The sequence below is a fragment of the Macaca fascicularis genome, chromosome 4 (assembly GCF_037993035.2).
Source record: "Macaca fascicularis isolate 582-1 chromosome 4, T2T-MFA8v1.1".
Taxonomy (NCBI): Eukaryota; Metazoa; Chordata; class Mammalia; order Primates; family Cercopithecidae; genus Macaca; species Macaca fascicularis.
In genome coordinates this window covers 41,809,375-41,953,553 of record NC_088378.1, presented here as the reverse complement: position 1 = coordinate 41,953,553, position 144,179 = coordinate 41,809,375, and the positions used below count along the sequence as shown (strand labels likewise).

Sequence of the window (144,179 nt, the reverse complement as noted above, 5' to 3'; positions counted from 1 at the left end):
AATGGTGAAGATGCCAAAAAGGAATGAAGCTTTAGCCGTCAATCTTCACTATCATTCATTTCCTAAATCTGCTTGTTTTTCTGCTTGGCTTGAAGGGAGGAGGGTTTTTTTTTTTTTTTTTTTTTTTCTGCAGAACAGCCTGGTGAGAGACTGTGGCTGTCTGAAGCGTAGAGGGGGACTCGCACTGCAGATGGCACCTGGTCTGAGTGTTTCAGCTGCAGCCAGCTGAAAGTCATATGGCCAGACAGGGCATTTCACATCCTTTAACTTCATTTTGGTTCAATCAGCATTGTCCAGTGCCTACACAGAGGTTGCCCTCTAATGTGGAGGCTGTGCTGGGCATTGGGGATTAAGAGGTGAGTGCAGCATGCTTGCCCTGTGGGGTTCACAGTGGAGTCTCTAATATAAGTGTCTGAACAATGGAGGTAGGAAACCAGGAGAACACAGTGAGGGGCTCACAGCCCCCCATGAGGGTCATGGGAGACTTGTGAGTGGGCAATAAGCATTGAGTGCCTGTAAACAGCACTTTTTAAGAATGAAAACAACTAAGCCTTTGTTTACTTATAGGAAAATAAAATGGGAATAGAAAATATCCTGTTACTAAAAAGACGATTGGCCGGGTGTGGTAGCTCACATGTGTAATCCTAGCACTTTCCAAGGCTGAGATGGGAGGATTGCTTAAGGCCGGCAGTTCAAGAGCAGCCTGGGCAACACAGATCCTGTCTACAAAATAAGTAGGTAAAAATTAGCTGGGTGTGGTGATGCATGCCTATAGTCCCAGCTACTCAAGAGTGTGAGACAGGAGGATCCCCTGAGCCCAGAAGTTTGAGGCTGTAGTGAGCGATGATAGCTCTACTGCACTCCAGCCTAGGTGACAGAGCAAGACTTTGTCTCCAACAAAACAAAAGAATAAGATGACTGGGTTGGGGAGGAGACTTTGAAAAAGTTATGAATTTGAAGCTACATAGTTCAACTGGTGAAAGCAATGAATAATCCCCAAACAATTCATTTATAGGTGCCACAACAGCAGATATGGCTACATTATACTTGAAACTAGAAGTTTTAAAGTGATAGATGGTAAGGCAGAGACAAGGAACCTAGAAACCCTATTAGCTAAGTAATACCTCTGGAAAAACATAGTATGGTATTGTAAGAAAGAATAATATAAATATGTATGGATGTGTTGGCTTTATTTTAGATGATAGAAATTCCCTGGGTTTGTGTTTCTATAAATGGATTATACTTTGGAAATTGTGCTTGAAGTCATAAAGTGGAGAGGAGCACAGACGAGCACAGAAAGGGACCTCAGCCAAAACTGGGATGAGGGTTTGCAAGTCACTGTGGTTTGACTTCCCCCAAGCCATCCTCAGGCCCTTCCTCCTCTCCCTCCTCCCAGGAGGCAAGCAGAACAGTCATGCAGTCTCTTTCCCACCCTCCCTTGGAGCTGAGGATGGCCATTTCACCCATTTCTGCTAATTGAGGCATTAAGTAGATTTGCAGGAGGACTTTTGGGAAAGTTATTTTGCTTTCTGATTAAAAGGACAGAACCTTTCCCTTGCCTTTGATTCCAGCTTGAGATGCTGAATTGAGGACAAAATCTTACAACCATGAAGCAAAATCACAAGGACAAAAAACAACACTTAGAGGTTATGCAGCCCTCTAAAGGACCCGGGAAGGGACTACCTCAAGACTTCTTGTGAACATTACCACTGAAAACATGAATTTTTTGGTATATGCCAATAAAAACATTCTTAATTTCTATAGAAGGATTAAGAAAGATGCCAACTGGTAGAAGCAAGATTTTCTGATCTCAACCCCGCCCCTAATCATACGCCTTCCCCTTCACCATTTCAGTTAAGGTAGATGGATGTTCTACGACAGATACATAAAATATACGTGAATGTTGTCTGAAAGGAGATAAATAACTGATGTTTATTTTCTATTTAGGTATGCACAGCTTTTATTGACAAAGAAAAGAACCGAGGAAGGAACCGAATAGTAGATAAATAGATCACTGAGGAGAGTTATAGCATGTCCGCCTATGATGTCTTCAGTAGTTGCCGTCTTGTTGAGAGTTGGGATTGAATTACCCCATCTTTCAAGACCCACTTGCGCTGTCAGAGTAGGAGCATCTGAGCAAATGGGAAGGTTGTATTCTTGATTTCCTACACTTTGCTTCATTTTTCTGTTGGAGGTGAGCCCTGGATATTGGTGTTCTGTGTACCTCTTCTTCCTCTTCTGTCTGCCTTCCTCTGCTTTGACCTCTTTCTATCTCATCAATTCCTCACTCAACAAGTGTCCAACTGGCATCCCTACCTGCCCCTCACAGGGCACCTCTCTGCAATGGCACTGCTCTTCCTCCTTGTGTGCTTGCCTGTTCCCTCGCCTGGCTTCTCTTGCACTTTCTCTCCTTTCCCTCCTTTTTGTCCTTCTCATTTTGTTGTGTTGTCCCGCCCTCTCCTCTCCCCCTCTACTCCTTCCCTCTTTCTTTAAAGGAAAAGGACAGGTAATAAACCATGAAATTACACCTTCTATTGAAAATACTCATGATTGGTTAAGCAGATTACTGAGCAGAATTGGAAGTACCAAAGATGGTGATGAAATGATGAAATTCTCACACCCTCTACTTTTCATAAACTGACACGATTTAACCTTCTTCTACTTTAAAACCACAAAAGGAGAGAGACTTTCACTCCTGCTTCATGAGTCTCCTCTCTTCCACTCAGTTCCTGTCTTTATCCAGCCTCCTTCTTTGGAGGGTCATTTTGATCATCTGGAGTGGTAGACCGTGGAATCCACATTAAGACACCCATCAACGATCAGAGGTGATGACTTAGGCAAATTAAATCAGAGGTGATGACTTAGGCAAATTAAATCTCAGGGGCAAGGGCTCAGACATGGATTTTTTTTTTTTTTTTAAATTCCCTAAGTAAATAAATTTGTAGCCAGATGTGAGAACCAATATTCTACCACATGCATTCTCAATATAACGCTGCCCATTACAATTGTGTAAGTTCAAGTTGGGCCAAGGATATAAGGAAACCCCACGTTGGTTTGAGAATGAAGCAGAAAAAAAACCTCCTCATGAGGGTATCAGGACTTCCCAAAAGGGTAAGAGGGGGCTGAGATGACAATGTGTAGGCGCTGCCCACGTTCAGGGGTATGCCCGAAGCTAAAATTATTTCCAAAAACCCCTACGTGACCACGGACAGCTCTGAACCTGTCATGCTTATATTTAGAAACAAAGCAGTACATACATGAAGGGATTCGATCAGACATAGTACAATTAAAAGAAATAGCTTATCTCTACCCTATAAAGAAAGGAAAATAAAGTATTATACACTAGTCATCTTGTTGAGAAGTACCCAGAAAATAAATAAACTTAAAAAAAAAAAAAAAAACCTCAGTGGGAGCTAGCACAGCCATTTCTAGGGTGGGTAATTTTGCAAAGTTTTCCTAGGTAATTTTAGTGAAACTTTTAGGAAGTTTTTGGTTCCATTTAATGATTCAAGTTTAGAGTCCTGGGGTGTGTGTGTGTGTGTGTTTGTGTGAGAGAGAGACAGAGAGAAAAAGAGAAAATGACTACAGAATGGATCTGATACACAGTTGGTGAGAGTCTATATGGGAACAACATCTCTGGAAGAGAATTTGGCAATGCTATTTAAAAAATGTAAAATTTTGCATTTGACTTCCAGAAACTTATTCTGAGGGAATCATCATAGGATGATAGAAAGTCATTAACTATTTATAATAACAAAATATTGAATACTGTACATATGCAATAAAACTGATTAATTATAATACATACAATGAAATATACAATGCATTCATCAAAAATAATGTGGCAGAAGAATTTTCAGTAATGTCAAAAAATGGTTATATACATAGTTTGTGAAAAATATTAGGTTGCATAACTGCATGTACAATATGACCTGTTTGTGTTAAAAATATGTATTCACTTCTAGAAAAAAGCCCAAATGAGTATAATATCAAAACATTTATGGTAGTTATTCACCAGAAAGCAAAATCTTTGAAAATAGGAAATAAGTAGTGCATTTAGAGCACATGGTAAGTCATTTAAAACTATATTGTTGAATTCTAATTAATTGTGTGATAGGATTATGGGCATTGTGATTTTCTTCTTATGTCTATTCTCTAAGTTTTCTGAATGAATAAATATTACTTAACTGAGAAAACAGACTGAAATTTATATATATTGACAGAGAAATGAAATAAATATATAAAATAAAATTGATTTTTTTAAAGTGGCAAAACAGCAGAATAATGAATACCTTTTGAGTCTTTAATGTATTTTTAAACACACACACACACACACACACACACACACACACACACACACACATCTTCAAAGTCACCCTTCAGATGACACAATTGTGTTTATGAAGAACCCAAAAGAATCCGTAGATATTAAAATGCAAATATTTATGTAAAAGTCAATTGCATTTTTATATAACAGCAAACAAGTTGAAAAAAGAAACCAGCCTATAATCTCAGCTACTTGGGAGACTGAGGCAAAAGGATGGCTGGAGGTCAGAGATTTGACCTGATCAACATGGCGAGACTACCTCTTTAAAAAAAAAAGGAAAGGAAAAGAACCCCCTCCCCCATTTTTTTTTAAAGGCAGCAGTCACAAAAGCAAAAAAGTTAGAAAAGGAAACCAAATTGAAAAAAAAAAGACAATAGTCACAAAAGCAATTAGAAACATAAGATACATATATAAACCTTTTTCAAGAGAGGAGCAAGAATGTTATGGAGAAGATTGTAATATTTTAATTATAGAGCTCACATGGTGTGGTTTCAGACTGTGGCTCCCCTGAATTCATGGAAAAAATAAAATCAAATTCCTGCCTATTCTTACCATATCCCCAAATCAATTTCAGAGATATTAAACATTTAAATATGCAAACCACAAAAAACCATTTTAGATGAATAACACCTTTGGAAATGAAAAGATTTCGTAAATAAGGTTTTTACTCATAAAGGAAAAAAATTAAAATTTGACAATGTTAAGACTTTCTCTGAAAAGTCAGCTGATAATTTGGAGAAGATATTTGCAACTGTATGTCTAACAAAAAAAGTAATAAAAGTATATAAAGGCAGCCTACAAATTAACAAGAAAATGAGTGGCAAACAGAACAGTAGAAAAACGATGGGAATTTTTTTTTTTCAAAATATAAAAAAGTAATTGACATGGTTATGTAAGACTGAACTTCACACACCCTTCAATCTGCCAATTTTACTCCTGGATATATATCCAAAATAAATTTTAGCATGTGTTTACCGGGAGACTTGGACAAGAATATCTATTTGATTTGTAACAGCAAAAACCTGAAGCAACACAGATTCAGGCAAATGGGATAATGGGTAAATGGAATTGAACAATGAGAACACTCGGACATAGGTAAATGACAAGTTAATGGGTACAGCACACCAACATGGCACATGTATACATATGTAACAAACCTGCACATTGTGCACATGTACCCTAGAACTTAAAGTATAATAAAAAAAAGTGTGGTATATTCATACAGTTGAATACTGTATAGCAGTGAAGATTAAGAACTATACACTATACTCATCAACATAGGTGGTACTGAATGAAAAGAGCAAGTTACAAAAGAATAATCATATAAAGTTCAAAACCAAGCAAAATCAAATAGTACAGTGTTCAGGGATAAATGCCTATGTGGTAAAGCTAAAAAGAAAAATGAAGGCATGATAAACCCAGTTTTTTCCTCAAGAAGCCTACTTTCTAATTGGGGAGGTGGCTCACTCACACGCACTAAATCATGTCTCTGGATTGGGGAAGATGAATAGATTGGGGGAAAGGTACATGAGGCTTCAAAGGTGTTGCTAATGTCTGATTTCTTAAGCTCAAGGGTGGGTATGCAAGTATCCATTTTATTATTATTCTTAGACCTTATACTTAGGTTATAAATATGCTTTTTGTATTATTTATTTACAGTTTTTTGTTACAGAATAGAAACATTGAAAATGAGGGAAAACTTTATTAGAACCAGTTTGAGCAGTCTACACATTTCTCTTAGAGACAGCATACGATGGGTTTTTGAGATAGAGAATTAGGATTTTTAAACATGATTGTGCACATTTCTGAGACCCAGTTTCCTTGTTTGTCAAATGGGGGTAATACTTAACTCATAATGTATTGTTAGGATGAAATTTGATCATATATATTTTTTATAAACCCTAGCTTATGTACTGTCATATATTAAGTATGTAATGTATGTGGGTCATTATTATTATTAAAATATTATTACAATAGTGAAGAGTTCTTTAAAAATAAACAGAAATAGAAATTACAATTGGTCTTTTGAAATGAAATATACTGACATTATATTAAATGAATGCTGCATTATTTATAATATTGCTCTCAAATGTGAGGAGTATGCATGTGAGGAGTATGTTTTATTCTAAGGACTAAAAATAACTGCTGTACATCATCTAAACTTTCTTACATTTTGCATGGGACATTTACACATAGTGTGTATTTTGTCCATCACATCAGGTTTGATTACTAAGAATTACTGTGGGTCTTCAGAGAATCGGCATTGAAGATCATTCCTATTAATGTTCACCTCCCTCCCAAAGGAGATAAAGGAGAAAAGTAAGATAAAGTTTAAAGAGGAGATTTAAGGTGACAGGTCTGAGCAGACATGGCCAAGAAGTGACACTTCAAATTACCCAAGGACCTAGAGACAGGCAGAGACCTTTGAAGGTCAGGGTTTTGTATGGGCGCACCATCTGGATGACTTCATTTAATGAAATTATATAAAAGCGAGTGGGTTTTACAACCCCACAGAGGTGGGCTTGGGGTAGCTTCCACTGAAAAGTCAAATTGCTTCACAGAAAAACAAAACAAAACAAAAAAAGGTTATGTTGCTGAAACTTTTGAACCAAAAGGAGAAGACAGAATTTCCTCCAATCACAAGGAACCAAGAAAAATATCACATTTCCTGGCTGCCCACTCAATTTACCACCCCCCACCCAGTCCCCTTTAGTAACAGAGAAAGAAATCACAGTAGTGAATTAATAAAGCAGTGAGCCAGACTTTCCTTCCTCGTGTGATTCAGCCCCGCAGTTGGGGTGGCGGGGTGGTGGGGGGGCGGGTAGGGAGCGAGTTCTTTAACACTGAGCGCTCTGGACTGGCTTTCAATATTAGACATCCGGAGTTTTTGAAAATTAACACTGGAACAAAAGTGACTGTCATACTCCATGTCCCCTTCACCCGCCCTCAGTCAAAACTTTATTTTAAGGTTTCTTTGAGGCTGATTTAAAAAAAAAAAAAGAAAAAAAACTTAATGGGAAACACTATCTAGAAATGGAGAAATCAAACCAGTACTAAAGCATGCTGTAGCAATTACCACCACCCATGATTGATTTTACTATAGGAAAAATGTGTTTTACCATAAATGACACTCCTTAAACTCCGTAACCAGCCTCCTTCCTCTCTCTTTCCAGCATATCTAGTTAATCATACATGACTGCAGCAAGGTGATGCAATAGTTTCAATGTCACTGCCTTATCTAGGCATGGGATGAGAAGACCTGTGTGACTGAGGAGCTGGAGACACTCACAGCGTGGCCCCTTGGGCATAAGAATAGTGGTGAGAGTTTTTCCACTGAGTCTTGCAGGGGTATCTGTGGTACCTGCACCTTCTGGGAGGTGCCACCCAGAAACCCGGAGACCAGACAGGACTCCAGAGCACTGTGCTGATTTTCTTGCTCTGGGCTTACATTTCTGAGATAAAGATCTAAGAATTAATTCAATTTCCAGTCCCCTCACTTGCTTTGTGCATTTTCAAAACCTGAAAAGACCTACCTAAAACAGCATGCACATCCAGAGGTACTCCTGTTAACCGCTAGTGGCACTGATGACTATGAGATCCCCACTGACAAGGAGATGCCCCTTCATTTTTGAGTCCCCCGCTGACATTCTCAGGATGATGTCTGCTGGAGACACACTTCTAGTAGGTGAAATTCACACTACCAGGCAGGATGAACTCTTCTAGACCACCAGAGAAAAAGCAACACTTCATGCTAAAACTTGGACAATACAAGTGTAAAAAGTACTACCTGGGGCCAGGTGTGGTGGCTCATGCCAACACTTTGGGAGACTGAGGCGGGCCAATTTCTTGAACTCATGAGTTCAAGACCAGCCTGGGCTACATGGTGAAAATATCTATAGATAGATAGATAGATAGATAGATAGATAGATAGATAGATAGATAGATGATAGATAGATAGATAGATAGATAGATAGATAGATAGATAGACAGACAGATAAAAATAAATTTTAAAGCCAACTACTGGGGGGTGGTTGTCTCTCCCGGCAGAGAATGAGGGAATCCTCCAAGCACAAATCTCTGAGAAATTCACCATTATCATTCTCTAGCACATGATAAAGCATTATAGAAAGTGCCCAAAAGCTGCTCTGTCACCCAGGAATAAGAAGCCTCAGATGTGAGCTGGGACTAAAGGTACCTGGACAGCTGCCCTCTGAGGAGGAGAGGTTGGGCCTTGGTGCCCAGAGCAGTGGTGAGAAGTCATCTTATCTCTTTCTACTTCCTCTGTGAAACCTCTGCACTGGATTTTGACATTATAAATCAATATGATTCTATCCACTATATGCAATTCACAGAAGCACTATGTAAAATACTTGAATAGAGATTCTGTCTTCTAGTTACAAGTTGTTCTTACTGTTAAAAAAGAAAATTGGCCTCAGTTGTTTCTTAAAAATGCTAACATTTACTTCAAGAAGAAAATTGCGGGCTTTAACTTTTGTGCATTTGATTCTTCCACATGGTCATTCAAGGAACTAGGGTAAATAGAAAAATAGTTCTTATAATTTAATGCTGCTTTTTAAAAATAGATACTGTACTGAATTTTTTGCTAATTAACAACTTCAAAGCCTTTTATGGAGGATGTTTGCTGGAAACAGAAAGTATTTTTATTTCACTGAAAAACGTGATGAGATTTGGGTTTAGGATTTTGGAGGGAGGACCTGGAGTATAGTGTAGTTGTTTAACAAATTTGTCAATATGTTCTTTTAGGATACCATATTTGGTCTTGTTAAGGGAATTCTTTTCTATCCTCAAGTCAGAAAAATATTCACCCATATATATTCCTCTCATAAAGTTTTGTTTTTGACATATAAATTCCTTACTCTGTCTATAATTGATTTTTAAGCATACTAGGAGCTAGAAATCCAAAATTCAATTTTGTCTATATTTATAATCAGTTTTCCAACTGTACTTTTTAAAGATTCCTTCCTTTCTCTACTGTTCAGCTATGTCACCCCCATCATGTGACAAATTTCCATGTATTAGTGTGTCATATGAAGTGATAGTCTCACTGGTGAGCAAGGAAATCCAAGTCAAGACTGTTGAGATGTCATCTACACCCTGTTAACTGGCCTCTCCATTCTATTCCACTGAAAATTTGTCAGTTCTCTTGCCAGTACGAAACTATTATTTGTGATAAATTGTTCTTGTAGGATGAAGACAGCTAGCTCTTAGTGTATTATCTTTCTAAATACAGTTAGATTTGGTTTTCCAAGAGTCTGTTTCTTTTATGTTGGAAAAAAAAAAAAAAAAACTGATGGCTGATTTGGGCCTGTATATATACATTGATGGCTGAGTTTGGCTTGTAATTTTCCTTTCTCATTCCATTCTTGTCTAATTTTGGTAGCGAGGTCATATTGAATTCATAGACTGAGCTGTGGAGTATTCATTCTTTCTCTATGAATTGTAGAGATACTGTAAGAGATAGATTTTCAAAAAATCTTTTTAAAAAGGTTACGAAAGTAATGTAAACTCATTGTCAGGAATTATAAAAACACCCAATATTACAAAGAACAAAACAGAAGTAATTTATAGGCATTACCATCCAGAAAGTATTGTTAAATATATTTTGATATATTTCCTTCTAGAACTTTTTGTTAGTCTCTGCAAGATATGTCCAATTTCCTCTTTATCTATATCTGTATACACGTAATATGCACACACAGAATTCTGACCATAATAGCATATACTATTTACCAACTCTTTGATTACTTCATTAGAACTTTCCATGCCTTAAATATTCTTTAAATACAGAAATTTTAGTACCTATTAAGCTGATTAATAAAACAAATTCAAATTAAGCTCCCTTTGCATCCCAAATAAAAAATTTAATTTTTTAGGTGAGTAGTTAATGTTTAAAAACTCAGTAAATAATATGTCAATACATATTTTCACTTCCTGTTAAGCTTTGGGCACCTGCCACCTTCACTCTTAGCTCCATCCTGGTCCTGACGCAACTAGCCTGACCAAGCCTTGAAGTACATCAGGTGCTGTAACCCTACTCATAGGTACAATCTTGAATTTGTGCTGGATCCAAGGCCATTGCGTCTGGGGTGAGCTCCAACATCTTTGAGCCCCTTGAGCTATATCCTTTCTCTTCCTCCTGGCCTTCACTGAGCTTGCTCTGTCCATGTCACTAGGCAGCTTGCCCTGATTAACACTGAAATCCCTATCTGGGCCTGGAGTCAGGTCACGAACTGCACTCAGCTTCTCTGGGTCTTGACAACATGATATCTTATTGCCAGATATGTGTTCATTTATTCTGTTTATCAGTAGGTCAAGTCAATAAAAATATATTGATTGCCTATGCCATGCCAAGCTACTATGTGGGGGATATTACTGTCTGGACTTTGATCTACTGTTGAGATGTCAATCCAAACAGCTAGATCTCAGTAAACCCTGCCAAATGCCTGATTCCGAAATTCACCATTGGCGGGACAGTCTGTTTTGCTCCAGATTGGACCTCTTAGATACTGATACCATGTCAAGCTTACTATATCCCTTTTGACACCATAACTTGAAAATCTAGCTATCCATCTCAGGTCCCAGTTCTACAGACAGGTTAGTCCCCAGTAATTCTGGCTTCTTTTCCTATCCTCATATCTCCCTCACCAATATCCTGCAAACTTTCCAGGTAAGCCTTCTTGGGTTCTGACCTTTACTACATTTATGATTTATGAAAATATCTTTATATATATTTTCCCATTCTAGTTTTGAATCTTAAAATAACTCTTTGAGATAGGGGGGAGGCTTGTTAAATTTCTGTTTCACTAAAGAGGAAACTGTCTTTAAGAAGCCTAATGATGTATTTATGTTTAATAAATGGCCTCTTTAGGATGTGAACTCAGACCTTATCTCTCATTTTAGTGTTCTTCACCCTGGGGGGTGGGGTGGCTAACCTTCACTTTGAACAGACCTTATAATTCATTTCAGGAAGCAGCCAAGTCTTTGGTATGAAGGATTAATGTGTTAGGCCTCCTAGGATGACACTTTAACCCCCAAATAATTACTCCAAACACATAAATATTACATACTATGTAGTTAGAAGGATAAAAATCAGTAGATGTAGGGCCAAGCATGGTGGCTCATGCCTATAATCCCAGCACTTCGGGAGGCCAAGGCAGACAGATCACTTGAGGTCAGGAGTTCGAGACCACACTGGCCAACATGGTGAAACCCTGTCTGTACCCAAAATACAAAAAAATAAAATGAGCCAGCCAAGTGGCACATGCCTGTAATCTCAGCTACTTGGGAGGCTGAGGCAGAATTGCTTGAACCCAGGAGGCAGAGGTTGCAGTGAGCTGAGATCACGCCACCACACTCCAGCCTGGGCAACAGAGTGGGACTCTGTCTCAAAAAAAAAAAAAAAAAAAAAAAAAAAAAATCAGTAGATGTAAAGGACCTTTGAGCAATGTGAGAATGTTTCTTAGCTAGGCATAGACCTATCAAAGGGAAAGCTCTGTGTGGGATCTCTTTTTTAAAAGAATTTAATTTTTATATTGAAACATAATTGTACATATATCTGTGCTACATGTGATATTTTGATACATGCATACAATGTGTAGTGATCCAGTCAGAATAATTAAGATATCTGTGACCTCATGTAGTTATCATTTATTTGTGCTAGGAGCATTTCAAATCTCTTCTAGCTATTTTGGAATACACATCCCATAGCCTTTCTGCAGACTGAAAGTCGGCTTGGCTACTTCAGAGTAGAGAAGTCACCCACCCCAATATACATAGTACATAGCAGTGTTAGGTGCCACCACCTTCAAGAGCACTTCTCAGCTTCCCTTTCTCTGTTGGGGCTGAAAACTTGGAAACAGCATTGCCTGACCTGTGTTTCTAGCAGAGTTCTTGTTTAGAGCTCACCCCCAAGAAAACATCACCTCCAAGAAAAAATCACCAGAGATTTGGAAAGCAAAGGAGAAGGAGAAACCATTATCTTCTAGTGACAGCTGTAGGTAGTGGATGTAGGCAGGAAGAAAATGTCGTCAAATGTAATTCCTGAATTTTCATACTTTTGAAAATCATCAGCAATTTATCCTGAGCTTCTCTTGCCCAGCAAGAGTCTATCAGTTATCTTAGCATCTCATTTCCTATGAAAAATCCTTTCCCACTTAGAATTTCTAACATGGTATAGTTTTCCCCCAGTCTAGTTTCAACTGATTATCATATTTTCCCCATGATTTTGTCATTTTTACATTTATTTTATTATTTTTTTTTTGAGACAGAGTCTGGCTGTGTTGCCCAGGCTGGAGTGCAGTGTCAACAATCTCAGCTCACCACAGCCTCCGCCTCTTGAGTTCAAGAGATTCTGGTGCCTCAGCTTCCTGAGTAGCTGGGATTACAGGCCTGCACCACCACACCTGGGTAATTTTTGTATTTTTAGTAGAGACTGGGTTTTATCATGTTGGTCAGGCTGGTCTCAAACTCCTAATTTCACGTGATCCTCCTGCCTTGGCCTCCCAAACTGTTAATATTACAGGCATGAGCCACTGCGCCCAGCTACATTTACTTTTGTTTCTCTGGATGGGAGCTCTTCAAGGCATGGATGTGTCCTATTTACTTTTGCATATTCAATGCTTGCAATATAAGAGGCACTCAGTAAATGTTGTTAAAAGGGAACATAAAAAATAAATTTGGGTGGGAGGAGGATGAGATATTTTGGAGCAAATGAAGAACCGAATATCCTGAGCAAGGGAAAAAAGGAAATCTTCAAAATGTCACTCTTTAATTCTAGAGTTGTTTTGTATGGATCAACTAGCTATTAGCAATTAAGGCACTACCTTGATGAAAAAATCCTATGCGAACACCTCCTCTTTATAACAAAGTTGGACTTCTAAAAAAATCACAAAAATATTTGTACATCATGCAAATTCAGACTGACATGCTTCATTAATGTTTTATTCAATGGTGACATGCCTTCTAATGAGGTATATTAGTGGTGATGACCACAAGAGAAACTACTCATATTTAAACTTTTTTTGATCCCATGGTTGGAGGTACAGAGGGCAGACACTGGGCAAAAGATGAAATTCTGATCCCTAAAAAACATCTTACATCTCAAACATTGTCTCAACATTCACTTTTAGAGAAAGTCCATACTGTGTCAGACATATGGTTAAGCATTTGAGACACAGAAAAATCAAGTTCCTCTACTTTAAGAAATTCACATGTATGATAAACATTAACCAATAATTATAAAATCATGACAGAAAGTACACAGGTTTCAAGGAAGTACCTAGGAAAAGCAGTTAAATCAGATTGGAGAGTGTGAGACCACCTGCTTCTTGGATTAAAGGACTCTAGAGTTGAGTCATGAAGGATGCATAGGGCTTGGCTAAGGAATAAAGGTGGTGCAGTGGTGGGAATGGCAGAATCAGGCTCTGGATGGAGGACTCAGGGCATTCCTGGATTCTCTGTGGGTATGAATAGAGGCAGAGAGCCATTGGCTCACATATCACCAGAAGGCCTTGTGAGCCACATTAAGGAACTTGGACTTTGGAAATCTACTGAGGGCCATTAAAAATAAGTCTTACGGTCAGTGGAATTCTGCTCAGCGTTTAGAGACCTGGACTTCATTCAAGTCTTTGTCCCTGAAATCCTTCAGATCTAGGGTGTTCCATGGCCCCAGGAGGAGAACATGATTAGACGGATATTTAGAAAGATCCCACTGGCTGCATTTTGGCGGGTGGTTTGGAGGGCCTATGACTGAAAGTAAGAGGACTAGTTATGGAGCTTTTGGGGTGCACCAGGTGAGGAGTAATCTGGTGCATGGGCAATGGTGTACTAGACAGATTCAAAAGGTTCCAAATGAATACTCTCTACCCTTCTCTTTTTTTGGTTAATTAAAATTTTTTCATTAAAATTTTCTCTGCACATTTCATTCCTTTTTCATTTATATTAAATAATTAATAATCTAACTTTTACTGATGGCTTGGAATATATGCATGCTATATTATTATAACATCTGTTAACAAATTCTCTGACAATCAGGTATTTTCTTTCGTATACTTTTAGATTGGAAGAGACATTCGTGTGTTTTGTTCAGACGTGAAATATCAAGCTGTTCTTTTCTTAAAAATACAAAATCCTACATAGATAACAAAAGAAGCTTAAAGTTGGTTTAAGCAATATGTTTCTAAACTCGGTGGTTAAATAATTATAGTACAGTTTTCACAGACCCACAAATGATTTTGCTGCCTCTGAGGACATGTATAGCTTGTGCTGGGTCAATGGGGTTGAGCCTCTTGTGGAGTCAGAGGCCTCTGTGTCAACAATTTCCTCTCTATTCTTTGAAACTACTCCTGTTTTGTTTTTTTTGTTATTTTTTTTCACTGCCAAAAAAAAAAAAAAAGACTGTTCCTTTTTAATACCTGTGTTAACTGTTCTTAAAGTATCTACTTTAAGAGTCACAAACTTGTTGATGTCTTTAAACCCCCAAGAATGGATAAAACTACCAGCAGACTTTTCAGTTTTCTAAACTTAAATTTAAGTCACTTAAAAGTTTATGTTTTCTAAAGATGATCATGAAAAGTGTTGAGTACTAGCTACTTCCTATTTTCTGACTCATTATTCTACTGGAAAATCTATAAAACTGGAATTCCCAGAGAAGCATATTCAGTAAGCTAGTTCAGTATTCAACCAATATGTTAATTAATCTCACCTTCATGAAACTGTTGGTGTGAAGAGGCATGGAACAGCCAGGGTCTGAAGGATTTCACCGGCAAGTCTTTGAATGAAGTCCAGGTCCCTAAAATCAGAGCAGAAGTTCACTGAATCATAGGACTGGGAAGATAATAGAACATTCATAAGATAAGTGTGTTTTTGTTGGGGTCCGCGTGTTTCCTAAACAAAGGAATGAACACACAAGACAACACAAGACAAGACAAACATGGCGGCCGCCTCGAATGGCGCACTCTGCTTTATTTTATACAGTCGTTTGGGGAATGTTGCCAAGTCACAAGACATTGTTGTTTTTCTGACCTTTCCCTGACTTTCTGGATTTTCAAGATGTTTACACATAAACAAGCCCCCAATGCCCTGCTTCGTTTGCAAGAGCAGGACTTATTGGGAACGCCCTGCTTCGTTTGCAAGAGCAGGACTTATCGGGAACGCCTCGTTTGCGAGCACGTAGTCCTCTACATCCTAATATTAAGAAACATGATGGCTGGGCACAGTGGCTCATTCCTGTAATCCCAGCACCAAGGCCAAGGTGGGCCGATCATTTGAGGTCAGGAGTTCGAGACCAACCTGGCCAACGTGGTGAAACCTCACCTCTACTAAAAATACAAAAATTAGCTTGGCATGGTGGCAGGTGCCTGTAATCTCAGCTACTAGGGAGGCTAAGGCAGGCAAAAAGCTTGAACCCAGGAGGTGGAGGTTGCAGTGAGTCATGATCAAGCGCCTGTACTCCAACCTGGGCAACAAGAACAAGACTCTATCTCAAAAAATAAAAAAGCTTGTATTCCTAATATGAAATGACTAAAGAAAGAAGTAGAATAAATCTCTCTTGCACTGTCCCATCCACTCACCCTCTGCCTTTAAAACATGTTGGGGTCCACGTGTTTCCTAAACAAAGGAAGAGGGCGGCCGCCATGTTTGTCTTGTCTTGTGTTGTCTTGTGTGTTCATTCCTTTGTTTAGGAAACACGCGGACCCCAACATAGGAAATTCCTGCTTGTTTGCTGTGCTTCTTCAGGCTGTAAATCGTATCTCCTCTTGTTTTGATTCTTGTGTAGTCTGACAACAGCTGGATGTCCTTCTTACTATAATAAAGTATTCCAATAATAATTGAAACTCTACATGCCAAATCTTACTCCAACAAACTCTAAGGATTTCCCAGATTGCTGACTTCTAACTCAAGGTTTTGGATAGTAACTGCAAGTAATACCTTGGAAATAGATTTTTCTCTGGGAGTTAAATAATAAACCAGTTCAGATAGGTATGGAGTCGCCAGAAGAGACAGACTATGGCTTAAAATTGAAAGTGTTGACCAGGATTAGAAGAAAGTGGGCCAATCAGAAGGTGGGGGTGGTGACACAGAGAACAGGCAGAGTTTCAAAGGCAGAGACATTGGCGGGACTCATCAAGCCATGTATGTGGAGACAGTATCCTGAAGGACTGTTGCTGAGTAAGGAGAGAAGACTCACTCTACGGGGACATGGAGATGGATATAGCCCAATATGCAGAAGGATGCTTCAATCGCACAGACAGTCCCTAGCTCCCCTCAGTCTGACTCCAGGCTTATCAGGCACCCTGATAATAAGCATTGCTATGGAGTGTGCCTCTAAGGAGGGGTGTCACTGACTGGAGAATACAGTGTTTGTACCTTTTTGATAATCAGTGGATCTTATGAAAATAATCAGTATCGGGAGCAGCATATCTCTGATCTTGGCTAATATGATATTTTCTCTGGGACACTAAGTTTTTATGGCACTTCTATACTAAAATGGATTCACAATGGTAATAAATGCCGCCTAGTGCATGTGCACATGACAAGCTGGTCACCTGCAGAAGAAGGTGCCTGCCCTCTTGTAATGCCCCAGGTACACACTGTAATTTTATTCGCTTTCCCTCAATTGCTCTTTGAAAACAGTACTCTTTTGGCTACTAGCAATTCCAAACCCTGGCTGCATGTTAGATTCACTGGAATTTAAAAAAAGGAAATATCCAAGACAGCCATCACAGGCCAATTAAAGCTGGGAATCTCTGTGCATTGGCATCACTTAAAAGCCTTCCTGGGTGATCCCCAGGATTGAGAACCCTTAGCTGGGTTATCGATAAAAAGAGCATTATCTGGTGGGGTAAGGGGGAAAATTCTCTGATATATGTTTGAAAGCATTTAATGAGCATTTTACAGATGAGGAAACTGCGACTCAGAGACATGAGGCAACTTGCTCAAGGCTGAATAACTCATGGGTAACGGAGCTGGCATTTGAACCGAAATATTTCTTATACAAAATGTCATGTTCTTTCCATGATATCTGGGAGAATGCAGGGCAGAAGGCACAAACTCTACCAGGTTCTGATGAAGGGAGAGAAGAGAGGATGGCAAAAAGGGGATAGGGAGTATACAGTGGAGTTTTCCAGAGGCTCCATGTCATGTCGTGATGTCAACATTCTGGAAGCTAAGAGTGCTTGCTTGTGAATTCTGGCTGTGACATTTTTCTCAGTTTTAATTTCTAAAATGGTAAATATAAACAAATAAAAACACATATAAACAAAAGCTCTCTAGAGTCTTGAATAATTTTTAAGACTGTAAAGGAGTCCTAAGACCAGAAAGGTGTCCCATTCTAGAGAGACTAGGAAGCCATAATATGTATATGTGTGTGTGTGAAGGCGAGAATGAATACTTAACTCGGGTTATTCTAAAAAGCATTGCATATCGTATTGGGAATTGGACTCCAAATCCTTTTTTTGTTTGTTGTTTTGAGGTGGAGTCTTTGTCACCCAGAGTGCAGCAGTGACATTTTGGCTCACTGCAGCCTCTGCCTTCTCCTGCCTCAGCCTCCTGAGTAGCTGGAATTACAGGTGCCCATCACCAAACCTGGCTAATTTTTGTATTTTTAGTAGAGACAGGGTTTCTTCATGATGGCCAGGCTGGTTTTTAACTCTTGGCCTCAAGTGATCTGCCCACCTCCGCCTCCCAAAGTGCTGGGATTATAGGCATGAACCACCACACCCAGTCCCAAATCCTTTTGATCTCATACCATCTTTAAAAACATTTTTGAGCATAATTTTACAAAATATGAGTTATTTCAAATCAATTATAATGTACTATTATTTAAAACTTTAAAAATCACCAAATAGAGGAATTTTAAAACAATGAGATACAGATGAAGTAGGTAATATTTTAAAATAATTATTTTTATTAATGGTAAAAGTATATTTTAACCTCAATAAGAAATAGTAAAAGATTAGTTAATATGCTTTATCAAAAAAAAAAATGTCTATCACTTTGTGAGAAAGCTATTCCAAAATTATTCTAAGTTCTTTTTATTGTAATCCTTGATGATAATGACTGTCAGGGCTGAAAAAGACACCTCAAGAAAATATAAAAAATAGAAAAAAAATAGAAGATATGTAGAAAAAAAATCACTGGGTGTATCTGCTATTTCATGGTGAATCACATTTCATTGTCAGTTATCAAGTATGAAGAAGTTTTTGTTGAAACTCAGCTAGTAAATTCCTATCTTCTTTGATGTCGGTTAGTTGGGAAGTTATAAAGATAAGTTGAAATTCTCAACAAATGGGTTCAAAATCTCTTGAAACCCTTCATTTGGGTAATTTTTAAGCTGACTAGAAAATTTGGTTTGCAAGTTTAAGTGTGCAGATAATAGAGTTTGTAGGTGGCACATCTGCATCATTTCTGAATGAATGAATGAATGAATGAGTGAAGGTGCCTCTGGGACCCTTCTCTGAGCTAAGTAAAGCATACAGTGACAGTGACCCATAGACGCTGTGAACTTATATACCAAATATTAGCAACATGTGGTTTATATCATAATTTTTAAGATGAAAAAATAAACTCAGAGGTGTTCTATTTTGTTCCTGCACCTCCTGGCGGCATGCACCCTGCTTTGGGCTTTGGGAGCAATACAAAGCCAAGAAGTCTTAATTAGAGGAAAAGCATGTCCAGGCCCATGATTTACAGGCGTAGGTCACTAATAAAGATACAGCAAAAAGTGGGTTGGAAAAAGGGATGAAGGAGTTTCCAGCCCAAGATAGAGCAGCAGAATGGGAGGGAGAGGGATGGATTTGAGAGAGACATTTTGATGATACACTTAAAAGTTTGGATGTGAGGCCGCGTACGGTGGCTAACGCCTGTAATCCCAGAACTTTGGGAGGCTGAGGAGGGTGGATCACTTGAGGTCAGGAGTTCAGACTAGCCTGACCAACATGGTGAAACCATTTCTCTATTAAAAATACAAAATTAGCTGGATGTGGTGGCACACGCCTGTAATCCCAGCTACAGGGGAGGCAGAGGCAGGAGAATCACTTGAACCTGGGAGGCAGAGGTTGTAGTCAGCCAATATCGCACCATTGCACCCCAACCTGGGAAAATGATAATGCCCCTTCCTCCCTGAGCATGGGAAGAAGAGGGTGGGGCATGAAATGTAATGAGTTCAGTTTCGGATGATATGAGGTCCCCTTCCCTCCCCCCATGTGGTATATGGGAGGCTTCCTGCAGCATTGGGAGTGAATATCTGGGCAAGCTGAAGCAAAGCCAGTTCCTTCCAAGATTTATTTTTCAGGCTTCTAATCCCTAGGCTCTTTGTCTTTTCGGAAAGTTATTTATTTCTTTGAGACTCTGAAGAAAGCCATGGGTTCCAGTTCAGAAGAAAGTGAATGTACACACCACAGCATAAATTTGTACTTGTGCTTTATAGGACACTCAGCCCCAGAGATCTGTCCATGTCCAGATGGGAGCCCTGCTCTAACTGGCTCCTTCAATGACCTCAAAACCTGCTCTGTTTCCCTATGTGCCAATCTTCTGAGTCAGAGATAATTTGCTAATTATAAGTCACTTCCTATTTTAGAAATCCTCATGACTTATGGTCAAATGCTAATGTTCATCACGCTGATTGATGAATTGTAATTTCTAATGCCGGGTGTGAGATGGCAGATAAAATGGAGACAAGAGGAGGTTCACTCTGAGACTTTGATTCCTCTGGGCCAGCATTCATATGGCTCATCCAGGATGGAATGCAGTAGGAAACACACAGCACCACCTGCGAATAATTCTTGCCTCAAGGAACCAGAATCTAGTAAGAAGTACAAAAGAACAAGTTAAATGACACCACAAGAAAGCAACCAGCCAATCCAGAATGTGGAATACTGTATGAAACAGATGACCCCATTGCTCTAACAAATGAATGGCATGAAAAATTAAAAGAGAATATTCCAGAAAAAAAAAAAAGAGCCTTGGCTGGGTATGTGGCGCATGCCTGTAATCCCAGCACTTTGGGAGGCTGAGGCAGGCAGATTACCTGAGGTCAGAAGTTCGAGACCAGCCTGGCCAACATGGTGAAACCCCATCTCTACTAAAAATACAAAAATTAGCCAGGCATGCTGGCACATGCCTGTAGTCCCAGCTACTTGGGAGGTTGAGGCATGAGAATTGCTTGAATCCAGGTGGCAGAGACCTCAGAGAGCCAAGATCGTGCTACTACACTCCAGTTTGGGTGATGGAGCAAGACTCTGTCTCAGTGGCTGGCAAGAAGCCAAATAGGAACAGCTCTGGTCTGCAGCTCCCAGCGAGATCAGCACAGAAGGTGGGTGATTTCTGCATTTCCAACTGAGGTAACCAACTCATCTCACTGGGACTGGTTAGACAGTGGGTGCAGCCCCATGGAGGGTGGGGTGTCACCTCACCCAGGAAGTGCAAGGGGTTGGGGAACTTCCTAGCCAAAGGAAGCCGTGAAGGACTGTGCCATGAGGAAGGGTGCACTCTGGCCCAGATACTACACTTTTCCATGGTCTTCGCAACCCACAGACCAGGAGATTCCCTTGGGTGCCTATACCACCAGGGCCCTGGGCACAAAACTGGGCGGCCATTTGGGCAGACACTGAGCTAGCTGCAGGAGTTTTTTTTTTTGTTTTTTTTTAAATACTCCAGTGGTGCCTGGAATGCCAGTGAGACAGAACCATTTCCTCCCCTGGAAAGGGGAAAGAAGCCAAGGAATCAAGTGATCTAGCTCAGCGGATCCCAATACCATGGAGCTCAGCAAGCTAAGATCCACTGGCTTGAAATTTTCATTGCTAGCCCAGCAGTCTGAAGTCAACCTGGGATGCTCGAGCTTGGTGGGGGGAGAGATGTCTGCCATTACTGAGGCTTGAGTAGGCAGTTTTCCCCTCACGGTGTAAACAAAGCCACCAGGAAGTTCAAACTGGGTGGAACCCACTACAGCTGAGCAAAGCCACTATAGCCGGACTGCCTCTCTAGATTCCTCCTCTCTGGGCAAGGCATCTCTGAAAGAAAGGCAGCAGCCCCAGTCAGGGGCTTATAGATAAAACTCCCATTTCCCTGGGATAGAACACCTGGGGGAAGGGGCGGCTATGGGCACAGCTTCAGCAGACTTAAACATTCCTGCCTGCAGGCTCTGAAGACAGCAGCAGATCTCACAGCACAGCATTTGAGCTCTGCTAAGAGACAGACTGCCTCCTCAAGTGGGTCCCTGATCCCCATGCCTCCTGACTGGGAGACACCTCCCAGCAGGGGTTGACAGACACCCAATACAGAAGAACTTTGGCTGGCATCTGGTGGGTGCCTCTCTGGGATGAAGCTTCCAGAGGAAGGAACAGGTAGCAATCTTTGCTGTTCCACAGCCTTTGCTGGTGATGCCCAGGCAAACAGAGTTGGCAGTGGACCTCCAGCAACTCTACTCCAGCAGACCTGCAGCAGAGGGTCCTGACTGTTAGAAGGAAAACTAGCAAACTGAAGGAATAGCATCAATATCAACTAAAAGGACATCCACACAAAAACCCCATCCAAAGGTCACCAACATCAAAGGGGAAAGATAGATAAATCCACGAAGATGAGGAAAAATCGCACAAAAAGTTTGAAAATTCCAAAAACCAGAACACCTCTTCTCCTCCAAAGGATCACAAGTCCTTGTCAGCAAGAGAACAAAACTGGATGGAGAATGAGTTTGATGAATTGACATAAGTAGGCTTCAGAAGGTGGGTAATAAACTGCTCCGAGCTAAAGGAACATGTTCTAACCCAAAGCAAGGAACCTAAGATGCTTGAAACAAGGCTAGAGAAATTGCTAACTAGAATAACCAGTTTAGAAAGGAACCTAAATGATCTGATGGAGCTGAAAAACACAGCATGAGAACTTTGTGAAGCATACACAAGTATCAATAGCTGAATCAATCAAACAGAAGAAAGGATATCAGAGATTGAAGATTAACTTAAGGAAATAAAGCATGAAGATAAGGTTAGAGAAAAAAGAATGAAATGGAGTGAACAAAGCCTCCAAGAAATATGGGACTATGTGAATAGACCAAACCAACGTTTGAATGGTGTACCTGAAAGTGATGGGGAGAATGGAACCAAGTTGGAAAACACTCTTCAGGATGTTATCCAGGAGAATTTCCCCAAGCTAGCAAGACAGGCCAACACTGCAATTTAGGAAATTCAGAGAACACCACAAAGATACTCCTCGAGAAGAGCAACCACAAGACACGTAATCTTCAGATTCACCAAGTTGAAATGAAGGAAAAAATGTTAAGGGCAGCCAGAGAGAAAGGTCAGGTTACCTACAAAAAGAAGCCCATCAGACTAACAGTGGATCTCTCTGAAGAAACCCTACAAGCCAGAAGAGAGTGGGGGCCAATATTCAACATTCTTAAAGAAAAGTATTTTCAACCCAGAATTTCATATGCAGCCAAACTAAGCTTCATAAGCAAAGGAGAAATAAAACCCTTTACAGACAAGCAAATGCTGAGAGATTTTGTCACCACCAGGCCTGCCTTACAAGAGCTCCTGAAGGAAGCACTAAATATAGAAAGCAAAAACCAGGACCAGCCAATGCAAAAACATACCAAATTGTAAAGTCCATCAACACTATCAAGAAACTGCATCAACTAACAGGCACAATAACCAGCTAGGATCATAACGACAGGATCAAATTCACACATAACAATATTAACATTAAATGTAAATGGGCTAAATGCTCCAATTAAAAGACACAGACTGGCAAATTGGATAAAGGGTCAAGACCCATTGGTGTGCTGGATTCAGGAGACCCATCTCACATGCAAAGGCACACGTAGGCTCAAAATAAAGGGATGGAGGAAGATTTACCAAGCAAATGGAAAGCAAAACAAAACACAAAACAAAACAAAACAAAAACAAAGAAGGGCATTACACGATGGAAAGGGGATTAATGAAACAAGAGCTTGCTACCCTAAATATATATGTACCCCATACAGGAGCACCCAGATTCATAAAGCAAGTTCTTAGAGACCTACAAAGAGACTTAGACTCCTCCACAATAATAGTGGGAGACTTTAACAGCCCACTGTCAATATTAGACAGATCAATGAGACAGAAAATTAACAAGGATATTCAAAACTTGAACTCAGCTCTACACCAAGCAGACCTAATAGACATCTACAGAACTCTCCACCCCAAATCAACAGAATATACATTCTTCTCAGAACCACATTGCACTTATTCTAAAATTGATCACATAATTTGAAGTAAAACACTCCTCAGCAAATGCAAAAGAACAGAAATCATAGCAAACAGTCTCTCAGACAACAGTGCAATCAAATTAGAACTTAGGATTAAGAAACTCACTCACAACCACACAACTATATGGAAATTGAACAACCTGCTACTCAGTGACTACTTGGTAAATAACAAAATTAAGGTAGAAACAAATAAGTTCTTTGAAACCCATGATAACAAAGACACAATGTACCAGAATCTCTAGGACACAGCTAAAGCAGTGTTTAGAGGGAAATTTGCAGCACTAAATGCTCACAGGAGAAAGCAGGAAAGACCTAAAATTGACACCCTAACATCACAATTAAAAGAGCTAGAGAAGCAAGAGCAAACAAATTCAAAAGCTAGCAGAAGACAAGAAATAACTAAGATTAGAAGAGAACTGAAGGAAATAGAGACACGAGAAACCCTTCAAAAAATGGATAAATCCAGGAGCTAATTTTTGAAAAGATTAACAAAATAGATAGACTGCTAGCCAGACTGATAAAGAAGAAAAGAGAGAAGAATCAAATAGACACAATAAAACATGATAAAGGGGATATCACCACAGATCCCACAGAAATACAAACTACCATCAGAGAATACTATAAACACCTCTACCCAAATAAACTTGGAAATCTAGAATAAATGGGTAAATTCTTGGACACATACACCCACCCAAGACTAAACCAGGAAGAATTGGAATCCCTGAATAGACCAATAATAAGTTCTGAAATTGAGGCAGTAATTAATAGCCTACCAACCAAAAAAAGCCCAGGACCAGGCAGATTCACCGCCAAATTCTACCGAAGGTACAATGAGGAGCAGGTACCATTCCTTCTGAAACTATTCCAAACAATAGAAAAACAGGGACTTCTTCCTAACTTATTTTAAGGCCAGCATCATCCTGATACCAAAACCTGGCAGAGACACAACGAAAAAAGAAAATTTCAGGCCAATATCCCTGATGAACATCGATGTGAAAACCCTCCAGAAAATACTGGCAAACTGAATCCAGCAGCACATCAAAAAGCTTATCCACCACGATCAAGTTGGCTTCATCCCTGGAATGCAAGGCTGGTTCAACATATGCAAATCAATAAATGTAATCCACCACATAAACAGAACCAAAGACAAAAACAACATGATTATCTCAATAGATGCAGAAAAGTCCTTCAATAAAATTCAAACATCCCTTCATGCTAAAAACTCTCAATAAACCAGGTATTGATGGAACATGTCTCAAAATAATAAGAGCTATTTATAACAAATCCACAGCCAATATCATACTGAATAGGCAAAAGCTGGAAGCATTTCCTTTGAAAACAGGCAGAAGACAAGGATGCCCTCTGTCACCACTCCTATTCACCACAGTATTGGAAGTTCTGGCCAGGGCAAACAAGCAAGAGAAAGAAATAAAGGGTATTCAAATGGGAAGAGAAGAAGTCAAATTGTCTCTGTTTGCAGATGACATGATTATATATTTAGAAAACCCCATCTTCTTAGCCCAAAATCTCCTTAAGCTGATAAGCAACTTCAGCAAAGTCTCAGGATACAAAATCAATGTGTAAAAATCACAAGCATTCCTATACACTAATAATAGACAAACAGAGAGCCAAATCATAAGTGAACTCCTATTCACAGTTGCTATAAAGAGAATAAAATACCTAGGAATACAACTTACAAGGGATGTGAAGGACCTCTTCAAGGAGAACTACAAACCACTGCTCAAGGAAATCAGAGAGGACACAAACAAATGGAAAAACATTTCATGCTCATGGATAGAAAGAATCAATATTGTGAAAATGGCCATACTGCCCAAAGTAATTTATAGATTCAGTGCTAAACCCATTAAACTACCATTGACTTTCTTCACAGAATTAGAAAAAACTACTTTAAATTTCACATGGAACCAAAAACTAGCCCATATAGCCAAGATAATCCTAAGCAAAAACACAAAAGCTGGAGTCATCATGCTACCTGACTTCAAACTGTACTACAAGGCTGCAGTAACCAAAACAGCGTGGTACTGGTACCAAAACAGATATATAGACTAATGGAGCAGAACAGAGGACTCAGAAATAACACCGCACATCTACAACCATCTGATCTTTGACAAACCTGACAAAAACAAGCAATGGGGAAAGGATTCCCTATTTAATAAATGGTGCTGGTAAAACTGGCATCCATATGCTGAAGCTGAACCCCTTCCTTACACCTTATACAAAAATTAACTCAAGATGGATTAAAGACTTAACTGTAAGACCTAAAACCATAAAAACCCTAGAAGAAAACCTAGGCAATACCATTGAGGACATAGGCATGGGCAAAGACTTTGTGACTAAAACACCAAAAGCAATGGCAACAAAAGCCAAAATTCACAAGTGGGATCTAACTAAATTAAAGTTTCTGCACAGCAAAAGAAACTACCACCAGAGTGAACAGGCAACCTACAGAATGGGAGAAAATTTTTGCAATCTACTCATCTGACAAGGGGCTAATATCCAGAATCTACAAGGAACTTAAATTTACAAGAAAAAAACAACCCCATCAAAAAGTGGGCAAAGGATATGAACAGACATTTCTCCAAAGAAGACATTTATGCGGCCAACAAACATATGAGAAAGAGCTCATCATCACTGGTCACTAGAGAAATGCAAATCAAAACCACAATGAGATACCATCTCATGCCAGTTACAATGGCGATCATTAAAATGTCAGGAAACGCCGGGCATGGTGGTTCACGCTTGTATTCCCAGCACTTTGGGAGGCCCAGGCTGGTGGATCACAAGCTCAAGAGTTCAAGATCAGCCGGCCAATATGGTGAAACCCCGTCTCTACTAAAAATACAAAAGTTAGCCAGGCGTGGTGGCGGGTGCCTGTAGTGCCAGCTACTCGGGAGGCTGAAGCAGGAGAATTGCCTGAACCCTGGAAGGTGGAGGTTGCAGTGAGCTGAGATCACACCACTGCATTCCAGCCTGGGTGACAGAGTGAGACTCCGTCTCAAAAAAACCAAAAAACAAACAAAAAAACCAGGAAACAACACATGCTGGAGAGGATGTGGAGAAATAGGAACACTTTTACACTGTTGGTAGGAGTGTAAATTAGTTCAATCATTGTGGAAGACAGTGTGGTGATTCCTCAAGGATCTAGAACCAGAAATATGACTTGACCCAGTAATCCCATTACTGGGTATATACACAAAGGATTATAAATCATTCTACTATAAAGACACATGCACACGTATGATGTATGTTTATTGCAGCACTATTCACAATAGCAAAGGCTTGGAACCAACCCAAATGCCCATCAATGATAGACTGGATAAAGAAAATGTGGCACATACATACCATGGAATACTATGTAGCCATAAAAAAGATGAGTTCATGTCCTTTCCAAAGACATGGACGAAGCTGGAAACCATCATTCTCAGCAAACTAACACAGGAACAGAAAACCAAACACTGCATGTTCTCACTTATAAGTGGGAGTTGAACAATGAGAATATATGGACACAGGGAGGGGAACATCACACACTGGGGCCTATTGGGGCTTGAGAGGTAGAAGAGGGATAGCATTAGGAGAAATACCTAATGTAGATGACAGGTTGATGGAAGCAGCAAACCACCATGGCACGTGTATACTTATGTAACAAACCTGCACGTTCTACACATGTATCCCAGAACTTAAAGTATAATAAAAAAAAATTTAAAAAAGACTCTGCCTCAAAAATAAATAAATAAATAAATAAATAAATAAAAAAGAGCCATATAACTCATTGCAGCCTTAAGCAGTCCTCCCACCTCAGCCTCCTGAGTAACTGGAACTAAGGTGCCTGTTCACTCTTAATGCTATCTAATAATCCATTGTATGAATATACATCACAATGTATTTCTCTTTTCTCCTGTTAATGAACATTTGGATCATTTGAAGTTTGGAGCTGTTATGAATATTGCTGAGATGAACATTTTACTACCATTTTTTGGTGAATATATGTATGTATTTCTGTTTTATGGGTGTATAGCTAGGAGTAGAGTGTATACCACTGAATGTATACCTAGGATTGGAATTTTTGGATCATAAGGTAGGTATATGTCCTAATAAATATTGCCAAACATTAAAAAAAGAAAAACAAAAAGAGCCTTAATAAACGAAAGCAATAAGACTTTGTCTTGTATGGTAGATAAACTGAGAAATTAGAATACATACTTGGAATTTGGATATTAAAGAAGAAAATAATTTAGCTGGCTCTGATAATGGTGGTTATGTTAAAAGGACATATTCTGATGAATTGGAGATGCACACTGAAATATTTATGGGTATGAAGACACAATATCTGGGATTTGCTTTCAAGGAGTTCAGGAAAAACAAAAAAGAGGATGTGATAGATGAAACAAATTGGGCAGAATGTTGGTAATTATTGAAACTGGAGGATGGCTATAGAGTGGCTCTTTTTTTTAAATTTATTTTTTATTATTATTATACTTTAAGTTCTAGGGTACATGTGCATAATGTGCAGGTTTGTTACATATGTATACTTGTGCCATGTTGCTGTGCTGCACCCATCAACTCGTCAGCACCCATCAACTCGTCATTTACATCAGGTATAACTCCCAATGCAATCCCTCACCCCTCCTCCCTCCCCATGATAGGCCCTGGTGTGTGATGTTCCCCTTCCCGAGTCCAAGTGATCTCATTGTTCAGTTCCCACCTATGAGTGAGAACATGCGGTGTTTGGTTTTCTGTTTTTGTGATAGTTTGCTAAGAATGATGGTTTCCAGCTGCATCCATGTCCCTATAAAGGACACAAACTCATCCTTTTTTATGGCTGCATAGTATTCCATGGTGTATATGTGCCACATTTTCTTAATCCAGTCTGTCACTGATGGACATTTGGGTTGATTCCAAGTCTTTGCTATTGTGAATAGTGCCGCAATAAACATACGTGTGCATGTGTCTTTATAGCAGCATGGTTTATAACCCTTCCTCTTTGCAGATGACATGATTGTATATTTAGAAAACCCCATTGTCTCAGCCCAAAATCTCCTTAAGCTGATAAGCAACTTCAGCAAAGTATCAGGATACAAAATTAATGTGCAAAAATCACAAGCATTCTTATACACCAGTAACAGACAAACAGAGAGCCAAATCAGGAATGAACTTCCATTCACAATTGCTTCAAAGAGAATAAAATACCTAGGAATCCAACTTACAAGGGATGTAAAGGACCTCTTCAAGGAGAACTACAAACCACTGCTCAGTGAAATAAAAGAGGACACAAACAAATGGAAGAACATACCATGCTCATGGATAGGAAGAATCAATATCGTGAAAATGGCCATACTGCCCAAGGTAATTTATAGATTCAATGCCATCCCCATCAAGCTACCAATGAGTTTCTTCACAGAATTGGAAAAAACTGCTTTAAAGTTCATATGGAACCAAAAAAGAGCCCGCATCTCCAAGACAATCCTAAGTCAAAAGAACAAAGCTGGAGGCATCACGCTACCTGACTTCAAACTATACTGCAAGGATACAGTAACCAAAACAGCATGGAACTGGTACCAAAACAGAGATACAGACCAATGGAACAGAACTGCGTCCTCAGAAATAATACCACACATCTAGAGTGGCTCTTTATAGTACTTGTCACTTTTTCATTAAAGTTTTCTACTTTAAAAGTTAAAATTTTAAAAAATGATTATAAATATATTTTTAAAGTGTGATTCTAAAATCTGACTGATCATCCGAATCACCTGAGGAACTTAAAAAAATAGATTCTGGGAGCTGCACAGTCCTGCGGAATCAGTTGTCTGTGAGTCCATTTGTACTGGATGGGAGGTGGGGATGAAGGCTTGCACATGGAGGAATGTGTTATTTTTTAATTTCCTAGTTCTGGCAGCCAGCACAGCCATGCTGCCTCCTCTGCTTTGTCTGACCCAGGAGATCTTACATCAGTCTTCCTTCCTCCCTGCCTTCTTCTCTCTTTCCTGTCTTTCCTCCTCCTCCCTGTTGTTTTCTCTTTCTTCACTTTATGAAAGTTTAGGGCAGGAAACTTAGAAGGGCCACAGGGTCCTAGCATCCCTTTCCTCTTCCCATCAGAGGAAAAGTGTCCTCATTGTCAAGCGGGGCCTTGTGCTTGAGGACCGGGCCTGGACCTCATACAGTTATTATTTATGAAAAGCTGCCTTGCTACCATGGATGAGAGATGTGTGCATTGCTCAGGTGTGCCTCAAAATAAAGCTGCTTAGGAAGCACAGTCTTAATATCCGAGCCTTTCTTTTTCTTTCAGCATTCATCAGTTGAAAACATCACAATCTGTTCTTAAATAATTTATTTTTTAATGTTGACTCTTGTGAAAAGTTACATTTATTTAGAAATACTTGAAGAAATCCAACAAAGAATAGGTGGCTTTCTATTAGGGACAATTAAATGTGCAAATTTCAAATACTTTTTATAATAAGTATAAATAATTCAATTTTTTCACATTAAGAATGGAGATAATGATCAACACAAAATATTAAGGTATCAACTTTAAGAGAATTAGATGAAAACACTGAAGTTTATTTGATATCTTTGGAAAGAAATTATAAAGATTTGTCTGGGAAAAAACTTAGGGAGCTCTAAGGGGAAAGCATGTCTAATAATATGAGTAAAGGCTGTGTAGAGTTATAGAGCACATATATTTTCAGGTCATAAGCACAGACCCCCAAAATGACAGCCTTTATCTCAGGGGAAAATACATTTCCCCTCCTTTTTTTTTTTTTTTTTTTTTTCTAGAGCAAATATGACAGCAACCACAAAGCACACAGAGAAACTGTAAGCTAGCAACAGAAAGAGATTTCCTCATACTCATGGTTACTGGCTTTTGCTGTCCCAATACCAGGGTACCATGGGATGCAAGGGACTTCCCAGCCCCCCAGGACACAGTGTTAACACAGAAAATAAAACCATCACAAAAGGCCGTATCTTTCCCTGTGACCATCCCCAATCTCATCCCTGCTCCTTCCCTATCTCTATCTCATCTCCAAGGAGGTAGGACACTCAGAGGCATTAACAGAATACAGAGGATGGTTTTTTACTACATAGCTGGAGTTTCATAAGGAGAAGCACGAAACTTTGATGAATATATATACCTTGGATGCAATTCCTTCTTTCCCGGGGAGGCAAGCAAAGTGTACCCAAGAGGCCAATTTACCCGCTGTGGTCAGGAACTTGCCCACAACCTGACTCAAAGCAAATATGTTCTCTCAAGAGGACACTGCAGCGTTTTCCCCAGAGCTGAAGAAATATCTTCACTTAAATAATCTCGAAGTTTGTAATAAAATAAATAAAGTGAATGACACAAACAGGACTAGAGCTCCCTTTAAAAAGGCAGCTGGTTGAGTTTATGCAAGCAGTGTATATACAAGCTCATGCCCCAACAACAACCAGAAAACAGGTTATTATTATTTAGCCTTCCTATTATACTTCTAGGGCAGCATTTCAATATAATTTAAAAAAAAAAAATCCCTCATACATAATGTAAGGGTATACTATAAATGTACACACTTTTACTCCTCAGTTCAAGCTTACTTCTTTAGAAGTAAAGACAGTAATAACCCAAAGAGTTACACGTCTTCCCACTAAAATATTCTTTTAAAAGGTGCATATTGTAAAGAGCAGCTTGTTTTTCTGTCAACGTGAACGTGTTCAGTCTCAGCAGCCTCAGAATCACAGTCCATGGATGGTTCTGCATTTCTGCCGGGTCCTCAGGAAAGCACCCGGGCAGGTAGGGAAAAAACCATGAACTACAAACACTCTCTGAATACGTCCATTTTCCCTGAGCTTCCTTGAGCTTCTTGCAGAGGGCCTCGCTGCCATGAGGATCTGGCTTCACATCTCTGAGAGATGCTACGGGAGGGGAGGTAGACTGGCTCTGGCTTCTCCAACCCACCCAACTGCGTGTCTTTTCCCTTCTCAGCCAAGATGATGAAGCAGTCCTGACGGGCAGGGTGCAGGCGCCTCGGCCAGTCCCCGCACACCTTCCAAGTCCAAAGAAGTTCCTGGCCTCTTGCTTGGTAGGAGAGGAGGAACCTTGGGCTGAATCTGACATCATCCCTTGCCAGTTACAAGCTTTGCTTTCTAAGGCCACCTGGGAACACTCCCTGGTTACCAAACCTGAGCATCGTGGGCACCACAAAGAGCTTATCTTTCCTCTCCTGCTCAGACACCCTTGAGCCCGCTGTTGCAGTGGCAGCTGAGGGTTCAGAGGATAGCACCATGATGACTGACAGCTCGAGGCCCCACTTCTTGCAGGAGGTGACCCGCCTGTTTCCGGTTAGCCATACATCTGCTTGAACTGAAAGCACTCGTTGCAGTAGCCGTTGCACTTGGCATTGCCAAAGTGATCACAGGCGGGGGCCCGGCAGCGCTGCTTGGGGGGGTCTTCGGGGGCAGGCTCACCCCGGTGGGCCCCGGGGCCCATCCTCGGGTTGGGATGCTGGCACTCCATGCAGAGCTCCTCGCTGCGGCAGGCCAGGATGTTCTTGCAGGAGGCCCGGGCGCACTTGGGCCTTGAGGTGCTCTGTGTGGTTCGAGGCACATCTCTGCGCTGGCTCGATCTCTGAGTGGAAAGAACAGACGGATCATTAAAAAGTCAGGAAACTATTGCTCACATTTCTTAGGGACAGCACAGTGAAATCTCATTGGATAGTGTGGAGTCTACAAAGAGCTTTACCTGCCTGAGCAAGGGAACAGGAGAGCACCGCAGTCTATGAGCCAGAGCTCTTGAAGGATGTTTCCTTCCAATCTCAAGGAAAGCTGACTTGGCCCCCAGGGAGGCTGAGGAAAACCGTCAAGCCTAAGTTGGTCTGCAAACTTTCCCTGGCTCTCTTCTGTTGGGACCAATAACCACTGCTCTTAGATAGCTTCTCTACCATTATGTGAACAACAGGCGACACACCTGTATCTGTCAAAGCTGGCTTTTCTGATGTACCATTAAGCGCAGGCCCCCGGCAAGCTCGGTCTGTTCGCTCCTTGTGATAAACGATTATTTAAGAAGGGCTGCTTTTTAGATGTCTGTGCTTCTCTTACAAATCAAAGAAGGCTCTGATCACGGTCTGGCTTTCTGGGGGCTGGAAGAAGTTTTATGCAATGGCTGTGTTTCTTTGTTTTTAAAATAAATTCAAAAGTATTCTTGGAGCATGAAAATCGGTGGCAGCATTTCGGACCTGGGGAGCCACAGTGACATGGACATTCCCCTTCAGGTTCTGAACTAATCCTTTATCATGAGGGGACAGAACCTGGCAGAGACGAAAGCCTGCTTGTCACTGTCGGAAGCCAACGCTCCAGTAAAAAGCACCGGACACACGGGAGGGAGGGAAAACTCCTCAAAATGTCTCACCAGTTGCTCTTCTGTCCTTTTGGCCTCATGAAATCTCTGATTCTGAGCTTCAATGAAACACTTCTGGCAGTATCCTTCAAACATGGTGCTTCCAAGGGTGCCGCACTCCCTCCCCAGGCACGGAATGGTGTTCTGGAACCTGGAGGCTGTGGGACTGGCTTTCCCTGAGGCAGCGACCAAATCTACACGAGAGTGGATGCTAGTTAGTACCACATAGGGGTCACCCCACAGATACAGAGATGCTGACATTAGAGAAATAAATGGGTTCCAAATACAGATTAGGCCAGCCTTAAATATATAGAAATATATATATGTACATATTTAAGTATATAAATTCAGCAAAAGAAATAATAACAACACTATTATGGAAACATCTTTGGCTTTACCAATCTCTCATTTTGAACTTGAAGCACCGATTGGTCACAGGAACAGGGCAAAGAGCAGGCATTACCTGGTCACCCTTCTTTCAAACGAGAGATTTCCAAAACCACATCTGTTTCCTTACAGTGTCAAGAGAGACTTCCTTCTCTCCAGTTACTACTCTTCAGATTTTAAGATTGTTCTATTATATCTAAGTTGCAAAAGAAGTCTAGTTTAAGACTGTCTTAGATACGCCAGACCTGAACAGTCTAGTAAAAGAAAATCCCATGAGCTCTGTCTACAGGGCACTCTGGTTTTTGGAATGTGATATTAGGAGCTGCTACAACCACGCAGTGCCTTTTGCCTCCATGGGCAGCTGGCAGGGCCACCGTGGCTGTCCCATGCACAAGCCAGTAGAAAAGCACGGTAGGTCCTGACCACTCTGCCTGACTGCCCACACGGGATTTTTTCCTTAAAGGTCAGGAACAAAACCTCTTCTGGACAGTAGCTGCTATGTTAGGAAGTCAACCATTTCACTCACGTTTGTTTTCTCTGTACTCGATGAAACACAGTGTGCAAAAGCCCTTGTTTTCTGGAGTCCCAAAATACATGCAGCCAGCTTTTCTGCACTTGCTGGTCCCCGTCCTGTCCCCCGGAGTCCGTGCAGCTTGAGACAGGCAGCCAGCGGGGGCGTCATTTCCAGCTCTGTGGCAAGAATGCGGGGAGGGGCTCCGGACGAGCTGTGAGGGATCTGACTTGGAACGCTGGTGACAGGAGGGAGGGAGGCTGGTGCTGAGGCTGGAGGAGGCCTCTGCTGTAGTCCTTTTGAAGCAAGTACTGCAGATCCCATTAAATGTCCTGGTGACATCCTGGAGGCAGGCTTGGCACTTCCCGGGATCCAAGTGCCTTGTGTGGTCTGCGGCGTGGCTGGCGTGAAGTTGCCGGGCGTTGTGGCAACGTTCACAAAATCCGTTGTGCTGCACATTCAGTGTGAAGGGGCAGCCGGGGCTCCTGCACTTCATGGCAGTGGTCTCACTGAACAGAAAAGGGCTGGGTGCTGTCGGTGGAGCAGAATGAGGCCCCCCAGTGGGCTCCTCGGGGTTCCACGCCAAGGGCTCATAGGCTTCTCCCCGAGAGGCCCCGAGCGCCATGCCAGGGAGCCCCTCGGGGCCCGGCTTGGAGTTCAGCTTTGGGAGTTTGTTTTGATTCTTTTGCCGCCTCTCTGAGCACTCATGGCATAAAGGCTGGGTGTTCACAGACATGAAGAAGGGACAGTTGGGCGTTTCACATTTTACATCCATGAGAGAAAGCTGGGGCAGGGAAGATTCCATGGGATTCTGGGCATGCATCTCGCTCCTCCCCTGCTCGCTGTTTTCCTGCCATTTCTTGTACTCATGCTGAACAAGCTCAAAGTAATCATCTACCAGATTGATTTCTTTTGGTAAGTTAGCTTCATCCAACCTGAAGACCAAAAAGAAAAAATATGTATGAGACTACACAAAATCACACACAAGATTTTACATCATTAGCCTACAGAACAAAGTTTTAGAATATGGATTATGGCAAGAATTGCAGAACCATTAACTGAAACGCAGGCCTGTGATGAAGAGCTCACACTTTTCATGTAACATGATCTGACACATTTCCCAACACGTTCTAGAGTCAAGAATGATGTCAGTTAGTTTGCTAAGACTTCCTTATTTTTAAAATCACAGTTTCATTTAATCAATCTTGGTCCATCCAAAAATTATAGATAGTTTTAAAACAAGGGCTAAAAAAAAAAAAAAAAAAAAAAAATATCAGCTGACTCTTTAATTTCTCAGAGATCAAGTTTTGAGTAAAACATCACTCAGGCCATTCGTTTGGGACTAGTCTACTTTATAGCACAAACTACTTTGGAACCTCAGGTTGGGTATTTTGCTATTACTAACTTTAAACTTGTGTCTGGTCTCCACCAGCATTAGCAGCCATGAGTAACTAAGATGCAGACACACTCAAAGGCACTTGCCTATTTACTGTTGACTCTGTAATTTGCTAATCTCCACGTTGAGAGACAGATTCTCTTACGGCCTCCTTGTCATCTCTTGTGCGTCTCAAGTGCTCAGAAACAGGCATCTCTTTAACATAAAGCCAACGTTTAAAGACCAGATACCTGCACAATGGGCATTCTGGGGCTTTCCTCCCATTCCATGTGGCAGAATCATGAGCTGCAACAGGAACAATTCTACAGCCCCAGCTATGTCTGATGTGCCTGTTCTTACCAAGAAGCCAAGAGAGAAAGCTTTTTGTTTCCAAGTGTTTTCACTTGCTAGTCTTTTTAATACGTACCAGAGTAATTAAAATACAAAAACAAAAAACAACAACTATCCTTGATGTAAATGCACTTTGAAAACCCATAATTCTGCAATTCTGGCTTTTGGGATCCAGATATCTAGGAAACTCAATATGGATAAATGACTTATTTCGATTTGAAACCCAAGTTAGTACGGCCTTACAGAATCCTCTCTAACCATGCACAAGGCTCTGAATTTGTTTCCCACTGGCAGAAACTGGCCACAAATCACTCTACTGTTGAGCTTCAGGGTGGCAGCAACTCAGGCGGCTGAGGTTAAAGACAGTTACAGATGACACAGGAGAGAGCTGAACATAAACTGCTTACTTTGCGGCATTGATGAGATGAGTTGTGCCATGGTCCCAGCCTTGGACAGGGATTTCTATCACCATTAAGTACTCTTTTAAGAGCTTCTCCTTCATCTCATTTTCAGGATCTGTCAAAAAGTGAACTTTCAAGTCTTCAAATCTTCCTCGGTCTCTGTTAACAAGTGGAACAGCTCGGATTTCTGAGGGAAAAAAATAACACATAAGTAAAATCGTATTCTACTAAACAAGGCCATAGGTAAGTAGATCGCATTTTGAAAGTGTGTAAAATATATAATTTACAGAATAGAAAACTATTCTCAGCCACAGTTAAACCCAAAAGGGAAAACAGAATGTGCTACAATCTAATATAAAAATGCACTGTTTCCAGGAAACTCACAGAATATTAACCAGCCTGGAGGGGGTGGATCTTATTGGTTGAAGTCCCAGGCTTTAGAATCAGACTGACCTGAGTTTGAATCCTGGCTTTTGTCAAGTTGTGTGGCATTAGGCAGGTCAGTTGACCTCTCTAAGCTTTAACTGTCTAATCTGTAAAATAAGGCTACCAAGGCCTACATCTGACAAGAATGCTAAGAGGATAAAAATGCAATAAAATAATATATCCAAAGCACAGTGCTTATTCCACATGAAGCTATTAAAATAACAGCCAACAGGCCAGGCACGGTGGCTCATGCCTGTAACTTTGAGAGGCCAAAGCGGGAGACTGCTTGTCCCCAAGGGGTTGAGGCTGCAATGAGCCATGATTGTGCCACTGCACTCCAGCCTGAACAACAGAGGGAAACCCTGTTTCAAAAAGAAATAAAAAAGCTAACCTGACAGGCATTTACTTGCTCCATAACAGGCACTGTGTGCCTTAATTTATCATGTATGAAAGTACTTTACAAGTCATATTCAAAAAGATATGAGGGTATTATGAGTTATTGCTATTGCATTACTCTTACTAACCAAGCAAGTCACAGAACAATGCATTTAAATAAAAATAAGATACTTAAATAAGATTATTTCAATAAGAAGCAAAAAAACCCCTGATGTTTCAGTGTCTAGTTACAAATCTGAATTAATGCAGTTTTCTCACCAGGCCCACTGTCCTTCAGGGTCACCAAGGGTACAAAATGATGGCTGTCATAGCCGAGAACAATGGGGTATCTGTAGCATTCCTGGGCAGGCCAATGGAGAGGCAAGTAAATTCCACCCACTTTCAAAGGTGCGAAATTGGAACCTGATTCCAAACTTCTTAGCATTTTGTCTGTTCAAAGAAAGAGAAAGAAAAATGAGACCCTTAGGTGACTTTCATCAAATTCCATTTCACTCTGTTACCTGAACTTTGGCAGTGTGGTTTTCTCGACGAGCCAAGCCATAAAGCTGAAAGCATTTAAGTACAGATATGTGATCTATAGGCATCTCACCTGAAATGACAATGATTGGCCTTCTGAGGATATTGCAAAGGACAAATATGTGTATTTCTTCCAGTGAGTTGTACTGAAGTCCACTTCGGGCCATGGGTGTGTCTGTGGAAGCCATTTTGATAAGGTTGTCCCATTCATCATTCCAGTTCTAAGGGGAGGGGGGTGAAAGAAAGGAAAAAAAAAGCTTGAATGTACCCTGTACTCCCTGTACTAAAAAGTCATTCTGACATCACTCTACAATTATTCATTTATATAACTCAGCTTATTTTTCCCCTTTCATGAAACTATCATTCAAATGATCACCCTTTTTTCCCCATTTCCATTTTCTTCCTTTACTTTTTTCCACTACAAGGCAAACTCAAAAGTTGGGGAGGACGGGACAGCACCTGCTTTAAAAAAAAAAATCCCTGATGAGGTATCACATTGCAGCCCCTTATCCAAATGTTCACAAAAATTCCAAACTTGTGACTGAGGATGGTGAGGCACGTGTCTTAATCTTATTGGCTGGCTCAGCAAAGCTAAGGGCAATCAAACCGAAAAACAACAAAACACCAGTGGAAAAGGCCATGATCAAAAGACTTGCCGCTACAGGGAACAGATGCACAGCTGGGAATCTGCTAACCAAAAACAGGGCAAGAGCCTTGGGTGAGTCCCACTGGAGGTTTCTGGTGTTTTCCATTGAGTATGCTTCGCTTAGACAAATTCATGTGACCTAGTCCATCAGATGCTACCAGAGGGCAGGGACTCGTCCAGGGGTACCCTATGCCCACCATGGAGCTCTGTCAGTAGATAATTACGGGGAAAAACATACCCGAGTATCATAGCAAAGCCCCGTTTCAACAAATTCCTGAGATTTGAGAGACTCCAGTTGCCAGCGGAATTTAAAGTTGCGTGTGTCTGTTTCCTTGAGCGTGCTGAACAGCGCCTTCCTCAGTACCAGGTCTGTGTCCTGAACGCCCCACATGTACTGAGAAGTGGCATGCATGAGGCAATTGCCATCACCTGAGGACAGAAAGGAAAAGAGAAGGAGTCAAGTTATCTGCATGGAAGGCCCAGCAAAGGTTTCAGAATAAACCAGCCCTACTGCTATTCTAGTGGACTGAATGGTTTAATTTGGTTTAATTTCCTAGTCAAGGGCAAACTGATATTTCATAAGATGATGACAGCTTTAAGGAAAAAACAGTTCTTTTTATTCTTCTTTTTAATGAATGACACCAACTGCAGAGGAGCCAGGGGACCTTGGTTCTAGCTTAACTCTGCTCCTACCTAGTTCAGGTGACCTGGGGGAAATTCCTTGAGCTCTCTGGGCATTTTTCCTGTTTGTGAAATGAGGGCAGTGAGTGACGGTCTCTAAAGCCCCATTCCTTCCTACCATCCCCTGATCTGCCGGTGAAGGCACTGGCATGGCTGCTCTCTAATTCTAAGGAAGCGCACACAAGGCTGCACGCACAAACCAGGAAGCAGACATGGCTTGCTAGACAGGGATGGTCTGGCTGTGACTCAATGGCAAATGACTTGACCATTCCACTTTAGCCTTTGGGCCCTGGGAGTTTCCTCTCCTGGTGTGTAAAGTGGCGTTGACAACACTGAATTACCTATGGCCTGCTAGTCCGGCTCTCAAAAATGCCTTATGCAAACCTGCTTGTTAGTAACTGTAAAGTACAAAAGTTAAAAAGCACCTGGGTGTCTAAATTTGAAAATAATTCAGTGTTTAAGGCTGACATTTTGAGAAAAAAACAAAAAACAAAAAACAAGTTTAATTGTATGCCATTAATTTGTGACATTTCCAGTTTAAAACTCACAATTCAATGGGCTGCATTTTTTTCAACCCCCAAACAATAAATCTTTTGGGGGAATGTTTAAAACAAAAAACGTTAACTCCTTAATCTCCTTTGGCAAGTGCAAAATACTTTTTATAAAGAAAAGTTAAACTGTTTCTTATATTACTCTATAAGTAGGGCAATAAAGTTATTTGAAATTTTATCAAATTGTAATTATAGTCAAACTGTAAAGAAACCAAAAAACCTCAAATATATATCCACAGCCAGTATTCCTTCAATTTATACATTTAGAAAAACTAGCTAAGTATTCAAACAAATGAACAAAAAAGATCACCCAAGCCTTGTGTCTTGGCAGACGTGTAGCAATGATTGCATTCTGTTGAAATTTCCCCTTTGCAAAATCTAGAGCAAAGATAAGGCTTTTTTTCTTCTTGTGCTTACTTTCAGTTCTTTATTGAGATGCACCAGTATAAAATTCCCTAAGTAACATCTGGAATTCCCCAGTGCTAAGTTATTTGACTAGCAATTGAGCAACAGCTATTGTACTTTTTGTTCTGGTGTGTAGACATTTAAACTGCGAAGTGCACCCTGGACTTTCCAAGTGGGTGTGGTCAGGGTGAGCTGGAATAGGGCTACTCATTATACAAGTGAAATCGCTGCAGCCAATAGACGCTGGAATTTTTCACATGAAGTTTCAATTTTATGCCACCTACTCCCTTCCTCATTCACCACAGTCTCATATCCTCAAATGCAAACTTGTGAATCACCCCCTCCCCAAACAGATATTGCCTTTGAAGAACCCTCCTATCAAGGGAAGGATTAATTTTTTTTAAAAGGTGCTAATCAAAATCAAATTTAAAAAGTCATTTGTTTTCCTCCCCTCCCTAAATATCTTTTCTTCGTTTTTTAGAATCTTAAGGAGTTTTCTTGAAAGTGAAGAAACAAAAGGATTCTGAGTCCAAAAATGATTTCCCAGAAAATGTTACACAAATACACCTGCTTTTGTAGTTTTATTTCTAGTGTGGCTCCTTGTTGATTTAAATGACATATTTGCAAAATAAGTGTTTCCTATTTATATTCCTTTTTTTTTCCTAGTGGAAATAGAGCATTTCCTTTCTTAAGGAAATAAAGCAAAAAGTCAGTTAATTCTCTTAATAAGGTTTTCCCCTTTCTACCACATTTTTAATTCAGCAGAATCTTTGTTTCTAACTCCCCCAGAGTTGACTCCATCTCTTTTTGGTAACAAATGGGAGAGGATTAAAACCACAAATTGTCAGGCACATAAACCCCGTGATGATGACTTCACATAATTACCTACCTCTATGTATCACTTTATTTAATGCCAAGAACAATGCAGACAGTAGCCATCCCCAGTTTTCTTTCTATGTATGTTTCTAAGAATCAGTGTTTCATAAGTCTAGGCAAGATGTTGGGGTAATGTACAAGAGTCCCCAGAATCAAAATTTAAAAACCCATGTCCACTAATCACTCTAAGTTACCCAAGTCAAAAAAAGCCAAAGTTAATGTACCAATGAAGTTAATTAAGTTAGTGTTCTTATCGTAATCATTGTCAACAAGGATTTTCTTCCCTTGGACATATTATTTCTATTAGGATGGCTTGGGACTGTCACAGATATAAGGACCTGAGATTCCTGCTCTTATGTAGACTATGAGCATTTAATTGATCTTGTACAGTCTACTTGCTTATTGTCATAATTATCCACATCCATAGAGTAGAATTTTGTGCCTGCATGGAGCAGTATGCTCTGACATTCCTGTTAATGCACATATTCTTACCCAAGGGAAATGATTAAAAAACAAAACAGTAAAGCTTGGAATAGGAAATAGCTACTAGTGGTAAAGGCCATTGGCAGAACAGCACAGACAGGAAGGAATTCAGTGACTAAGAACCCCTAAAAATAATGAAGGTGAAGTCTAAAATTCATGCTAAAAATTTCAGCTATCTATTTCACCTTGCAGGGCATAGGCAATAGAACCTAGGTCAGAGAGGAGGAGGAGACAAACGAAGTTCTTCATGTCTTCAACAGCCATTCACTGGTTAACCCATAAAATGCTACCAATTCAAGAAGTGTAAGAACATCACAAGCATTTTCTAATGACAGTGGGAAACAAATGTACTACCAGTTTTCACACCATGCTTTCCTTTTGAACTTAAAGGCTTGTAACATTTCCATTACGGGCCAGTGAAGGGTATTTTACAGATGATTAAACATTTGCAAGAATGAGAAACAAATTGCCTAATCGGGGTATGGTGTTTACAAATGCATTCTCCAAGCCTCAATGTGCTCTGCAATATACGCAATCAGAAAATATCCTTAATAAATAGATTCACAAAACAAGTCTGCTATTATCACATGCCCCGAATAGAGATTCTATACTAAGGTCTCAATACTAAATCTCAAGACTGATTTGAGCTTGGGCTTGTGCTAGTAAAGCTTGAATGGGGACCCAGCAGGCGGGAGCTATCACCCAGGCAAAAGAAGCACAACAGATCAAGTTTTACCGTTCGTTTTCAGCGCCACAAGCTTCCTGACTTCTCGACACCAGTTGAGTTTCTTCTGGCTTTCCAGGGAAGCCTGGATGTTTTTGTCGATGAGGGCTTTGTGGATGATCTCCCGAAACTGAGGACAAAACTGGCAAGTTCTGAACATTTCCAGTGTGTATCGGTGCATGGTTTTAAAATGATGAATGATCCCATTAGTAGGTTTAAAAATATCTTCTGGAGTTCTCTCCCGTATCTTCACAGCTTTCCGCATATTGCTCAAATACAAAGCCTGAGGAAGGACTTGTTCAGCCATTGTGCTCTCCAACACCTGAAAAGGAAAGGAAAAAAAAGCCATTCCATTAGCCTAACTTTAATACGACTCCTATATAGCTGCCTGCAGGAAACCCCAGTGTTTGATCTTGTCATTACCCTGATCTGTAGGCAAAAGATCTTAGCACCTCTACTCCCGGGATACTAGCTGGCCCCAGAGATTAACTCACACTGGACTGTTTTAAGTTACATCACTTGAAAAGATTAGCCTAAACAGGAGAAGGAAGGCAGAGAGTGGGTACTGAGGAGGAGGGGAATAACCCGTGTTTTCAGTAACTTTTGTCAGGGAGCCAACCCTGTCTGACAGCAACAGGTACTGCTCCTCAAAACCAACGTAAGCTCCTGTTTCATTCTGAGGCCACGCTGAACAGCGCTGGATTTGGGGAGTACCGGATGCCAGTTAAGGGCTCAACATAGCCCTGACAAGTCTGTAGCTCCTCCCCTCAGACCACCACCAGGCAATCCTACTCTTGGGCCAAATCTTGAGTTATCACTCCCTCCCCTATGCTGGAAGGACAGTAAAATACTTTATGAAAAATCTTGCAATTTTATGCTGTCACTTAGGCTGCTGGCTGGTGTTTCCTCTTTATTCCCAAAGAGAAGTATTTATAAAGTGTGTATTCATAAAGTTTATTCTAATGTTTATAAAGAGTTAAAACCGAATGTTTTCTAATCAATAAAAAAGCCCATTTCCACCAAGATACTTTGTAATTTTAAGAGCAGTCAGCATTCCTTCAGAACCTCCCAATAGGACTTCATATCAGAATAAGAAACAGACTAACAATAGGCTAGGCATGGTGGCTCACGCCTTTAATCCTGGCACTTTGGGAGGTCTAGGAGGGAGGATCACTTGAGCTCATGAATTTGAGATTAGGCTGGGCAACATAGTGAGACCCAGGTCTCTACGAAAACAAAAAATGAAAAACCACAAAATAATAATAGAACAATAAATTCTATACTTCTAAGAACAGATATTGGAGCTCAATCATTTTAACTCAACTGCCAATGAAATTTTATCATCACCCTCCAGGTACCAACACAGGGGCATGTCTGCCTGGCTTTTCACCCTGAAATCTTTAAGCATAATCAACTAGTAGAAGGAATGAAAGTCTAGAAGCAGACAAAGAAAGAAGTTTCCACCAGGAAGCCACTCTGGCAAATGAAGGAGGAAAGGCGGCAAAGACCAGCATCTACAACCCATGCCAACAGTGCAGGATGATGCAAATTTACATGATGTGGGATCTCTCCAGTATGGAACAGTGTAAAAAGCCAGCTCTGATTCACTAGCCCTTAGTAGGGTGTCTGGTCACAATTCCTAATTTCCAAGAAGATGAAGAAGTTTTCAGAGCACAAAGACATTCCCTAGGAAATTTCGCAGTGATTGTTAATTCCATTCCTGCCGCATCCTATTTGCCAGGGCAACTCTCCAGTTAATAAAAATGTTAAACCTATGGAAGAGGGAGGAGAAGAAATCTAGATTTTAGGGTAGCTACTCCTGCGTGGGTCTAGACTCTCTTAACACCATTAATAAGGTGGTCTAAATTCTTGTGGCCCACTCACAGGGGAGAGGTTGGACTAGATGACCCATGGTTTCTCCTGAGGAGTTTTCTGGTGATAGTTTTAGATTAGGATTCTTAATCTGATTGCTGGGAAAGGCATAGTGGGAGTCATTCTCTGGATCAGATGGTGCTCTCTTTTGATGTCAGACGTCCTCTACAGGTGGAATTGGGCAAAACCATAACAGGACAAAAATAACACATACACCTTTCCTTTGTGGCACAGCAAAAGTCTCTCTCACGATATCATCCATCCATCCATCCATCCACCCACCCACCCACCCATCCACCCAACAAGCACTACCTGACCACTACTGAAGGCCAATCACCATGCTTGATGATGGGATTAAAAGTCAAAGATGACCTTATTCCCTTCCTTGAAATCACACTACCAACTTAGTCTGCAGCTAAGGCAATGGAGTTACAGGTACTGCTCAGATCCCACAGCCATTCAGGGGCGAAGTTTTGCCTAGGAGCCAGGTCTTTCAATACCTGCCCCTTGCAATCCCACAACACCAAACCTGTGGCTACAGTGCCTGCCACAATCAGATGGAAAGAGATGGGCAATAGGAAGATTTTAAACAAATGAGGTGTTATCTCTTTTTGCTTGTCTGACCCTTTTTTCTCTTCTGAATCTAAAGATTTTTCACCAAAGATCTAAAATAGTGAGAGCTGCAAACCATACGCAAGACATGCAAATGTCAATATTGGATACCCCAGTGTGATCTCATTGGTAGGTTTAGCCTTGCACAGCCTGTAAAACTGCCTCCTTAGAAATCAAAACCCACTGTCCAAGTTTCCAGTTCTTGGATCTCTCTACACTTAAGATTAAAGAATAAATGTTTCAGATACATTATAAAGTGGCAAACAATGCAATATTACCCTTAACTTTTTTTTTTCTTAACATTTGTTACCTCACTGTCTTATTTAAAGGTAATTTCTCAACTTTTGTCACTAGGATTCTACAGAACTTCTCCATTGCTCAAACTCTTCTCCCCCTTGTTTTATTTTTCCACTCTGGGCAGATATTTTTGTCTGCGTTGTGGAAATTGATGAATTATTTATCAACAAATACCTCATCCAAATTTGGGGATGTGCCTATCAAAAATAGTACTAAGAATTGAAAAAAAAAAAATCAAAGCAGCACCTTAAACAATGAGAATGAAGCATTCATTGGCTGCTCAATAATCCAGTACATTAAGGTTGCGGGTCCAGAAGCCCCTTTAATTAACAATGGTTCCACCAAAATGCTGCCCTGAGACACTTGACCAGACTGGCTTTCCAAGGCAAGAAGATCTGAGGCGAGGAGAACTGAAAACAAAGCGGGTTCAAAAAGAGTTAAGCTCCTTCCTTACTTAATGCCACTGTTTTCCTGAGAGGCCAGGTGGCAGGATGTGGGACGACTCCGGCTGACAAAGACAGTCTAACCGTGGGGTAGGGGCTGGAGCAGGCGCCAGCGACCCATGTCTACATGCATACTTCTCTTACACTGCTGCAGCTGGAAAAGCTAGACCCTGCGCCAGGACCCCAGCCCTGTGCACGGACCCCTGAGCGTCTGGGAAGCTGTCTCTGGGACTGAAGCCCCCCACCTCCGCCGGGCTGGCGGCCACTGCGGTACCCTACTCCCCGTCGGGCTGGCCCTGCACAATTTGGGAAAAAGCCGCAGCGCTTCTGCAAGGTCTACGTGGCCAGGAGCATGCAACGCTTGGCTCCCAAAAAGACACCAAAGGAGCAAAGCATCAACGACCACCCGATCAGAGGGCCCGAGGGGCGCCTCTTCACCAGTCAGCTGCAGCTTAAGTTCCGTGCATTATCCGAAAGGAACAGCTGGCTGGAGGTATCCAGGGCTGTCACTCCAACCTCTGAAGCGGTGACCTCAACTCCCAGCACTTCAAAACCCAGACAGAAACAAACGTCCAACAAACTCCCACTCCAGGAGCGCTGCAAAACCAACGCCAGGTAGACGGAGCCAGCCCGGGGGTCGCTGCCCAACATGCATCCGCAGCCCTTGGCTGCGGTGAGCCCGAGGCAGACGGCACTGGGAGGCGCAGTGGTTACCTCTCCGGGCCCCGCGATCCTTTCGCAAAGTCCCAAGTCCGGGTCAAAGCAGGAGCGCCCAGCAGGCGGAGGTCGGGGCCGGGACCGGGCGGAGGCGACGCTCCATGGACGCCCGGGGTCGGGCTCGCTCGCTGGCAGGGTCGGCCGGGGGTGTGATCTCTCTTGGCGGCCGCTATCGCCGCTCCGCCCCCGCGGGCTCCAAGTTCGCTTGGCCCGCCACGAAGACTGCAGACTGCGCAGTCTGCTTTTCCCCGTTTCAGTTGTATGCGGGTCTAGGCCCGGGGATTTCCACGGTACTTTCCAAAGTCACGTGACTCTCTGGGTAGGGCTGCGAATTGCGTCCCGCCGGCCGCCAGAGGGCGCAGGGGGCGAGGGGCTTTCGCGGCCTCCGCGCCCCGACCCGCCCCCTTTCCCTGCCCCGCCCCGCTGCCTCGCCCCGCCCAGTCCCCGCGGGCCCAGGGAGAAACTCCCTCGCCCCGCCCCGGGGTGTCCCCGCGTGAGTCACCTGGGCATTTCGGAAGCTGGGGTCACGTCACATCCATGTGGAAATCGCGGTGATGGGAACTGGAAATGAAATAGGTTCTTTTTCGCAGTTGTTTTTCTGCAGAAAATCATCAACTGTGGAGAAGAAGAAGGGAAATAAGAAAAAAAGAAAACCCTAAAAACCACCCTGGCGTCCGGGCCCGCAGGCCTCGGGCTGGCTCTGAAAAGTTTGGGCTGTGCACGTGATAAGCGCGTAGGCGGGAGCCCCAGACAGGACCCGGGCGGGAATTTCGAGAAAAAGCAGCAGTGACAGCCTTTGGTCCCCATCTCCATTGTTCCTGCCAGCTCTGGACCCCAGGCTGCATGAGACGTAGGTCCCAGGGAACACCCGACCCCGTGGCCCCAATCTTAGGTAAACTTAGGAATCAGAACAACATTCACCCCTATGCCACCCTTGCTCCATTTCCCCTTCTCTATTTCTGCTCACCAAGCATCCAGCTGACATTGCATTCAAGCAGCATTTCAGCTTAGAAATCGCTTCTAGTCCATCACCGTGCTTGCCCTGTGTCTCCAAGGCTTTATTAGGTGTGTTTTTAGTTGTCCTGATTATCAGTTCACCCCAGGGTGCTGATGGCTGATAATACTGGCGCTCCCTTCCCCACCCCCATGCGTTGCATAGGGAGAGTGAGTCATGTGGAGATGGGTGCAGTCCCCTGGGCAGTGGGGGTGCAGGTCCTGTGCAGGGAGGAGGCTTAGGGTGCTTTTACTGTCTTACTGCCCTCTAAGCACGGGACCCTTTGGATCATTTACTAGATTGGCTAAACTAGAACCAGTTGGAAATATTCTGTACTGTGGTCCCTTTAATTACATTTAAGAATACTCGTCAGGCCATATATCACAGGTTTTTAATTAGAAAAGTATCCTCCTCTCGCCCGTAAGTACCTGCAGAGATGGGGATGCGAGCTGGGTGGAGGATGGCACTGTTTTGGCAAAAAGAAGTTTAGAGCAGGCCGGGCGCGGTGGCTCACGCCTGTAATCCCAACACTTTGGGAGGCCGAGGCGAGCAGATCACGAAGTCGGGAGATCGAGACTATCCTGGCTAACACGGTGAAACCACGTCTCTACTAAAAAATAGAAAAAAAATAGCCGGACGTGTTGACAGGCGCCTGTAGTCCCAACTACTCGGGAGGCTGAGGCAGGAGAATGGCGTAAACCCGGGAGGCGGAGCCTGCAGTAAGCCAAGATCGTGCCACTGCACTCCAGCCTGGGCGACCGAGCGAGAATCCGTCTAAAAAAAAAAAAAAATAGAAGTTTAGAGCAGGGTGTCACTAGTGGCCTCTCCAAAGACTGGTTCTGGTCTTAAAACCGATGGCTGGAATTTCTTCCAGTTCCAAACCTCTCGTTATTTGTCCTCTCTTCTTGTTCACAAATGTGTTATCAACATTCAAACAATGGATAGTCAGCTATCCATTGTAGATGGACCTTGCTGGAATTCAGGGCTAGCAGAAATGACAGGGTCTAAAATGACATTGATCAACTAGTTGCTATATGCTTATATATGCTTTTTATATGAAGCTTAAAAAACTTGAGACATTTGCACAGTTTCCACAACCAAAAGGGGCAGAGTCACCTGTGGCATTAAGCCTGTGTTACTCCAAAGACCCTAGTGACCAGTCTTACTAGACCATTCCTCTCAGGAAAGATCCTGTGAGACAGGGACTCTTTTGGTGCCCTGTCTCCCAGCCTCCCAAAACAGAATGCAGCTTCAGAGGTAGAAGGGTCTTGGTTCCACCTTCAGGAAACCTCCTGGGCTTCATTTGAGCTGACAGAAGAAGATCGTGTATCTGAAAGACCCTGCCTGGAATGTTAGTCCTCACACCACTGTCCCGCTGGTGCTCCTTTGTAAACAGAGTTGGCCTGCTCCCTCTCATCTCTGTCTGGCTCCATGGCTTCAATTCCTCCTGCAGCTTCCACTGCCCCTGTCTGGCTCATGTCTTGCTCTCTGGTGTGATGAGCTGGGAGTGCAGTCAGGAGGAGTGGCAAGCCCGAGGGGCCATGTCCATACCTGCCACTGCCAACTGTCCTGATGTAAATGCTTTGTCATCTTGCCTGCCAGGATTTGTGACAAGGTGATAGCAGTCAGAGGCAGGAGTGGTCTGTAGCCCTCGATTTTGTTCAAACTCCACTTTCCATGATTCTACTACTGGGCTTGTGAATTGCCACTCCCACCACCAGGCAGTCTTTACTGTCCTTTCCACCTTCTAAATCAGCGCTGTGTTGGGCTGTACCCTTGGCTTTTCCCCTTCTATTATGTAACGCATTGATAAGACCAATGACAATTTTCTTGGCGAAACAAAAGGAAAGAATAGAAGAGAAGGAGAGAGTATAGATGGAATGACTTCTTATGGAAAAAAGGGGAAATACAATTTGGGGAGATTTGTTGAATAAGTTGAAACCAAAGAGATATAGAATGCCGAAAAGCCTTGAAGGAGACTTTAATTTGAGCTATAGGCCTTGTCAAGATGGACAGAACTCTTTAAAGAAGAGAATAATTATTAAAATCTAGTAGACAGGAGAAAAAATATGTCTCCTTATTAGATGAAAAATGAATTCTGATTATGTGAAATATTTTTGGAGAGTTCCTAAGTTACGTGCCATTTTGACACCAATGCGGGGTTTATGGGTCATGAACTGTGTAAAATGAGCACACATGACCTCTTGGAATTAAACGGTTTCTGTGAGACTGTGCTTGCAGCCTGTATCCCTGTACCATGCAGTAAAAGAGATGTGCTTGCCAAGATGGGGGGAGCAGGAAGAACCTGATGAAAGAGAGCACTACCTGTGACAAGTGAGAGGCGACCCTGCTGAGCTCAAACATAGTTCATAAGCCTTTCTTAATCAAGAATCAGCAACAGTTTATTGGTTGTTGATTCTTTTTTTTTTTTTTTTTTTTTTTTGAGATGGAGTCTTGCTCTGTCGCCCAGGCTGGAATGCAGTGGCGCGATCTCGGCTCACTGCAAGCTCCGCCTCCCGGGTTCACGCCATTCTCCTGCCTCAGTCTCCCTCGTAGCTGGGGTTACAGGCGCCCGCCACCACGCCCGGCTAATTTTTTGTATTTTTAGTAGAGACGTGGTTTCACCTTGTTAGCCAGGATGGTCTCGATCTCCTGACCTCGTGATCTGCCCGATTCAGTCTCCCAAAGTGCTGGGATTACACACGTGAGCCCCTGGTTGTTGATTCTTAATTAGCACGCACCTGCAGTCCCAGCTACTCGGGAGGCTGAGAGGAAAGGGTCCTTTGAGTCCAGGAGTTTGAGTCTATCCTGGGCAACACAGTAAGACCCATGTCTCTAAAAATTAAAAAAAATAAAAAAGAAGAAATTATATATTTTTAATAATCAGTGACACTCTCTTTCTGAGAGTGTACAGAATTCCAGGGCATGGCAGTCATGGGCCAAACTAAAATTGGACCTTTTGTGTCTTTTATACAATTGCCTCCACCCCTTTTCCCTGCACTATACTCTATTGGAAAGGCAGATCATACAAAACATATTGGGAAGCACCCTTAGATAACTATGGCAGCTTAGTTATTACAGGATAGTTTTGAATCATGGTTCAGATTTTCAAATGCTGCTTCAAACATTACTAAAGAGTGATGTTTGCACATTCAAGATCACTACAAAGGCTAGTTCTGAGAATAAAGAGCAGCTCTCTGTGGATTATAAGCGTGAGAACTGGGATAATGATGTCATAGATTTCATCATCTTACGAATGCCAAATTCTACTGAATGTTGCTTCTTATCTAGGGACCTCAGATCCTTTACAGGTGTTATCTGGACCGAATGGAGAAACCCAAGACCCACCATGGCGGAGGGACAACTGATGTCCTTAGTGACCCCAATGAGTCATAGTGCCAGGAACAAAGACCCTCCGCTGGGAGGGAGGCAGTTGGTGTAATGACAAGTACAGTTCCTTCTGTTCCACTTTGCCTGAAAGCATGGGATGCTGACATCTCAAACTTGTCCGAAAATCCACTATCCCTGTGAATTCTGTTTTATTTCCTGTCAACACTTGGCTGAAACACTTGGCAAAGTAATTTTTATTTTACATCATAAATATAAATATTCAATTCTTAGTTTCATTTCTGTTTCTGCGAATGCTGCTATTAATGACCAAATAGGATGACAGAAAGCCCAGAAATGAGTGTTACTAGGAACTAGCTAGAATGCAGTGTTGGTTTTAGCAATAAGCCATGTATTTCTGAGATAAATTAGTTCTTGTTACTTGGAATAGTGCAAGCCATTGTGAAAATTTGCCTTGACATTCCCCTTTCTCTTCATTTGTCCCTCAATCCCTTCAATCTAGTTTGGGGTCTCTATAATCCTGCTCCTTTGGCTGTGAGCCATCTCCATAAAAAAGAAATTTTAAAGGCTTCCATTCTTTCGGAGACCTGTTTTCCGGGACTGGCTGGTAAGATAAATCATGCTCGTTTTTCAAACAGATTGCGATGTGTTACTGTGTTATATTTCTTGAAAAAAAATGTTCTTACAGAACTTCCTAGAGCTTAACGGTGGAAATTCCAAGCACTTTAGCAGGCTGGAGAAAGAGCTGTGGTATTTCTATGATTCTTAGAGTCCATGTTTCTAAGACACACTATGGATTTAATAACAAGATTGGGAGGGGGACAACCTCATTGTATGAAATGTACACACGTTTCTTCCTTTACTCACTTAGCCTACGTTTGTTGATGCGATGACATTTCTTTTTCTTCTTCACTGTCACCATTCATGTTTGATTTGAAGGCTTCTTGGAGTTTTGTGATTCCTCTGAGCTGATTTTGATCTTTGACAATTGTGTACTGCAGTGCTCAGATAGGCTGTTTGCAGTAATCTGCCTCTTCTGGCCTTTTTCGTAATTTAGAATTGACCATAACATTACATATTCCTTTAAACTTCTCTTAAAGGTCTGCTGGAAACAGAGATAGTCCTTGAAGATGCTCTGTTCAATAACAGCTTTGGAAAGGAATTTGGCTCCCTTTAAGCCTTTCATCGTGCGATTGGGTCTATTCTTCCATGACACATTTAAACAGCTTTATCTCTATATAGGGACCAAACGGGCCATTGCTTTACTAGAAACAATGGACTTTAGTTCTGCGTTTTTCTCTTGTAGCTTTAGTCCAGCATCATAATGTATCTTTTGAAAGATATTTTGTTCAAGAGATAGAAATCCAAATTTAAGTTAAATGGAACTTCTCGTTCAGCTAGCCATGTAAATGAGTCAACAGGGTGAGTCTCCATGTTCCCTGATTTTGCTGAGCTCAGGCCAGCTCGCCTCAGGGTCCTGCACTTACTGTTTTCTCTACAGGGACTGCCCTCTCAACTGCTCAGCACTCAGCTTTCTGCTTACATGTTATTTAATCAGAGAAACCTCCCTGACTTACCCCACTTCCTGATCTTTCTGTCTTGTTTTCTTTGAAGCGTTTATCACAATGGAAAATTCTTTATTTATTGGTTTAATTGTTTATCATCTACCTTTCCCTACTAGAATGAGACTCTTTGAGAGTCTGTCACTGATGTTTGCCTGTCATTGTACTCTGTACTCCCTGTGCCCAGAAATGTACGTGGTACAAAACAGGCACTCAGTGAATAACAGTTTGTTAGATGAATGAAACGATTGGGTGGATGAATGAAAAGATACCTTTCCTTTGGACATTTTTAAGCTTGCAAATGCACAGGCAATGAGAACCACCTCTCTTCACTCTCTGGCATTTGAGGCTTTTTATGTAAAAATTTAAACTAATCACTATATTAGAAATACTAAAATGTTAAAAAATAGTATGTTGTAAAATTGAGGAAATATAGTATTTTGAGAGTCCAAACACGTTAATGCAGTTTACTGAGCCTAAGTGTTGGGTTAATCCTAGTGATTTATCTTTTTAGGTAGGTAAGGGAATAAACAGAAGATCAGAAAAGAAGAGGTACTGCTATTACATTTTAAGTTTCCAAATATACTACTAAGTGTCTCTAATAAAACTTAACTCATTGAAGAAGAAAATAGTCTGACTCTAAAAAGAGTGTGTGCTCCTGAGAAAGACTAGACCAGTTATTTTCCCCTTTCATGTTTGAATGAATAACCATCAGCAAGGGAGAGATGCACTGACCCTCTGCCAGGTATGTTTAGTATGGATGTTTATATGCTGTTGACAAAAAAAAAAAGCCAATCTCTGTAAAATATTTAAAGAGATTTATTCTGAGCCAAATGTGAGGACCATGACCCATGACATAGCCTCAGGAGGTCCTGAGAACATGTATACAAACAAGGCGTTTGGGTTACAACTTGATTTTACACAGTTTAGGGGGCGGAATTTATAGGCAGACATCAATCAATGTATATAACGTATACATTGGTTTGGTCCAGAAAGGTGGGACAACTTCAAGGAGGGTGTTGGGCTTATAGGTGATAGTTGAATCCAAAGGTTTTCTGGTTGGCAGTTGGTTGAAAAAGTTAAGTTTCTTTCTAAAGAATTGAGACAGAAATGCCTAGGGTAAAGATAAGAGTGGGGGTTGTAGAGGCCAAGGTTATTGTTATGAAGATGAAGTCTTCAGGTAGTAGGTTTCAGAAAGAGTAATAGGTGGTAAATATCTCCTATCAGACCTTAAAAGGTGCCAGACTCTTAGTTCAATCTCTCCTGGATCAGGAAAAGACCTGGAAAGGAGAGATAATTATCTACTGAATGGAGAGTTTCCTCAAAAGAGACAGCTTTGCCAGGTCATTTCAAAATGTATCAAATAAATAAATTTGGAAGTAAAATACTTCGATTTCTTTCAGGGCCTCCTGTCATATTGCTATCTTATTGCTACAAAAAGTCTGTTTTGTCAGTCTTAAGATCTCTGTTTTAATGTTAATGCTGGTCAGTTGTGCCTGAATTCCAAAGAGAGGAGAGTATAAGGAGGCATGTCCGACCCTCCCTTCCCATCATGGCCTGAACTAGTTTTTTAGGTTTCTTTGAAATCCCCTTGGCTGAGAGTAGGGGTCCATTCAGTGGTTTGGGGGTTTAGAATTTTATTTTTGTTTAGAATATTTATTATTCTTTTGATTACAGTAAGTTGGCTGTTTTCCCATATTAATGTCTAGACGTTTTAAAATGTTTTTTCATGCACTTTAATTTTTTAAAATTTATTTGTAAATGAACTTACATGCAAAAGTGTTAATCTTTTGTTTTATGTTAATGGGAATGTTCTTATTTTTCTTAATTGGTTCTGCTCTCATAAAATCCCTAGAATTTAGCCTTGTTGATTTCTAGTTTTTATTAGAGAGCATTTAGAAAATTAGGAGAAAATGTTGCAGTTGCCATATTTTTAGTATATGCTTTGCAGGGAGGAGGAGAGGGTTGGGAAAGGGTTGCTGAATTTTTCATACTTGAAATAAATCTACCAAATCTATCTTGAGATATGTTCAGCTCTCTACAGAAAACAACTAGAGAAGCGTTATGCTTCATCTCTACAATGAAATGTGATTTTCTCTTGAAATAAGTTACTTTTATGGTATCTTAAGAAGTACCCCTGGGAACACTCAACTTGTTACAATTCAGGTGTGAAATAAACCTGTAAGAAATGCCTTGATTCTTGAGGCTTTCATGGTTGGTTCTTAGGTTCTCTGGTTGAACCAAACAGTCATTGTTTGGTTGGTTCTTAGTGATGTCAAACATCCTAACTTGAGCAAGTATGGGATTTGAGATTTTTGAAAAAGATTTTTTTTTTATGAAATAACTTCATTCATACATACATCCCCGGCTTTGAACTTCGAGAAAATTATTGTACTTCTTGGGTGGCTGAAAAATTCTTGGCCTTAGGCATTTTAACTATAATTGTTCAGAATTGCACAGCCTGCTACGTCTTATTCCCTTGCTACAGCTGTTTACTTTGTGATAACTGAGCGAACAATGCAAAACTCTGGATGCTGCTGTTTTCAAAGTGCCTTTCTAGTGCTAAATTGGATAATTTAAATAAAAAATTCACCACAACAAAAGATTAATCACTTTCTAAACTAATGATCATTGACTCTAAGCCTTAAAGCTTCTGTTTGTCTGAGTTGATACCTTTTTTTTTTTTTTTATTTTCAAATTCTTAAAATTTTTATTATTTATTTTTAGAGACAAGGTCTCACTCTGTCACCCAGGCTGGAGTATGGTGGTGTGATCATGGCTCACTGTAGCCTTCACCGACCCTTCTGCTTCAGCCTCCCAAGTAGCTGGAACTGCAGGCTTGCGCCACCATACTCAGCGAATTTGTAATTTATTATAGAGTTGGGGTCTTGCTTTGTTGCTCAAGCTGGTCTTGAGCTCCTGGCCTCAAGAAATCCTCTTTCCTCGGCCTCCTGAAGTGCTGGAATTATAGGCATGAGCCAATGTGCCTGGCCAATAACTGTTTTTTTGTTTGTCTGTTTGTTTGTTTTTATGTCTTTAAGGTACAAAGTCTTATAGAAATCATTTTGAGAAACTTCAGGAAAAACGGTGGAACTTTCTGCTGAGCCAAGAGATTAAGAGATTATTTTTTTCCCTTCTTAAATTGGCCTCATTTTCTTCATTTGTAAAATGAAGGATCTGGATTCATTGGTCCCTAAGTCATTCCAATTCCGCTATTTTATCTTTCTATGATTCCATCAAGAAAATTGTATATGGCCGGGCGCGGTGGCTCAAGCCTGTAATCCCAGCACTTTGGGAGGCCGAGACGGGCGGATCACGAGGTCAGGAGATCGAGACCATCCTGGCTAACACAATGAAACCCCGTCTCCACTAAAAATACAAAAAAATTAGCCGGGTGTGGTGGCGGCGCCTGTAGTCCCAGCTACTCGGGAGGCTGAGGCAGGAGAATGGCGGGAACCCGGGAGGCGGAGCTTGCAGTGAGCCGAGATCGCGCCACTGCACTCCAGCCTGGGCGACAGAGCGAGACTCCGCCTCAAAAAAAAAAAAAAAAAAAAAAAAAAAAAAAAAAAAAAAAAGAAAATTGTATATGATTTGATATTACAGTGGATAACATTTAATATAGGAATCTGAGTATAGGTTCTGAATCACACTGCTGGGTTCAAAGCTTCTTCTGCCACTTACTACTTAAACAACCTTGGGCAAATTACTTGCTTCTCTGCTTTGGTTTTGAATTTGAAAAATTGGAGATAATAATAGGACTTAGGGTTATTAGGAGGATTAAATAAGTTAATACATGTGATGTGCTTAGAACAGTGACTGGCACATAGTAAGCACTCAATAAATGTTAGTTGTTATTTGCTCACTTTATTGACAGGAGAAGTCTTTTTATTCTAAGGTTTGCTTGTAATTAATAAAACTAAAAGCTACAACAAGGCATTTTATGGTTGTTTTCCATATCTTGGGGGTAAAGGGTTTTTTTGCAAGGGAGTTCAAGAATTCCTTTACACATTTACTTATTTTTACAGGTATAGAACTATTGAATGGTAGAGTTTGAGATCTTAGAAACCATCAAGACTGATGATTTTCAAGCTACTTTCTACATAGGAATCCTAGAGTTCCTTGGAGAGGATATGAAGGTTATTCTCAAGCCATGCAGATGGATGGGCAAGAAAGGATGTGCCTCCATGGTTCCTCTTCAAATTCAACCAAAACAGTCTTGCTTCCACTGGCTTTATATAATACTGTAATTCTTGATAATTAATCTGATTTAACACAAATTTCCTCATTGAGTTTCTCCTCATGAAGAAACTGGGCCCCAGTGAGGTAAATCGGAATGACAGGAACACATAGCCGGTTAGTGCAGACCAGAAATCAAACCCAGGCTTTCTGACTGCTCAATAGACCACATTCTACCATGCTACCATGGAAACTTTAAAATAGATGAAAGTAAAAACAAACAAACAACAACTTAAAAAAAACACAAAAACCCAGAGCCTCTCTAGGAAATACCAATGTGCTTTTGCCAAGTGGGGTTTCTCTCACTTCATAACAGCAGTAAACACTAAACCAAGGGAAGGCAAATTTAAAGGTTAGAAAAGATAACCAGAGATTTGGCCAGGCACGGGGCTCATTCCTGTAATCCCAGCTCTTTAGAAGGCTGAGGTGAGTGGATTGCCTGAGGTCAGCCTGGCCAACATAGTGAAACCCTATGTCTAAAAATACAAAAATTAGCTGGGCATGGTGGCGTGCACCTGTAATCCCAGCTACTAGGAAGGCTGAGGCAGGAGAATCACTTGAACCAGAGAGGTGGAGGTTGCAGTGAGCTGAGATGGCACCATTGCACTCCAGCCCGGGCAACAAGATTGAAATTTCATCTCCAAAAAAAAAAAAAAAAAAAAAAGAAAAGACAAGATGACAGAGATTTACTGGGGCATTGGACTCCTGCCTGTAATCTCAGTACTTTGGGAGGCTAAGTGGACGAATCACTTAAAGTCAGGAGTTCCAGAAAAGATGCCAGAGGTTGGGCCTTTACATTGTTTTGTAAATTCTTCAAACCTTAATCTTATTTAACTTCCCCACCTATACAAAAATTAATGCAGTAATTGCTTTTTAAGGAAGCATTCCAAGGGCCAAATAATTCATATATGTCAAGTACCCTGGGATTCAGGAAAGAAAAATTCCCTATAACTCTAAAGCAAGGATTATAATTTGAGGTTTCCTGACAGTTTTTGTAAGAAAAGAAATGCCAACCTTTCTTTTCTGGGCCCAATGCCAAGTTAAGTAATAACCCTTGCCCATTTTCTTTCCCCAAGCTGTTTTAACTAGATAAGAACTCTGCCTTCATTTCCTTTTGTGAACTTACTTGGGATGTTGCCACATGCCCTTCAACTACTGTCAATGCTCAGTTTGCTGAGTGCTTTTCCCTTCAGAATGGAAAAGGTTTTGCCATAAATATCTAGCTTTCTTCAAGGTACAAAATGTTTTCCAAGGAGCAGAGACAGAGGGAACAAACTTTCATGTTTCCCAATTGCATTAGTCTGTTCTCATGCTGCTAATAAAGACATACCCAAGACTGGGTAATTTATAAAGGAAAAAGGTTTTACTAACTCACAGTTCCACATGACTGGGGAGGTCTCACAATCATGGTGGAAGATGAAGGAAGAGCAAAGGGATGTCTTACATCGCAGCCAGCAAAAAGAGAATGAAAGCCAAGGGAAAGAGGAAACCCCTTATAAAATCATCAGATCTCATGAGACTTATTCACTACCACGACAACAGTACAGGGGAACAGCCCCCATGATTCAGTTATCTCCCACTGGGTCCCTCCTGCAAAATGTGAGAATTATGGGAGCTACAATTCAAGTTGAGATTTGGGTGGGGACAGAGCCAAACCATATCACCAATGCTAGATCCCTCAGCTTCAAGTTGGCTCCAGTGATCCTAAGAGGATCAAGCACACTCTACCTCCCTGCTTGTCCTGGATGTCTCTGACACATGTTAAGGGAAAAGCATTAATAAAGTGCTCAAGAAACAATTGTTCAATAGGTCAGTCTTATAGTCAATACTTCATCCCATGCTCTGTCCCCTACTCCTTGAAAAACTGCCCAAAGAAACAATGGATCCACGGAGTCACAAAAACAGGGCATCCAGTGGCCCTCCCCATCTTACCAGCAATATGACTTTCCCACAGTATAACGACAGCAGTGCCCAGATCCCGATATAAGCAGGGGTCTGCACTGAGACAGAGCTGAGTTCTAGTACCAACTACCCTCCTTATAGCAGTGTTATTTTAGGCAAGTTTCTCAACTTCTGGAAGGTTCTTTTCTCAGGCTTACATAGTTTTAACTTAAAAGATCTTGGAGATGTCCATATCAACACGGGCAATCTACATTTTTTTTTTTTAATGGCTGCACAGCATTCCATGATATGACTGTACCATTATTTAACTATTGATGGACATTTAGGCAGTTTCCAGTCTCTTTCTACAGGAGCCAATGCTGCAATGTGGTGGGTCATAACTTTTTCTTTTTTTCAAATGTGGTCTCACTATTTCATGCAGGCTGGAGTGCAGTGGCATGATCACAGCTCACTGCAGCCTTGAACTCCTGGACTCAAACAATTCTCCTGCCTCAGTCTCCAGAGCAACTGGGAGTACAGGTGTGTGCCACCATGCCCGACTAACTTTTTAAATTTTTTTTTGTAGAGAGGGGGTCTTGCTATGTTGACCAAGCTGGTCTTGAACTTCTGGCCTCAAGAAATCCTCCCACCTGGGCCTCCCAAAGTGCTGGGATTACAGGAATGCACCACTATGCCCAGCCTTAAATAACTATTTTTATTTCTCTTTCTGTAACTGCTCAAGTCTTTTATGCATTTTTCCTTGGGTATTGGCCTTCTTACCAAAGTTTAAGAACTGTTTATGTATAGGGATTAATCCTTATTCTGTTGTACGAATTGCAAATATACATGTATTTTTATTTGTATATGCAAAGTTCATCTTTTAACTTTGTATATGGGATAGTTTTCCAAGCAGAGTTTTATTTTATTTTATTTTTCATCTTGCATGTCTTTCCAAAGGACCAAGCAGAGTTTTTTAAGAGTTGTTTTATGGCTTCTGGGTTTTTAAAGTCATATTTAGAAAGATCTTTTCCACTCTGAAATTAAAAAAATAAAGTCTCCCAATTAAAAAAAATTATGGCTTTGTTTTTCATATTTAAATATTTGTTCCATCTGGAATTTATTTTATTTTAAGCTGTAAGTAGAAACCTAATTTTATTTTATTTCTCCAGATGGCCACCCAGTTGTTACAATACCATTTACTAAATAATACATTCATTGCCAACTGAATTTAGCATATACTAAATTTCTCTGTGTGTTTTGTTTGTTTGTTTGTTTGTTTTTGAGACAGAGTCTCACTCTGTCACCTAGGCTGGCGTGCAGTGGTGCGATCTGGGCTGACTGCAACCTCTCTGCCTCTCGCGTTCAAGTGATTCTTTTGCCTCGGCCTCCCAGGTAGCTGGTACTACAGGTGCCTGCCACCACAGCTTGCTAATTTTTGTATGTTTAGTAGAGACAGGGTTTTGCCATGTTGTCAGGTTGGTCTTGAACTCCTGACCTCAAGTGATCCTCCTGCCTCAGCCTCCCAAAGTGCTGGGATTACAGGTGTGAGCCACTGCGCCCAACCCTTCTGTGTATATTTTGATGTATTGACTTTCTAGTCTGTTCCATTAATTTTTTGTCTGTTCTTAGGCAAAGAAAGCATTGTTTAAATTGGAATTTTGTAACATGCTTTACTATCTAATAGAGTATCTTCTAACTTTTTTCTAGAATTTTCCTGGCTAATGTTACTTGTTTTTTCATATGAACTTTAGTATTCATTAATCTAGTCTTCCCCCAACTCCCAACAAAATTAATTACTATTTTGTGAGGGTTGTGCATTAAACTTATGAATTAATTTAGGATGACTTTACATATTTATGATATTGGACCTTTTTACTGAAGATTATGATATGCCTTTCTATTTAACTTTTTGTGTCCCTCAGTAGTATTTTGAAGTTTCTATGTATGGATGTCATAGAGTGTTTAAATATGAAGAGAGGATAATAATGGTACTTCCTGCAAAGAGTTATTATAAAGATTAAGTGAAGATAATAGTCAGTGCCTGGTCATAACACACACTTAAAAAATTAAAGCATGACAAATGCACACTTATCGCCATATCCTGGACTATGTGTGACTAATCTAATAAGATAAATCGGTCTTTCAATAATCTCAAATTTCCATGGTTGTGACTCACACTTGGCTCTACCCTTGAAATAGGAACTCTTTTTCTACTTATGTCGCACTCACTGTGTCCAGCTCACCTCTGTGAAAGGTGAATTGAGACAACCAGAAGTCCCACCAGGGGTAACTGTGGCCATCCTTGGACGGGAGACATTCAGGATATGGCTGCCCTGCTGGTCAAGGGAAGTATCAGGATCCAGAAAGAGGTGACTGTATAAGAGTCACATTTCACATCTCTCTTGACAACTCTGGAGAGGATGAAGAAAATATTAAAGATACATTATAGCTTTCAAAGCTACTTTATTTTTGTTTTGAAGGTAGAGGATCTCCCTCCATAGGATAGCGGGGGGGTTGATAAGATTGCTCAGTTGTCAATCACACGGAGTCTGGATTTATTGTCTCCTGACACTCAGCACCCCATATCCGTATATGTAATACACCTTATGGCACACTCACTGTATAGTGGGTATTGAGCTAACTGTTTTATTTGCTTTATCATATTTAATTTTCTGAAGTAGGTATCATTATCCCATGGTACAGACAAAATAACTGAGGGTTAATGTCACAGCTCTAGAAACTGGTAAAACTGCAGCTGGAAATTTGCTTGTCTTCAAAGTCTCTGCTATTAACCACAATGCTTAATTTAGCTGATTTTGAAGAAGCTAAATAAAACCAACTGTAAAATAAATTGAAATATGATTTGACTGCATGTTAGAGCATGCTCCTTCATCTGGAACAGAAGCATTGTCATGCTAGGTATTATTAGTGTATACCTTGTTTTTGTTAATAAAATTGCACCATGACTGAGGGCTATAGTTCCTGGTCTATCTTGAAAATCAGTCTGAATATCCTAGGAAATTCAACTATCTTTTCAGCTGCATTTGCAGGAGGATAAAGTTTTCATTTTTATGTGAACAGAAAATGCCATCCTATCAATATCCAAGGAGTAATCTGTTTAATGGTCTTAATTTTTTAATGCCTTCATTTGGCAGAAAACTTATTTATGTCACACTTCCATTTGGCTTTTCCCAGGTAACTTATTCAACCTCTGAGAAACACATCAGCAAGTAGGAAAAATGGCCAGCAAATTACTTATTCCCCAAGGGAAAAGCATGTGGCCAATGAATCAGGGGAAACTGATTGCCCAGGGAAGAGAACACTCAAGGCGTTTCAATATGAGTCACCAAACATAAGGACTACCCCATGATCAAAAAAGGTGAATGAACAAAGCCAGGATTCCTTTTATAGTTTCCATCGATGCAATCAGCATGGGATTGTTCCCACACAGGCTGGTGAGGTCTGTCTTGTAAAGAGTGAGGCTTTGTCACTAAAGTACCCAAAGGGATGCTCTGTCAGAGAGCATGCTACAAGTAGGAATGGTGGGCCTAGGGCATGGGAAGCAGAACTGGGTGGGTGGGAAAGGTATTTGGAAGGTCAGAATCACATCAATGGTTGAATGGGGGAAAAGGCCTGGAGGCCGGGAACAGAAGTATGTGGAGACACGCATAGTTACAGAGCTGGCAGGAGATGGTGGCTGGACTAGATGTCAAAGGACCTCAATTCTACAAGAACTGGGAGAGCAAACCTGGAACTTATTCTTGGAGGAAGTGGAATATTTAGGGTTTTAGGAAGGCAGACACTTGGACAAAAAAACTGACTACTGGGGTGTAAGGGGAAGACTTGTTTCTAGGAACTGTGTCTGTTTTGCTTCTGTTTTGCTTATTGCTATATTGTTTCCAAGAGGAGGCCCTCTGCTTGGCACATGGGAGGCAATTAAGTGTTTGTTGAGTGAATAAATGAGGCATAGGGCAGACACCCAGTTTCAGAATGTAGGGCATGTGGTGAAAGCAGGTCTCTGACTGGGGTTGACTTGATGCCAACTCACCTGAGCAATGACTAAGGACGTGGTTATTGCAGAGCCTCGGGTGGGGCTGAAGCTGCAGGTGGCATGTGCAGTGGCTGGGTGCAGGGCATAGTTGGGGGAAATTAGGAGGATGAGGAGTAGGCAGGAAGCTCCTTACTTATTCGATGACAGCTTTACACATTATTGGTCTTCACTTTTGATCAAATATAATGAAAATGTTTCTCCAGTTTCCTCACTTTCCATGGAACTTCTTACTAAGGAAGTCACGCGTCCCAAATGTCCAGGGTTCACAATTTTATGAGCTACCATTTAGTTTCCATTTATTTGCTTGCTCTGTGGCTGGTACTGTGATGAGTTCAGTATAGTCAATATCTCTATTCCTCCCAGTAATCTTTAGAGGTACTACTTTGCTTGTAAAGTCCCAGCTGCTGCTGGTGGTGGTGGTATCTGCACCACATGTGGGGTAGCAAGAATCTACAGCAGGGTTGGCCAGATAGTAAATATTTCCAGCTTTGTGGGCCATATGATCTCTGTCACATTTCTTCACCTCTGCCATTGAAGTTTGAAGGCAGTCATAGATAATACATGGATAAATGAGTGTGGCTGTGTTCCAAGAGAACTTTATTTGTGGACACTGAAAATTGAGTTTCACATAATTTTCATATGGCACAAAGTATTTTTTAAGTTTTTTCAACCATTGAAAATGTAAAAAAGTTAATTCATGGGCTATAGTTCCCTGACCCCAGTCTAGAAAATTCAGTGGCCTTGATCCCAAAGGGTTGAAGAGCTTCCCAAAGAGGATAGCCCAGGTTCTGAGATTTTGTGAAGTCACCACCAACTATAACAGGTGGCAGGCAGGTGACTACGATGAGGGAACACCTCATCTAGAATGTGGGGTCAGATTTGCCTGTGACAGCCTTTGTCACTTCCAGCAGGATGACACGGCAAAGTTTTTAATGTCTTAGTACCTTAATTTCCTCATGTCCAAAGTGAGGCTAAAAACAGGGTGATTGTGACAAGAAAAAGAAATTAGTTAATGCAGGGAAAGTGTTTGTGATGCCTGACAGAGATGAATTGCAAGGTTAGACCTACAATCTTAGCATCACGGACGGAAACAGGCTGTGAGGACAAGAGTCCCTCAGAACCTGGCTGGACCTCAGGGTCAACCCACTCAAAGATGACCTGAGAGAGAATTTGCTGATCGCTACACTGCAGTTGTCAACAATCATACAATTTTAAGGAAAATTCTTTGAGGAATTCAGAACTGAGTTCAGTTCTATAAAGTGCAGGTGAGGTCAGCACAGAGTTCTTATGAAGATGCCTTTATAGGGCAGGCAGCAGAAACCCTCAGGAGGACTGTTGGCAAGACACAAGGACACGGTTGGCATTAAAGTAATCAGAACAATGAATATAGCTGACAGTTATATAACATTTATTAATATCCTCTGCTTGGCAATGGTCTAGTGTTTTCTAAGCAGAAAATATGTAGGTCTAGTTTACTCCCATGATCACTTTGTAAAGTAAGCACTATTATTAAACCCATTTAATAGATGAGGCAACTGAGACCAAGAGAGGGTAAGTAACACGCCCAAAGTCATGCTTTCTTTAAGTGGCAGCACAATCTGGCTGCTGCATCCTTGTTCTTAGTCTCCAGGCTGAGAGTCTTTACCCCAGGCTCTCTAGTCCTCTGGATAAAATTAGCTTGGCCAGACTTGGGGACGGGGGGGATCAGGGGTTTCCTTCCAGGGAGCAAATGGGGCTCTGGGGATTTGCAATACTTTTATGTCACTAGGTTATGACAGATAGCAAATATGATTCATGTGCAAATGGAAATAACAGATTTTGCCTTCGTATTTCACATTTACTAACCTCTCAAGCTGGAGCTCTGGTCTAGTCACACAGCATACTGTACAAGTTCAGACTGTATCCTGCATTTTTGATGTGGATTCATTTTCAGAAGCGGGTCGGGGTGGCACACATATTTTTGTCTTTTTTTCTGTGTGGGTGATGACCCTGGCCTCATATGTGAACTATGCACAGACAATATGAAACAGAAAGGTGCCCGTTATGGATCAGAAGGAAATGTCACTTGAACCAGGGCTCCTGAAATTAGTGCCTCTGATTACTTGGATCCTATGAGTCTATAGAAAACTTTGGGTGATTCCCCACATCATGACTGTTGTTTTTTCCCATCAGTAATCTAAAAGAGTTTTATAATTTTTTTTCTGTTTTATCTAGTAATTAAACAGATCTTCTAAAACTGGATTTGGAAAAGGAATTTTCAATAAGGGTATTCCCAACTACATATGCCTCAGAGGATTTGCACTGGAAAATTGGTCTCACTCTATGCCCATATTTGGGAGCTTCCTCATTTGTGAGATCAGATTTCCTGGATATTCCAGAATTGCCTCCACCACGTTTTTTGTTGTTGTTGTTGTTGTTTTACTTGCAAAAGGGACACTGAACCTAGAAATGTTATGTTACCTTTTCTCAAAGGATAAAGAATGATATATGAACTGCCGATCTTCATATACAAACTGTGTCATAAGCTTTGACCACCATCCAGTGTCATGTCTCTTGGTTAAGCAAAATAATCTTACATTCTCTAAATTTTCCAAGGACTTTTTTTCAGCTGATTAGTGACTATGAACCTCTACATTAATTCCTAAGGAGTTATAGATATGTCTTGGATTCTAGCCCTGCACATAATTAATAATTTTATGAATATAATGATAGTGAGCCCTTAACCACACATACATAACTAACTGGCATTTGTTATGTAGATTTTCTTTCTGTTTTCGTTTTTACGGATTTAGTACGTAGAGGTGAGTTTTTTTTTAATGAAAACTGTTTTCGTTTTATAAGAAATGTGCCTTCAGCGATTCAAAGACTGAGCTTGCTTAATTTCTGTGGGATACACAGCCAAGAAAATCACTGGAAATAGTTATTTAAATAAGAGTCACACAAAAAAAGTCCTGAATTGCCTTAAACATACTTTGTAATAATGTCTTCATATGTTATGAGAGTCACTGCAGTCAATTATAAAAATACACAGAATACCAGGAATTCCTATCCCCAGTCCAGCCTCACTTGTAAATATCATACGACCTTAAATAACTGACTTGGGACAGATCCTTATGGCAGTAAATGTTGATTTTGTATTCTAGAAAGGGATTGTTTATAATTCATCCAAACACATCCCGTTAACTATATACTCACAGGAGACTAGGGGAAAAACAAGAAAAGCAATGCTAAAATATATTTTCCAAAATACGTTAAATTTCAGCCGGGCCTGGTGGCTCACATCTGTAATCCCAGCATTTGGGGAGGCAGAGGCGGGTGGCTCACTTGGGGTCAGGAGTTCGAGACCAGCCTGTCCAACGTGGCAAAACCCCATCTCTACTAAAAATATAAAAATTAGCCAGGCATGGTGGTGGGTGCCTGTAATCCTAGCTACTGGGGAAGCTGAGGCAGGAGAATTGCTTGAACCTGGGAGGCAGAGGTTGCAGTGAGCCGAGATCGTGCCACTGCACTGCAGCCTGGGAGAAAGAGCGAGACTCTATCTCAAAAAAAGTAAATTAATTAAAATAAAATAAATAAATAGAGATAAAATCTATTGAATTTGAAAAGAAATCCTTAAGGCAAAATGATTTCTCAAGGTGTTTGGATATTCAGTAAACAGATAACCTGACCAGCATCATAGTCTGGGGGAAGACAAGTGTGATCTATGTTATTTAGGTTCCCCTTGGTTTGATGAGGAATTTATTATCTACTATGAGACATGTATAACTCCCAAGAATCTATACTGAACAACCCAGGACAGTATACATTGAGAGCTATGTTGTGGTTCTCTGGGGCTATAGGAATTCAAAGGAGCCTAAAACAATAGACAAGAAAGGGCCGGAGGCTGAAGCTCCATGGAGAAACTGATAGTTGAGGCCAGTCTTAAATGACAGGGACAATGCCCAATGTGTTCTGGAGAAAGGTGAGGGCCTTACAAGAAAGGGAGGCAATGTGGGCCAAGTCATGGAGGTGGGAAAATGAGGCCGACAGATTAATGGAAGCATGAAAGAACTAGGCTTTCATGAGCAGAAGCGAGCTGGGGCCCAGACACATTCTAGAGGCCACTGCAAGTCTGTGGAAGGACTTCAGTTGTGGTAGGGAAGGGAAATGGAGCCTCTGAAAATTTTAAGCATGAGTCCTGTGATAAAAATGGTGTTTAAAGAAGATTGATCTGGCAGCGAGGTACTCTGGGAGAGACTATGTCTCCCACTGAACTTCTGTTTGACCTCAGAAACACCTTCTGTTTCCCTCACTGTCCTGGAACTCTTTACTAGGCTTTCCTCCAGCTCCTCATCTATCCTGGCACAGAGCTCAAGCTCAGTCACATTGAGCTGCACCGTCATTGGTGCCTGATAGTTCTTTTTCTGAGTTCACCCACACAGAAAAATATATAGCAGCAGCCTATAAATTTATATGCTGTAGAGTCTTAATTTGGGAGATTAACTGTTTCACGATCCAGCGAACCATTTACTTTCACATTTACTTACACATTTAATCTAATATTTTAAATTTATTTTAAATATCAAAATAAATTTAATATTTTAAATGTATTTCTGGAATATTAGTTCAATATTTTATATCAAAATACTGCATACATTGCATTGTGCCACTTGTAATCCTCACAGACCAAGGGTAGGTAAAAATGCGTCAGTGGGTCCTCTATTAGGTACTGAGTTGTATTGATAGACAAGGCAGGCAGGGTGTCTGCCCTCAAAAAGCTTATCCACTGAGATTGGCCATAAGCAAATCATTACAAAATACTGAGTTACAATTGTGGCAAATGCTAAGAAGTACTAGGTAATAGGGGGAAGTTTGACAGAGGGTTCTAACACAGACTTAAGGCCCGAGGATTTGGGGAAATCTTCTTGGGGAAGTGATATTCAAAATGAGATCTGATTGGAGTGGAAGAAGGTAGAGCAGAAGCCGAAGGGTGTTAGAAATTCTGAGAAGAGGAAATTGCATTTGTGAGGGCCCTGGGGTGAAACAAAGTCCAGGGCATTCAAGGAACTGAAAGAAGGCCCGCTGGGCTGGAGTGGGGAGGCTGGGCCAGGGCCGCAGGAAGAGAGGCTGGCAGGAGGCAGATGGCACCCATCCTCATAGACCGCAGGAAGGGCTTTCAGGATGCATCTCCATCTTCCTCAGAGGGTGCCCTCTACCCTCCCCTGCATGAGTCACAGTGACTTCCTCATCCATGCTTACCGTCCTCTCTGATCAAATTCTCAAATCTAACTTCAGACACTGCCCCCTTGGAGCACAGCCACATCTTAGAACTCAAAGTCAACTGAAAGTGCTCTCCCTCTGGCATCCTACCTGTTGAAATTCTCTACCCTGACCATAGCCACTTATCCCTATGTCTCCCACTGAGCTTCTGTCTGACCTCAGAAACACCTGTTTCCTTCACTGTCCCGGAACTCTTTACTACGCTTTCCTCCAGCCCCTCATCTATCCTTGCACAGAGCTCAAGATTAGTCACATTGAACTGCACCGTCATTGGTGCCTGATAGTTCTCTTTCTGCTTGACCTTCTACCACTCTCACATTCCCACACTTTGCTCTAGAGGAAAGATGAACCTGTTTTCTCAGCTTCACTCCTAAGCTCTTCTGGGAAGCTTAGGTCACCGCCTGGTGATGTTACTACTGATTCATGTGGCTAACTTCAACTTGACCCTCCTACCATTTGATAACCACTTATGATTGATTGTTTATTTCATTCCTCTTAACCACTTTTAGATTTCAAACTTTTTTATCCTAACTCCCCACCCGGTTCCCCCTCTACGTTTGTTTTCTATCTCAGGGATGGGCACTCCATCCTTGATTTCCCCATGCCAGGAACCTGGTGGTTCTCTGGACTCCTCCTTCCTCATCCTTATATTCAGATGGAAGCCGAATCTCATTAATTGTATCTATTAAGGCCCTCTCTTTTCAGTTTCCTTTTCTCTATCCAATAGTTGTTTCCCAAACTCAAACTGTCATTGCTTTTCTTGCTTCTCATCAGGAATTCTTCCAGTTCTTCCTCCACATGGCCTCAGATGTGAAATCTTTGTTTTAAACTCATCAATGACTTCCATTCCTGTAGGAGGAAAATCCAGCCTCCTTATACAGAAAACAGTAGCCTGGCCCTCACTCACCTCTCCATTTTTTTTTTTTTTTGCCCAGGCATGCCACCTCCTTCTCCTACCCCATTCTCTCCTTGAACCTTACACACTAGCGGTTTAAACTTGCCCTTCCTCTAACTCACTGTGCTACTGGCTGCCTCTGGACATGGTGCTCCCTCTGGCCAGAGTGTTCCCACCCAGGTTACTCTTTACATACTTGAAATCTTTGCAATCCAGTACACAAGTTACAAGAAACCTCTTCTGAGCCACCTTCTCTCCCTCCTCCTTAGGTAGTCCTGATCACTCCTTCCTCTGTACTCCAGTCCACCCAGTGGATATTTCTATTAGAGCACTTATTGTACTTAGTTGTAAGAATTTGTTTTCAAGTCTCTCTTCTTTAAAGCCATTATGTACTCTTTGAAAATGGGTTTCTGTGTTACTTGACTTTGCACGCTTGGTGCCTAGCACAGCTCCTGGCCTGCAGCAGTCACTCAAAGATGTCACCAGACCAAAGGACAATCTCTGGCTTGGTGAATGATCTCATGGTCTACCATACTGAGATGAACTCCTCCTCATGTGGGACCCTTCTATCTCTTTCCTCCACTTCTTTTCCAGAGGAAGGTCTGTATGCCTCCTCTCTCTCTTCAATCTTGTTTCAAGGAAGAAATGTCCATGAACCTCTCCAAGGTCCACTGCAACCCCTGTGGCCAGGATCCAGCAGGCTCCCATTTCTCCTGTGCTTCACTCTGTAAGTATTGCACCTGTCTTCCAGCTTTTGTTTCTTCTTCTACTTTGTCTTTTCTTTCTTGCCTACAAATAGGCTCTTTCTTTCCTATTAAGGTAAAATAAATCTCCTTTCCTAACTTTTCCTTGATCATCCTGTCTACAGAAATTTCCCCCTCCACCTCTATCCCTGTGCCTGCTTGCTCATTTACATAATTACTTTCTAGTTATCACAACATAATTCCTTAATTTTCTGTTAACTCATTTTTTGTCCCCACTAGAATGTAAGTTCCATGAGGGCTGGCACCTATCCCCAATGTCTAGCAAATTGCCTTATGCAGAGACTTTATTTATTCAATTTACCTGTTGGATAAATAAATGCATGAGTGAATAAGTGAATGAATAAATAAATCTATCTATCTTCTATTCAAACCCCCTTGAAATCTGCACTTGTAATGCTCTTTCCAGCCCATCTGGCTTCTAGCTCACTGCTCCACTGAAATTGTTCAGTGTTTCCCAGTGACTCCTTTGTTACCAAACCCGGTGGCCTTGCCATTTCTGTGCTGTTTGATAAACCTTCCTTGAAATTTTCTGTTACTGGTTTCTGAGACAATACAATGACATGGTTCTTCTCTCACACTTCTGATCATTCCTGTCACTTTCACTGACTCCTCTTCTTCCACTCAATTTCTTAATTGTTTTCTGGGAACTTGTCTATTCTAACACTATGCAACTCAGTTATCTCACCTATCCCAGATACTTCAGCTGTGATCTCCAAGTGAATGAACTGCAAACCTGCACCTCTATCATTAGCCTCTTTCTGAGCTCCATGTTGGCCTTGTGTATATTTCCAAATGCCAGTAACCCCAAACTCACCACAACTCCAAAACAAATCTACAAACTTCCCTCTTCCTGGGTTCCATATTTCAGCTAATGACAGCATCCTCCTCCCACTCACGTAGACTTTCATCCTGACTCTGATCATCTCTCTGGCACTTCCCACTTATCAGTCACCAAGTCCTGTCAATGATTGTACTGCCAGATCTCTGACTTTAATTGCCATCCTTTCTTTTCCATTGGAATTCAGCCTTCATATAATCTCTAAAGCAACCTTCCTGAGATACCAATTCTGAACACCCCAAGCCTCTGTTCAAAAAACCGTGATTGCATAGAAAACTTTTGGAAGGATTGATAAGAATGTACAATTTGAATTTTGTATCATAATCGTGACTTAGTATTATAATTTTATAAGAGTCTAATTTGAAAATACCTTCTCTTGCCTCCCAAATTTATACACTTCTCCACTAAATCATTTTTCCATCTACAATATGATGATCCCAACCTAACTTTCCAGTTAGTTAGTTTTCACTTACTCCATGCTCTAGCCAAATACATTATTTATTATATATGCTCCCTTTTTTTTTTGATTCATGGTTAAACTAGTATAGGAGGAAACAGGTAGAATAAAAAGATGCCTTTTAATGTAATTATCATAAAGCATTGGTCTTCAATGAAGTTTATTTGCACATGTATAGCTCAGAAAATTGAGTTCATAAGGACCCTTATGGAGTCCATTGCACCTTTCACCACCTCCACCAGAACAGGCATGGATATGGCTGAGAGACCCACATACAGTTCACATCACAGGACTCTGTGCAGACAACCTTCAGTACCAGCTCAGAGCTGGGTAGACTCCCTGAGTGGTTAGACCCAGAAGACAGACAACAATCATTGCAGTTCAGTTCACAGGAAGCCACATCCACAGAAAAAGTGGGAGAGTACTACATCAAGGGAGCACCCTGTGGGACAAAAAAATCTGAACAACAGCCTTCAGCCCTAGACCTTCCCTCTGACAGAGCCTACCCGAACAAGAAGGAACCAGAAAACCAACCCTGGTAATATGATAAAACAAGGCTTGTCAACACCCCCCAGAAATCACACTAATTCACCAACAATGGATCCAAACAAAGAAGAAATCCCTGATTTACCTGAAAAAGAACCCAGGAGGCTAGCTATTAAGCTATTCAGGAAGAGACCAGAGAAAGGCAAAGTCCAGTGCAAGGAAATCCAAAAAATGATACAAGAAGTGAAGGGAGAAATATTCAAGGAAATAGACAGCTTAAATAAAAAAACAATGAAAACTTCAGGAAACTTTGGATACACTTTTAGAAATGCAAAATGCTCTGGAAAGTCTCAGCAGTAGAGTTGAACAAGTAGAAAGAAAGAATTTCAAAGCTTGAAGACAAGGTCTTCAAATTAACCCAACCCAACAAAGAGAAAGAAAAAAGAATAAGAAAATATGAACAAAGCCTCTAAGAAGTCTGGCATTATGTTAAATGACCAAACATAAGAATAATCAGTGTTCCTGAGGAAGAACACAGTGCTAAAAGCTTGGAAAACATATTTGGGGGAATAATCGAGGAGGAGACCTAGACCTGTAAATACAGGAAGCACAACGAACACCTGGGAAATTCATCACAAAAAGATCTTCACCTAGGCACATTTTCTTCAGGTTATCCAAAGTTAAGACGAAGGAAAGAATCTTAGGAGCTATGAAACAGAAGCACTAGGTAACCTATAAAGGAAAATCTATCAGATTAACAGCGTATTTCTCAGCAGAAACTCTACAAGCTAGAAGGGATTGGGACCCTATCTTCAGCCTCCTCAAACAAAACAATTATCAGCCAAGAATTTTGTATCTAGTGAAACTAAGCATTATATATGAAGGAAAGATACAGTCTTTTTCAGACAAACAAATTCTTAGAGAATTCACCATTACCAAGCCACCACTACAAGAGCTGCTAAACGGAGCTCTAAATATTGAAACAAATCCTGGAAACACATCAAAACAGAACCACTTTAAAGTATAAATTGCACAGAACCTATAAAACAAAAACACAAGTTAAAAAGCAAAACTAAAAAACAACAAAGTACACAGGCAACAAAGAGCATGATGAATGTAATGGTATCTCACATTTCAATACTAATATTGAATGCAAGTGGCTTAAATGCTCCACTTAAAAGATACAGAACCGCAGAATGAATGAGAACTCACCAACCAACTATCTGCTTCCTTCAGGAGACTCACCTAACACATAAGTACTCACATAAACTTAAAGTAAAGGGGTGGGAAAAGGCATTTCATGCAAAAGCGAGCAGGGGTATCTATTCTTATATCAGACAATAAAAACTTTAAGGCAACAATGGTTAAAAGAGAAAAAGAGGGGCATTATAAAGTGGTAAAAGTCATTGTCCAACAGGAAACAATCACAATCCTGAACATATATGCACCTAACACTGGAGATCCCGAATTCATAAAACAATTACTAATAGACTTAAGAAATGAGATAGACAGCAACAAAGTAACACTGGGGACTTCAATACTCCACTGACAGCACTAGACAACTCATTAAGACAGAAAATCAACAAAGAAACACTGGATTTCAACTATACCTCGGAACAAATGGACTTAGCAGATGTATACAGAACATTTCATCCAACAACCACAGAATATACATTGTATTCAACAGTGCATGGAATTTTCTCCAAGATAGACCATATGACAGGCCATAAAATGAGCCTCAATAAATTTTAAAAAATTGAAATTATATCAAACACTCTCTCAGACCACAGTGGAATAAGACTAGAAGTCAACTCCAAAAGGAACTTTCAAAACCATGCAAATACATGGAAATTGAATAACCTGCTCCTGAATGAACATTGGGTCAAAAATGAAATCAAGATGGAAATTAAAAAATTCTTTTAACTGAATGACAATAATGACACAACCTATCAAAACTCTGGGATACAGCTAAGGTGGTGCTAAGAGGAACATTCATAGCCATAAACACCTACATCAAAGAGTAAGAAAGAGCACAAACAGACAATCTAAGGTCACACCTCAAGGAACTACAGAAACAAGAACAAACCAAATCCAAACCCAGTACAAAAAAGGAAGTAACCAAGATCAGAGCAAAACTAAATGAAATAGAAACAAACAAACAAAAATATATAAAAGATAAATGAAACAAAAACTGGCTCTTTGAAAAGATATGTAATATTGATAGACCATGAGCAAGATTAACCAAGAAAAGAAGAGAGAAAATCCAAATAACCTCACTAAGAAATGAAACAGGAGATATTACAACTGACACCACTGAAATACAAAAGATCATTCAAGGCTACTATGAACACCTTTATGCACGTAAGCTAGAAAACCTAAAAGAGATGCATACATTCCTGAGAAAATACAATCCCTTAGCTTAAGTCAGGAAGCATTAGATATCCTGAACAGGCCAATAATAAGCAGTGAGATTGAAATGGTAATTAAAAAATCACCAACAATAAAAAGTCCACGACCAGAAAAATTCATTGCAGAATTCTACCAGACATTCCAGACATTCAAATAACGAGTACCAATCCTTTTGAAATGATTCCACAAGACAGAGAAAGAAGGAACTCCCCTCAATTAATTCTATGAACCCATATCACCCTAATACCAAAACCAGGAAAGGACACAACCAAAAAAGAAAACTACAGACTGATATCCTTGATGAAAATAGATGCTAATAGATGTTAAAATAGATGCTAAAATAGAAATAGATGTGAAAATCCTTAACAAAATACTAGCTAACAGAATCCAACAACGTATCAAAAAGATAATCCACCATGATCAAGTGGGTTTCATACGAAGGATTCAGGGATGGTTTAACACACACAGGTCAATAAATGTGATACACCACATAAACAGAATTCAAAACAAAAATCACATGATCATCTCAGTAGGTGCAGAGAAAGCATTCAACAAAATCCAGCCTCCCTTTATGATTAAAACCCTCAACAAAATCGGCATACATGGGACATATCTTAATGTAATAAAAGCCATCTATGACAAACCCACAGCCAACATAATACTGAATGGGGAAAAGTTGAAAGCATCTTCTCTGAGATCTGGAAGAAGAAAAGGATGCTCACTCTCACTACTCTTCTTCAACATAGTACTGGAAGTCCCAGCCAGAACAATCAGACAAGAGAAAGAAATAAAGGGCATCCAAATGGTAAAAAGAAAGTCAAACTGTCTTTGTTTGCTGATGATATGATCGTTTACCTTGAAAACCCTAAGGACTCCTCCAGAGAGCTCCTAGAACTGATAAAATAATTCATCAAAGTTTCCAGATAAAAGATTAATGTACACAAATCAGTAGCTCTTCTATACACCAATAGCTACTAACTGGGGAATCAAATAAAAAACTCAACCCCTTTTACAATAACTGCCAAAAATAAATACTCATGAATATACCTAACAAAGGAGTTGAAAGACCTCTACAAGGAATACTACAAAACACTGCTGAAAGAAATCATAGACAACATCAGCAAATGGAAACACATCCCACGCTCATGGATGAGTAGAATCAATGTTGTGAAAATGACCATAGTGCCAAAATCAATCTACAAATTCAATGCAATCCCCATCAAAATACCACCATTATTCTTCACAGTTAGAAAAAAAGAGTTTTAAAATTCATATGGAACCAAAAAAAAAAAAAAAAAAAAAAAAAAGTCCGCATAGCCAAAGCAAGACTAAGCAAAAAGAACAAACCTGAAGGCATCACACTACCTAATCTCAAACTATACTATAAAGCCATAGTCACCAAAATAGTGTGGCACTGGTATAAAAATAGGCACATAGACCAATGGAACAGAATAGGGAACCCAGAAATAAACCCAAATACTTACAGCCAACTGATCTTTGACAAAGCAAACAAAAACATAAAGTGGGGAAAGGACACCCTTTTCAACAAATGGTGCTGGGATAATTGGCTACCCACATGTAGAAGAATGAAACTGGATCCTCATCTCTCACCTTATACAAAAATCAACTTGAGATGGATTAAGAGCTTAAACCTAAGACCTAAAACTGTAAAAATTCTAGAATATAACATTGGAAAAACCCTTCTAGACATTGGCTTAGGCACAGATTTCATGACCAAGAACGTAAAAGCAAATACAATAAAAGCAAAGATAAATAGCTGGGACCTAATTAAAGTAAAGAGCTTTTGTACTGCAAAAGGAGCAATCAGCAGATTAAACAGATAACCCACAGAGTGGGAGAAAATCATCACAATCTATACCTCTGACAAAGGACTAATATCCAGAAATTACAACAGTCAAACAAATCAGCAAGAAAAAACAAACAAACAACCCTATCAAAAAATGGGCTAAGGACATGAACAGACAATTCTCCAAAGAAGAAATACAAATGGCCCAGAAACATATGAAAACATGCTCAACATCACTAATGATCAGGGAAATGCAAATCAAAACCACAATGCGATAGCACCTTACTCCTGCAAGAATGGCCATAATCAAAAAATAAAAAAAACAGTAGATGTTGGTGTGGATGCAGTGATCAGGGAACACTTCTACACTGCTGGTGGGAATGTAAACTAGTACAACCATTACAGAAAACAGTGTGGAAATTCCTCATGAATAATTTAAGTTCTTAAATAAAATTTAAGAACTAAAAGTAGAACTACCATTTGATCCAGCAATCCCACTACTGGGTCTCTACCCAGAGGAAAATAAGTCATTATTCAAAAAAAAATACTTGCACACACATGTTTATGGCAGTACAATTCACAATTGCAAAATCGTGGAACCAACCCAAATGCCCATCAGTCCATGAGTGGAAAAACAAACTGTGGTATATATGTATAATAGAATACTACTCAACTATAAAAAGGAATGAATTAACAGCATTTGCAGTGACCTGGGTGAGATTAGAGACTATTATTCTAAGTGAAGTAACTCAAGAATGGAAAACCAAATATTATATGTTCTCACTGATATGTGGGAGCTAAGCTATGAGGATGCAAAGACATAAGAATGATACAATGGACTTTGGGGACTTGAGGGGAAGAGTGGGAGGCAGGCGAGGGATAAAATATGGTGCAGTGTTTACTGCTCGGGTAACGGGTGCACCGGAATCTCACAAATCACCACTAAAGAACTTACTCATGTAACTAAATATCCACTGTACCCCAATAACTTATGGAAAAGTAAAAAAAAAAATAAATAAAAAATAAAAAATAAAGTGTACCAGAGGTCATCTGCTTCTAGTTTTAAAAACATTGAGCTCAAAGTACATATCTATAGATGCACCCTGAATTGGAAACATTAATTTGCAACTATTCCATAGCACGACTCAAGTTTCTTAAGATATGCTTAATTCACTGAAATGAGGCCTCGATGCAAGATGTTCTTCAGATGTCTGGAAGGAACCACAGTAATGATGATTTGCATTTAGCTAATTTGCTATTAGGGTTCCTGTTTCCCAACATCCATAGATTCCAGGGTCCAGGGCCCAGTTCCAGTGTATGGAGGACTTCTGGCAGTCAGTCACTTTACTTTTTCCTGTTCTGGGTGTTGAATTCCCAGGCAAACAGCCAACCATCTGGACTGTGAACCTGATCACTTGCTTTTCTTTTTCTCTTCCCACTCTGCTGTATACATGCTGTACATTTTCAGGATGATGATTTCCCAGTCAACCAGAGGATGACCTAGATCCATATATGCTCATCTCTCCCCCATTCCAGAGACAACCTTCCTCTCCAAATTAGAAAATGAGCTGTGCATGCCACTGTCTGCCACTAGCTCTAAAGTTTGGAGGTCCACATCCCCTAACTAGAATTCTATCAAAGGGAAAGAGAACTACCCATCCACTAGCATCTGGTTGACATCCTTCCTTTACCGAGCTATGGCTACTAATTCATACCTCAAGGAAGAACATCTGGAATACATAAAAAAAATCTTTTCAAATCATTTTATTGTTTTCCTTCTTATTAGAGAAATTTATTAGAAACCCAATATATTTTTCTAATTACAATACAATTACTCTCTCACTGTACAACTACAATAGTATGGCAATAGAGTGTTGTGTATGAAATAGGCTGTTTGGGGAAAGCTAACAACCTTTAATAGTTTTATTTTTACAGGAAACCATATTTCGGTTTTCAAATAGCCAAATGTATGCAAGCTTTTGAAACATAATTACAGATGTTATGATTTAAGCTTTCTAACACACGTGTATATATGCACATACTTATGGACAAAGGCTGAATGGAAACATGGAAAAAGGAAAACTGTCAATGTGCAAAGTGTTGACAAAATGTTCTCCTTAATAATGTTATTATATTCATTTATGCAATTAAAAATTACCTTAGCAATAGATAACTGCAAAAAAATTGTCATCTCCTCCCTAAAGGTCACCCTTCTGCATAACCATGATACGCTTTTCTATGTTCTCATAACATCTTATATACAAATCTTAATGTAATAGTCACATTGGAGCATAACGTATAGTTATTTGCTTATGTGTCTATTTTTCCAATTAACTATAATTTATTTAAGGACAGAGATTATCTCTTGTTAGTGTCTGTACACTATACTAGTTCAATAGCACACTGCCATGGAGTAGGTATTTAGCAAATTGTTGAATGAATGAAAAATGAATGAGTAGGTAAATTTCTTCATGTGGTGTAGTGGAATTAACACATTCACATACTCAGCCAGTTAGGATAAAAATACATAAATATCATCTACGAAACTTGAAAACTTTGGTCAAAGCAGAAAATAATGTTTTTTTGAAGTAGAAATTACAAATAATTTCTAAGTGCATCTGGAGGAAGAGTAAACAAGAGATTTAGGGTTTTGTTCCTTTGGCGTATTCCCTGATTTCAGGCCTCAGATGTTTTCACTTCCTCAAATTTTTGTTTTTGTTTTTGTTTTTGTTTTCTCAGCTTTTCCTGATAAAACTATTTCCTTTCTCCAAGGTTTCAAAGGTTTTGACCTGATCATGTATTACCCGAACCATGAGGACACTGATGGAAGAGTTATCAATGATGACAACTTTGGTGGAAATGGTCTATAGATTCAGGCAGATATGGCTGCATCACCATCGTATAAGGGAGGAGATAAGACTCCTAGAGGGAAAAAATGTAGGGTAATAGGGTTTGGGACTGAAGAAAGGACCACTGGAAATGTCTATGGTAAAAAGATCTTAATTAAGCAAATGAAATATTATGAACAGAACAATGTGAATCAGTTAGTTCAGTATTTCCTAAACCTGCTTGATAACAAGTGATCACCAGGAGGTGATCCTCACACCCATATACCCACATCTACCTCTGTGCCTATAGAGCCTGCCTTCCTTCCTTCCTTCCTTCCTTCCTTCCTTCCTTCCTTCCTTCCTTCCTTCCTTCCTTCCTTCCTTCCTTCTTTCCTTCCCTCCCTCCCTCCCTCCCTCCCTCCTTCCTTCCCTCCTTCCTTCCTTCCTTCCTTCCTTCCTTCTTTCCTTCCCTCCCTCCCTCCCTCCCTCCCTCCTTCCTTCCCTCCTTCCTTCCTTCCTTCCTTCCTTCATTCCTTCCTTCCTTCCTTCCTTCCTACCTTCCTTCCCTCCCTCCCTCCCTGCCTCCCTCCCTGCCTCCCTCCTTCCTTCCCTCCCTCCCTCCCTCCCTCCCTTCTAGCATATTCACTAAATGTGAATGTCTATGATGGGAATAAGATTGCTCATCATTGTGTAGGGAGTTAAAGGAAATACAAAATGTAGTCCCAGACTCTACAGGCTACTACTTGATGCAATTTACAAATTTGTAAACTTTCATTGCTGATTTGAGTATTTTACCTAGCTGCATAATCAGGCATGGGGTGTGTGTGTGTGTGTGTGTGTGTGTGTTTCTGTTGTTTTGTTTGCTTGCTTTTTAAACCCTGCTGTAGTTTGGATATGGTTTGTTTGTCCCTATCAAATCTCATGTTGAAATTTGATTCCCAAAGTGGTGGTGTTGAGAGGTGGGGCCTCGTGGGAGGAGCTTATGTCATGGGGTAGACCCCTTGTGAATGGCTTGGTTCTTGTATTAGTCCATTCTTATGCTGCGAATAAAGATATACCCAAAGCCAGGTGCGGTGGCTTATGCCTATAATCCCAACACTTTGGGAGGCCGAGGCAGGCAGATCACCTGAGGTCAGGAGTTTGAGACCAGCCTGACTAACAGGGAGAAACCCCATCTCTACTAAAAATAGGAAAAATTAGCCGAGTGTTGTGGCACATGCCTGTAATCCTAGCTACTTGGGAGGCCAAGGCAGGAGAATTGCTTGAACCTGGGAGGCAGAGGTTGCGGTGAACTGAGATTATGCCATTGCACTCCAGCCTGGACAACAAGAGTGAGACTCTATCTCAAAAAAAAAAAAAAAAGACATACTTGAGACTGGGTAATTTATAAAGGAAAGAGGTTTAATTCGCTCACAGTCCCACATAGCTAGAGAGGCCTCACAATCCTGGCAGAAGGTAAATGAGGAACAAAGTCAGGTCTTACATGTGGCAGGCAAGAGGGCATGTGCAGGGGAACTTCTCTTTATAAAGCTATCAGATCTCATGAGACTTATTCACTATCACAAGAACAGCACAGGAAAGACCCACTCCCATGATTCAGTTGCCTCCCACCGGGTCCCTCCTACGACATGTGAGAATTATGGGAGCTACAATTCAAGACGAGATTTGGGTGGGGACACAGTCAAACCATATCAGTTCTGTTTTCAAGGAATTGAGTGAACTCTTGCTCTCCTGAGACTGGATTGGTTCTGTGGGGAACGGATTAGTTCCTGAGGGGCAGGACTATTATAAAGTCAGGACACCCCTTCGGTTTTGACCCTCTTTGCATGTATCTACTTGCCCTTTAATCTTTTCCACCATATTTTGACACAGCACACAAGCCCTCACCAGAAGCTGAGCAGATGCTGGCACCTTGCTTCTTGTACAGCCTGCAGAACGTGAGCTAAATAAATCTCTTTTAAAAATAAATTACTGAGTCTCAGGTATGCCTTTATAATAACACAAAACATACTAAGTCAAATAGCAATTGAATAATGTTGGATAATAAAGCCGAATCATTACATCTCTTTAAAAAGTCCCCAATTCTTTTCCACTTGGGAATTTTGAAGGAAAATTTGAGTATTTTATATATGATAATGCCTTTTCTTAAAAAACTGTTTCTGCAAACTCCAACACTATTTTCACTCTGTGCATTCAGTGTGCTAAGGCAGCATCTTGGAAATCTTTGGTTTGAATGAGCTGTAACTTTAGCCTCTGCCGATATTCTGACCAGCACCCTTTTCATTTTTAGGCCCTTTTTTGATCCAATCAGTCGCTTACTTTTTGAAATTTAAGTTTCTGGGTTGCAAATAAGTAATTTGTATTTGTAACATCATTAATAAATGAATACATGCCTCTACTCGCAACGGATTAAGAGAAAATAAATATAACACTACAAATGGAAGCCTGTGGTAAGGAAGTCTATTGAACTTGAATTGTGGGAGGCCTTCATGTGCCCCTGGATCCTCTCTCATTTATTTATTTTGAGGACAGAGCTAAGCACTAGCAGGTAGTAATACATAACAACTCTGATTAGTGCTAAAAGGTTTGTGAATTTAGTAGGAACTCCTCCACCGAATAGTAAACTTCTTGAAGGGAAAGACCTGGCTTTACTCCCCAGTACTTGTCAACATAGAGTGTCACACAGTAGATACACATAGATGTTTGTTGGACTTAAATTTGATTAAGGGATTCCTAGGAATAATTGTTTTCTCTAGGTATGAGTCACAAAAGTGAGGTAATTGGTTCTTAGGTGAGTTATAATTTATTCTCTTTCCACTCCTCCAATACATTGGTGAAAAGCAATAATAACAAGTGTTTGGCTAGCAAGTTTTTCACAGAATTAATCCAGTTTACTGCTTGTAAAACTTTTGTCTCTCTTCATGCATCTTTTCCTAATATGGTAAATAACGCATTTCAGAGAGTGTTTTCTTGACTTGGTTTTACTATTAGTTAATTCTTTTAAAATGTCCCATTTTCACTATCAGAAGTTGCTCACTTCTTGTTGGGAGCTGTGGTTTATTGAGGAGGGGGAGTTCCTTTAAGGCTAGTAATACTTTGGAATCCCCAGGGATGGTCCATGACAAAAGAGATTAGAATTCTGAAGCAACACCCTTCAAACCACAAGTAGTCCGTCTATCATCTGAGTCATAGTCATCAACCAGGTCTGACTGAACATAAAAAGGGGGGAGAAAAGGAAGAAATCCTCATAAAAGTACATTGTACCCAGTAAAAAATTATTGTCATGCTTTAGAATTTTGACAATCAACCCACTGAAACATTTTATACTTAAAATTCCAAAGAGATTGCCATATCAAGTCCCTACCATAAACTTTCCTGTATTATGTTAAGTATTTTTAGTTTTATTAATTTTGTTGAACACCTATTCTTTAAGTTGGTTTATAACTTCCTTGGTGGGTATTTTTTTTTTTTTTTCTGAAGAAATGTTTCTAACATCTCAAGATTCAGATTACTTAAGGTACTTTTTATAGGTATCTACATTCCAATGAAATACAAAAAATTGAATTTATCTGAAAAAACATAAGCCATCAAATCATTTGTCAGAGCTGATCTATGTGGATGATAGGTCTGCATAGGCTTATAGATCACAGCTATGCACCTTAATCATTGAAGGGGTCCTGGAAGGGAAATTTATGTTATCTTAGAGAGCAACAAAAGCCAGGGGACAATCAAATGAAAATCCTTTTCCTTTCATAAATAACTTAATAATTAGCATTTATGAGAATAGCTGAGTAATTTTGGCTATTAACCAAACCTTTTTTATCCTGTTTTATGGCCCAGGCTTGGCTGACAAGTTGCCGAACCGTGAGTGTATATATAAATATATATATATATATTTTTTTTTCCTGCTGTCACAATCACCTGTTTTAGACTTAGCTTTCATTTTGTGTGTGTGTGTGTGTGTGTGTTATCTTTTGCTCTCACAGGCAAAAAAAAAAAAAAAAAAAAAATCCTTATTTTGTAAGAAATACAATTTCTTACAAATAATAAATAAAATTCAGGTTCATGAGCCCTGAATTTATATGCCAACTTTAGAGGTTTTTAGCAGTAGGATTTGGGCTACTTACTTAACAGACTCCCTCCTTCCACTCCCCCTCCTCACAAAGTCATCCTTACCTCTAAAATGCAGGTAATTAGACTGACCGCCTAGAGTTGTAATGGGCAGATGTAAAAACATAATGCTAAGTTTCCAGCATCATGGTAGATGAACAAATGGTGATGTCCTCCAGCAGAAAGTCAATGTGGCCTACAAGAAAGGGCAGGGGAGAGGGGCTCCCAAGACCCACATTGAAGTCCTGGCTCTACAACTTACTAGCTGCCCACATTGGGAATTCTCCTAAACCTTCTCTGCATCTCAGTTTCTTCATTTGTAAAATGGGCAGAATATTCCTTAATCTACCTCTCTAAGTGGTTTAAACGAAATAATTTTGTGAAACTGCCTTATAAAAATGATGAGATGTTAAAATGTTATTAATATGATGACAAAATTTTTGGAGTTAACTTTTTTTCCCTCTGGGGAATAGTATTGTTTCAACTGGAGTTCAATGGTTCCCTTTTGCTGAAGGTAGTGGCATTTCTCTCTTTTTTTTTCTTTTTTTCTGAGTGACTCAGTTGGCACTTGTTATGAGCTATCTTGTAGGTTTTCTTTTTTTTTCTTTTCTTTTTTTTGGCACCTCGACTCTGTTTTCATTTTTTCAAGAGTAAGGACCCAATTTTAAACTTTGTGGGCTGCATGCTGAGAGCTCGTAGGTGGAGCTGAAGGGGAAATCCTCCCTGGGGCACCATACTTAGTGTGGGAAGGGCCAGGGTTGTGGAGTAGAGCAGAGATGGTTTTCAGAGAGAATAGGAAAGAAAAACAGGAACTTTGATGGCATGGAGAAATTCTGAGATGCAGGGGAACATTGAGGGGCTTCCATGGACTTGCCTTGATCTTAGCAAGAAAGAAGGCCAACAAGATGAGGGAAAGAGAGTGGAAGGGAGTTGGGATCTTAGGGGCTGTATGTCAAAGTGTCATGTTAACAGAATAACCAGCATATAGCTGACACTAAAAAAGTTTCTTAACTTTGAGATGAGTAGAAAATATTATTTCATTATTTCATTATTCATGTCATATAATATTAGCATAGATAATAAGATATAATAATAGTAACAGCATGTATTAGGTACTGAGAACAGTCTTACTAAGTAGATGCTATGATTATCCTTATTTTAAAGATGAGAAAACTGAAATTTTGGAAGGAAGTTCTGAAACACTATTGTGGGGCATAGAGTATCAAGTTTAGTAAGGAAAAGTAAAATGATTATAAGAGAGAATCGAGGGTCCAACTGAAGATGGATGGCATGAGTTTAAGACAAAACTCTCAGCACAATTCCATGTTTACCTCAGCAATGTACTGCAACTTGGTGCAGTTGGTTGAGTTGACTGAGACTTAGAATACAATGGTTAGGAAAATATCAATCTCTTTGCGCTCCACATTGGACTTAATGACTATGAGTCATGTCATATAGAGGAGGCAAGTTTTTCAGTGGAGATAGGAACAACTGAAATATGTTCTTCAGCCTAGTGGAGACAAGTAATTGTCATTGGCCGGTGAGTGTTTGAGATACTTCAAAGCATGGATTGTGCTTCACCCCGCCCTCTCTAGCTAAACTCCTTGGCTAATGGCCTGCATGATCTTAACTTCATTCTGGAAATACTGGTTAAGAGGATTCGGGACAGGCCATTTGGAGGCTGGTGAACCTGACAACCTACGCAACCTACATTTGCACAGCCCAGTTATTTTCTGACTAATGGGTCAGAAAGAGGGGGCAGAAGAGGAGAGAGAAATCTTCACCAAACAAACAGCTGGGCCGTCTGGGTGGAGTTGCTTAAGGCAGTCGCAAAAAACCGATCACATCATTTATCTCTCATTTAATAAGGGCAAGGCAGGGATACTAGCTGTGAGACGCTTCTGCTCCGGGAAAGGTAGGAGCATTTGAACAATCTCTCCAGTATAGGGGAAGGGGGACATTGGAGTAGAAGTTGGATTGTTGAGTCACAAAGCAAATAGGTATCCTTTTATTCTAATTAACTTGAGAAAGAAAGAATTTGGTGTTATATCAACCCAGTGCTTAAACTTTTTGCCTTCATTCTATAAAAACTATTTGTGAAAATTGTGCCATTATGACTTATTTTTTGATCCGGATAATGGAGCATTCTCTAAAGGGAGTAGATGGATTGATGAGGAGATTCAGAATAGTGTCAATTATTAGGAAAGAGGGTGTCCCTGTTGGCCTGGGGGTGAGGGGAGAGGCTCTGACAAAGGTGCTTGGTCCCCAGCCACGCTGTATGTGGTTCTTGTCTGCCTGGGTCCATGTGAAGAGACACTGCCAGATTGATTTGGGATGTGTCCTGGGCAGTGAGACTTTTGAAAGTGCGTTGGTTGATTCTAGTGCACAATCCAGTTGAGAACCACTGTTTAGGGAGCAGGGTGCCTAAATTATGATATAAAAAGAAGCTTTTTATGGGAAAGACTCTCTATCTCTCTTCTTTAGCACCAGGAAAGGAACTAGTATTAGTGATAGGAAGTGATAATCAATGGGAAGCCAATTGGGGCTCAAAGGAAAGAAAGCTTTGATGCTTGGTACTGAAATGGAAGTGGCGTGGTAAGTGGAGAAGCCCCTGATGCGGGAGATGATCAAGGAGAAGGTGGACAACCATTGACTGGGAAGGCTGAACTAGCCCAGTGACGGCTAGATAGTGACAGGAGGACCGGAAGCAACCTCAAGTCCCTTCCCCTTCACTCAGAGCCACTCAGTTTTCTCTCTTTTTCTGTATTGGGTTGGGTTTCCCCATAAAGATTTTCTTTGAAGAAAGCGTCTGCTGAAAAAAAAACTTTTAAAACCACATAACTAGTTGACCTTTATGGCTATTACCAACCTGAAGTTCTATAGCATTAAATCTTCTCTGATGTTTTCTAAGAAACCAGGCTACTGATTGATCCATTCTTCCAAAGGCCAAGGGGGAAAGGAAGGAGAGCTTAGAAGGGTGGAAAGCATGAGTAGAAGAGGGAGACTTCTGTTAGCTGAGGGCCCTTAACCCTGTCTAGGCTTGGAACCACCTGGGAACTTTTCAGTAAGACACCCTCCCAAACCAGTGATATCAGTCTCTGGGGATATATGCCCGGGTATGGGTATTCATGAAATGCAGCAGAGTTGAGAACCACTGGCTTAATAGATGGGCACTGAGGAGAATTCTTTTTATACATCGAAGCCAAACATGTTAGACAACCAACACGGCAGTTCTTAAACTCCAGGTGCATCAGAATCACCTAGACTTGTTCAGACAGATCGCTGGGCTCCACCCCCAGAGTTTCTGATTTAGTAGGCCTGTGACAAAGCCAAGAATTTGCATTTTTAACAAGTTCCAGGTGGTGCTGACACTGCTGATCTGGGGAACCACACTTTGAGAACCACTGCTTTAACAAAAGGAATTTACTTTTGACCTTAAAAACAACTCCCTAACATTGGCAAGTAATTGATAGTGTGCACCCTTGTTATGATATGATGAGAATGGCACTTGGCCTCTGTGGTCTCCCTCCCATCAAATGCATTAACCCAGTCTAATCATGAGAAAAACATCAGACAAATCCCAACAGAAGGACATTCTACAACATATCTGACCAGTAATCCTCAGAACTATCAAGGTCAGCAAAGCCAAGGAAAGTCCAAGAAACTGCCACAGTTAAGAGGGCCCTAAGGAGACATGACTACTAAATGCAATGTGGTATCCTGGATGGGATCCTGGAGTAGAAAAAGCACATTAGGGGCTGGGCGTGGTGACTCACCCCTGTAATCCCAGCACTTTAGGAAGCTGAGGCAAGCAGATCACTTGAGGTAAGGAGTTCGAAGCCAACCTGGCCAAGATGGTGAAACTCTATCTCTGCTAAAAATACAAAAATTAGCTGAGTGTGTTGGTGGGCACCTGTAATCCCAGCTACTTGGGAGACTGAGGCAGAAGAATCACTTAAACCCAGGAGGTGGAGGCTGCAGTGAGCCAAGATCATGCCACTGCACTCCAGTCTGGGCAACAGAGTGAGATTCCATCTCAAAAAAGAAAAGAGAAAAAAGACATTAGGAAAAAACTGAGGAAATAATGTATCAATACTGATTCATTGGTCGTGACAAAGGTACCATATTAATGTAATATGTTAACAATAGGGGAAACTCAGTATTAGGTAGGGAGCTCTCTGTACCATTACTGTACTAATTACATTAATTCTATAATTTTAAAACTATTCTAAGATAAGCAGTTTATTTGGAAAAAAAAAAAAAAAAAAGAACTTCCTGACTGCTACAATACAGACCATTCCCGATCATGGTTATGGAGGAGGTATCTTCAAAAGCATCAAGGTAAAAATATCAAATAATTGTATTTGTTTGAATGAAAACTTATCTGGATATAGGAGGTGAGTTACATAACATACCTTTATCTGTTTTTCTACGTGCTTATGTGACTCAGATGATTGTGTGACTTTGAAATAATTTTTAAGGTCGATACTTTATATATACATATAGCATATAGATATTATACATAATACAAATATAGTATACATATGTGTATCAGCATACTTACAGCTGGTATGAAAGATAAGGTAGCTGATGCCTCTCAGTTTATTAGGATGCAGCTGCAGTGGGAATACAATTTTAATTAGAAAAAGGTACCTGTCATAATGACTTAATATTCTTGGTAGACATTTTCAACCTTTTGATTATGCCTATCTGGAAACCATCACAATGGTGGTCTTTCTTTCTCTCTCTTCTTTTGTTTTGCAGTTGCAAGAGAACCTGCTTCAGGTGGTCTAAATGAAAGCGAGTCCGAGTCCTGTGCTTCGGTAATATTTAGCTGCTGGTTTATGGTTATGGATGACATTATTCCATTGGCTTCAAGAGGGCACTTCATAAAATTCCTCACTTACTGATTCAAATTTTAATATATCCGTGGAGCACTGTGTGCTCACGGCAGGTGAGGATAGAGGTGAGAAGACCCAGCAACTCCCTGGACATCCATATGTGTTAATCAGCCAGGCATTTACATTGTTTCCCTAACTTGGCTTTAGTTCCCCTCAGCCTTTTGGGTGTTGGTCAGAGATCGTGGTTATGGAGGAGGTGTCTTCAAAAGCATCAAGGAAAAACTATGAAATATTTTGATATTTGATACCAAATATCCAAATTTGCCATGGTGCCCAGCATGGCTCAAGATCAGAAGTGTCAAGCACATCTGGTAAGGGAGATAATAATAATTCAAGGGCAAATGAATTGCCCCATGAACAGTGGATTACAGTATGGATTTGTTTGGACCACTTATCTTTTCTTTTGAATTGACTTAACTCCTACATTCGTAGGAGATAAGCAGGAAATCAGAAGCACTCCTAGGGATTGGCACTGGTCTAAAGGACAGCTCTAAGGAGAAGCTTAGATACCAGATTCATCTTCCATCCAACAGAAGCTCCCCAGGGATAAAACTGCAAGGTTAAATGTGAAACTCAAAATTTGAAGCAAAAGGCTCTCCTCATCTGCACGTTTTTTCTTCCTAAATTGAGCAGTAATACTAGAAACAGAGTCAATTGAACCTTAATAGTTCCTCTGGGGTACCAGGCATCATTCTAATGAACTTGTTTCATCCTCACAGAGACACAGATAAGGTAAGTAACTTGCCAAAGTTCACACTGCTTGGAGTAGAGTCGGGATTCTAATCTGGCTTGTCTGGCTCCAGAGCCCATGTTCGAAACCATTAGGCTCATTCTGCCTCTCTTGAAGAAGACACCAAACGTCCCAATCTTGGCTAGCCTGGCTAATCCCAGAGACCTCCACAGTTAAACAAGGTGTAGAAATAGAATGTCCCATCACTTAGCTATACTTCTATCCCTCCCCACTTCTATACAACTACCACTACCATTGCCACCAGCAACTGGTAAATATTGATGGAGCTTCTTTTCTTTGCCAGGCACTATAGATACAAATTTTTTTAAAAAAGAGACTGCAATCCTGACCTCAGGAACTACAGAGGAGATAGACACCCAAGCAAATATGCCAACAAAATCCCAAATGGGGTCTAGTAAGGGGGAAAAAAAAAAGCTGGCATAGCCAGATGGGCAGGGACTCGCCTTGCTTCAGGGACAAACTTGCAGTAGTGATGAATTCCTTTCATTCTTAGCTTTCCTCCTATTACTTCCCTGATTTCTTTTACTTACAAATGACATGTCTAAATAGCAGAGACTTGAAGTTCTCTTGTTGAGGTGCTGAGATGTTCAGAAGGGAGGTATCCTGTTTAACCAACAGATCATTTATAGATAAAGAGAGGCTCTAACTTAGCCTTCTTCCAGGGCAGGAAATCTTCTGTTCCATATGCAATATCTTCTGGCAGCCTTGTCCTCTTTTTGTCCTTGTCGACTACAATAACAAAAAGCTGTTGGCGAGGCATTGCTTTGCTATTGACGTGTTACCTTTGAAACCTCCCTCCTGTTATGGAATAAGCCTCTTCCAGATCATGGATCATTATCATCTGGTCTGACAGGCAGCCTTGTTGCCACGGAGACCCGAAGGGATCAGGCGTGGCGTTTGCTTGCATCATCATCCCCTCCGGGGGAACAACAAGGACTCTTCTGCACGTCACGCGTGGCTGTCCTGGGGCTGGCTGCCACCAGACTTTCCCTGCGGGTAAAACCTAAACAAATGACCAGCTGCAGATAATATCAAGACTTCTGTTTGATATGTTAATAGTGACAACCATATTTCCACAATTAACAACGGTGGGAAGAAAACACTGTAGTCACCAGACTTGGGAGGAGAGGGTTTGTATTCACACAAACACAACCTTACGTCACTGCTTGCCACCACAAAGGTCTCTGTTCACTGTTTTGTTCTTGAAGATCATCCTTGTGCTCATCCTCTGATCTTGAATTTCTACAAAACTTTCTCAGTTTATATGCCCTGTGGCAAGTGCAGCAAGCACTGTTTCCTGTTTCTAAACTTGTAGAAAATCATCCATACATCTTACAGTTGTCAGTTTTAACCAGATAACAGCGGCACTTTGTTGCTGCTTTTTTATCTTTAGCTTAGGTTAACAGGACCTTGGAAGTAAAGTTGTAGATTTATTCAATAGAGTATTCTCAATTAATTTGGCTAGATTTCTACATTATTCAAAATCTAAAAAAGTAGAAATGCATGCTTATATGTCTAAGACCTGAAAAATCCGTGGTGACATCCCAAAATAAATGAAGATTTTAAAACAATAAATGACTTTTTTTTTTTTTTTTTTTTTTTGCTCTGTGCTTGGGGAGAAGAAATGAAGGAAACATCAATGTTGCTTTAAGGAATGAGGACCCCAAAAATAAGAATATATAATTATGGCAGATAGGGCATTATTCAGAATTGATGGGGCTGGTGTGCACACAAACATTTTAATAGTTCTAATACTTTATGTACACTCTTGCGATGAAGTGATGACTTCATTAATTGATTGAAGAATATTTATGCAATGCTACTATATGCTAGCTGTAGAACTAAGCTTAGTCTCTTAAGATCTTAACATTCTGAAACTATTAAAATGTGTAATCACCATTTGTAAAAGTAAAATATACTAATCTAATAATCTGGAATGTACATTACAGTAAAAAAAAGCGGGGGAACATCCTATAAAATATCACTCAGAGATAACCACCACTTACAGAGTGAGGTATATTCCTGCTTTTTGTGGATTGTGTGTGCGTATATATATGTTTAAGCAAAGCTAACAATATACTATTTTTATAATTTGGCATTTACTTTTTTCTTTTGTTTAACTTTATATCATAACCACTCTCCCACATTATTACAAGCTCTTCATAAATAATCTTACTAATGATCATGCAATATCTTATTTGTAACAAAGACTATCTTTTTTTTTTTTTTTCATCAACACACTGCATGGACAACAGATTTATTTTTTAAGTAAAAAATCTTTCTTGGCTACACTAACCAATGTTTTTTGTTTTTGTTTTGTTTTGAGACAGAGTCTCATTCTGTCGCCCAGGCTGGAGTGCAGTGGCATGATCTCGGCTCACTGCAACCTCCGCCTCCTGGGTTGAAGCGATTCTTCTGCCTCAGCCTCACAAGTAGCTGGGATTACAGGCATGTGCCACCACGCCCGGCTAATTTTCATATTTTTAGTAGAGATAGGATTTCACCGTGTTGATCAGGCTGGTCTCAAACTCCTGACCTCAAGTGATCCACCCGCCGCGGCCTCCCAGAGTGCTGAGATTATAGGTGTGAGCCACTGTGCCTGGCCACTAACCAATGTTCTTTAGAAAAGTTAACCTCATTCGTGTTTGGGGATGACACTCCCATTCTCTTGGAGATATAAGTGCATACACAGACACTCACCACAACCCTTGGAGCCTGACAGGCCGAGACCATAGATGCGTGTCCAACATGACGACCATTTCTCATTCCCTTGTGGTGGGAGCTGTCCTCCTGATGGGCCAGGCCTTCATGTCTTCACTGACGAATTCAAGACACAGCACCTCGGATTCAGCGTCCCTCAGCACCGCCACATAGCCATCCTCCCACGTGGGAAACCTCTGCTTCCTGGTGGGAGGTCTCTCGCTAACTCCATGAGGAGCACCGAATATGTGTCAAGCACTGATCTAGAACAGAGGCCAAACACAAGGCAAATACAATTCTTTCTTTTTTTTTTTTTTTTTTGAGAGGGTGTCTCACTCTGTCACCCAGGCTGGAGTGCAGGGGTGCAATCTTGGCTCACTATGACAACGTCCGCCTGCCGGGCTCAAGAAATCCTCTCATGTCAGCCTCCCAAGTAGCTAGGACCACAGATGTGCACCACCACGCCCAACTAAGTTTTTGTATTTTTGGTAGAGATGGGATTTCACCATATTGGCCAGGCTGGTCGCGAACTCCTGGCCTCAGGTGATCCTCGGCCTCCCAAAGTGCTGGGATTACAGGTGTGAGCCACCACGCCCATCCCCAAGGCAGATATAATTCTTACCCTTGCAGAAGTTACAGTCTTGGAGGAGATAAGCATTTAATCAAGTAATTATGACATTTGCTACAGGAGTGCATAGCAGAGGGGACTTAACCAGAGGAGGTGACATTTAAACTAAAAATGTGAAAAACCTGTGAAATTAATCAGAAGAGGAGGAAAGCAACTCCACTATGTTTCCTGCTAGGTCTAATCTTCCCAAGAGATGCTTGGACTCTCTTCATCACCACTAAGAAATACGAGCACACTCTTAATTTAGGTCAAATTTTTTCCCTCCTGGACTTGCAATATGTTGTTCCCTTTTTCTGGAACACATTATGATACTTTTTCAAAACAGCAAGATTCTTTTACTCCCATTGTTCCTGCTTCTTGAAGTATTAATCAGAATATTGTGTCTGCCATCCCCTTCTTCTGGTCATTTTCACACAGTTTTCACGAGTTAGTTTAAATGTCACCCCCTCTGGTTAGGTCCCTCTGCTGTGCATTCCTGTAGCAAGTGTAATAATTACTTAATTAAATGTATATCGCCTCCCAGCCTGCAGTTCCTCCCAGTATTGGAAGGATAAGAATCATATCTGTTTTGTGTTTGGCTTCTGTTCTAGCTCATTGTTTGACAGATACTAGGTACTCAAAAAATATTGAAATGAATAGTGGGCATTTAGGGTGCCTCCACTTTTTTTTTTAAATAAGCGGTGATGAAATGAACATCTTTTATGCATGATGTCCATATTTTGGAATTTTTAAATTACTTTCTGACGATAAGTTCTTGGAAGTAGAATTACTAGGTCAAAGGATATAAACACTTGGAGTCCTCTTAGGAAACAGCACATCGCTTTCCAGAAAGTTTTATACTCCTACAAGCAGTGTATGAGATTTCCTGTTGCATTGTGCTCTTATGAACATGATTAGGCAAAGAAGTCATTTTTGCTAACTTGATAGTAAGAAAAATTCTCTACTGCTGTTTCACTTCTGCCTTTGTTAAGTAACAAGATGAACATTTTCTATCTGTTTTTTATTTATATTTGCTCTATTGTGAGTTGTCTCGTGTCCTTTGCCCATTTCTATTCTGAAATCTTCATGTTTTTCTAATCAATGTTTATAAGCTCTATGTTTCAGAGATATTAGACGATTGTTTCTTATTGTTTACCATAGATTTTTCTATGTAGATGTTTGTATTTTAGTCTGTGCCCTTCTTAATGTTCAGAAGTTTACCATTTCTCAGTGGTCAGGTCTATTATCATTTGCCATGGGATTTCTTACATGACAAACTCACAGTGCTCTTCACCAGCAGTGATCAAATAAATATTCAGCTATTTTTTTTGGCATGTATACAGTTTGATTTCTTTGCCTCTGTGTGTGTGTGTGTGTGGTATGTGTGTGTGCGTGTGTGTGTACTTGTGTATGTGCATTTATGTGCACATGTACTTGGGTCCCATCCACTGATAATTTAATTTGTCATCTGGCAGGAGGGGAGGGCTTTCTTTTGCAAAAAGGACCGACCAGTTGTCTCACCATGACTTGTAGATTTTTTGTTTCCCAATGATCTCAGGTGTCTCTTTTCACTAACTTAAAAATCAATATTATTGGAGCATATATATGTCTTCCTGGAGTGGGTCTGGTCCTTTTTAACCATCTAGGTTTTAGGGAGAGTCTTTGAGAAGGCACAGTACCTTCTTCTGCTTCCATTCTTCTCCCCACTCATCCCCCTGGCTCTGGGTGCCTCTGTTCAGCAGCAATTTCACTGAAGTTGAACTCTGAGCATCTAAGGAAAGCTGGAAATCTGAAACAATAAAGGCACAGGGCATTTGCATGAAAGCCCATCAGGCTAATTTGGCCATGTTTGTAAATGTGTCTTTCAGGCATTATCAGAGCAAAGCTTTAGTTTGTCTGGCATTGGACCATTTTTAAAAACGTATAGCCTATGAATAGATGACTGCTAAAAAGTAAGTGCTATGGCAAAAGACAGATTATCTAGTGTTCCTGGATAATCATTTGAATGTTCAGGAGACCCAAGTCTCTATGGTGATAGTTTCTTCTTTTACACAACATCGCAGAGCTGTGCAAAAGGGGGAATGCCAGTCTTAACTAAGACAAGAGCCGACCAAGTGTTTCCTTCACAGGAAGCCACTAGCCACGTACTCAGAACAGTGGGGGGAAGACATATCTTTATATTAAGTTAATTTGCTCTTGCTTTCTTCTTCACCTTCTTGCTCACCAGCTTTTGACTCAGTTACAATATTATAACTGTTGGTCCCTGAGAAAATCAGAGTCACAGAATTTAACTTCTCAAGTTGTAAAGCATTCTCAATACTAATTTGATGCATTTTCCATAAATCAATATTGGAAACAAAAATGGGTGATTATTTGTATATTTCAAGAAGCAGAAACAATGGGAGTAAAAGAACCTTGCTGCTTCAGGAAAGCAGAATAATTTATGTCAGAGTGCTACAGGATTGAAATGGAAACATTTTAATTCCTGTGCCCTGCCCCCAAAATGTGGATGAGGATTTTCCAAAACTGATGAATTCAGCCTTTATCCAGAACTTAAATATAATGTCCCTCCCCAAGCCAAATCTTAGACGAATGTAATTAATATTCTTTTTTATTATTTATTTATTTATTTATTATTTATTTATTTCGAGACAGAGTCTCCCTCTGTCGCCCAGGCTGGGGTGCAGTGGTGTGATCTCGGCTCACTGCAAGCTCCGCCTCCCGGGTTCATGCCATTCTCCTGCCTCAGCCTCCTGAGCAGCTGGGACTACAGGCACCTGCAACCACGCCCGGCTAATTTTTTTGTATTTTTTAGTAGAGACGGGGTATCACCGTGTTAGCCAGGATGGTCTCGATCTTCTGACCTCGTGATCTCCCTGCCTCGGCCTCCCAAACTGCTGGGATTACAGGCATGAGCCACTGTGCCCCCCCCAATATTCTTTTTAAAAAAAAATCTATAGAAATTTTTGCCCCTGGGTGGCTGTTAGGGCAAGGGGTTACAGGTATTTAGAATGTCCTAAGGTGTTGTAGGTTTATTAGCAAGTAATAGATAACAAGTAGCAGAGAGAGCTCCACCTTAAAGAATACAGAGCCTCATCCCCAGCTCTACTCAACCAGTGCCCATCTCCCTTACCTGCTCTTCTTTTCCTTTTCCCCACTGTACTTATCCTCCTCTAACATACTATTATTTCTCTTGTTCTGCTTATTGTCTGTTTTCTGTCTCCTTCTCTCTGAGGACAGGGATTCTTACCTGTTTTATGCACTAACGTATTGTGAGTGCCCAATGCCATGTCTGGCACATGACGAGGCACTCTGTCAATATTTGTTGAGCTCAATTTAATCAACTCTCATCCCTGAAAAGAGCAGGGTTCTGATGAGGTGGGAGTCCTTCTGCTTAATGATGTCATGCAGGACCTAGCTCTTTATAACTCTACTTCTTTTTATTTTTATTTTTATGTTGGCTCTATCCTAAATCAGGCACCTTCTGTGATTCCTAGATGACTCTTGCTCCTTTTTCAAACACACCAAGAGGGACAGAGGGACTTTGTCTTGTATTCCAAAGCAGAGATCCTGAGACTCACGCTGAACAAATGGGCTTAGGTCACAGTCACTCTGGCTGGGGGGGATAGAATGTGCTGATGGCTTAGCCCAGGCCACGTGTTCCCTTCTTGCCACTCAGATGGAATTAGCCTCTCAGGTATCGTGTGGATCCCCAAACAAAAATCGAGGGGCTGCTGGACAGGGAAACATGGAGAATGGATGCCCACACTACTCGACAAGCAAGAACAGGTTAATCAGTTAAAAGTTTACCATTACAGGCTGGGCGCAGTGGCTCACGCCTGTAATCCCAGCACTTTGGGACGCTGAGGCAGATGGATCACCTGAGGTCTGGAGTTCGAGACCAGCTGACCAACATGGTGAAACCCCATCTCTACTAAAAATAAAAATATTAGCTGAGTGTGGTGGTGGGCGCCTCTAATCCCAGCTACTTGGGAGGCTGAGGTAGGAGAATCGCTTGAACCCAGGAGGCAGAGGCTGCAGTGAGCCAATATCACACCATTGCACTCCAGCCTGGGCAAAAAAGAGCAAAACTCCTTCTCAAAAAAAAAAAAAAAAAAAAAAAGGAAAAATTTACCATTACAATAAACAGAATTTGAAAACTCCTTTCCCCACTCTACCTAGTTTATGTGACTAGAGATGAGGTTAGACTCAGTTTAGGAGGCTAGACTGAGTTAATATTCTTCATGGGATGAATTTGAGATTTCCCAAGAGTGGGAGGAATCTCCTAAGAGAATTCAGGAAAGAGCAACCAAACAAGATGCTGACCTTAAGAATCAAGAGATTGTTGCCTCTTCACTCTTCCTGTGGATATAACTTACCAGAGTTTACTTGCTGGGTACACCAGACACTGCTCCTCTTCATTTCCAGGGATTTATTGTCCCAGTTAAGCGGCTGTGTAGAGAGGCTGTGAGTTGCAGTCAGTGGCCAGGAACGCAGGCGCTTCCCCAAGCTGCTCCTGCCAAAGTGGAGATCGTCCCCTAGAGAGGCCCATTGTGATAACTGGCTCCTCTCCATGCCCTTCCCCATCCCTGTATTACTAACCCAGTGCTCACCCCCAAGTGGAATACTGTTTAATTTGGCCATCCATCATTCTATAACGCAGGGAATGGATTGCTCCAGGTAGGTCCTGGGATGTGGTGCGGTTTCCTGGGTTATGCATGAAGTTGACCTTTCTGCCAGAGAGGGTAATTCCATCCCCAGGATCTTAGGCTCCTTTCTTCTTCTCAGCCTAAAGGAAGCACTCTCGTTTTCTAATACCTCAGCCTAAGAAAGTAACAGAAGTGATCATTATTTTCATGACCACAGCTGGCTCCCCAGAACAGTGTTGTTCCTTTGGAGCAGTATTAATTAATCAGCCATGACACCCTCTGAGGATGAAATCTGACCGCCTATCCATGCATGATCTAGGAAGGCCCTGCTTGCTTTGCCAACTCCATTTCTCTCCCATTCCTCCCCCCCCCCTTTTTTCTTTCCATTTCAGTCACACTGGTCTTTAAGTTGCTAAAATAATCCAAAGTCTTTTCTTCCTTAGGGTCTGAGACTGCCCGGATTCAAATTCCACCTTCACCACTTAGTAGCTGTGTGACAAGGGCAAGTTACTTAACCCTTCTGTGCTTCATCTTATACCTCTGTTACATCTTATACCTCTGTTAAGCAGGGTTAACAGTAGTTCCTACATAGGGTTGTGTTAGGATTAAAGAATAGAACATATGTAAAGTTCTTAGAATGTTACTGGTTCATAGTAATGTCTGAAAATATTAACTCCTCCTCCTCTTTGTACCATCCCTATCCTCCCCAACAAATCTCTTCTAAAAACCCCTCCCCTCCCTTTTTCCAAGTCTGGATTTCTGATATGTCCTATTAATAGTTATTATATAAACTGTCATAACCTTGGAGACCTTTTCTGACCCTCTGATCGAAAGTAGCTCCTTTGTAATTTTCTCTCACACCTCTGCCTGTTTCCTTCATAGCACTTATCTCAATTTGTGGTTGTATATTTATTTGCTTTTATTTCTTGGTCATCATCTTTCTCCATGACTAGGCTAAAAATGTCATGGTCAGAGTCCTTGGCGGTTTCACTCATCCCTGTGCACGTTGTATGCATCTACACAGAGCAGGCAAACAATACATATTTAGGAATGAAAGCCTACCTCCTCTGAGCAGTCAGCAGCCTACAAAGGGAATCTGAAATTCTTAATCCAAACTCTGTAATATGCTGGAGCAGAAGTCACATTGCTGGGCATCAGTGCTGGGTGTCCTCATTGTGGTTGACATGACGGGGTGGGGAAGGAAGCACTCCTCCTACTTAAAAGAAAACGCCAAGTCAGTTGGACATCTCAGCTTTCCTGAGCCTCAGCTGTGGAAGTTCATGGAAGGGGCAAACAGGAGACTCTGCTGGCCAGCCAGTGGACAGATGAAGCCATGGGCCAGCTTAGAGGAGGGATGTCATTCAGCAGTACCTGTGAGACAACTTGTAGGGACCTCAAGAAATATTTGAAAGATACCTTACAGGGTACAAAAGGTCCACCATCCCCAGGCTATGGAAAAAACCAGGGAAATTTGAGTTGGGGTTGTTCCTGTTATCTGTACAGTCTGGTAAGGCCAGGGGAAACTTGAATGACAGTATTCATTCTATCATGGCCAGGACTCAACCCTGTGCACAGAGTTGACAGAGAGAAATATTCCAGTGAAGGCCCCTACCAGTCACTGGGGGAGAAAGAACAGTTATCAGTACTCCCATATCATTACCTGTGCGGCCTCCACCAGAGGCTTTGACCTTAACAGGCTGCAGGTTGTATTGGTGGGGAAAATTAATCATTTTCTTCTTCTTCTTTTTTTTTTTTTTGAGATGGAGTCTCGCTCTGTTGCCCAGGCTGGAGTCTAGTGGCGTGATCTCGGCTCACTGCAAGCTCTGCCTCCTGGGTTCACGCCATTTTCCTGCCTCAGCCTCCCGAGTAGCTGGGACTACAGGTGCCCGCCACCTCACCCAGCTAATTTTTTGTATTTTTATTAGAGATGGGGTTTTACCGTGTTAGCCAGGATGATCTCGATCTCCTGACCTCGTGATCCGCCCACCTTGGCCTCCCAAAGTGCTGGGATTACAGGCGTGAGCCACTGCGCCCAGCCTAAATGAATCATTTTCTATCATACTGAACCTTTAAATAAGTCACACTTCCAGCACTAGCCAATAGTAAAGGATATTAAATATGTTTCTATTATCTGAACAGGGAGGAAAGGGGTCTTTTGAGAAGCATATTTAGTGCACCGGGAAATTGTTCATACCAATACTTTTAATGCAGAGGGCATCAACCTGAGAGTCAGGAAGTCACACCTGCATCTTTCTTATCCCTTAATTTGTTCCATTTTAAAAATGAATAGCAGAAGTTTATAAAACAAAATGTAAACAACCTTCTCTTTCTCCCACTGCTCTTCTAGTCCGATTCCTTACAGGTAGTCACTATTAAAACAGGCCTGCAGCTGGGCGTGGTGGCTCACGCCTATAATCCTAGCACTTTGGGAGGCCAAGGTGAGTGGATCACCTGAGGTCAGGAATTCAAGACCAGCCTGGACAATATGGTGAAACCCCTAAAAATATAAAAATTAGCCGAGTTTGGTGGCACACGCCTGTGGTCCCAGCTACTTGAGGCGGGGCGGGTGGGGGGAGGGAGCCAAGGCACAAGAATTCTTTGAACCCTGGAGGTGGAGGTTGCAGTGAACCGAGACTGCGCCATTGCACTCCAGCCTGGGTGACAGAGCGAGACTCTGTGTCAAAACAAAAACAAAAACAAAAACAAAAACAGGCCTGCAGGCATTCTTTCCCACTGTCTATGTACATTCATGTATACGTACCTCCAGCCCCTACCCATGCATGCATAAAAATTCTTTTAAAGAGATTATATTATGAACACCTTTTGCTGATACAAGGATTGCCTTACCTCCTTCTCAGGTCTGCAGTGTCTCCACGTTCAGAGATTGCGCTTTATTTGATCATCTTTTTATTGAAAGCCATTCTCTTTTTGGTAGGTAAGTTGCTTCCATTATTTCTTGTCTACAAACTGCTACCTTGAGTGTCCTTGTACATACATCTGTAGACTACATTTCTCCATGTGTATTTACTGGGTCAAAGTCATATGCATTGAGAATTCCAGCAGCTGGATTTAGATTGCACTTCTGCTTGGAAGTGTTAACATGGGCATCCTAACTCGTTTGAATTAAGTTTAGACCAGCTAATCTTCAAAGTCCCTTCTTGCTCTAACGTGGGTTTCTGTTTGTTTGTTTGTTTGTTTTTTATTTGTTTGTTTGTTTGTTTTGATGGAGTCTTGCTCTGTCACCAGACTGGAGTGCAGTGGCACGATCTCGGCTCACTGCAACCTCTGTCTCCAGGTTCAAGCGATTCCCCTGCCTCGGCCTCCCAACTAGCTGGGACTACAGGCACGTACCACCATGCCCTGCTAATTTTTTTTTTTTTTTGTATTTTAGTAGAGATGGGGTTTCACCATGTTGGCCAGGATGGTCTTGATCTTCTGACCTCGTGATCTGCCCATCTCAGCCTCCCAAAGTGCTGGGATTATGGGCATGAGCTACCACACCCGGCCTGCTCCAACGAGTTTTAAGATTTCCAGCCTCCTCTAGGTGCTGGCTGCTTGAGGCTGATTTTTATACTGGGTTTTAGAAATGATTCTCTACCTAGAAGAGAGACAGAGAGAAGAAGTATTAAAAGCAAATGAGCAAATGCAGCTGAAAATTGACATGTAATTCATGGGAATTGGATGGAATTGAGCCAAGGTGCATGAAATACACTTCATATTGTGAAAGGATAGATCTAAAAGTGATGTGTTTGCCAAGAGCAGTCCACATTGATATTTCATCTCAAACAGTGTCTTGATATTTAGAGATGAGCGTTCTCAGTACTTAATGGAGGGCAGTATACCAGGGTTGGCGCTAACCCAACCCATAACCTTTGAGCCATAGTCCCTGTAACTGTGTCATCAGCTGGTTTCATAAGAGAACATGCCTAAACCTGCCCAATCCTTGGCTGGGGATGCTTTCAGGAAAATCCAGGGTGCTGTTGAAGTTTTGTAGGTGACTCAGGTAGTGGAATTCTGCTTTTGAGTCAAGACAGAATTTTAGCTTTGCCTGGTTGGGGGTTTAGTCACTGGAGCTAGCCCTCTAAGGTCATATTGAAGTAGGCAGAAAAATTGTCTACGGAATATGTTACCTTGAAAGATGATTTCATTTAATTGAAAGATTCACGAGATTTTTCCTTATGATTCCACATTGATTTTAGTTGATGATGTTATTATTCCCCTCCTTTCTAGGAATAATAGGTTCAGCCTTAGAGAATGACCATCATATTTCCATCGTAATCCAGAAACAACTATGATGTCCAAACCCTATGACATTGGCTTCCTAAATGAAAGCCAATGGAGAATCTTGGAGCAATTCATTCTAAATAATTGGTGAAGCTTTTTCTTAATAAAAATACAGAGCTTTCCAATTTAATTCAATAGTACTAGGTACCCACTCCACATTACTGAGATTTTTAAACTGTTATAAAATGAACATTTGGAGAGCACCCATATATCATTAGGCCTTAGGAGAAGAAAAAAAAAAAAACCCTGAAATCTTCTATTTAAAGAAGACATGTAAACATACCTACGAGTGCAGATCCAATTTCTCCAAAACAGTATGCCAAGAATAACTTCATTGAATGTTGTAAAGATACAACCTTAATCAATACATATCCTTTTTTATTTGGGGCTTAAAACTGCTGATCTAAAATGTTAATGGATACGTTTATTTCTCCAGCACAAATCCATAATATCACCAATCCAGAAAGACTGGCATAAAGAAGTTGGCTATACACATGCTATTTATTATTCAGCTAATAGATGTCTGTGTCCTGTTTAGAATCCCCAAATGATTTGTAAATTATTACATGGAGTTTAGATTATTATTTCTACGTTTAGCCACCTTTTTATCCAAATACTGATTACTTTATTAGCATATTAAGTGTAAATGTGTTAAGCCTGCTTGGGCCAAATAGTGAAACACTGTCCCAAAAAAGAAAAAATAAATAATAACTAAAAACAGGCTAGGCATGGTGGCTCATGCCTATTATCCCAGCACTTTGGGAGGCTGAGGTGGGAGGATCACTTGAGTCCGGAAGTTCAAGGCTGCAGTGAGCTATGATTGCGCCACTGCATGCCAGCCTGGGCAACAGAGCAAGACCCTGTCTCTAAATAATAATAATAATAATCATAACGATAAAAACAAAAACCCAGAAATATCAGATGAGACAGGCTAGTGTTACTGTTCCTTTATCCTCTTTTAATGAGGATTAATTTAAGCCCCCACGTAGCAAAATAATATACAAGATATTTGCAGAAGGCAAACATTGACCTCCAGACTCCTCTAACTTTCTAGACGTTGTTTATTCTTGAGCCTCCAACTTCCCCATTATTTTGCTCCAATGACTTCCCCAATCCACGAAGTTTCCTTATTTGTATTTTAAACTCATCCTCTCTACCCTCATAGCTCCTTTCCTGTAATTCTGAAATTCCTTTTAAACTCTACTTGCATCATTTTGATTCCAGAATACGTACGCACTCGTTCACAACCATTTGCCTTACAAAAGACATCCCTGAAATGTGGCCCAAAGGAAGAAGCCCCTTGACGAAGGGGGTTGCCCAGATAAATGATTCATTGCCTAAAGTGATGGACTTTTTACAATGTCATTTTTATTTTGGAATGTAGGAAACTGGTTTCGCTGTCTTTTGAAGCATCATCACAGAGGCATAAACTGAGGAGCAAAGCTTGTAACTGAGAGGTTTTAAATGAAAAGGGTAAGGGAAACAAATAATATCCCACCAGGAGAGAGGTCTGATAGCTCAAGTGTCTCCTTTCCTCTCCTGGTCGCCTCACACGCAGAGGCAGTCTTACTAAACGTGCTGTGCAGCAGCGACGTGACTCACAGTCAGCTAACAGAGCAGGAAGTCACCTGACGACAGATGGGAAAGTCCAGAGTAGATTGAACGTACTTTTTAAGAAAAGGAAATAAAGAAGGCAATTTGTAGGGCTGTCACAAGGTTAGAAACCCCGATTATATTTGATAGTTCGGTGCAAGGCACTAGCCTGGGAATGCATTAATCTGTATATCAAGTAATTACTACCATATTTGCAAGCTGAGTAAGTAGGTTTCAGTCATTAAATAAAGAACAGCATTCTTGATTGGAAGGATGAAATTATGCAATCTTCACTGGATTGGGTTAAATAACAAATTAATATCTGGGGTCTTGGCAGGGACGGTCATATGCCAAACTGTGAAGCAGAACATTGTCTTTGTCAGTGTGGTTGTCTGTTTGGGGAGTTCTTCTCTTGTCCCAGGGGTTTAGGGAGAGAAATTGAAGTGTTTTAGTTAATCAATAAAACCAGAAATATATGAGGACTTGTTGTCTGCCAAGTCTTCTGCAAGGGAGTGTGGGGCAAATGGACAGGAAAAGATCCTTGAGGAGCTCTATCTAGTTGGGGGCAACAAGATGTAAGCATCTGGAAAGGTAAGTAACAGTGTAAGAGTTGTTTCAAAGAAGAACATGATGGATTACAAAATAGCAATGTCAATAAGATGTGTTGTGGGCATTCAGAGAAAGGCGAGGTTAGTGTGGGCAAGGTGGATAAGGGAAGTTTTTGGGCAAACAGTGGATCTAGAGCTATGCTACACTTTTAAATCAGAAAGAATCTATAGGTAAGTAGCAAAGTCCAAATCAGTTATCCTAGGAATGGCAGCAGCCAAGCAGATATTTGAATGGGCTGGTGGTGCAAGTCCACAAGTCTAAAGATCTGGGTTAATCTTTATTGAGACAGACTGTTGAACAAAGGTGCCTCAATTTCCTCATCTGTAAAATGGGTGCAAAAAATGTCCAACCTGCCATCCAGGTTAAAGAATTCTGTAAATCTCAGTGTAAACTATAACTCATGTAATAACCTTAAGCTATTATTAATGGTAATGTATGATGATATTAGGAATATAGTTTTGCATATAGAGATACTGCTCGACTTTAAGGACTAAAATGGTAATTTGAACAACCATACATAGGTTATGAGGAAGAGTTTGAGGTAGGGGTGCTAACTATAAATATCAAATTGCAACATGTAGGTGACCAATGAGCACTTTCATCAGCTTGCTCTGGGGTCTTGCTAGAAGCAGGATGAGGACATTTGTTTTTCAATATTATAACTAATAAAGGTATTTTTTCTTTCTTTCTTTCTTTCTTTCTTTCTTTCTTTCTTTCTCTTTTTCTTTCTTTCTTTCCCACTATCTCTCTCCTTCCTTCCTTCCCTCCCTCCTTCCTTCCTTCCTTCCTTCCTTCCTTCCTTCCTTCCTTCCTTCCTTCCTTCCTTTCTCCCTTTCTCTCTCTCTCTTTCTCTCTTCCTCTCTCTCTCTTTCTTTCTCTTTCCTTCTTTCTATCTTTTTTTTTTTTTTTCCCAGAGTCTCACCCTATCTCCCAGGCTGGAGCACAATGGCGCGATCTCAGCTCACTGCAACCTCTGTCTTCTGGGTTCAAGAGATTCTCCTGCCTCAGCCTCCCGAGTAGCTGGGATTACAGGCGCATGCCACCATACCCAGCTAATTTTTTGGCATCTTTAGTAGAGACGGGGTTTAGCATGTTGGCCAGGTTGCAGGTATAATCTTTCTAAGGATCATTTTGTTTTCTCTGGCTGTGAAGATCGTTTGCTTTCAGTGTCCTACATGAACATTACATGTTTAATCTGAACTTACAGAGCCTGCCCATTGCATGGTATATGGTAAGAGCCTAGCATTGAATGGGGAGCCCATAATAAAGAGCCCATATATTGAATGGGAACTTTTTCTAGATTTAAGACACAATCTGGTAATCATTGCTTTTAATTTCTGAAGTGGGAAGCATTTTTTCCTCTTAACATATTGATAGGAAAATAATTCATGTATTTGTAGTGGGGTCAAAATTCACACATATGAATCACATGTGCACAAATAAAAAATAAGGAAATGCATCTTTATTTTCCTTCACTGAGCTCATCTTGTGCAGTGCCCCTGTTTGCATTGACAACAGGGTTTTGACAATTTCCGTTCTTGACTTTTTTTTTTGACAATTTCCATTCTTTCCGGGCTAAAATGGTTCTTTGGGGGTAAATATTCAGTCCATTGAAAGTTGAAACCCTCTTCCAGGGCAATTTCTCCTCTCCCAAGAGTTCTTCTCTCTCTCCTTCTATTCCTAGATGAGAGAATTGTGGGCTGGCAGAGGGAGGAGGGCCTCTGACCCTGTGTTGCCCTCTGCAGAGTCATGGCTTCTACTGAGGAGCCTGCTCTCTCAGCTCTGCTGTTCACAAAGGAGTGATTAACCCCATGCACCTCAGGTGCCAAGCTGGGGTTCCTGGCTGATGTCAGGGGCCTGCTTACACTGTACGTGTAGGCCTGGACTCTGGACTCTGACCCCATCTAGTCAGATGGCCCTACTTGCACCTACATCCTCCCTCCTGCCCCCACCCCATCCTCCTGTTGCTGTCTTATTTCTATATTGTACCACGTGAGACTGTGGGAGCTGCCCCAGGCTGGTTCTCCAGTTCTAGATGACTGGAAATCTGTGAAAGACTGGCTGTTTTCCTGGCTTACACTGTGCTCACAGATTATCCCCCAACCTCTCTGACTGCCCTATGAGGTCTGGCCCTGGCCTGTCTTCCTCCCTTTAATTTGGCTCCTTTCTACAGCCCAGGAAGGCTGCCATGGGGCTGTGGTGGGGGAACCCTTCTGTGGCCAGTGCTGCCCATCCCTACCCTTTGATGGGGCCCCAGCATTCAGCTCCTCAGACCACATAAGTGTCTTTTTAAATCATTTTTTTTTTCTGAGTAAAGCATGGCCTCTGCAGAACAGAGGTGTTTGCTTGCAGACTTTTGTCTACCTGCAATTTTCTAAGATCCACTTTCACACAAAGAATAGTAATGGCTCTCATTTTCACTGGATTCTGCCCATTAGTTCAATAGGTAGCGACATATAAGACAATTAGGGAAAAGGAATCACCAGAAACAAATAAATATTGACCTAATGTCTCAAAAATGTTATTCTTGTTACAAATGTTTAAAGCATTTTGGTAGCTGTGACACATTTGTGAAGTGGGCGATGGTGACATCAATTCCTTGGTTGAGAGGGGCTTGATCATTCATTCTACAACTCCCATGTTCCCAGGTTATGAGTCATTCACAAAATATTTATTGAGCAGCTATTTCATTCCAAACATGGGAGAAATAAAACCACGTTTCAATATCCTTGCATGTCTTTACATGTTACTAAACATGCTTCAGGTAAACCTCCCTGTATAAAGATTAATGGGACAGGGGTACGGGTAGACTTTTAGGAGCCCCAAGCAGTGCAAGAGCCTGGGAAGAAAGTGAAGTAGAACCTTGGAAGAGCAGTGCACCACAGTTTGAAGCAAGTGATGAACAGTCTAGAAACAAGAGAAAAAGGGCTTTTCACCTGCAGGGACCAAAACCGAACCCAGGAGGCTCTGGGGGAGCAACTGGATGGAAAGGGCAAGTCCCAGAGGTCCATCCTGGAAGGAAGGGTCAAACCAGGGCAAGGAGGGAACTCCCATACCTTGATGAAGTGCCAACCTTACCTACCTTGAATCAGATGATTTTGTTGGTAACCAGTCCAATTTACAAAAGTATGTTTTTCTGCTGACTTCTTAGACTCTTACTGCTTTGCTTCTCACCCTGCCCCTTGCTTTTATTTTTTACTTCCTTTGTTTTCTAGAACTGGTGAATATTCAGGGAGATTTGAATGGAGACTTAGAAAGTCTGAGCAATTTAGAGTTGGGATTCAACGTCTTTGTACACTGTTATCCTTTCTACTTGGATAGCCCATTGCAAGCAGTTCTAACAAAAACCATGCACATGTGATATGATGTCTATACATTTTCCTGCTTAGATACAGCAATGCTTCACCAGCCCGTTGAGAACTACTCACTGATTTTCTAGCAGCACTGCATTAGTAAACAGGACTAATAATTTCATTCTGGCAATGTGAACCAGGTGCTAAACTTCAGTTGTTTTACTCACAATGGACTAATATGGGGGAAGATATTTTTAAAATTTGTGGTTTGAAAGTCTTTGTCACTTAATTGCAAGGAATTAATCATAGGCCTATTAGTCTGTTCTTGCATTGCTATAAAGAAATAACTGAGACTGGGTAACTTACAAGGAAAAGAGATTTAGTTGTTTCACAGTTCTGAGGTTGTACAGGAAGCATAGCAGCCTCTGCTTCTGGGGAGGCCTCAGGAAGCTTCTAATCATGGTGGAAGGCAAAGGGGGAGTAAGACATCTCACACGGCCAGAGCAGAAGGAAGAGAGAGAGAGGCAGCTGCTACACACTTTTAAACAACCAGATCTCATGATAACACATGATCACAAGAATAACGCTGAGGAGATGGTGCTAAACCATTTATGAAGGATCCATCCCCATGTTGCAATCACCTCCCACGAGGCCTCACCTCCAACATTGGGGATTACAGTTTGACATGAGATTTGGGCAGGGATACAGATCTAAACCTTATGACCTGCCTTGTCCACTACAGTAGCTGCTGGCCTTGTATGGCTATTTAAATTTAATTTAATTAAAATTAAATTAAGTTAAAAATTTAGTTCTTCAGTCACCTAGTCACATTTTAAGTGCTCAATAATCACTTGTGGCCAGTGACACTTTATTATGTTGGGCACACAGTATCGGGTGGTAGGGGTATAGAGAATTTATATCATCATGGAAAATTGTATTGAATAATACTAGTGCAGATATTTGTGCAAAAGTACAGCTAGAGGAAGCAGTGGTTTGGGATACTTTTGTTGTTTTTGCACAGGTGCCTTGGTTCCTAGTCCACTCCTCTTTCCCTTACACTGCACTATCTCCTAACAGTTGAGGAGAAGATAAATGATGAATGATAGGTTAACTGCCTCCGAGTAAACACCAAAGAAGCTCTTTCCACTAAATAATTTTCAAACCTAAATAGACCAAAATTATTCCAGAAAGGCACTTTAACTGTGCTTGCACCAAATGATGGTATCAATAGTTTTGCACAGTCGGTTTATGCCACTGAGTGTTTTCTCCAAGATGAGGTTTGGTTACAAAGATGCTTTAGGATCATTCTTTTAGAAGAAGTGTGTCATTGTGACAAAAATGTAGGTACAAATAATACAATGAAAATGATGAGAAAATGGCAAAGGTTGCAGGACAAACTGGATACATTGTTGGACAGTGGGAAATATTCTGAAGCACAAAGAATGAATTATGCAACCAGTGAAAAGTAATACATTCATACACTGCTCAACAATCAATAATAGAAGGAATAAAAAACTGATGAAATCGGGAAAAATATATCATATATCTTGTGTGTGTGTGTGTGTGTGTGTATCAAATGTATATATATAGAGTTGGGTCAATTGTAACAAATGTGGGTGTCAGCCCTACTCTTGAGTACATGCTTGAGGTCCAGACCATTTCCCCCACTAAGATATAGCAGATCAGGCAATAAATGAAAGATTTTACAGCGACTTCCTGGAGGACCATATCACGATAACCATCCAGACCCTTGCTAGACTGGCCTTCTGCCAAGGGAAAGGAAAGCAGGAGATTCCTGAAGGCCAAAGAACACCCTCCAGGAACTGGACTTTTGAGAAGCAGAGAGGTCAGGTCAGCCTATCCTCATATTATTCAGTGATGTCAGCATCAATTCACCAGGGATTTTTCCAAGGTTACAAGCTTCCTATGATCCCCGTCTTGGAGACCTTGAAGGCAGCCTTTGACCTTGGCAGCCACGTAGTGGTGGAAAGTATTGGAGGGATCAGTGTCAAGGCTTTGCGTTTGGCTTGTGGTAGCAAAAATAAAATAGGACCCGCCAGGTCTCCCAGTCAACGCAGGTAGCCTACAGTTAATTTAGGAGAAGTCTAGAGTGCAGGTTTAAAAGTCTAAAGTTAAGCACGGAAAAATGTGGCTAAGGTTTCCATAAATGTAATGCCTGTTGGGATTTACATAACATCAAAAGGTACTTGCTAAGGGACTTCATAGAACATTGGAAAAACCATCAATGACAGGTGGTTTTCCTCAGCAGGTTTTTATTGTAATTGAAGTTGCTTTATTTCAGAAAGAAGATGCCTGATGCAACTGCAACATATCCAAGTAAAGAGAAAATGTATGTCAATTTTCAAAGCATGAAAGAAATCATTCCTGCTTCTGTCTGGTAGGAATACATCAAGGAGTAATACAACATTTAACACTTTTGGTCTCCTTTTACTTATAAACAAAAGGATTGATGAATAAACTTTGAAAACCAAATCTGTTTTTGAGTAAAAGAGCTCCTAGATTAGAAAATTTTGCAAATGCTTTTTCACTTCAAATATAAAGCTGGTCTCTCACAGAGGTGACCTAACTTGAGAGAAGAGAGACTGGATCTTACCATTCTTTGTTTTCCTAAAGTGTTAGCGAGATAGCACGTCTTTGATATGTGCTTATTATTTGCTGACTGTGTGAAAGGAATAGTCCTTTATACAACTTGGAAGGAAAGAGCCCAGAACAAAAACAGTACGGTTCTGACATATTTGAAGTACAGGATGTTCAGGCAAGGGAGTGAAAGTACATTAGGTTTGTTTTCAATTCATAAATCTTCTAGTTCCACAAGATAATTCTGTATGTTTTGGTTAGTTTCAGAAAGATACAAATGCTTGAATATGGGCAGCATATAATCTTTTGGGGGGGAAAAAAAACCAAACCTTTTATTTGATTGTTCCCAGGCTTTCAGTTGAGAATTTTCCAGAGTGAAGTCACCTTCTTGCTGTGGTCTGCAGCTGTAGAAAGTCTGAAGTTAGAGTCTTTGACCAAACTCATTATTTTTTCCCCCAATGATCCTTTAGAGGATTTAACAAAACTTGAAATTTCACTAAAGAATAAAGGGAAATACAGTACAAGCTAGAGTAGCCCAAATCTTTGTTAAAGAGAAATTATTTTTATTGTGATTAACTCTTCTCAGACACTTAACTTTTCCAATCCAACCAGAAAGAAAGGATGGGAAGAAAGAGTCATGAGGCCACTGCTAACCCAACATTTTTCTTCTTGTTTCTGAAAAAGCAAGATTTAGGAGGCTGCGGCCTCAGTTACCAGGCCATTGGCTTCTACCCACTGTGTGAAAGTCAAAGCCTTTCTCCCATTTATAGGTCCTCTTCTCTTTCTTCCTGTCTCTCTGCCAAGCAAGTGGTGTGTGTGTGTGTGTGTGTGTGTGTCCACTAAAGGACTGGTTCTCAGCTTGTGGTGATTTTGTCCCTTTTCCCTCAAAATCTATGACAATGTTTGGACACATGTTTGATTGTCACATCTTGGTACCTTACTGGTTTCTCATGGGTAAAGGCCAAGGATGCTGCTAAACATCCTACAAATGCACAAGTTAACCCACACCACAACAAATTACATGGCTCCAAATCCTGATCTAAAAGATTAGGTATGGAGGCCTCACTGGTCATTGATAGGTGTATGGGGAAGCTTCAGGTAAAGAATAGGTGATACTCCAAACTGTTTCTGGTAAAACTGTAAGATTTACGAGGTGAGTAGGCACATGGACTTTAGAACTGGAACCAGAGACCTGGGTTCACAGTGTAAATTCTGCCACTCAGTAGCAAGGTGTCATTGACAAGTTACTTAACTTCTCTGCACTTATTAGGGAAATATAATTTTAAAAAAATCTCCTCCTGTATTAGTCCATTTTCATGCTGTTATTAAAGACATACCTGAGACTGGGAAATTTACAAAGATAAGAGGTTTAATGGACAACTCACAGCTTCACGTGGCTGGGGAGGCCTCACAATCATGGTGGAAAGGAAGGAGGAGCAAGTCACATGTTGTGTGAATGGCAGCAGGCAAAGAGAGCTTGTGCAGATAAACTCCCGTTTTTAAAACCATTGGATCTTGTGATTCATTCACTATCACGAGAACAGCACGGGAAAGACCCGCACCCATGATTCAATCATCTCCTACCAGGTCCCTCCCACAACACATGGGAATTATTGGAGCTACAAGACGAGATTTGGGTGGGCACACAGAGCCAAACCATATCACCTCCAAATCCACAAAACCTCTTTACAAAGGTAGGAAAGTAGAAAACAACTTCTCTACTGAGTCAGCATTAAACCAGAATGCAGCAGGGACAGTGGCTCATACCTGTAATCCTAGCACTTTGGGAGGCCAAGGCGAGTGGATCTTCTGAGGTCAGGAGTTCGAGACCAGCCTGGCCAACATTGTGAAACCTCGTTTCTACTAAAAATGCAAAAATTAGCCAGGCATTGGGATGGCCACCTGTAATCCCAGCTACTCAGGAGGCTGCAACAGGAGAATCGCTTGACCCCAGGAGGCAGAGGTTGCAATGAGCCGAGATCGTGCCACTGCACTCCAGCCTAGGTGACATAGTAAGACTGTCTCAAAGAAAACCCAAAAAACAAAAAACTAGAATGTGATGTATATCACAGACAGGCAACCTGCTAAAGGCATTATAAAGAAAGAAATTTCATTCTTTTATATAGCTAAGTGGATCCAACCCATTACCTTGGATAGGTTTTGCAATTAAGGGTTAGGTCACAGGTAGGCCTATCTCTTCCCAGGACACAGGGAGACTGGCTGTTATCTTCCTTGATTATAGTTCAAAGAGACGGCTCTTAGACACTTCAGGAAACATTCCTGAGTATTGACACTGGCCAGAGGTTTAGTTAGCCATTAACAAGGTTTATATACATTTGACAAGGACAGAGAAAGAAACTCTGAAGAAAAGGAAAGGGTGGGATGCTCCTTACCTTATTTTTAACAGGGGGAATTAAGCCTTATTTCTAATTTTGCATATGTCCTTATATCCCTCAAGTGATTTGCCTATAAAAACAGGGTAATGGCTGGGTGCGGTGGCTCACGTCTGTAATCCCAGCACTTTGGGAGGCCAAGGCAGGTGGATCACCTGAGGTCAGGAATTCAAGACCAGCCTAGCCAACATGGCGAAACCCCATCTCTACCAAAAATACAAAAAATATTAGCCAGTCTTGGTGGCGGGTGCCTGTAATCCCAGTTGCTTGGGAGTCTGAGGCAGGTGAATCGCTTGAACCAGGGAGGCAGAGGTTGCAGTGAGCCGAGATTGTGCCATTGCACTCCAGCCTGGGTAACAAGAGCGAAACTCCATCTCCAAAACAAACAAACCAACAAACCAACAAAAACAAAGAACAACAACAACAACAACAACAAAAAACAGGATGATAATAGTCCCTATTTCTTAGAGCTGTTGTAAAGATTAAAGATTATATGAGTTAACCTGTGTATAGGGCTTAGACCAGTGTTTGGCACTCAATAAATATTTGCTATTAATATGCTGCTTTAAGGCAAGCCCTGGTGATAGCCAGGGTTTTAAGATGTCCCCATGATTCCTGTCCTTGGCATATAAGCCTTGTATAATTCCTTCCCCTCTAGTGTAGGCAGAAGCTGTGAAGATGAAGAGATATTATTTTATGATGAGGTTACTCATCAGTTGACTTCGAGCTCATAAAAGGGAGATTATCCATAAAGCCCGAGTGAGACAGGGCTCATGGAGGAGGCCACATGCCCAGGAACTGCCGGACAGCCTCTAAGACCTGAAACCACCCCAGGTGCACGGTCAGTGAAAGAACTGGAGCCTCAGTTTTACAATCACAAGGAACTGAATTCTGCTGATCTCCAGAAAGGAATGCAGCCTGGCCAACACCTTTATTTCAGTTTAGTGAGAACCTGAGCAGAAGCTCCAGCACATCTGGGCCTAGACTTTGACCTCCAGAAACCTCGGAGTGAGCCTCTGGGCAGCCTTTTGCCCAGTTTCCCTTCTGTAAAGTTAATAAATGGAAGTCAAGAATAACTAGGCGGCCGTTTCCTGTAATTCTGAATTCTGTAAGGATCCCAAAGAGTGAGTGCTGGAAGAGTAGGGGTGGCTTTCTAAAAGAGACCATTGCAAGCCTGAGCGCACTGGCCTGAATGTTCAACTCCCCTTTGATATTCACGCTTTTGGTGTTCCCAAGAAGGCAGACTGAGATTCGTGTTCAGCAGGGCTCCAAACGCTTGGTGGGTTTGGCTCAAAAATATCTTATTTATAGACACCTTTTTCTCTTAGAAGTTTAAATCACTTGAAATGCATGTAATTAATCTTAATGAACAAAGAGGGGCTTTGTCAGAGATCAGAGGGTTCTGGAAGGCTACTGACATGCCCAAGAACACGCTCTCAGGCACTAGCTGACTCCCAGCAGTGGTGAGCCTCATATCAGGTCCTTCAGCTTCAGGAGTGGGTTAAAATGGAGATGCATTCATCACCACTGGGCTCTCTTAAGAGATTCTGATTAGAAAGATGGGTCCCAGGAGATTGCAATTTTAGCAGGCACTTATGACAGTTCTGAAAGTAAGTTGTTTGTGGGTTAAACTATGAAAAACTCAAGGCTTAAAGGAAGCATCACCAACAGCAAGTTAGAGATTAACTTAAAGGATCAGGAAGGGTTCCAGCAGGAAGCAGACTCCAACTCCTGTGATTGAAGAAAGAATTTCAGTGAAGAAATTTATGAGCATTGGGGTAGGTTTAAGGGAAACAATAGGGGTTGTTAAAGTATTCAGAGACTGGCAATAGCTGGAAATCGTCTCCACCCATAGGGCTGAAGGAACAAGGGGAATGTAACAGTGTCACTAAATCCCATTAAGTAATGGGGCTGATGCGGACAGGCCCTCAATAAAGGCTGTAGCCAAAAAGGGATGCAGCAGGTGCCAGAGACAGGGAGGGTGCATAAAAACAGGGAGGGTCAAACAGGGCGGGCACCTTCCGTGGCAGAACCCAACTGGAAGCCAGCCAGCAAGGGAGCCTGAATGCACAATCCCAAGGGGCAGCTTCTCAGTGCACTAAACAGGGCAGAGAAGGGCAGACAGGGGTGGCAGTGAAAAATCATTAGCACATTTCAAATCTTAAGAACAACATCACCAACATGAAGAATTGCTGGACAATTAAGGGAGTGGACTAAAAGAGAAGTCATCTCTACTACCACTACTGCCGAGAGCATCAGTTATAGGAGAGGGCCCAGGCCAGGCATCTTGGAATCAGGAGGGGATGTGGAGGTATAAAGTCTTGGGGAAGGAGAAATGAAGATGGCAGGGCAGGGCTATGGTGCTGTGCACCTGACAGATTTGCCTTTTGCAGTTAGCCCTGAAAACCATAAGAAATACATCTGAAAGTACTGTAACACCCTTTCCAAGACATTCAGAGTAGCACTCACTGTCTGAGCACCAATTCAGTGTCTTTCTTTGCTGAGAGCATTGCCAAAGCTCACTGCTGCCCCCTGGATAAAACAAACCAATTTAATGAACACTTGAAGCTCTCATCAGAAATTGTCTTATTATTGTAATTAATTACGAAGCATCTAAATTCCTCCCCAGATTATGACCACCATTAAGAGGATAGCCAATTAAAAACATTATGTAACTGGATCACATATGTCAGTTCATAGTACAGCTGAGATGTAGAGAAAAGGGAATTTCTTTATATTTTGTTTAATTGGCCCTCCCAAGTTTCTACCCATTGGTAAATGGGGGAAAGGCTAAATGTTCAATCTGTTGTTAAAGGCTAAATGTTCAATCTAAATGTTAAAGTTTAGTGTTCCAGTAATTTAAATAGTCCCTTAAGTCATCTTAAGTCACTATTGGATAAAGTTACTAAGTGGCTCACTTAGTTTGACCTTACCCCCTGTATTTCTACCTAGTTGAGATATTGAGGTCTAGGTGAAAGCATGGAAAAGAATGTGACTTAATGGTTCCATGTTGTGCTGATGGGCTATGGATAGGCGCCGGGCTCATGACAGTTCATGGGTTGCGCTGATAGGAATCCATGTATCTGTAGTGGCCAGCCCCTTGTCCAACGCTGTTGCCCTGTTGCTCTTCAGGGCTGAAACCTGCAGCTGGTGGTCTCCAGCTCCAGAAATGTTCTTAAAAAGAACTTGACATTCATTTCCTGATCTCTGCTTCTCTTCAACTCTAATGAGCTCTAGCCCTTTGGGTTTCTGCTGCCTCCATCCCTTGGCTTGGCTATCTATCCTGTGCTGTGGAGTCACCTTGCTTTGTCATAGCAGGCCCTGTGGCAAGTCCTCCGGCTTTCATCTCAGCATCCTGTGGGGCAAGAGAATGAAGGGAGACCCCAGATTGCCAGCTAGCCCTTTGTGTCTGCTCATGTCCTTCTACCCTCTTAAGCACCTGGATGATCACATTTGGGTGTGGGACCATCTTCACTGTAATCCTCTCACTACCATCCAAATGGGCATGTGTGGCAGCCCCTCTCCTGGGTGATCCTCTCAATGTATCCAAAATATATACAGTTGATCCTCATTATTTGTAGATTTGCCTATTTGCTAAAATTTATTTTTAACCCCCAAATCAACACTTGTGCTTTTGTATCATTCATAGACACGCATGACATGGTAAAAAATTTGAATCACTCATCATGCACTTTTCCAGTTGAGGTTGCACCAGGTGAAGCTCTGCCTTTTTGTTTCAGCTCTCATCCTGCAATCAAAGGTCCTTCTGCCTCCTTAGTTGCACATCTTTTCATTTCTGTGGTTTTTCTTGGTGACTTTACTGTTTCAAATGGCTCCCCACCATAGTGCAGAAGTGATGTTTGGTGTTCCTAAGCTGAAGAATGCTGTGATGTACCTTACAGAGAAAAGATGTGTTATGGACTGAAGGTTTGTGTCCCTGCAAATTCATATGTTGAAGGCTTACCCAAAGTTTGGCTGTATATGGAAATGGGGTCTTTAAGGAGGTTTTAAGGTTAAAGGAATGGGCCTTATAACGTTATGGGGGGGGGTCATAAAGTGGGCCCTGATCTGATAAAATTAATTCTTTATAAAAAGAGCTTTCTCTCTCTTCTGCCCACCCTGCCCATCTCCCCCTTCAGTGGAAAAGCCACTCAGAGGAAAAGCCATATTTGGACAAGGCAACTGTCTGAAAGCCAGGAAGAAAGCCGTTGCCAGAAACCAAACCTGTGGGTACATTGATCTTGGAGTTTCTAGCCACCAGAACTTTGAGAAAATAGATTTCTGCTCTTTAAGCCACAGAGTCTGTGGAATTTTATTAGATCAGCCTGGGCAGATTGAGAAAACATGTCTTAGATAAGCTTCAATCAGACATGAGTTATAGTGTTACTGGTCATGAGTTCAGTGCTACTGAGTCAATAATACCTATTAAGTAAGGTGTTTAAAAATAGACACACACATAAAACAAGATTATATACTGATTGATTAATGAATTAAAAATACTTATTCCCTGTTAAGAGAAGGAAAAAGCTGCAGACTGGGAGGAAATATCTGCAAGAAGACATGTCTGGTAAAGAACTGTTATTCAAAATATACTGACATGGCTTGCATCTGTGTCTCCACTCAGGTCTCATGTTGAATTGTAATCCCTGGTGTTGGAAGTGGGTCCTGGTGGGAGGTGATTTGACCATGGGGGCGGATTCTAATGGTTTAGCACCATCCCCCTAGTGCTGTCTCATGACAGAGTTCTCAGGAGATCTGGTTGTTTAAAAGTGTGTGGCACCTCCCCCTTCTCTCTCTTCCCCCTGCTCTAGCCCTATAAGATGTGCCAGCTTCCTCTTTGCCTTCTACCATGATTGTAAGTTTCCTGAGGACTCCCCAGAAGCAGAAGCCTATACAGCCTGCAGAACCATGGTCCAGTTAAACCTCTTTTCTTTATAAATTACCCAATCTCAGGTATTTCTTTATAGCAGTGTGAGAATGAACTAATACATATATAAAGAGCTCTTAAAATTCAACAAAAAGAAAACGAATAACCGGCTGACAAAGAAGGGCAAAAGACATGAATATACACCTCATAAAAGAAGATATACGAATAGCAAGTCAACACATAAAAAAAGCTCCACATCATATGTCATCAGGGAATTGCAATTTAAAACAACAATGCGGGCCAGGCACGGTGGCTCATGCTTGTAATTCCAGCACTTGGGGAGGCTGAGGCAGGTGGATCACCTGGGGTCAGGAGTTTGAGACCAGTCTGGCCAACATGGTGAAACCCCATCTCTACTAAAAACACACAATTAGCCGGGTGTGGGTGGTGCATGCCTGTAATCCCAGCTACTTGGGAGGCTGAGGCAGGAGAATAGCTCGAACCCGGGAGGCGGAGGTTACAGTGAGCCGAGACCACGCCATTGCACTCCAGCCTGTGTGACAGAGCAAGACTCTGTCTCAAAACAAAAACAAAAACAGTCTTGCAGGCATTCTTTCCCTCTGTCTATGTGCATGCATGTATACATACCTCCAGCCTCTACCCACGCATGCATAAGAATTCTTTTAAAGGGATCATACTTAAAAGGATTGTGCCATTGCACTCCAGCCTGGGCAAAAAGAGCGAAATTCCATCTCAAACAAAACAAACACAAAATGCAATAGCACTACATGCCTATTAGAATGGCCAAAATCTGGAACGCTGAAAACATCAAATGCTTGTAAGGATATAGGGCAACAGGAACTCTCATTCATTGCTGGTGGGAATGCAAAATGGTATAGTCAGTTTGGCAGTTTTTTTTACAAAACTAAATACTCTTACCATATGACCTAGCAGTCTCACTTCTTTGTACTTACCTACATGAGTTGAAAACTTATGTCCACACAAAAATCCTGTACATGAATGTTTATAACGGTATTATTCATAATTGCCATAACTTAAAAGCACTCAAGATATCCTTCAGTAAGTGAATAGATAAAACGTGTGTATTTGCTCAGGCCAATATAACAAAATAAAAGAGACTGAGTGGCTTAAACAACAAAAATTTATTTTCTAACAGTTCTGGCAGTTAGAAGTCCAAGATCAAGGCCTCAGACGATCTCAGTTCTGGTGAAGTCTCTCTTCCTGGATTGCAGATGGCTGCCTTCCTGTTAAGTCCTCACATGGCCTTTTCTTGAGACAGCAAGCTCTGTGGTATCTCTACTTATAAGAACACCAGTCCCAGCTGGGTGCAGTGGCTCACACCTGTAATCCCAACACTCTGAAAGGCCAAGGCGGGTGGATCACCTGAGGTCAGGAGTTCATGACCAGCCTGGCCAACATAGTGAAACCCCGTCTCTAATAAAAAAAATACAAAAAATTAGCTGGGCACAGTGGCAGGCACCTGTAATCCCAGCTACTTGGGAGGCTGAGGCAGGAGAATGGCTTGAACCCACTAGACGGAGGATGCAGTGAGCTGAGACTGTGCCACTGCACTCCAGCCTGGGTAACAGAGCGAGACTCCATCTCAAAAAAAAAAAAAAAAAAAAAAAAGAACACCAGTCCCATCCAACGAATTCCCTATCATAAGACCTCATTTAACCTTAATTACTCCCTTAAAGGGCCTTATCACCAAATATAGTCCCATTGAGGGTTAGGGCTTCAACGTATGAATTCTGGGAGGACACAACTTGATCTAAAACCCTGTGGCACATACAGACATTAGAATATTTGTCAGCACTAAAAAGAAAGCAGCTGTGAAGCCATGAAAAGACATGGTGGGATCTTAAACGCATAGTACTAAGATAAAGAAACCAATCGGAAAAGCTCCATACTGTATGACTCCGACTATATGACATTCTGGAAAAGGCAAAACATAAACTATGGAGACAGTAAAAAGATCAGTGGTTGCCAGGGATTAGGGAGAAGTGAGGGATGAATAGGCAAAGCACAGAGAATTTTTAGGGTGATGAAAATACCCTGTATAATACAATACTATAATGGTGGGTATATGTCATTATGCATTTGCCACAACTCATAGAATGTACAACACCAAGAGTGAACCCTAATGTAAACCATGGATGTTGGGTGATTATGTAGGCTTATCAACTGCAACAAACGTACCACTCTGTGAGGGATGTTGATAGTGGGGGAGGCTGTGCGGGGAGAGGGGCAGGAGCAGGTGGTAAATGGTAGCTCTCAGTATTTCCTGCTTTACTTTGCTGTGAATCTAAAATTGCTCTAAAAAATACTCTATTTAAAAAGAAAAAGTAAGTGCTGTGAACAGAGGCTCACAGGAACACAACTGTGTATTTCTTTTAAGAGCAATGGTTTAGTACTTGCTAATTCAGTGTTTGTGGTGGAGGGGAAGAATAATTTTTTTCTTTAATCCCCATAGGTTCTGGCCCCTGTAACAAAAGACAGATTAGCAAGAGAAAAAACAAACAGAAGCTTATTAACAGATATATTTCATATATACGTGGGTGACACCCAGGTAATGAGAAGTTCTCAAAGAGGTGGTTTTGAATTCCAGCTCACATAGCATTTTCATCAAAGAACACTAAATTTTTAGAAAAGTGACAGGACAAAGGAAAAGGATTTTGAGTCCCTAGGGGTGGTAGTTTGGGAGAAGGCAAATTAATGACAGATAAAGGCCAGTTAGTAAAGCCCTTAATGTAGATTTCTCTGGTAACATTTTCAGGCCAATAAGGGTCCAAAATTGTGCTCAGTGTTTACCTTTGTTCTCCCCAGCGAGGGCAGGGAGGAAGGAAGATGCCTTTTATCTTTGCATAACTATGTCTTGCTTTTAGGCCAACAGAGAGAGGGTAGAGAGCTTTTCTGTATCCACTTCTTCTTAACTGTTCCAGCTCAACAATTCTTCATATCTGGGGATGACATGTTCTGGTCTCCCACAGCAGTGACCATAATAAGCATAACTATGGAAAATAACAACAATTAGCTGGATATACTCCTACTCTAGGTCAAAAGTCAGGAAAGGACAAATGGGACATTCGTGTGGCTCTCCTGCCTCCCCCACCTTCCTCCTTTTCTTCTTCCCACTTCTCTGGGATTCGAAAGGAACAGTCCCCTTTCCCCACCTCACACACTGGCCTTCACTAACCCACTTCCTGTTCTTGAATTACCTTATCAGAACTCTGTGATCTGGCTGGTCGGGCAGACTCATCTGTAAGCTAAAGAACAGATAAAGACATGGAAATATTCTTTTGTCAAGGTATTAGGCAAGTTTATAAAGCTAATGTCATGCTGCAAAGTCCTATTATGGAATGCCAGAAGGTGACTATTATCTTCTATTTCACTGGATTCCTTCTCTAACAATCCCCTTAATTCCCCTGTATCCCTCCTTCCTTCTAGATATTCCAGGCCAATGAGGGGAAATTGATGTACTGGCCAGGCAAGAAGAGCAAAGTTCATTAATCATTTGTAACAAGTTGTCCTCATTTTCCCTGAAAGCCTCATAGAGCAGAGCTCTGTACCCTGAACGTGATAGGGGCTCAGTAAAAACTTCACTAAGTTGGAAGCTATCAAGAACTGCTATGTGGTTGCCACACCTCCAACCTGCAGGTGTTGATTAGTATCTTTTTTCTTTCCTTCTTCCTCCATCGTCACACCTTAGTGATCCTGCAGCCAAATATTCCTTTAAGGAAAAAAACCCCTTAAATACACAATCATCATGGTAACTGACGCCTTCTCTCTCCTATTCTGAAGCTCTGCCCCTCCCAAGAGGCACCGACTATCACCAAACCACATGGTTGGCAGGTTTTCATCAAATATCTTTATATCCTCTCAGAATGTAGGTGGCACTTGGGGAAATGCTCTCTAACAACTTGAAATGAGACTGCATTTGATGAGTGAAATTCAGAAAGGAGCTTGCCAGACCAGCACAGCCATAGAGAGTAACTCTACTGAATGACTACCGGTAAACTTAACAGAATGTAGGAACACAGAGAAAAAAGAAATGTCAACCAGATAGGGAATTAATCAGCAGCAGGCACAGATGACAAAAAGACCCATAAAAGCATGTGGCTGAGAAGAAGGTACTCTGTCAGTGACTATGTATTTGGTTTGTCTGGCAAGTCTATCTCTAATTTAGAAATGGGCCAGGCGCGGTGGCTCACGCCTGTAATCCCTGCACTTTGGGAGGCCGTGGCGGGTGGATCATGAGGTCAGGAGTTCAAGACCAGCCTGACCAATATGGTGAAACCCCGTCTCAACTAAAATTACAAAAATTAGCCGGACATGGTGGCGTGCACCTGTAGTCCCAGCTACTCAGGAGGCAGAGGCAGGAGAATCGCTTGAACCCGCGAGGCAGAGGTTACAGTGAGCCATGATCGGGCCACTACATTCCAGCCTGGGCAACAGAGAAAAAAAAAAAAGGAAAAGAAAAGAAAGAAAGAAATGGAAATAACAGGCCATCAGGGTCTAATGCCATTGTGCCCTCATTACCTTTCTTGGCACTCCATGCCTAACAACCAGTCTAGCTGGGCGTGGTGGCTCACATGTATAATCCCAGCACTTTGGGAGGCTGAGGCAGGTGGATCACTTGAAGCTAGGAGTTTGAGACCAGCCTGGCCAACTTGGCAAAATCCCGTCTCTATTAAAAATACAAAAATTAGCTGGGCGTGGTGGTGGGCGCCTGAGTCCCAGCTACTTGAAAGGCTGAGGAATGAGAATCACTTGAATCCGGGAGGCAGAGGTTGCAGTGAGCCGAGATCATGCCACTGCACTCCACCCTGGGTGACGGAGCGAGACTTTGTCCCAATAAATAAATAAATAAAATAAAATAAAAATAAATAAAAATAAATAAATTAACAACCAACCTGATGTTAATGTAACTTGTTTAAAATAAGGGAATGGGCTGCTCAGGCCACCATGAGTGTAAAATTCTCGATTTGCATTCTAACTTTATACATCATTTTCTCGTGGGCTTTGAGTGAGTCAGCATCTCCAGTCTAGCCAACCCTGGGACACTTACAACATCATTTCTGCACCTACAAAATTATGGACCAGATTTTGGAGAGTAACGAGTTCACCAAGGTAATTGCCAATTTGTGGGGTCTGTCTGGGGGTCAGTGAGTGTTCACATTATTCTCTAACGCTTCTTTATTTTGATTGAACATGTCGGGGCTCAACAATTGTTAGGTAATGCACAAGAATGATGTTTCCTTTGTTAGGTGATTCTATTGCTTCTCGTTGCCAGTCTGGTTGGAAATACCCCGGGGGCCTTGTTATAGGCCACAATACTGGATACTTCTGCTTCTGGTGAGATGAGGCTCTCAAGAGTAATGTTTGTAAAATACAGAGTAAACTTATTTTAAAAATTACCAATACTTTTACAACTGTAGGAAAAAAGTTTCTGGGGAGTTTGAGCTTAAGAGGAACTTCTACCCCCCTTCCCAACCCTCCCACCCAGTTTCTCTATCTAGATCAGAGAGGCAGTACACATGCTATAAATGTGGGATTTATATTCTAAGTTTTTCCATCTTGCCTTGTATCAAGAGGTGGCAATAGGTCAAAGGAGTACGTTAAGTTGTTTCACTTTGACGGTTGGCTGAAACTACTATGTCTACCTTCAAATTAAACTTGAAAACACGTTTAAAAATATGCCCAAGATCGCGGTTGATTGACTTGGCCATTTTCTGGTAACCTTTCTTCATTTCTGGACAGGTACCAGTGCCATGTTTGTGTATTTTGCCCTGGTGCCATGAGGACACTTGAGCTGAGAGCAGCCTGTTTTTATTCCTGAACAGTGCGAAAGAGCACCCTAGCAGCGAGTGTTAACCACATACATCTTAAATAGGATTTGGCTTGCAATGTGATTCTGACCTGATAACAGGCATCAATCCTATAACGTTCTTCATCTGTCATATAACTCAGGTCAGCCTCATTCTTGATAATGTGACTCTGGTTGTGACATTCATCTATTCTCCCAAGAGATTTCACTTGGCTTTTCTTGGCCAGCTTTTTGTGGGAGCAGAAGAAACTCTGCTGCAGTGAAAGAAAATGCATTTATGTTTTAGATTAACATTAGAGTCTTGAGATTTCCAACCTAACATGTAAGTTGTTCATCTGCCTGTCTCTATCCAGTCCCAGGACATTAGAGAGGGAATTGGAAATGATTAAAGTGGACTTGGTTTGATTGGGGAGTCAGAGACCTTGGAAGTCAAGTTCAGATCCCCAACAGGAAGCTGTGGATGGGCAAGGAGAAGAAATCTCTCAGTATATATCTCTGCATTGCTTGTCTGTCTGTGCGGTGGGCATTGTCTACTCTAGATTCAGTCTCGGGCAAGGAGGCTAGTGTCTCTCATATGACACAATCACATTCTAAACCTTGAAGACTGGAAAAAACAATGCATAGCTTTTTTGGTTTGGAGTACTATTATTGAATGTTTAATATCTGACATCATCAACTTGAGTGCTAAAGCGTATGGATCAAAGGGCTGGATGTGGTTTATTCTAGTGTAGTACATAACCTCCTGTAAGTCGCAGGTTAAGAAAACAAGAAGTTCTGTGACTTCTACCAAGCTCAATCATTTGTAACATCCAGCAAAAGAGAATGCTATGTGAATGCAACTTTGGAATATCATGTGCAACTACTTAAAAGAAGTAACGTGTGAAGAAAGTGCTTAACAAGAGAAAAGAAGTTTAGGCAGCTTCTGGGCTTTACAAACAGTGCTCTATGGAAGAATGAACAGAAGCAACACTGAACGGACACTGGTGAAGCGGAGCCCCAGCAATTTCCACAGCCTGCACGTGCCTATAGCAGCAGAAAACACAGACTTCCAGTGGACTTCCAGTCCAGTCCTGGAAGAAGCCGAGCTCAGGCCACGTCTTCTGGAAGTGATGCTTCCGGGCAGATTGGCCCACTAGGCTTGGCATTGGTTTGCTAGCTGTAGAGGAACTGTCAGGCTTCCAAAAACTAGCTCACATTGGGTCTGAATTCCCCCAGGAAGTACTGCGCGCTGTGTGTGTGTGTGTATGTGTGTGTGTGTGTGTGTGTGTGAGTGAGAGAGAGAGGGTGGGGGGGTGGAGGGGGGGAGGAGGCGACTATTACCCATCAGTTGCCTGAAAGACCTAGTTCCTGGAAAAAAACCCCGAGGAAGTAGGTGGCTTGTTGTTAGGGAACTTGGAGAGAGATAAACTCACTTTGTTGTGGAGCATTAGGTTGTAAATTACACATTGGCAGAGAACGTGCCTTTAGTTCTCAGTGCCGATGCATTTAAGGTAGACTATGCAGAAGGCTGCAGTTTTTCTTATTGTTGACTGAATTTTGTTGTTGAAAATAGTTATACAATGAAGGCTCTCTCACTACCACCATCACCACACACACACACACACACACACACATATACACACCCCTGAACTCAAACAGGCATGATTGTAAACATGTGCACTCCACCTGCCCCCACGCCCATACCACCATCCGCACTCTTGATTCACAAGAATCCACGGTTACATAAACATATTCTTCAAATTCACATTTTGGGATTCCTAATAATTATTTTTTATTTTATTTTCAATTAAATGCACACATGTTAAATGTACAGTTTGGCAAGTTTTAACAAATATAGACACGAAGTAACCACCATAACAAACAAAATATAGAATATTTCCATCACTCTAAAACGTTTCCTCATGCCCTTTGATAGTCAATCCCCTCAGCTCCCGCCAGGTACCAGGCAGCCACTAATACACTTTCAATCAATACAGATTAGATTTTCCTGTCCCAGATTTTCATAGAAATAGAATTATACCATATGTACCTTTTGACATCTGGCTTTGTTTTTACACAGCATAATGCTTTCAAAATGTTAAGATTTATGTTGTTGCATACACTTGTAGTTTATTCCTTTTATTTATTTATGTATTTATTTTTGAGATGGAGTCTCGCTCTGTGGACCAGGCTAGAGTGCAGTGGTGCGATCTCGGCTGACTGCAAGCTCCGCCTCCCGGGTTCTCGGCATTCTCCTGCCTCAGCCTCCCGAGTAGCTGGGACTACAGGTGCCCGCCACCATGCCCGGCTAGTTTTTTGTATTTTTAGTAGAGACGGGGTTTCACTGTGTCAGCCAGGGTGGTCTCCATTTCCTGACCTCATGATCTGCCTGCCTCGGCCTCCCAAAGTGCTGGGATTACAGGCATGAGCCATCGAACCCTGCCGGTTTGTTCTTTTTTGTTGCAGAGTAGTGGCATGCCATTGAATGGATACTCCACAATTTATTTTTCCATTTACTTCTTGATGACTATTTGTCTTGTTTTTAGCTTGGGTTATAATGAATAGGTACCAATCTTTGCATGGGCATGTTTTCATTTCTTTTATTTACATCTTAGGAATACTATTGCTGGGTCATTCGATTTCATTTATTTTTCTCTGTTGTTTATGCATTTTTCTATACATTAATTCCTGCTCTTTATGATTTCCTTTCTTTGGGTTAAGTTTTCTCTTCTTTTTCTAGCTTTAAGGTGAAACCTTAGATGATTGACTTCAGGATTTTCTTTTCTTTTTTTTTTTTTTTTTTTGAGACGGAGTCTCGCTCTGTTGCCCAGGCTGGAGTGCAGTGACAACATCTTGGCTCACTGCAAGCTCTGCTTCCCGGGTTCACGCCATTCTCCTACCTCAGCCTCCTGAGTAGCTGAGACTACAGGCGCCCGCCACCTCGCCCGGCTAATTTTTGGTATTTTTAGTAGAGACGAGGTTTCACCATGTTAGCTAGGATGGTCTCGATCTCCTGACCTCGCAATTTGCCCACCTCAGCCTTCCAAAGTGCTAGGAGGGATTTTCTTTTCTAATGTAAGTATGCAGGACTTTGAATTTTCCTTTAAAGAACTTTGATGTACCTCACGAATTTTTATATATACCTCACAAGACAATCCTTGCTTTATCTAGTAGGAAAGAACCATGAAAACAATGATGCTAGCTGAAATCTTGCAAAGTGATCTTAATAATAAATAGAAAAAAATTACAACTGTTCTGTGACCTTTTACATTTTTTATCGTGACATTAAAAACTTTTATTGTCTTTTATAAATGTGTAGGAAAATGAAAAAATGTGAAACTTTTTAATACTATAATTTAAAATATTAGAAACATTAAGAACAAAAGTATTTTGTGTCTTTGTAAAAACTTATCAGTCAGCTCTCGGTTCCTACTCTGCTTTGGGATAGTGTGAGCTTTGTTTTGTACACATGTGACTTCCTCCAGTTATAAACCCAATAAACTCTGTGGGGAAAAAAACCCACAAACAACTTATGAGAGCGTGAATGTAGAGTTTCAGTTTGGGAAAATGAAAAAGTTCTGGAGATGGATGGTGGTGATAGTTACACAGCAGTATGAATGTATGCAATACCACTGAACTGTATACTTAAAAATAGTTAAAATGGTAAATTTTATATTATGTATGTGTTATGCAATTTAAAAGATGTTATCAGGAGTAGTTTGGACAATGCTTGATGCTTTCTCATTGTGTAATTTATGATATGAAGTGATCTTCTTTTCCTTGCCTCTGTGAATTGTCAAACTCCTTTCTAAGTTTAGGTCAACTTCCAACTTCTTATTCTTTGTATTTTCAATGGCGTGAAATATCTGAGAGTTCCTGTCATGTAAAATTTTTGCTGACATCACTTTTTTTGGGACACACCTTCATCCTTTTCATCATAAATGCTCTTTTCATTTGTTACTTTCATCAAGTCCTTTGAGTACCTAGTCTCTCAAAAAGTGATAATATTAACATTTCCATATCAGCTATTTTTGTCTGTAATTCCATCTACATTCAATACAAATGTTTCGCTTTCAACGTTATAACTTTTTGTTTGCTTGCTGCATTTTCATCTTTGTTGGCCAATTTCTTCTTTTGGTCATCGAATTTTGTAAAATGCCATGTGAGTTTATCAATGGGAGCCAAAGAGGAAACAGCTTTCCTATATGTGTGTGAACTGAGTATGAAATGCACAGCAACCAATCACCAACAGCCTTTAGAAGAAGGGATGTGATTGGTCACAGATCATGATACTCATGATGTTCCTTGTATAATTATTCATGTACTGATGTGCTAAGAATGAAGTTTATATTTTATGGAATTGCTTGCAGCTAATATACTGTGGTAACAGAAATGTGGTAGCTGAAATTTGAACCATGTTGTTGGGGGACTGGTGTTATTTTTTGGTAACTGACATCTGTGCATATTAGGACCTGTGCAAAGCAAGGATAACTTGTACCTGTGTTTTCTTTCCTTCTAATTTCTTTTTGATCCATGAGCTACTCAGAACTGTATAGTTTAATTTCAAAATATTTGGAGATTTTTCAGGTATCATTTTAATAAACCTTTTCGTTTAATTTCATTTTGGTCAGGGGACATTCTCTGTGTGAATAAAGTACTTTTACATGTATTGCAATGTGTTTTATGGTCTAGCATATGGTCTATATTAGTGAATGTTCCATGTGCATTTGAAAAGAATGTGTGTCTTGCTGGGTGTAGCAGCACCAGCCGTGCAGCATTCTACTAGGCCAACTAGCCTATTTGGGTATAACATTTTATTAGGCCAAGTGAACTGATGGTGTTGTTAAGGTCTCCAGATCTTTACTGATTTTCTTTCTTTCTTTCTGTTTTTTTGTTTTGTTTTGTTTCTTGTTTTTTCTTTTGAGATGGAGTCTTGCTTTATTTCCCAGGCTGGAGTGCAGTGGTGTGATCTTGGCTCACTGCAACCTGCACCTCCCGAGTTCAAGCAATTCTCCTGCCTTAGCCTCCCGAGTAGCTGGGACTACAGGCGCCCGCCACCACGCCCGGTTGGTTTATCATTATATTTTTAGTAGAGCTGGGGTTTTACCATATTGGCCAGGCTGGTCTCAAACTCCTGACCTTGTGATCCACCCAACTTGGGCTCCCAAAATGCTGGGATTACAGGCATGAGCCACCGCGCCCAGTCGATTTTTACTGATTTTCTATTGACCTTTTCTATCAAGTACTGAGAAAGAAGTATTGAAATCTTTATAATTGTGGATTTGAATATTTCTCCTGTCAATCAATCCATCAGTTTTTGTTTTATATATTTTGAAACCTTGTTATTAAGTACATATTTTTAGGATTGTTATGCCCTCTTGTTGAATTGATTCTGTTATTATGATGTGATCTTATTGATCCCTGATAATAGTCTTTTTTCTGAAGTCCATTTGTCTGACATTAACGTAGTTACTCTAGATTTCTCATGATTGGTATTGACGTAGTATAATTTTTTTCATTCTTTTATTTTGAACTTATATATGTCTTTATATTTAAGTCTATTTCCTGTAGCAACTCACAGTGGGTCTTTCTTCTCATACAGTCTGGCAATCTCTGCCTTTGAATTGGGGTGGATGTACATGTAAAAATGTGAAATCCAAATGTAAAATAGTGGCTATTTACATTTAATGTAATTATTGATATAGTTGAATTGAAGCCTACCATCTTGATAGATAAATTCTATTTGTTTTATCTGTTCTTTGTTCTTTTCCCTGTCTCTTGCCTTACTATCTTTGGGATTGAGTATTTTCTCTCTATAATGGATTTATTCACTGTATCTCTTTATTTTGTCTAGATTTTATGTTATGAACATACATTTTTAACTTATCACAATCTGTCTTCAAGTAATATTACAGCCTTTCATATTTAATGTAAAATCCTTACCATAGTATACTTCCGTTTCTTCCTTCCTATGCTTTATGCTATTTTTTGTCATTCTTTATGCTTTTGCATGTATTATAAACCCCGCAAAATAGATTGGCATTACTTTTTGCTTTAAACAATTATTTTTGGGAGAATTTTGTTTGTGTGAGGAAAGAAGTCATACTTACATATTTGTTTTTCTAGCATTTTCTGTCTGTTGTTTTCATTGTGCCTGAAGAATTTTCGAGCTGTATTACCTCTACTGATGACATTTTTCTCAGTTTTGTTTGAAAGATATTATTACTCATTTTCCATATAGTTTTAAGTGATCAGGATCTTGTTTCATCACTTTGAAGATATCATTTTTAATCTTCCTGCTAAAAACAGCCACATAATGCCATATAATGATGAATATGTGGTATTTGGTATCATTGTTCTCTATTTCCTGTAGCTGTTTTAAAAAATTTCTCTTTATCAGAGTTTTCTAGAAATTTGATTATGATGTCTGTTGGTGTAGTTTGAGAGAGTGTGTGTGTGTGTATATATATATATAACGAAAGAAAACAACTGGATATTACAGGGCTGAAAAATATAATAGATAAAATGAAAAATTTATTAGCCAGAACTTATGGAAGACTGACATCTACAGAAGAAACTATCAGGAAAGATATATATGTGTGTGTGTGTGTGTGTGTGTATACATAATTATAAACACACATATATATTTATATATCCTCACATTTGTTGAGATTCTTGGATCTGGGCATATATAATTTTCACAAAATTTGGAATTTTCTGGCCAATATTCTTAAATAAGTAAATATACATATATATGTATATTTCTATGTCTTTTTCCTTGCTTTCTGAGACTCCATTAGACTGCTCAGTATTCTCTGACAGGTCACTGAGGTCTATTAACTTTTTGGTATTTTTTCTCTCTGTGATTAAGCTTCAATAGTTTATATTGCCATTATTTTCAAGTTCACTGATCTTTTCTTCTGTTGGATCCAATCTGCCATAAATTCAGTCTAATAAATTTTACATTTTATGTGTTGTATTTTTCAGCCCTGTAATATCCATATTGTTCTCTCTATAGCTCCCATTTTTTTCCTTATTTTGTTTATGTTTTTCTTTAAATAACATGATCGTAATTGTAATAACTGTTTTCTTTTGTTGTTGTTCTGACAGGGTTTTGCTCTGTTGTCCTGGCTAGAGTGCTGTGGTATGAACATGGCTCACTGCAGCCTTGACCTGTACTCAAGCAATCCTCCCTCTTCAGTTTCCTGAGTAGTGAGTAGTTGAGACCACAGGTGTGTGCTTCCATGCTAATTTTTTTATATTTACTTTTTGTAAAGATTGGAGGGTATCCTTATGTTGCCCAAGCTGGCCTCAAATTCGTGGACTCAAGTGATCCTCCAGCCTTGGCCCCGCAAAGTGCTGAGATCACAGGCTTGAGCAATTGGGCCAGCCTACTTTTAAACTTTAAAATATTCTTATATGCTAATTTCATCATTTGTATTGGCTATTTCTCCTCTCTCTCTCTCTCTCTCTCTCTCTCTCTCTCTCTCAACCTGTTTTCAGGACTAGTCAAGTGCAATAGTGAGGAGGGGTGAAAGCATAGAATACAAGATTTGATCTGTAACTGACTGTGAACAGTAAATTAAAATAACTCATTACCTTCAGACCAGCCCTGGTTGTTCCTATTGACTAATTATCTCCCTGATTATGGATCACATTTTGTGGCTTTTGTTTTGCATATCTAGTAATTTTTCATTGAATGGTAGACATTATGAATTCTATGCTGTTGAGTGTTTCAATTTTGTTATCTTTCTTCAAAATGCTGAATATTATGAAGCAAGAAATGAGATAACTTGTCATCCGCTTGATTTTCGATACTTGTTTTTAAGCTTTCTTAGGATCATTGTAAAATAGTCTTTATTCTAGAGCTAGTTTAGACTTACTACTAAGACATAACCCTTCTGGAGTCCTTACTGAATGCACTGGGTATTCAGTGAGGCCACTCCATTCCGGCTGGTAGGGATCCAAATTTCTCCTAGATGTGTTTGAGTTCAGGAAGTTGTTTAGCTTATATTACTGTGGCAGTTATTCTTTCCTCAGCCTCATGGAAATTTAGCCTACCATGCACAGATTAGTATTCAGCCAAGGAGTATTAGTATCTGGGCCTAAGGGGATCGTTGGATTCTTTTCCTTGTGCAATTTTTCCCTCTCTGGCAGTCTGCCACACACATAGCAGAAATCTCAGTGTCTCCAATCTTCTATATCTGTCTCCTCTATTTAAAGAGATCACCAGACTTTCTTTCCTCTTCCTGTGGTCTGGAAGTTGTCTCCACACAGAAACCTGTAACCATCAGAGGGTCACCTGGTTTGTTTCTCTTCTCCCAGAGGATCACAATCCAGCTGTGCCTGCTGTCTAAATATCTGAAAAACATTGTTTCACATATTTTGTCTATATTCCTAGTTGTTTCTAGAAGAGCAAATTCCCACAACAATTCTTCCCTCATGGGCAGGTGAGGAAGTATATTGTGTATTTTTTTTTTAAAAAGTATTTTTTAAAAAGCTTGACCTAAACTATTTTTAATCAATTTAATAAACAGTCGTGAATTCCCTCTGTGAGTCAGGTCTATTGCAGACACCAGTGAAAACAAAAGCAAACAACATTCCCTGTTCTCCTTGTCCTTTAATTTAGTTGGGCAGTAGACACGAAGCAAATAATTGTACAAGTGTTTAACTATAATTTCTGATAGATACTGAGAATGTAAGGTGAAGGGTGAAATGGAAGATGATTACTAAGTGACTTAGAATTTGGTGCACTGTAGGGTACTTTGAGGAAGAAGCATTTACACAGAAACTTAAGGAATAAGCAAATGTCAGTCAAGAAAAGAGTAAAGACAGGAGGGTTCTAGGGAATATTTAACTAAACACAAACGAAATTTTGGCTTTATAAAGTTTTTGTGGGTGAAGTAAATGAAGGACAACGTTCCCATAGTCTTTGGTGTTTGTTGGCTATGACAACGGCTAGCTGGGATGTCATTAGGAGTTGCTTTACTTGAGTGGAGTAAGTGGCACTCACTGGGCCTGACATCAAAGTTGAGAGCAAGTGTCTGTGTTGTCTTTTTTTATGCATGGTGTGGGGAAGGGGTGGAGAAGAGAGAAATGGGAGAAGAAACTATAGAAAACCAGAATATGTCAATCCAAAATATGCCTTGTTGACAAAAATTATTTTTGAGCTAAAGATCATTAAGAAGCAGCAGACAAAGGGGAAACTCTCCCTATCCTGCTTTTTCCCTCCTTGAAGACAGGATGTAAATTCCCCTCTGCTGGAGAGCTTTATATTCTCATCAGCCCAGATACAGCACCGAAGGAATCTGCAAACAAACATCATTCTGTTAGTTTTCTCCCATATTTACCTTCCCACAGTTTCCTCTCTTTGGAAGCCTAAGACTACTCTCCTTCATCTTGTCGTTTCTCTACAAATTGATTGTTCTTTGTTGAAGACACTTGAGGAGCCAGAGTTCTAGGCCGCTGCTTTGAAATCGTTCTTACTGAGTTTTCTCCAGTGTGATGTGCACTGCATGTGTTAATAAATGTGTTTGTTTTCCTCTTGTTCATCTGTCTTTTGTTACAGGAGTCTGTCCCAACTAAGAACTCATAGGAGGCATGGCGCAGTGGCTCACATCTGTAATCTCAACACTTTGGGAGGCTGAAGCTGGTGGATTGCTTGAGTCCAGGAGTTTGAGACTAGCCTGGGCAACATGGTGAAACCCCGTCTCTATCAAAAAAACAACAAAAAATTAGCCGGGCGTGGTGGTGTGCGCCTGGGGTCTCAGCTCCTTGGGAGGTGGTGGGAGGATCACTTGAGCTTAGGAGGTGGAGGTTGCAATAAATCATGATTTGCCACCGCACTCAAGCCTGGGCGGCAGAATGAAAACCCCTCTCAATGAAAAATAAAAATAAAAAACTTATGGGTTTTGAGGAAGATTTTTATTCCTTTCCTGACAAAACTCTCATGGTTTTAACTTATGCTTATATACTGTTAATATCAAAATTGTATCTTTATATTAGATCACGCTAGTGTGCTTCCAGTTGGTGAATATCTTCAGCTAATTGTCTCTCAGGTCCCTCAAACTCAGTATTCTCAAACTTGGCTTCCTAGCATCTTCAGTCTTTAGCTAACAGTTCACTGGTTACTCAGGCCTGAAGCCTGGGTGTCGTTCTTGTCTTCTTCCTCTCTCTCACTTCTCTTTGCCCAGGTCATCTTTCCACACTCTTTAATCTTTTTATTTTTATTTTTTTGAGACGGAGTCTCTCTCTGTCACCCAGGCTGCAGTGCAGTGCAGTGGCGCAATCTTGGCTCACTGTAACCTCCGCCTCCTGGGTTCAAGTGATTCTCCTGTCTCAACCTTCCGAGTAGCTGGGATTACAGGCTCAAGCCACCGTGTCCAGCTAATTTTTTTGTATTTTTAGTAGAGATGAGATTTCGCCATATTGGCCTGATCTCAGGTGATCTGCCCGCTTTGACCTCCCGAAGTGCTGGGATTACAGGCGTGAGCCACCATAGTGTCCTAACTCTTCAGCTAACTTTTCACTAGTTCACTGGTTACTTAGGCCTGAAACCTGGCTGTCATTCTTGTCCTCTTCCTCTCACTTCTCATTGCCCAGGTCACCTCCCCACACTCTTTAATCTTTTTTCTTTTTTTTTTTTGAGACAGCGTCTCACTCTTGTCTCCCAGGCTGGAGTGCAGTGGTGGCACAATTTTGATCTCGGCTCACTGCAACCTGTACCTCCTGGGTTCAAGCAATTCTCCTGCCTCAGCCTCCCGAGTATCTTGGATTACAGGCACCAGCCATCACGCCCGGCTAACTTTTGTGTTTTTGTAGAGCCAGGTTTTCACCATGTTGACCAGGCTGGTCTTGAACTCCTGACCTCGTGTGATCTGCCCACCTCAGCCTCCCAAAGTGCTGGGATTATAGGCATGAGCCACCGCCCCCCGCCCGCATTTAATCTGACTCTCCTCTCCCTCGTTACTCAAAGTGCTCTAAATTAACCCCCCAGAAGCTCTCACCTGACCTCCCTGACAGCATCCTGATTGGTTTCTTTGGTACTATTTTTGGTGCCCCTCAAATCTATCTTTCACAAATCCCTGGAGGTAGGGGCAATAAATGAGGAAGGTGCAGGGCCCAGGAAGGTACCAGAAATTAATGAAGTGGGCTGACTGGGACTATGATAAAATAAGAAGATTGTGTCCATCCAGAAAAGGTGAACACTCCTCAGCCGCAGCCATTTGTTGGTTTGCTGGAATGGGAGTCCACTTTTGCCAGATCTTCGTTTAAGAGAAGCTAGAAAACCAGACTTGTATGTGAAATCTCTTGATTTTAAATGCTTGCAACTGCTTGGACCAGACACAGCCTGTATCTAAGCTCTGCCTCTGCTCAGTGGCACTCCTTTTCTAAAAAAAAGTCTTCAGTGGCACTTAATATTTATGGGATAAAGTTCCCACTCCTGGACCTAGTGGAGCATCTGAAACAGTTTTCTTCTCCCTTCCCAGTAGTTCTGAATTTTTGCTCAGTATTCTGTAAACTATGCAGACCTGGCCCCAGGAAAGAGGAAGACAGAGACAAGTGGAAGAAAAAAGCTGTTGCTCAGCTTTGGGTTTACATGTTAAAGTCCATAAGGAGAGAGCAGATTCAGAAATCAGGCTTTCAAGAGACAGGAGTTTTCTGAGAACTCTCAGTTTACATTCCACATATCAAGAAACTAAACTTAGAGGGCTAACTGCAGAGTGGATCACAGATCTAGAAAGAATGCAGGATAAGAGGCAGTTCCCTTCTCTCAGTGGAAAAGCCCAAAGGAGTTGGGAGTGGAGAGGTCACGGAGGAGGCAGGAAGATCCTCTGGCTCTTGCATCGGGCCCAGAATCTGAGGTGGGGTGGGGGTAGGTAGATACATACAGTTTCAAGGGAACATGAGAATGTTCTGGAACCCTGTTCCCCTACGGGTAGCTGGGAGGTTTGCCAGCCTTCCAGAGAAGTATGCGGTTGAGCCTGTGTTCCACTTGCGTGACCTTTGTGTCTGGGGGAGGGGCTGAGGAAGGTGGCCCCCACATAGCCTCACCAAGGCCTGTATTCTGAGGTCATAACTTAGTACTCAGGTCCCAAGGTAGGAGAGTGAAGGCCAATGGCAGTGTCAGCAGCAGGAGTGTGATGTTATTGTGGAGATGAGGCTGCACTATCTTCAGAGCTCCTGGCCCTGGACGTCCTGTAACAGGCAGGTCCACCACAGCAGAGGCCACCCGGAGGGAGGTCCATGTCTAAAAAGGACACGGGTGAGTCAGCAGAGAGTGGAGGACTGGAGGGTCACCCTCCCTAATACAAAACAATGCATGATAACTTCTGTGCCCTAGGAACTTAGAAAAGAGCAGGCAGAGAAGTGTTGAAGAGAAAATCATTCACAACACTTGTTACTTGGGAACCATCACTACAGGTATAGAGACCACTGCACTGGGCCCTTGCAGTGGGAGAGAGAGGCTGGGCTCATCTCTGACTCCAACAAGGGCAAGTGGGAGTTGATAGCCACGGGAAGGAGTTTCTCAGTGGAAAATTACTAAGAGGAAACATCAGGAAGCAGGGGATTTCTTCTTAGATGGACTCAATAGAATTCTTGCTGAAGGCAGACCAGGGTGATAACAGAACGAGGGTGGGGGATAAAGACAGATTCCAAAGGAGGGGGATTTTTGTTAAACTGACTTAGCAGGATTCTTGGTCAAACTGGATTCTACAAGGGCAGAGAGAGAAGCTCAAGGTTAGGACCTCATCAGAAAGAGGCCTCAGAGAACCCTGACTCACATTTGGTGAAAGGAGACTCTTTCTCAGAGGGAGATGGAGAAGAATCCCTAAATAATCAGGTATTTACCCCAAAAGGACTGTGTGTGAGCTGGAAAATACTGAGATAAAGTATATGAATTTGGCTGAAAAAGCACTGCATGGGATTGAGTACACTGAGCGATATAGAACAAGACCTCTGCTTTAAGCAGAGTGTGAGATTCATAGCAACACCATGTCAATGTTAGAAATAAAATTAGTTGTGTTTCTGCACGTCTGTCTTGTAACTACTCAGCTTTTTCCTATGAGAGTAGTTAAAAACAAGTAAACAAAATGCTCTCCACACTCCATCCTTCTCACCACCTACACTTAATTCTCCAGTATCACCACACTGCTTTGTGTGTCTCATGGGAAGTCAGCACTAGTATGATTTGTATGATTTATCTCCTTTGTATCTGCTAATCACAGTAGAAGGAAGCTCTTCAAAGGCTGGGAACAAATTTTATCACCCTTTGCATTCCCAGGACCTAGCACCATTCCTGGGAGATAGAAGGTCCTCAATAAATGTCAGATGGATATATAGATAAAAACATTCCAACACTCGTGGTCAAATCACAGGTAGGAAAAAGCAGGAGGTTGAATTATCTGTAACTGAAAAGGTTCGAGTACCTTCCTGTAGAATTTTGCCCTAGAAATTCCTCCACCAGAGACTCTAGAGTGAGTTAAAATGCCAGCTCCTCGCACCTTATTATTCCATTGTTTTGGAATAACAACATCAGCACCTTATCACATACAAACTCAGCTGAGTGGGGACAGAGAGCAGGGTTCCAAGGAAGAAAAAGCAAGAATGGGACTATCTGGGGCACTATGGGGTAGGCAGTTCCCTTGGACCAGCCAAGAAGAGATTTCTCATGGAGGCCGAAGGCCTGTTGGTAAAGAGGTGGGAGCAAATCCCCTTCATGGGCGTGCCATCAAATCATTCACATATGGCCCCGCACTTAACAGGACCTCATACTCGGTTTAACATTCTGCTGTCACCATCTTGAAATTCTTAATAATTTTCTAACATGGGATTCCACATTGCCATTTTGCACTGGGCTCTAAAACTGAAGAAAAGGACGCCAAGAGAGAAAAAGGAAAGAGGCACAAGAAAAGTTCTTCCATCTGAATGGTTTTGCATAAGATCCTGTGGTAGGCAGGGCACAGTGGCTCATGCCTGTAATCCCAGTACTTTTGGAGGCCGAGCCAGGAAGATCACTTGAGATCAGGAGTTCAAGACCAGTCTGGCCAACTTTGTGAAACCCCATCTCTACTAAAAACAAAAAACAAAAAATTAGCCAGTAATTATGGTGCATGCTTGGGAGGCTGAGGCAGGAGAATCCCTTGAACCTGGGAGGCAGAGGTTGCAGTGAGCTGAGATCGCACCACTGCACTCCAGCCTGGGTGACAGAGAGAGACCCTGTTTCAAGAAAAAAAAAAAACCCAAAACAAACAAACAAACAAAAAACCCTGTGGTAAAAGCCAGGAAGCTTGCAGGATGACCAGGAGAACAGAGACAGCAGAGAAGCCTCAGGGTGAGCACCAACCAAGGGTTTATATGTCTTATAATGAGAGACGGGCTTCTGAGATGTCAGAATGTGGGGGTTTTGGGAACCTCTCCCTTGCCATTCTCACCATAGATTTTGCAGCTTCCTTTCCTGCCCTTCAGTAAGACCATCTGTTTCTTGTCACTGATGGCTCAGGCTTTTCTTTGAAGCTGAAGACTAAGAGTTGGATGTCTTTTGCTAATGTCACATCACTGACCTTCATAATATTCCAGGAGGTAGCCAGGCAATAAGGTTGATCATAGCTGTGCTGCACACAAAGAGACAATTGCAGCAGAGATGCTAGAGGTCATACAGTACATCTATCATAAAGCTGAACTTTTTTTGGTAATAATCAGTGGTTACGCCCTGCTGGGAAACAGCCTCAGTCATTAATATCATATCTAAGAACCTGTAAAATACCCTCCTGGTTGACACACTATGGTTAGGCATGTCCCCTATCCCTTTCATGATTTGAAACAAAAGATGACAATCTGCTTTATCTAATGCATTTCCTCCGTGAATTCATCATTAGCATTGTCATCTTCCTTTCCAGATAAGAGTTCTTCACGTACAACTAGTCAAACATTTATGTCCTTACATGTATTTTTTTTTCTTCAGTACAAACAGGAATGCACATTGATTGAACACTTTGTTCTTCATCTATAACTAAAATAAGGCTGAAAAATGACAAGCATTGCATGAAGGAAAGTCCCCTCTTTGACATTTTTATGAACATCTTTATAAACATTTCATATATTTGGCTCTGTGCTAGACTTAAAGCAAATCCAAAGATAATCTTTGTCCTGGGGCAAGTAATCTTATATCTAGAACACGTGGAAGAACACACACAAATGCTTCCTCACTGTTCAAGGGGGCCGCAGAATGCAGATGCAGAACGCCCATGGGTTGAGTTGCAGATATTTATTATGCTATGAACATAATACATTAAAGAACAGAGGAGCTTTTAATTTTAATACAAAGAAGCAGAATGGAGACAGGGGTTTTGCTAATCCTCAAATGAAACAACAGAACTTTCCCAGAGTGACGTATCAACACGGCCCCTACCATTTGTTGTTTATATGCTGTTCTGGGCTGTGTCCTTTGCAGTTAATCTCTCATTTAGTCTCCATGAGACATTGCACATTGCCAGCATTGCATAAATATTTGTTTAATGATGACGGATATGAATGTAAATCTTCTGCTCCCAAATAGAAATTTCACTGGGGCTCTTTTAGTCATATAGAAATTATTTAACGAAAGGTTTTTAGTCCTGTGGAAATCATAAAGTAAAAATAAGAATGAAGAAAGTCTCTTTTTTTTTTTTTTTTTTGAGACAGGGTCTTGATCTGTCACCCACGCTGGAGTGCAGTGGTGCCGTCTCAGCTCACTGCAGCCTTGACCTCCTGGGCTCAAGTGATCCTCTCACCTCACCTCCAAATACCTGGGACTACAGGCACATGCCTGACTGATTTTTGTATTTTTTGTAGAGACGAAATTTAGCCATGTTGTCCAGGCTGGTCTCGAACCCCTGGGCTAGAGCGATCAGCCCACCTCGGCCTCCCAAAGTACTGGGGTTATAGGCATGAGCCACGGTGCCTGGCCAGAAGCCTCCTTTTAACACCCTTCTCCAGTGATCTTGTCTTCTCTATTTCTTGTCCCCAAAGATCCTCTCCTTAGGATGGAGAGCAAGAAAGAGGCAGCAAGAAAGTGTTGGTCTCCTTGCTCTGGTTGGAGCTGGTTCTTCATTGTCCCAAGAGGTAACCGGAAACGTGGAAGCTCTGAGGCTGTTTCATTTGTCCTCTCCCACTCAATAAGATGGTCTTTTAGTCTCAGCTTGAACAGTACAGGAAAAGGATCTCAACATTTCCTGGAATAGCCTATTCGACTTTTGAAACAAAAATGTTAAGAAAGTTATTTCACATGTTGAATTAAATATTTGTCTCTTTTTAATTCCTAACTGCTGGCTTTGAACTTCTGGAGGGCTTTCTAGCCCCTTTCTCTCTCCAGTCCTTACCATTGACCTGGAAGAGAGCCATCTTTGTAGAACAAGGGAAAGCTGGAAAGGGTCCAGGTTATGCACAAACTGGGAAGTTGAGATGTTGTACTGTTCATAAACATGATGCTTAGAACCAAAAGGATAATAGGGGCTGGGCACAGTGGCTCATGCCTGTAATCTCAGCACTTTGGGAGGCCGAGGCGGGCAGATCACCTGAGGTCAGGAGTTCGAGACTAGCCTGGCCAACATGGCGAAACCCAGTCTCTATGAAAAATACACAAATTAGCTTGACACGGTGGTGCGTGCCTGTAACCTCAGCTACTCCGGTGGCTGAGGCAGGAGAATCGCTTCAATCCTGGAGGTGGAGGTTGCAGTAAGCCGAGATCATGGCATTGCACTCTAGCCTGGGTGACAGAGTGAGACTCTGTCTCCAAAAAAAAAAAAAAAAGAAAAGAAAAAGAAAAAAGAATAATAGGAACAGATTCTAGGGGAGGTTGGCAGCTTTGGGTTTGGACATGTAAGTAATCCCAGTTACAAATCACAAACTAGAAAATTCCAGTAGGCAATCTGAAGTCAAGAAGGAAGTGGTAAGAACTAGGAATAAATGAAATCATTCATGATGAGTGCACACTTTAAGAAGAGAAAGATGAGATCATTATAGCCCAAAGCAGTTATGTTAATGAGGTTACAAACAAGTTAACAGCATTATGACTCTAATATTAGTTTTATAGTAAGATAGTGAATAATAATATGCCAGTAAACCAATCAGAAAGAATAAAAATAGTAGAATTTACATGAATGATTAATGAAGAAATAAGATAAGAATATTACGTGGGAGGAAAAGAGTGTTACTGGCAATCGGGCTGAACCTGAGACTTAGCCACATGTAGCTGTGGTGGACTACAGGAATTCACACCTAGTAATTGATCATTTTTTGTCAAACGAATCCCTAATTATTGCATCAACTTTATGAGGTGATGGAAATTAACATCCCTATATTTCACAGATGTTAATAATTTGCCTAAAGAGAGTGAGCAAGTCAATAAGTTTGAATTTCTTTGACTCTAGCCCTTTGCTGCTTCCCCAAGATATCGCACTATTGGAAGATAGAGCTTTCTGGGCCAGCCAGGGTGGCTCATACCTGTAATACCATCTCTTTGGGAGGCCAAGGCAGGTAGATGACCTGAGGCCAGGAGTTCAAGACCAGCTTAGCCAACATAGTGAAATCCTGTCTCTACTAAAAATACAAAAAATTAGTTGGGCATGGTGTCTCGTGCCTGTAGTCCCAGCTACTCAGGAGGCTAGGACAAGAGAAAAGCTTAAATTCGGGAGGCAGAGGTTGCAGGGAGCCGAGATCATGCCACTGCACTCCAGCCTGGGTGACAGAACAAGACTCTATCTCAAAATTTAAAAAAAAAAATTAAAATAAAAGAGCTCTCTGGAAGGGTGTCAGTTGATGGGATTTAGGAACTTTCTGCTAATTTTTAATAATATTAGCCCAATTGCCTGACCTGTTATGACTAATTGGAAGACTGGATAGATGGATGAAAGGATGGATGGATGGAATAGAATCACGAACAAGGAGGCCTTCAATAGTCAAAGAATGAAAGTATGGATCTAACCATCATTACCTGCCACTCGGATCACCCTTGGGCCTGGCCCACAAGAACTTAAGTTTGGGTCCTAGGGAGAGGGGCTCCAAACAGAATCTGAAGGACAGTTCTCTAAGATGATGAGCATGGCACCGGGTCTCCTCGTATAAATGGTGTTGGCACTCAGCATGGGGAGAGGTATTTTCTTCACTTCATCAAAGTCCAGACTGTGGCAGCGCTGGCTTTGAGGGCCCTGCATGCAAATGCTTCAGGTTTTCAGAGACTTTGGCTCAGTGAGTCACCTTCAGTTCTGCAGAGCACTGATGAGGAATAACTCAGATGAACATTAATGGCAGATGGTAGTAGTATCTTGGAAGCTGACTTCATAGAGAATTGCAAAATGTACACGTTACTTCTTGTTTTTTTTTTTTTTTTTTTTTTGGAGATAGACTCTTGCTCTGTTGCCAGGCTGGAGTGCAGTGGCGCAATCTCAGCTCACTGAAACCTCCACCTCCCGGGTTCAAGCAATTCTTCTGCCTCAGCCTCCCGAGTAGCTGGGACTACAGGTTTGCGCCATCACACCCAGCTAATTTTTGTATTTTTAGTAGAGACAGGGTTTCACCATGTTGGCCAGGATGGTCTCAATCTCTTGACCTCGTGATCCACCCACCTATGTGTTACTCCTAAAATACACAAAGAAAACTTAACGTCACTTTTTTTTTTTTTTTTTTTGAAATGAGATCTCACTGTGTTGCCAAACTGGTCTCAAACTCCTGGACTCTAGCAATCCTCCTGCCTCAGCCTCCCGAGTAGCTGGGATTACAGGCATGTGCCACCAGGCCCAGGTTTAATGTCAATTTCTATAACTGATTTGGACTAATCCTCATTTTTGGTAGCAACTATCAGGAAAAATTGTGAGAGACTTTGAGCAAAAAAGGTTACTACCCTATATAGTACACCCTTCTTAGTGAACTCTCCCCTTATTGCCTTTGAGCTATTTTAAAACTCTGTAAGTTGAAGAATACTGAGAGTAATGCAGATGGATCTTGCCAATGTGTTTGATGGAGATGAGTTAATAATTGCCTTGTGGATATTGGTCAATTTTAAAAATTCATTTCAATCTTCTGGATGGCCTGTGTGTGTGTGTGTGTGTGTGTGTGTGTGTGTGTGTAAATTCTCCTTTGAACTGGTTTTACTAGCTTCCTTATAACTTGAAATAAAATATTTAACAGATGAGAGTCATAGTTTTGACCCTTAAAAATACATCCTTCAACACAAGAGAAAACTAACTTTAAGCTTGACAATATGTGACCTCACCATTTCATCAGGCCTCACCTATTTCAAATAATGACTTGGTCTTTATTGTTTCCTGCTGCACCTCCCGCTGCACCTTTCCAAGGGGGCATCTTGATGTGAGGCGGGTGAGGTTCATGTGACTTGTTGTGGTGGAGGGGACAAGATCTGAGAATCACGTGGTGCCTGTGTAGTCATTTGGTCATTATTCTAGAACCACTGCCTGACAGGAGACTGTGGGCCTGGGAAGTACACTACGTCTTCTTTTTCACCCCGAGTCTTGGTGCCCCTCAGTATGGTACATGCAAACTGCTAGTTACAGTGCATGGCCTGTGTAGACCATGGGAAACCTGGAATGCTGCCTCACATGCAGCTATCTAGCCACTGCCCTCCACCAATGAGGGTCTGTGGCTCCTTCTCCATGCTGATGTGGCTGCATCCCAGAGGCGCTGTTAGGCCCAGAATGCTCTTGGTCTTTCCTATACCCATATGGACATTTCTGTCATTAAATTGATAGCTTATAAGTCTGAACCTTCTGCCCAATCTTTTTCTTTTTTTTCCTTCCCATCATCCACCAAGACCAGATTGGCAGGTGTCCCACTTTCACTTCCAATCTTAGGGATCCTTCTACAGTATACCTGGTGCCCTTCTGAAGTGTCATGCACTCTCTCTCTTCTTTCCCTTTGGACTATGATGGCACAATGGCTCTTGGGGAACATCATATATGGAGAAAGGACATGGAAAGTCCATTGATGTAATGGCTTCAAGACATTTTCACTATTATATAGAGTATTGGAGGTCTTGAAAGTAGAAATCCTCACAGAGAGTCAGAGCCAGTGAAAGAGAGAGAAATTGTAGAAACCAGAAAATTGTGGAGAAGGCTGTTTAAACATGGACAGCTAAGACAATTCCTGGGACACTCCTTGTGAGTTTGAATAGTGCAAAATCTTTAGGAATGCATCTTTTGCATTAAAGGCAATCATTTTCAATGATCATCAAGAAAATCTATTTATTCAGACATTTTATACTTCTAAAAACCCATATTGGCCCCTAAGGATAAATGCATTTTAGCAAATTTACTCCAAAACCACATGCTTACTAGTAAGTTTAAGAAATTTGTCAAAAACAAACATTAGGTCACTATTTGGTGGAATGCAATTTCTACTTCTCCTCATAAAAAAGGAACATTTTACCATTTCAGTCTTCTTGAACTTTTTCTGTTGCTCCAAATACCAGAAAATGAATGATTACATGGATGCTCCAAAGGCAGATAATATTCTAAAAATGTATGAATGAATAACTTTATTTTCATAAAGTTTAGAGTCTTCAGATGAAGTATGAATTCCAATGCATCATGCTGGAAGGCTCTTGAGTATCTGGAAACAGTCTTTTCCTTTTTCTCTCAAAGGAGGTAGGCATCGTGTCTCCCTGATAGGAGCTATTGACTTTGGGCAGTAACTATAACAGTACTTCTTTAGACAATTCTGATAACATGTACAGGTTAAGCAACTGCTTATAGAATTTCCTGGTAAAAACTAGTGATGAAAATTGTGTTGTATAATTGAAACAGTAAATGACTCTTCAATGTAGCATCATCAGTACTGACCCACACATAATTTCCTGTCAAGTAGGTGACATTACAAAATAAACTTTTACATACACACACACACACACACACACACACACACACACACACACACACACTTAGTTGTCCTGGAAATAAATGTTTGGCATGTTCTTCATGTAGAATGTATGTGTTAGACTCATTCTCAAAGGAAGTCATTGGCTAATGAGTCTTACCTATAGTGGTAAAGAAAGAGACGGGAATACTAGTTCCTCCCTAGCTTATGCTGCACCAACACCAGTTCAGATTTCTCCATATGAAAATATCAATTCTAAAATCTTTCTTGTTTGAAGTCATGGAATATCTGTTATCATCTAACATGTATGAGGATTCATTCTGAGCCAAACACTAGGAATATAAAGATGGGAAAGAGGGAGTCTCTGTGTTCCAGGAGAATGCATTCAGGTTAGATAATGGCTTACTCTACTGGAATTTAGATCATTGCATACTTCAGTTCCTTGACCCCAGGTCTCTACTACATCAAGCGCAAAACAATCTCAGCCCTGGGGAGGCTCATACATGTCTGCCTTTTGGAAGCTATGGTGGGATTGTCCGTGTTTTGTGCTCATGATAAATTGCTTTCTTTTTGAGACACATCCTAAATTATGTTGAAGTCTCAGTCTTTATAGCTCACTGCCATGTGTGGCAGAGATGGCTGCCTCTAGTTGTTGGCTCCTTGTAAAGTGATTTGTTTATAAATCAAAATTAAAAATTCAAGAAACACTAAATTTGAACTCATATGAAAACTCTAAAAATCGGTGTCCTTATTATCAAAAACATTAAGTTTGCTTAAAGTTTATCTTCATCACACCATGGATCTATGGTGATTATAGGTACAACAGTGTTGGGGATGGTGACAGTGATACGTCATTTGGCTGCTGGTGAACTGATGCCAAGGACTGGATATTTGTGTCTCACCCCCTTGTCTAATTAATATATTGAAGCCCTAATCACCAATGTGGTGGTTTGGCCTTTGGGAAGTAATTAGCTCATGAATGTGGAGCCCTCATGACCACATGAATGGGATTCATGACTTTATAAGAAGAGACTAAAGAGAAACTTTCTTTCAGTAGGATGAGGATACAGCAAGAAGGCAGCAATCTGCAAGACAGCCCTCTTCAGGGACCAAATTAGCATCTTGATATTGAACTTCCCAGAACAACTCTGGAGGCTGGGAAGTCCAAGATCAAGATGCCAGATAATTGTTGTTGTTGTTTAAGCTGCCCAGTCTGTAGTATCCTGTTATAGCAGCTGTAACTGTCGAAGACAGGGGGGCTTTCAGCAATCTCTCATGAGACCAGTGCCCACTGGGGTTCAGTGTGCCTCCTCAGAGAGCCTCATGTTGAATCCACAGAGGGGTAGAAATGAAGAGGTGAGGTAAACCCTGGATCTCTACATCTGTTACTGACCATATGAGATGTAGTTCAGAACTAGTGTTGTTTTAGTCAACTAGTCAACCCAGAAAAAGGTGAACATAGTGATGACAGCTCTGTCATGCCCTAATTTGCATATAAGGAGCACAAATTACAATCTGAAAAGGGACTAAAGATGTTTCCTTGAAGATTTTTGGTGTTATGATGGGGAGCCTTCTGGCCTAGTAGATTGTAAGCCAGTTTGTCATAGTATCAGCTAGCATTTATTGGGTGTTTACCATATGCCAGGCTCTGTGCTGAGGACTTTACATGCATTAGGCCATCTAATCCTCATAACAACCTTCTGGGGGAGGTATTATTATCATCATTTTTACACATGAGACCACCGAGGTACAAATAATTTGCTTGTCCAAGGTGCAGAGTTAAGGGTAGTGCCAATATTAGAACGCCAGCAGTCTGTGCTTTTAATCACCATCCCACATCCCTTCACTAAGTGAAGCCAATTATGTAATGCACACAGCAGTACCATGTTATAGGCACTACCACAGCCCCATTTTTACATGGCAGGAAATATGAGTAAAATAAGGGACTGTCACTAGCCTCAGTGGGGGTCGAGGGGTACATTGCAGAGTTTGAACACAGGCATATGAGACTCCAGAACCTTCTTCCTTCTCATTAGCACAACACAGTGGCTCTGTTTCTCATTCTGAGATGTCCTTAGGAACTTGGAAATATTGGCCATCCTGATCGTAAAACTATTGCCTTCCTACTCCCTGCTTAGAAAGTTGATAACGTGTTTGGGATCAGATGCTCTCCATTGCCACTCCCTACACTGTTCTCTCTACACAACCTTGTATTCACTTGTTTTTGTGTTTCCATTCTTCCTTTTAGCTCTTGGCTTATTAAGTGTCATACTGTGGGCACCTACCAGGGCCTGGCACAGAGCTTGCACTGAGTACATGATTGGTGACCTAGGAAGTTATTATACAATGGATTATGTGTTATCCCCCAGGTAGCTTTGCATCAACAGTGGTCATGAATGCAATAGAGGAGAGACTAAGATGAGACTTCCAGGCAAAACTGTAGCTCCTGGGGACATCTGTGATCCTTCCCTACAGTACAGAATACTTCTGGAGAAGAACAGAAAGCCTCACCATAGGAATGCAGGGCTAGTGTGCTTGTGCAAACAGAAGGGGTCTAATAGGTGCTTGAGGTTCCCCAAGATGATGCTGGTAAAGCAGGTCACTAGGGCAGAGCTGTTGGCTGCCTTCTTCTGCCCTCTGTTTCCCCCAATCCTAGTTCTTTTAAAGAAAA

At 41.1% G+C, this 144,179-nt stretch overlaps 1 protein-coding gene and 1 long non-coding RNA gene across 8 annotated transcripts; one reads left to right on the top strand and one right to left on the bottom strand.

Annotated features, from left to right (window-relative positions):
* Positions 1-29,919: 29,919 nt before the first annotated feature.
* TNFAIP3 (TNF alpha induced protein 3) lies at positions 29,920-46,345 on the bottom strand. 5 transcript variants are annotated; one of them, XM_065543456.1, is made up of 9 exons: positions 46,146-46,345; positions 41,715-42,024; positions 38,221-38,411; positions 37,410-37,557; positions 37,079-37,249; positions 36,005-36,185; positions 33,887-34,806; positions 32,986-33,167; positions 29,920-32,205 (listed from the first exon to the last, which is right to left on the bottom strand). In XM_065543456.1, the coding sequence occupies exons 2-9, from the start codon at positions 42,007-42,009 to the stop codon at positions 31,921-31,923; spliced, it is 2,373 nt and encodes a 790-aa protein (XP_065399528.1). In that variant the 5' UTR covers positions 42,010-42,024; positions 46,146-46,345; the 3' UTR covers positions 29,920-31,920. The 5 variants fall into 5 exon arrangements, with proteins under 5 accessions (XP_065399528.1, XP_073893216.1, XP_015303866.1 ...); XM_074037115.1 differs by lacking the exon at positions 46,146-46,345 and adding an exon at positions 44,938-45,908; XM_015448380.3 differs by lacking the exon at positions 46,146-46,345 and adding an exon at positions 45,641-45,908.
* LOC107129420 (uncharacterized) lies at positions 45,390-102,862 on the top strand. 3 transcript variants are annotated; one of them, XR_010586264.2, is made up of 4 exons: positions 45,390-45,541; positions 86,333-86,391; positions 98,035-98,107; positions 102,577-102,862. It is a non-coding gene; the product is annotated as an uncharacterized lncRNA (long non-coding RNA). The 3 variants fall into 3 exon arrangements; XR_010586263.2 differs by having other exon boundaries at positions 98,035-98,111; XR_012433486.1 differs by lacking the exon at positions 98,035-98,107 and having other exon boundaries at positions 102,577-102,707.
* Positions 102,863-144,179: the final 41,317 nt, after the last annotated feature.

Bases quoted from the DNA above. Each gene is read 5' to 3' on its own strand.
- TNFAIP3 (XM_074037114.1), bottom strand. From the start codon at position 44,780: ATGTACTGGATTATTGAGCAGCCAATGAATGCTTCATTCTCATTGTTT. The intron at 36,186-37,078 runs GTGAGAAAACTG...TTTTTCCCTCAG, and splicing joins CCTGAAGGACAGTGGGCCTG to AAATCCGAGCTGTTCCACTT. The intron at 33,168-33,886 runs GTGAGTGAAATG...ACTCTCGTGTAG, and splicing joins CGAGTACAGAGAAAACAAAC to ATTTGGTCGCTGCCTCAGGG.